General features: G+C 43.9%; 1 protein-coding gene and 1 long non-coding RNA gene across 2 annotated transcripts; both read right to left on the bottom strand.

Moving 5' to 3' along the window:
• Positions 1-35,288: 35,288 nt before the first annotated feature.
• LOC119088138 lies at positions 35,289-36,651 on the bottom strand. The gene is made up of 2 exons (XR_005091712.1): positions 36,554-36,651; positions 35,289-35,805 (listed from the first exon to the last, which is right to left on the bottom strand). It is a non-coding gene; the product is annotated as an uncharacterized LOC119088138 (long non-coding RNA).
• Positions 36,652-47,953: 11,302 nt separating this feature from the next.
• Gipc2 (GIPC PDZ domain containing family member 2) lies at positions 47,954-120,892 on the bottom strand. Its single transcript, XM_028879130.2, has 6 exons — positions 120,296-120,892; positions 91,497-91,682; positions 83,550-83,730; positions 64,038-64,144; positions 57,932-58,013; positions 47,954-48,424 (listed from the first exon to the last, which is right to left on the bottom strand). The coding sequence occupies exons 1-6, from the start codon at positions 120,533-120,535 to the stop codon at positions 48,276-48,278; spliced, it is 945 nt and encodes a 314-aa protein (XP_028734963.1). The 5' UTR covers positions 120,536-120,892; the 3' UTR covers positions 47,954-48,275.
• Between the last annotated feature and the right edge of the window lie 10,510 nt (positions 120,893-131,402).

A 131,402-nucleotide genomic window follows, 5' to 3' on the forward strand; every position in this document is an offset into this window, starting at 1 on the left:
TTTAGGGGTGTGTGTGTGTGTGTGTGTGTGTGTGTGTGTGTGTGTGTGTGTACGAATGTACAGGTCTGCTTGTGAAGAGCAAAGAAAACATCAGCTATCATTCCCCAAGTGCTGCTCTGTCTTCTGTTTTAATGAGATTACTTAGACAACAGTGTAAGAACATGGGATGATGTGTGCTGGTACACTGTGAAACAAAGATATGAAGAGAGAGATCCGTGGGGTCACTGCAGTAATCTCAGTGGAGAGGAAAGCATCTTGAACTGAGGTGATAGCTATGAAGGTAAGGAAGAGGTGTAATTATGGATATCTTTGCAGGGGAAGGTGCCTTAGTTTCTTTTCCTGTTGCTGTGGTGAAGTATTCTGTCAAAAGTGATTGTGGGGAAGGGTTTATTTGGGCTCACAGTTGAAGGTACAGACTGTTACATGGGGAAATCAAGGCAGCAGGAAAGAGGCTGGTCATACGGTATCTGTCATCAGGAACAGAAAGCAATCAACACGTCCTGAGCGCCTTCTCTCTTCTTCATTCGGTCCAGGACCCGGCCTGTGAACTTGTCTTGCCCACAACTGAGGTAGATTCTCATATCAGTTAACCAAACAAGACAATCCCACAATGACATGCCCAGAGGTTAGTTAGTCTCCAACGTGATTCTGAATTCTGTCAAGGTGGTAATTAGCCAGATGATTGAACAAATTAGCAGAAGGGCTTAACAAAGAGGAGAAAGAGGAGTCACAGAGGATTCCAGGGATGTTAGCCCAACTCCATCTATGTAGTAACAGTGGGATTTCCATACAGATAAAGTTGCAAGACCAGATTGAGTAACTTACATCTCTTCTGAGGGATATTATGGTGGAGCCCTGTGCATGGTGCACACAAGGGGTGTATACAGTTCTATGTCATTGAAACCCAAAGTGCAGAGTCAAGAACAAAAGATGAAGCTGAGAGTAGATGCTGAAGACAGGCTGTAAAGATCTAAGAGAAAACAAAACTATGTATGACAGATGTACCAGCATTTGACTGCAGGCTACAAACATAAAAAATGCACAGATCTTCCTCCCATAATCCACCAGAAAACCTTTTGGCCCAGTCCCCAGGAAGAGAGCTCCTGGAGAATATTGACTAAGTTGAATTAGCCAGTGCTGCATCATTGCTAAAATATTCACACTCAAGGAAAAGAAAATTAGGGATATTCTTTATGAGAATATAAACCAATAGCAGAGTCCCAACCCTTGCCCCCAACCCCACTGATGTTTTAAAAATGACAAACTCTAAACATTAAGAAATGACACTAATGAATTGAATAGATTTGTTTCCCAAACTTATGGGTGTTGTCAAGACATTTAAAGGGTCAGAGTTTAGCCTCAGTACTGTGAGGAAATGACTGAGGGATGTGCCCACTTTAGGAGCCTCCCAGTCACACAGGAAACTCCAAATTATGAGAATAAACTATTGCAAACTGTATTCACGACAAAATTGACTAGTGTTGCTCCAACATCTATTCAAAGGCAGCCAGAGTCTCTCCCATGGGAATGTGACTTCCAGTGAGCCCAAAAGGATTCATGCCAACCTGCGAACAACACAATGGATCCCTCAGAACTTAGCAATGGAGCTTCTCTTGCTGGAAATACTCATGAGCCTTCCAGGATTCTTTCTCATAGAGGCAAGCTACACCCAAGAGTTAGATTCCCAAGTTCATCCACAAATGTTTAATGGAAACTTCCTAAAATAGTTCACAAACATGAGTAGGATGTTGAGGAAGCACAGGTGGGAGCAGATGCCAAAGCAGAGGGATGTGCAGGGCTGAGCCCCAATGGGAGAAAAGGTCAGATTGGATGGAATGGTAGTGCAAACACAACTGCCACCACACCAGGCAAACACAACAAGCACACTCAGGGCAAACACAACTGCCACGGCACACTCAGGGCAAACACAACTGCTATGGCACACTCAGGGCAAACACAACTGCCACGGCACACTCAGGCTAGAGTTCAGGGTATGTTTCCCTCTGTCATTTCTTGTTTTTACTCCCACAGCCTGGAGCCCAGCAGGCTCCGTGCTCCAGATGAAGATCCTGCTGGTGTGGGGTAAGACTGGGCAGAAGAGGAAGCCGTGAAGACAGTAAAGTGTCAGAGCAGGTGTCCCGGGGTCACAACAAACGTTCAGACAACAGGGCTGATCTGGGGTGTGCTGGCCGCAAGGCCACTGTGTCTTCCCAGAATCCGTTCCTAAGGCATAGGGGTTATTGTGCGCAATCCAGTTCAATATTTATTAAAGGGTAATAATTTTCGTAACTGTTCTATTGCTGTCGCTAGTGTGGACAGTCTTGGGACTGAAGTTTCAGCGACTATTCCTGTCAGTTAGACCTCGCAGTCAGGATGCATGTTGGTGATGAGTCCCACTTCACAGGTGAGAGGCTCAGCTCTGCTCCACCTCGCACGTGTAAAGCATGTGTGGGAATCACATCGCTTTTTTGTAATTCCTGGTCTTTAGGTATGGATTATCTGAACAGTGTTTCATTCTTACTGATCTTAGGCAGGGAAAGCAAAGGAGGAAGTGTCCTTCTGTCCACTGCTGAGGAAAGAAGCAAATGACATCCAGACTTAGGAAACAGGGTGGAGGCACGAGCATCTGCAGCACATCCTGGTGCTATGGTTTGACCACCTTCCAAAAATTCATGTATTAGAAACCTAATTTCCAAATTTATATGTTAACAGCTTGAGAGGGTATGATCTTTGGGAAGCATCTGTGATTAGATGAGGTCGTGAGAGTGAGACCCCTATGGTGGCATTAGTGTCCTACTTTTATTGAAAATAAGTTTTTTCAGAGACTATGTTCTGATTATAATTTTTCCTCCCTGATCTTTAAACAAACAGGTAAATTAAAAAGAAAAAGAAGGAGGAGGAAGAGAAAGAAGAAGGAGGAGGAGGAGGAGGAGAAGAAAGCACATAAACACACACACAAAAAAAAACAGTAAAACAAAAAATTGGAAACCATAGTATTCAAGCAAAACACCACTAAGATTTAAAAAAAAATAAATTCTCAAACAAAGCAATATGAGGAAAAACGTCTGCAAAAATACCATTGAGTTTGTTTTTATGCTGCCCATCGATTGCTGAGTATGGTGCCTGCCCTTAACTGTGGTTTGTATGCCCAGTGAGACTCCATTAGAGAAAACTAATTTTTCCTTTGCAAGCAGTTTGTGTCTTGGTTAGGGTTGGGAGTTCTTGCCCACTTCCCCCTTTCGGTGCTGAGACCCCATCTGGCTTGAATCTCTGCAGGCCCTGTGCATGCTGTCACAGTGGGTTCATATGTGTGAACGGTGCCTTCATAAGAAGAAAAAGAGAGGTTCAAGCTAACGCTCATGCTTTGTCACCAGAACCTCAGCAATAGTGACAGCACGCAGGTCCTGAGCAGAGGCTGAACAGATGTCAGCATCATGCTCTTAGACATCCCAATTGATGACATCAGTCTCGGATACTTCAGAATTACAGCAACAGGAAGTAGACCAAGACATCCAATGCTCTACGCTCCAACCTAATGTTTTATGCTTTCTAGATCTCCTGTATCTTCACTGAGGACTGATCTTCAACAAAGATTTGGTTACAATAGTCACAGAGCAGCCTCTGTATTCCCTGCTAAGAAGCATCCTTAAGAACTATTGAGTTCTTTCAAGTCTCCAAGAGTCAGTCATACCTCCCTATCTATACTATTCCAGAGTTACAGATTATGAGAGAAATTTTATCAATTCATCTTATGAAGTTAAGACATTCTTGAGACTTAAAAAAAATCCCAATAAATACAATATAAAAGAACTATGACAAGTAGAAAAAATCTAAATAATATTACCCATTGGAATTCTATATTATCTTTAAAAAATAATGGACCATAACCAAGCTGGGTCTATTTCTCAGAATAAAGAATAGTTCAAACAGTGGCTTTGTTAACTTTATGTGTAATTTAGCATCTTAAGTATCCTGTCTTTTGACTACTGGGTTGTGGATCTAATTTCTCATCAAATTGCAATGTGACTTTGTGATTTACGCTATGAATGCATTAGGGAAGTGTTCACAATTGATAACATTTTGGTGGGCTGTGTTTTATGAATGCTTCCTCTACATTATCAGCATGACTTTGCTTCACTTTCTTTTACCTGTCATTAACAGAAGTTACTATGCTTCCATCAAACTCAAATCCAACCCACATCTATTTTCTGAAATATCTGAAGAAAACTAGAAGAACCACATTCATCTGGCTGAAAGTAAAGACACTTTTCCCACTAGTAAGAAGAGTATGCCTGATATTACCATTACGTTTTTATTCCGGAAATACTAAATGAAACGTTAAAAAAAAAAAAAAAAACAAGTCAAGGTGGAAAGGCTGGAATAGAATTAGAATCATAATTGGTGACAAATAATTTCATGATGACAAGCCAAATCCACGTGTATACTTGAAGAAACGTCTTTATCAATCAATAATCCTCTTATTCCCTAGCTAGAAAAATTAAACAAAATTTGATCATTCTCATTTTATTTGTCAGTTCTAACTCCACAGTGCTATAAAAGCATTTGTTAATTAATTACATTAAAGCAATGTATCCAGTAAGGCACATCCAGGTTGTCCTTGAACACCTCAGACAGATGACGTGCAGACAGCTAATCTAGACAGTCTCAGAAAGACTGAGCAACTGAGCACAAGAAAGGATGGGGAAAAACATCTCTGGATGAAGTTTCAGAAATCTGTAAGATGTTCCCAGTTATTTCAAAAACCTTTCCCAAAAATGCCTATCAAATTTAGTTGCAAAAAAAACTCTAAAATCTGAGCCCCAGAAAGCAACCTTTCCTCTACTTACTACACAGACAACAGAGTAATTAGGAATGTGAAAATATCTGTGAACTACACAATGATGTTGAGCTATAAGCATTCAAATGCATAAAGATTGGTCACTAGGGTTTTTCTGTTAACTTGTTTTACTTGGCATTTAAAAAGCTTTAGAAGGGATAGAGAGAAGGTTTGGCAGTTAAAAGTGCATGTGTTCAAGCAAGAAGACCAGAGTTCAGATCCCCAGGACCCACATAAATTCCAGGAAGACACGGTGGCCTGCCTGTAATTCCAGCATCAAAAGGCAGAAACAGTTACCCTCAGAGGAAGCTAAAGAGATGATATATACAGGAGCTCTGAATTTAGCTCAGAGACACTGCTTCAAAAAAAGACTAGGTGGAAGAGCGATCAAGGAAGATTTCAGAGTCAACCTCCAGGCTCTGCATGCATACAGTGCACATACATGCATCAACATACATGCAAACACAGATGCATATACAAGCGTGTATGTATACCATACATACAAACACATGAAAAGAAGAAAAAGACAAAGTGAAAAGCTTTAAAGAGTATAATAGTATCATTTATTATTGATTGAGTTTGTTAATTTATGGCCAATGGACATTGAAAACCAAGTCCATTATTGGAGACTTCCCTCTTCTTAAGAATGATATTTGATTATCTCAATTTCCCAACCCAGTTTACCATGACTGGCAATCTATGTCATTAATATTTCCTATATTCATTCTACAACCACAGTCTCTTTCCCACCTCTCAATTTGTTGGATTAAACTAGATTCTTTCCAAAGACAAAAGAGTCTAACATGAATGTAAAATGATCCCACCCCTGCAGGTTTTAGCCTCCATTAGTAAACAAAAAGCTAACAAACTTCCATGAGTCTAAAAGACACCAACAGCTGCTATATTGCATAACACTACAAGATAATATTTTTCTTGGTAAAAAATTTGGGTGAAATTCTAGGAAGCATCTAGAATGATTGTCTTTCTGGAGCAAATAATTGTGTTGATGGGAAATTAAGACAAAAACACACATCTGCATTAAGAATTCAAACACAATTCCCAAGTGAGACATTAGAATTCCATTGGATTTTATGGGAGGAAATTATTGTAGCTTGGTTAAAATGTGCATGACTCTGGCCAACTTTAACCACATAAGACTGCTTTTCATCTATGTGTTTTGGTAAACAATTAGTAAAACTAAATTGATTTTTAAAAAAAAAATACTTGAGCATCTTCAACAGCCCCAAAATCAAGCACTTGGCTTCTGTGCAGCTGACCCCAGCCATGATATCTGTACACAATGGTAGCTACCCCAGTTTATTCATTGGCTTTTTTCCATTCTCCAAAATACCCATGAATGTAACTATATGCTCTATATATAGCAATGAAGGCTGTCACTATGTGCCCCTACCTAGAAAGAGTATACATTCCTCCCCTCTTGTTGTGTTCTCTATTGGATGGATCAGTCACTTTGGAAAGATTACTTACTGTTCTTATAAAATACTCCAAAGCAATCCCACTTCCTGGGGAACCACACCCTTGTCATCATCAAAAGACAGCTTGACAGATAAACAATCACAAGAAGATGGCATGTGTTGAGTCCAGCCTGTGTTCTTTATAGCTCAATCTATAGTTCTACAGACAAGCAAATCCATGAAGGGAACCAACAATAACCTTTAAAAGATTTTTCTGTTTCCTCATTGGAATATAACCTTGAAAAGATTTCTCTGTTTCTTCTCATTGGAATAACAACCTTTAAACGACTTCTCTGTTTCCTCTCATTATTTTTAATGTCCTTCTTTAAAACAATATCTTAAAAAGAAGCTAAGGATTAATGATCAGTGATAAAGTGGGAAGAAGCTGAGTCACACATTGCATTGCCCATCCCCAAGTTTCAAGGACAGCCTCAAGGCAGACAAGGTGAGCAGCTTATCCATGACCACAGCCAGCGACACAAGACTGACGTATTTCAAACCTGACTGTGAATGTGTCTGCACTGCCAGGTTAGCATGGAGCTCTTGACAATTGAACTAACAGCCTGGAAAACAAAGAAAAAACAAAATACTACCATGATAAAAATTGTTTTGTTCTTAAATTTTGATAATGTTGGTATAGCCAAAACTCATCTTGGCCATAAAGCAGCCTTAGGAAAACATCCATAAAATCTGAAGTTCTAGGCAACATATCTTCCTAACTAGTCATGTGTAATAAAGTCACCACAAAAAGTTTCTGCAATGAGCCACTTGCTTTGTGGAATTACTCTCTATAAACTAGTGAAAAGTTGGGGGGCAGGGGAGCTCTCTGTAGCTGAAAAAGAAATTATCATAAAAGTGATGGTTCAAAATAACACCCCTGAAGAGTACTATAAGTCAGAAGCACATCATGGTGTGAACAGGTCCAACTCAAGATTTTAAAAGGCCAAAACCAAGGTGTTTGCCATAATGAGCTCCTTCTGAAGGCTCCAGGAGAAAATCCACTCCTGTGCTCTGAACGTTCTGGGAAGCTTGCTCTCAGTTTCTCTCGTGGTAGATGACATTCTAAGTCTTGTTTCCTTCTCATTCTTCACCCAGAAAAGGAATTCCCTCCCCTGAATTGGGCCAAGTGCCCATCTTGGTGAATATGTTGGTTTAAGTCAGTCAGGGTCATCCTCTGGAGCCAGATGTGATATCCACTTCATGGTTGACCAAAATGCAACCTAACCCAAAAGACATAAACACCAAAAGAAAAAGAAAAAAGAAAAGCAATCAACTGTGGTGATATTTTGTTTGTACTCTCAGAAAATAAAGCTTGCCTGAAGATCAGAAGACAGAGCCAGTCACTAGCTTAAACAAAGAGGCAAGGCAGTAGTAGCACACACCTTTAATCCTAGCACTCAGGTGGCAGAGGCAGAGATCCATCTGGATTTCTGTGAGTTCAAGGTCACACTGGGCTACATAAGATTAATCCAGTCTAAAAGAGAAACAGAGCCAGGCAATGGTAGCACACACCTTTAATTCCAGCACTTGGGGTCACACACCCTTAATCCTAGCACTAGGAAGGCTGAGACAGGACGTGATATGCCTGGGCAGAGCAAGGAATATAAGGCTGAAAGAGACAGAAATTCGGTCTCTTTCAGGCTGAGGAGTTGATGAGGTAAGAGGGGGTGGCTGCGGCTTGCTCTGTTTCTCTGATCTTTCAGCTTTCACCCTGATATCTGGCTCCTGGTTTTTATTATAAGACCATTTAGGATTCATGCAACTATCAACAAATGCCTATTGCACAGAGGAGATAAATTCTCCAAGGTCACTATCAAGAGCTTCACCTCTCATGAAAAACTAGTCATTGTTATTATGTAACTTATGGACTCCTCGATCCTTAGTGTTAGAACCCTGTCTAATTTCCTCATGTTTCAGCAATTACAGCACAGAAAATTAAAGCAATGTGCCTGGGGTACACATCTCATTAGGCCGTTGAAAAGAACATTGCCCAGGTGTTGTTATTTCGGGTCTAACCCTCCTGGTATGTTATTACTACACAAACAGGATGAAAATCAGGCCATGTGATGTGTCATTTCTGTTGTTCTATAAACACAGAGTTTACTGGCAAAAATAATGTGTTTGCTAGATTTCTAAGGAAGGCAGATAGGGAAAAAAAAAGATTGAAATGGGGTCGGGGGCAGTATAATATCTTTTGTTTTTAACTCATAGAACCCTAGAGCTCTTCTGGAGGTGGAGGAAATGTGGCAGGGGACATCGATAATAAGATCCAAATAGTAACACATTAGGCTCATAAATCCTGGTTCCAGGACTGAGCAATGACTGGAAGACAGACAAGTCCTTGACTCTGCCCTCAGCAACCTGTGTACCTGGGACCTTTCTCAGTGTCCTCATTAGTGGTGCTTGACCTGAGGAGATACTCTTTGGGGTACAAAGAGGAAGTCTCATTCTGGTTAACTTTTAAAAATCATAGATGATGTCATCAAGGTCATCCATATTGTCACATATGGTGGACTTCCTTCCTTCATAAGGCTGAATGACGTTCTGTCATAGTCACTGTCCTGGCAGAAATATAGGTCATCTAAAGAGATATCTGTGCCCTTCCTTTTAGCTACCAGACTACTGAATCAGTGTACACCCAGGTATACTAGACTCTAGTGATGGAAGAAGAAATGGCTAGGAGACTAGTGCCAGGCAGAGGTGGATCTTGTCTCCCAGAAAGAGATCTGTAACTTGTAGCTGAGCCTGGGGCAGAGATGACAGGGATGGTTAGGACCATGCCTTGGCTGGGATTGCTTAGGTACATCCCTCACCTGCTCTTTAAACCTGAACCTAATGTTAGGAGCCCAAAATGGAGTGAAGGTCACTGAACCTCTTTGTTGCTCTCCCAATGTGGCCATATCAAACAAATCTCCTTTTTCTGCTTCTCACTACTAGTCTCTTTAATTGGCCTATTAAGGTGGTAACCAATCCCAGTTCATTAGGGCATCCAGGACCAGGCTCTTACCTAACAACTCCTGTAACAATACCACAATTTCTTCATCCACTCTTCTTTGGATACAAGGTACGTTCTCTTTCTTAGCTGTTGTGGAGAGTGCTACAATGACCATGGGAGTGCATATACGCAAATATTTGTTGGAATCCTGAATTGATTTAAACATATTGGTAATAATCTTGGAGTACCAAAAATGTGCTGGTGTTTCAATAAAGAAAGAAACAAAATACTTCCCCTTGGGGTAGTCTAGCCAAGAGTAAGCCCAGATTTTAATTCTGCTCCTCTCACTATTTCTCCCAGCTGACCCAGAAAACAAACAAACAAATGCTATCAAGCAATATCCATAAGTTGTCTTCAACATTTATGGTGGATATTTATTTTATATGGCTGCTTTCCACCTCTCTGCTGTTTCCAGCATTTGTGACTATAATATACAAACATATATGCATTACTAATTGGTCAGGAGCACAGAAGAGACCTACCTTAAGATTACAGCTATGCATTAGCTTGGGTTGTAAAAGCTGATTACATGGGAAATCCAGGCAAGTAAGTAAGGTTAATTATTACACTGTATTAAAGGCAAGTTAAAGAAATGGGCTGAGTACATAGTAGGACAGCAATCAAGTCTTTAAATGACCTCAAGGTGTATCATTAACTCAGATGTGGAGTCCACCAGAAGTTCCAATCTCTTTGAATATAAGGGATATTTTCAAAATATTCTATCACCACAAAATCCTAACTTTGTTTTTTTTTAGGTAACACCATAAAATTGAGGTTGTTGGGTCATGTGGTAGTTCTATTTGAGGACAAACACTTCATGACTCCAGTTATCTGAATATTTCAAATGATTAAACTCGAAGAAGCAGAGCACACAAGGCTAATGACCAGGGGGCTTGGAGTGAAGAGGAAAATGAGGAGCAGCTGATCAAAAGATGCGCAGTTCCAGCTATGCCAGGCAGGGAGGTCAGGAGGTGGACCCTGAAGTTGTACTAAGATGGAGTACCACAAGAACAACAAACGACATTTTAAAAATATTTAAATCCTCGGAAACGTGCATACTGGGACCTGGGAACCTAGCCAGGTCTCAGAACTGCGGGTCATTTTCAGGCAGGTCACCTAGTGACAGCCAGCTGGTGGGACAGAGAGACCGGACAGGGGGTAATCGGGATGTGGATGTGCACTGTCTCCCGTGTGCGCATGTGTTTGAACACGTGGTCCTTGGCTGGCGGCACTGTTTGAGAAGGTTGTTGGAACCTCGTGTGCAGCCTAACTGGAAGTGGATCAGTAGGGGCCGACTTCGAGCTTGTACAGCCTGGTCCACTTCCTGTCCACTCTGATTCTGGACTGAAGATGTCATGTGACCAGCCAGCCTCCTACTCCTGCCGCATGCTTTCTCTGCCTGCTGCCATGCCTCCCTCACCGTGATGGAGTCTCACCCCCTCAAACTACACACATATAAACCTTCAGGCTGCTGCTTGTCAAGGATTCTGTCACATAATCCAAGGTGCCTGTCCCAGAGGCCTGGAAACCCTGTCTAGAAGTAAGAGCCATTGCAGATGAGGAAGAGCCCATTCCAGGGCCAGCTGCTCCACTGGACTGTCAGTCCTAGCCTGTAAGTTATGTTAGCATCTCATCAGGAGTGCATTTAATCAAGTTTTACTCACTCGGCTTCCTTCCACATCCCTGCCGGCCCTTGTCCTCCAGGCCTTCCTGTACCTTCTGACCTAAATTCTCTTTCTAAACATAAACTGAATTGCATAATTGTGTTATGCACAGAACAAATAGTTGTGGAATAACATCTGCCTTGCTAACAAGACCCATGAGGTCCGGCACCAGCTGTGACTCATCCTGTGATCTCACCCACCAGACCAACAAGGCCACCACCTCCCAACTCACCTTCACATCATGCAGGCCATCTCCCAACCCACTCTACATCATGCAGGCCGCCACCTCCCAACCCACCTTCACATCATGCAGGCCGCCACCTCCCCCACCCCACCCCCCCCCCCCCCCCCCCCCCCCCCCCCCCCCCCCCCCCCCCCCCCCCCACCCCCCCCCCCCCCCCCCCCCCCCCCCCCCCCCCCCCCCCCCCCCCCCCCCCCCCCCCCCCCCCCCCCCCCCCCACCCACCTCCCAACCCACCTTCACATCATGCAGGCCACCTCCCAACCCACCTTCACATCATGCAGGCCACCACCTCCCAACCCACTCCATATCATGCAGCCGCACCTTCACATCATGCAGGCTCCTCCACACTGCTTTCCTCTACTGAAAGCCCTCTCCAGACTCGACTAGAGAGGACCTTGACATTTTCTTAACAGTACATTTTTAAGTTGCCTATTCTCTCCATTCCCTTGGATTCTCTTTCAGCATTACTTAGAACACTGCTTTATTTTATATCTAGCTTAGATATTTAATGAGCTTACAAAGTAGCAGGTTTCCTTGTGGCGTTTTCATGTATACTTAAATTTAGTTGAATTTTCCTCTGCGGTCTCCTCTCCCCATCACTCAGTTACCCTATCCTTGTGCTCTGACCACCCCGGTGTTCCCCCTTCTGCTGTAATATCACATGGAACAGTATTTACCCCTTGGTTTCCTCCAGGACAGGATCTGTGTCTTGTTTACCATTGGGCTGTTTGCCATTTTGGAGTAGATGGAAGACAAGTTAGTATGTGTGGAGTTTAACCAGTTGAATGATTCAATGTATAGCTAGCCTTCAGACTGAAAGTATACTTTCTTCTAGCAGGCAACAAAGCATCCTGACTTTTGGTTCAACCTATGTTTTGAGCAATCCTCATTCCTGCCTCTTTCTAATTTCAAAACTAAAGCACCCCTAGTCCCAACTCTTGGGATTAATGAGGGCAGAGAAAAGAGACTTCCAAAAGGTCCAGTCCACACACTCCAGACTCAAGATCAAATCACCCTGCTACTGGTTGAGACTGGTGTCCACTTATTAATTTACTGAGAGTGTTGGATTGTATCAATGCAAAGAAGTGAGGGTGATGAGTGGACAAAGTCACTCACCCCTCAGTGAGCCGCAGTCTCGTTGAAAAGGATGGAAGCAGTGTGGACAGAGCTGCTTCTCCACTCCACCACACCTCACCTGATCCTGCGGTGTGGACATACTGCCGTCACTCCACTGCTCTGCCACACCTCGCCTAATCCTGCGGTGTAGAAACGGCTGCCGCCGCTCCGCCAAACCTCACCTGATCCTGTGGTGTGGACATGGCTGCTCCGTTGCTCTGCCAAATCTCACCTGATCCTGCGGTGCAGACACGGCTGCCATCGCTCCACTGCTCCGCCACACCTCGCCTGATCCTGCGGTGTGGACACGGCTGCTCCACTGCTCGCTGCTCCACTGCTCGCCACACCTCGCCTGATCCTGCGGTGTGGACACACTGCCGTCACTCCACTGCTCCGCCACACCTCACCTGATCCTAAATCTCTCTGCTCCATTTATTTTCCTTGGAATTCTGTCTTGATTCCTGTTCCGAAAACCTCCACCCTTTTTTAAAGACGAGCTTTCCAAGATACTGTCAGAAAGCACACTTGTGCCCATATTTCATTTTCTTTTAAATGAGACTTCCTGCTGGTCCCTCTTCATGGAATGAAGAAAGGCCCACTTTCCGTTATTTCCATAAACATAATCCATTGTTTCAGGACTCTAAATATGAAGTCTGGCTTCTCAGATGAATCATCCAGAAGTCTGTAAAGTATTCAAGATTCCTTAAGGTTCCTACTTTGTGTATATCCTCAGACTATATTCCAGTTCTCTGTATTTTCTTTCAAGCTCCTAGGTATTTGGAAGGACATGAACCTTGAGAAATACTGTCCTAAGATCAGCATGCATTGAACCTCAGAATCATGTATGTACACTGTCCACATCTCACCCATACAACTCCTGGACCTATTTTCCTAACTTTTGGAACACATGTTTGCTCATGAATATCTAATCTAATCATTTTTTTCATTCCCCTGGCCACCACCCCTACCTAGCCAGATTGGTCGTCAGAATCCAGCCCAGTCCATTCAATTAAAACTGATCACTGTACTTGGGTCCTCAAAAATGACAGCTCATGTTTACATTCTCTTTATCTGAAATCCCATAGTACCAATTATTTAAATCATTATTTACACTCATTAATCATGGTCCTATTACCTGTCAGCATGTTTGTGTGTTTAGTTGGTTGGTTTGGTGTTGGGTTTTTTTTCAAGACAGGGTTTCTCAGGCTGTCCAGGAACTTTCTCTGTAGACCAGGCTGGCCTTGAACTCAGATCTGCCTGCCTCTGCCTCCCAAGTGCTGGGATTAAAGGCATGCACTACCACACCTGACCTCATTTTACCCATTTCTTATTTATCCAGATGACTATAAATTAGAATTACTGAGTATTTATAGATTAAGTAATCCTAAAAGCTTCAATTTAAAGGGGGAAAAAGTAAGAAATGCATAATAATGGTAAAAGTCCAGAGAATCTGATATTATAGGCAAAGAGGCTGGATTTTACATTGAGTTCCAGGAAGAAGTTTTAGCATGAGATTTACTGAGGGATATTTATATGCTGAGTACTGTGTTAACTGTATTGCTCATGTTTAATCCTCACAGCTGTCCTATGAAGAAACAAACTCAAGAAGTCTCTGCATTTCACTGACACACAATGAAAACCCTGAGATGATGTGGTTGACCCTGAAGACCATGAACTTTCCACTACCTACTCTGTGTGCAACAAGGACCTCCACCTCGACGCTACACAGCTTCTTCTCCCTTGAAGACTCTAATGTCACTTGGAAATCTCCAATATTGTAAAACAATTTTATAAGAAAGAATAAAACTTTCCAGAACAATCAAAGAATATTAAACCATTGAATCTACAAAATAAGAAGGGGAATTTTTCTGTCATTCAGCAGTTTTCAGTTTTCTACTCAACTCTGTGATATGACATGAAAGAAACTTAAACTCTGAACATTTTAAGATTGTTTTCTTTTTATATTCTTTAATTTTTAAATTTCATATGTGTATACTGTATTGATATATATACATGTCATTCTCCTTCCTTTCCTCTCTCCAACTTCTCCTGTGTTCCCTCCCCATTCCCTCTCAAATTCACAGCCTCTCTTTATTATTGTTGCATATATATATATTATATATATATACAATACAACCTGCTGAGTTCATTTAGTGATACTGATATGTTTGTGTTTTAAGACTATTTGTCATTGGATAACCAATTAGGGGGCTCCTCCCTGGAGAAGACTGATTCTCCCTCTCTCAACAGTCATTGATTACCTGTAGCTTTTCATCTGGGGGGGTCCTATGAGAATTCCCCCATTCACATTGACAAATCAACTGCTGTTGTCATTGTTCAGGTCTTGTTTAAGCAACCAACCATATTGTTGAGACTTTGGGGTGCAACTTCCCTATCGTGTATAGGAGACACAGCCTTGGAGCAGACATTCAGGTCCCTCTGGCTCTTAACTCTTTCCACCCCTTCTTCCACAATAGTCCCTAAGCCTTGGATGTTGGTTCTGTGGTATACAGGTTGTTTTATCTTTGGAGAATCTGATTTCCACTTCATAAGGCAAGAAAACAGACAACTGAGTGGACTGTCTCACTGTGCTCATCCAAGTTAGACTTCATGCCTGAGTATCTGTGGTTTCTTTGTCAACTTATAAGAACCCCTACTACCTTTCCTAATCACAGAGGTCAGATCACTAGCCCAAGCTGAAGAGCACTTGGTGTCATGCTAACCAGAACATCCTCAGGCCTTTGGCTGGTGCTAAGAATTACTTCATCGATGTCAACGTGATGAAAGCTTAAAATGAGGGCACCACAAAGCCTGGAAGCAGATGCAGAAGAGCCACAGCCTCATACTCCCAGCTGTCCAGCTGCAGTAGGAGCAGCAGGGAGCACACCAGACTTCAAGTCCCAAGCCCAGGGCTCAGTCTACAGGAACTTGGGTCTCTCCAGTCTTTCTAGAACTGATTCCTCATCTATAAATGAGGAGGGTGATCCCTGCATGCTCATTGCACAGATGTGGGAGAGGATCACATGGGATATTTGTGTGTGAGCACTCTGTAAAGACTGAAACTAGATTGAGGCCCCCCTCAACACTGCCACAATGAACACTAGCCTGTCTCACACCTGCTTCTTTGTCCTTCTCTTCTAGATGGTAGGTACCACAGGGGTAGAACCAATAGTGTTTACCACTTTCTCCTAGTGTTCACCATAGTTCTGGGCATTTAAATGGTGCTCAGTAAGTATTTTCAAGGTCAGTGGGTGGGTGGGTGGGTGGGTGGATGGATGCATGGATGCATGAATGGATGCATGGATGCATGGATGCATGGACGGATGGATGGATGGAGTCCAATAGTGTTCATTTTTTTCCATGAAATTCTCACACCATGCCAAAAGATGTCTGATGTTTTCTGATTGACAAATTTGCTTCACTGTGTAACTGAAAAACGCCTGTCCGACACAGCTGTGGCCCTGAAGAACTATAGCACAAAAGAAACAAAACAATCCGTACAGTCGATGCCACTTTCTCAGTTTCTCCTTTGATTTAAAAGTTCTCATAGAATTAACTTCTAAGCTGATTTCTATACCCTAAAACCACGTGTTTCTATATACAAATTTCTTAATATGACTAGATGGAGTATTTTTTTAAAGATTTATTTATTATGTATACAGTATTCTATCTGCACATATGCTTATAGGCCAAAAGAGGGCACCAGATCTCATTATAGATGGTTGTGAGCCACTAAGTGGTTGCTGGGAATTGAACTCAAGTCCTCTGGAAGAGCAGTTGGTGCTCTTAACTGCTGAGCCATCTCTCCAGCCCTAGATGGAGTATTTTAAACATAAACTCAGTCATGTAAAACTCTCAAATATTTCCTTGTGGGAGAATAAAGCAAAGAGTTTAGAGGCCCAGAAGTAAATAACATACACAGAGAGGATGGGGCAGACGGGAGCAGGAAGCATTTTGTAAAAGACAATGATTCAACCAGAAAGCTTACAGACTCTGTCATTCCGAACATCTGAAGGCAATAAGAAGAAACTGGGAAGCAAACACATGGCAGAGGTTTCATGCCCCAATACTGTGAGTACCTTAGAAATACAAATAGTCTTTTCTCTGCTTCTATGTGGAACAAATATGCAGACCTAGCAACTCAATCAAACCACCAGAGGTTTTGTTTGAGGGATATTTTTCCTTTGTGGTGATGAGTCTGCAGAGGAGCTGAGGACAGAGTGATCATGTGACACCATTGTCATTCTGGAAGAACTGAATAAAGTCTGTATCACTATAGAAAGTTGAGGTCTGGAAACATGGCTCAGTGGGTAAAGTGCTTATTGTAAAAGCATGGGGACCTGAATATGGATCCCCAGAACCTACACAGGATGCAGTGATGTATGTCTTTACCCTAGCATTCCTCTGTGAGAAAGGAGGTAGAGACAGGAGAAGCCTGCAAGCTCATGGAACATTAGCCTACAGTAGAGACTCTGATCAATAATACTTCCCCCTCCATGGTGGAGAATCTTGAGTTAGTTACACCTGTACTACCACATCCTTTTGACTACACTCAAAACAGTTCTCAGGCAATAAGGTTGTATCACTGGCATTCTATTTTCAGTGTCACAGAATCTCAGTTCGTCATGCTAATTATTCCTGCACTTTCTGATAACACAAGTCATAAACTAGTCTTTATAGAAGTAAAGTTAGGATCAGTATTAATCTTCATTATTAGTTAAAATGTTTGCCTAAAGAAAAAAAACTAATTATTATTTATTAAGTAGGCCTTTGAACTTGTTAAACATTCAAGCAAGTCTTACAACTCTTTTCAACATTTGTAAGCCAGGAGATGTTAAGTATGTGCATACCCAGGGCTTCACATCTTATTGCAATGAACCAGAGTCCAGTGTGTATGAGTCTAAAGCCTGTGATCTTCCCATTGAATAACACCACTCAGAAATTGTGGTAATGTTCAAACACAGACAGATTCTTTTTTTTTTATGAAAGCCTGGATATAAAATAAAGAAGAATAGAAATATGTACATGCAAACTCAAAGTAATTACCACTTTAATTAATGTAGAAATACTAGAGATTCTTTGACTCTAAAATGTTCTCTATGGCAGAAGAAATTACAGTAATTAAAATGTGTAGGAAACCCTGAGCAAAGGAGGAAGAAAAAGTTTGCTCCTACAGATATTCAAAAACAGTATACAAAGGGGGAAATGATCATCTCATCATATTGTCCATCTGAGCCCCTCACTGAGAAGGGGGCAGCTCTGTTCTTCCCCTGCTCTTGCTGCTGGCTGACGTAGGCTAGGGCACACCCTGGGAATAAATGGAATGTGCTCTTACCAAGTCAGCAGTGACACAAACAGGCTGCTCCAACTGACCCAGGTCAGTTCACAGGCCAGCTCTCCCTGGACGTTTGATTGAAAAGAAACAACTTTTAAAACACTGTCTAAAGTTTGTATTTCATCCATGGAACAGGAAAGGTGCTTTCGTTCTCAGCTCTGAAGCAGGAATGTGATCGGTTTGGCAATGACTGCCTCAGGAGCACACACCTGTAATCTCCTTTATCATTTTTTGCATCCCTCTCAGACCATCGTCCCCAGAATCAGCTGAAGAATAACTTGTCTCACTACATCTATGCAGTATACTCTGAAATTATAACATAGGAGTTTGTTATTCTCTTATAATATCCTGGGATCCATCTGGATGCTCCAGATTAATATTCATTTATTCAGTAAGCTTTCTTGAAAACCTACCATATCACATACAATGTGCTAAGATAAAGGGATTGGGCCACTCGGTGGGTAAAGGTGCTTGCCTCCAAGCCTCGTAGCCTGAGTTAGATGCTCAGGATCCACATGGTGGCAGGAATGAAACAATTCATGTCAGTTGTGTGTCCTCCACACAGGCACCATGATCCTCAGGCCCACAAATATGTAGAGGCACATACACACAAAATTAACTACTTAATAACTAAATTGAAGGATACCAGGAGTTTCAAAATGAATCAGATGGAGTCCTACCATCAATATACCTTTACCTATAAGAAAAGAAACAGGCAGGCTTTCCACTAACGAGTTTATACTAACAACAAGTGTTGGGGCAACTACTGTGACCCTGGAGTTCATTTTGGGTACAGGAGAAGTGAAGACAAAAGTCTATGCATCCACAGAGAAGTAAATAATGTCCAGATGAAGCAGAGAAAAATTCCAGGGGCAATAGTTTTAAAGATCCAGGAGGAGTGAGCATTCTGAAGTGAGCTGTGTACAAAGGAGAATTACTTTGCTGGACAAAAACCTCTGCTTCTGGAAAAGAGATGGAAGAACATGCATACACTAAGGAAGGCGGACTGGGAAAGGCAGAGGGATATCCAAGGCTCCCAAGAATGTCCCCATCTGGTGTTGAAGCTGGAGACTAAACAAGGTAGCAGCATTTTCCTCTGAGATTTTTCCCATGCATTTCATTCATGCTACAAATTAGTAAATTGTTTACAAGACAATCAAGCCTGGTACTGAGTGCCAGAGATAGGAAGGAACAGCGGTTAGTGGTTGAGTGTAAAATTATCCTAACACAATAGTTCCGATGAGAAACAGTGGCTCCTCTTAGGAGACATCCTTTGACTCCCAAAAGATACCAATGTTTCTGAGTATTTACTTGTTCCTCTGTCAGTGCCAACCCAGCACAGTCTCTATATTTTCTAGGCTGTGGGGCTCATGTTGGCTTCGTTGATTTCACTTGAGTAACACAATCAGCCAAGTGTAAGGCCTGAATGGACTACGAAACACTGCCAAGTTTTGATCTCCCCTGTGCAAAAGGAAACTTACTTAACATTTTGCTAATTTCTAGAAGCATTTGAATTTGCCCCTCTCTGGAGTTTCCACCTGTTCTAAGGAAGGGAAAAATAGTTATAGATTTTTGTTGTTGTTGTTGTTGTTGTTGTTGTGGTTATTGTTTGGAGACAGGGTTTCACTGTGTAGCTTTAGAACCTGACTTGGAACTCACTTTGTAGACCAGGCTGGCCTCGAACTCACAGAGATCCACCTGCCTCTGCCTCCTAAGTGCTGGGATTAAAGACATGCGCCACCACCGCCCCGTTTATAGATATTTTTTAAAGACAGTAGATGAAGTACAAAAATCAACACTAACTAATTCAATTCATGGAATGATTTAGAAGACCTATCCTGCTTTGGGAACTCTAATGGCAAGTTATATCAGTATAAGCCACCAAACAGCAGAGGGTGGGGAGAAATGAGTCAGCCGCCCAGTCTCTTTGCTTGCCCCCTTCTCCCTACCACCTCTTTAATCCTGGCCTCTGCTGGCCTCAGAAAAGATAGAGCAAGGTAAAAATGCCTTTAAATGCTGCTCGTTTTTAATATTTGTTTTGTGTATTTCCTGTAGAAATTGTCACCTTCCTGGAATTATGACACATGAAAATTGGAATGCATTAATCCAAAACTGAAATGTAAACAAAGTTAGTCACTGCCTACTCTCAAGTGAGTCCTTACTAGGAAATGAACTTGAGGAACTTTGGCTACAGCGGAAGATGGTAAATGTCATTATCCACTTGGCTGTATCTTTGCCCAGGAATTCACAGTGATGGTTCTTCTGAGAGCGCATTTCAAAGAGAAGTTGATAAAATGACATGAACCAGAACTGAGCTAAGGACAGCCCTGCCCCCAAAGGAGATGTATCCCCTTTTACAACAACAGCCGGAAGACACAGCTTTGCTGTGTTTGTTCATCCAAACACTGCTAAACAGGAACAAAATAAAGAACTGTACTGTATCTCTGAGTTGCACTTCATCTACTACAAAATGATTTTTTTTTTATAATGAAATCATCACACAGGGACAATTATCATGGAACATTAGTTTAAGATGTGTTACATTCATTTATGCTGTGGAATATTTGTGTTTTTTTAAGATTGATTTATTTATTTATTATGTACACAGAAGAGGGTTCAAGATCTCATTACAGATGGTTGTGAGCCACCATGTGGGTGCTGGGAATTGAACTCAGGACCTCTGGAAGAACAGTCGGTGTTCTTAACCTCTGAGCCACAAAATGATATTTGATGGTGATTCCAATTAAAAATCAGAATAGCCAAGATCCAAAACTGGCACATAGATTGCGAGCACGATGCAAGAATTGAATGGACATGCATTTTCGTAATAAGCTGGGAAAATGTTAGAAGCACAAAGTTAGTGTGGTCACAGTGCCGTGTGGTAGCGTGCTGTCGGACTGGTTAGGTCCTTATCTGAGTTAGGATGGTAACTTGTGAGGGAACAGTTTGTGAGTCGTACAGATGCAATATGGTAGATTGTGAAGAGGTGGGTGCATGATCCGACTGGTGGGCTGATAGGTCTTGCCGCGAGGCATCGAATCGAGTGAGTGGTGTTGGTTGCTGGGAGAGGCGATGTCAGGAGGAAGTTGCTGATAAGAGTGGAGATGTAGAGCCGATTAGGACAGGCGGGGGGGAGAGACGTGTAGGCGGTGAAGACAGCCCTGCCTCTCCAAAGGGGTGGTAACTGCCCGTTGTGACTATCAAGGCTAAGCATCTCGTGATGAGACACAGCCTGTGGCTGTGTGGTTGTTATAGTAATGAGCAAACATGCTGAAGCACAATAGACCAGAAATTCTCAAGTAATAAGTATGTAGTTCAATGTCATTTCTCCATCCCATATGGTATTTTCATGACTCCGTGGGTAAAGTATGATCCTGCTCTTAACTACATCCTATAGAAATTACATAGGGAAAAAAAGTCAGGCAGTGGTGGCACACACCTTTAATCCCAGCATTCAGGAGGCAGAGGCAGGAGGATCTCTGTGAGTTCAAGGCCAGCCTGGTCTACAGAGCCAGTTTCAGTACAGGTTCCAAAGCTACATAGAGAAACTTGTCTTGAAAAAAACCAACAACAAAAAAAATGTTACATATTGGATGTTTGGAGTGACTAGTCCCATGTTTAAAAAATAATTCTCCTTGAAGCCAGTGAGGGCAGGCTGAAGTTTTGATTCTGGTGGATTACACAGCAACCCTCTGTTCTCTGAACCAGCAGCATGTGGTCCTCCAAGAGCATCCCACAGGTCCTGTCAGCACCAGCCTTGTTACCTCACTCACTTGGCTCCTTGCCCTTCTCAAGGGCAGAAACAAGAGTGTGTCAGAGCCCATTCTTCAACACTTGGCCCAAAATTTACCCACCTGTTTGTTGCTAGTGGTCAAACTTTTCATTTCCTTCTTGCCTCAAGTGTGGTTATTTTGTCTTTTGTCTCTCTTCCCTCCTTCAAACACTTGGACCCCTGTACCCTTTCCTTCCTTGACCCAACCATGATAGAACTTTCCACACTGCTTTGTGACTACAAACCTCTCTCTCCTCACATTAACTCTATGGGCCTCTATTCCCCTCCATGGTAAGCTGCTAGAACACCATTTGCTTCACAGAAGTGTTTTTGTAAATACCTTATTTGCTTGCTCCCTTGCCTGTTTGTCTGTCTGTCTGTCTGTCTGTCTGTCTGCCTAAGTCCCTGGGTTATGTTTTATAATTTAGCTTCAAACCACATTTTCTTCTTCAAGGTTGAAGGCTTTTGCTTAAGGACTTGCCTGGGTTTCTCAGCCCAGCTGCCAAGCCTACAGTTAAGGCAACGCAGCCCTCTGCTACTCTTCCCTGGCTAAGGCCACCAAGTTCTACCCAGAAACCCCTTCTACCAGCCCAAAGTGAGAAGTGTTCAAATCTATGTCTTCTGTCAGAAAGACAATCCTCAGGTTGCCACATGATCTGCTGCAGTCCACACCCACAGCGAAGAAGCTCTGAGAAGGTTCTGTGCTGTGCTATTTCATCTCATTTAATCCTTAAATTCTATGAGTAAGAGGTTATTCTATCCATTTTACAAATTAGAAGAACTAAAATTTGAAACTGATAACCAAACAGCTAAGTAACTAGTAGGTTAGAACCACAGAAGTTAGAAGTAGGTTAGAACCACAGCCAGATGTGCCCATCTCCAATGCCGACATCACTGCTACTTCCACTGAGCCACTGCAGGTGGCCTCCAAATACTCTCTACCCAAAAAGCCCATCCTAGGAAAAATGAAAAATACATCCTCAAAATAGAAGTCACCAAGTCTAAGAAAAGGATAAAACTTGGGGGAGGGGGTGCATTCCCAATCAAAGGCATTTAATGACAGTTAAGACACAGCTATGCAAAGTGTCGACATTCTGGTTAAATAATGGTGCCATGTTTTCAGGAGTCATAAAAGATCCACAATAATTATGGGGAAAGTCCATCTCTGAACTAGCTGAGTAATACTGCTGGAATAGAGAGAACCCTGCCAGAGAGCTAAAGTTAATTACAAAGTTGTGACTGTTTTTCCCACCTTGCCTTTTCAAGCACACAAACTATCTCATTAATTGTGAATATAAAATAATCTAAGCCAGAAGTGACCAGAGTCCAAATGTCTGTGCAACACACAATGTTCTCCTACCACCAGATGACTGAACAAGATTAATGTCAGAGGGCATTTCTACCAGCGCTTAACTTTCTAACACTTGCCTTAGACAGAGTATCAAACTATTTCCTTGATCGCATGACAGATAAAAAGTAGGGCCAAATTCACACGGGCGGGGGCAGGGGATGGTGTTTAAGAAAGAGCCAGTATTTTCATACACAAATCTGGGCTTTTTCATCAAGCTTTCAAGGTACCTCTGATTTATCTCCTCCCCCCAACTCCCCTCCCTGACTGCTTGGTCCACTGCCAGCCATGAGTAAAACTCCACTGGAACATTCCAGCCGCAGATCTGCACCAGTTTTCTAACTCTTCCCCATGGCAAGCCCTTCACTCTGTGCTCCAACAGCCCCAAAAGACCCCTGGAGCTGCCTGCTCACCCTTCAGGTTCTAGCCTGAGGGCATTCTTTTATTGGAGAGGCCTTCTCTAGCTATTAACATAAATCCAATCTTGAATTTGACTCTCCTGGTGCACTTTTCTCTTTGCCCAGCGAATGCTGGCTGGTTTCACAAGGACGTACTCCTCGGTGGATTTATTACTTAGCCCTTTACATCAGCACCCAGCTATTTCGTTCATCATCAATTTTCCAAGATTTGACCATGTCTAGAAGTTAAGAGTAGCTCCAAATATTTGCTGAGTGGAGGCTGGAGAGATGGCTGTGGTTGAGGGCATTTGTTGCTCTTGCAGAGGACTTCAATGCCCAGCATGCACATGGCGGCTCACAGCCATCCGTAACCAGTTCCTGGCCATCCAACAGACACACGCATGGTGCACATAAATCTATGCAGGCAAAAAATTCATAATCATAAAATAAAATAAATCTGAGATCTTTTTAATTTGCTAAGTAAACCAAAATCCATAATGTCCCTATATCCTTTACCAAGAAAACCCTCTATCAAAAACACTATTCTTCCCCAAACACACCTTCTCTACTATCTTGTGACTGACACTAAACAAACCTACCTTTCAATCAGACCTCACTGCAGTTCACTTTCCTTACCTAAATAGCTTACACTATTGAATTATTCCTAATCAGTTGATAATAATAACTGACTTTAGTGCTCATATGACTGATGGGTGATGTCATTCTGTATGCTGTGAATATGTGTGATTGGTTGATAAATAAAGCTATTTGGCCAATGGTGAAGCAGAATAAGGTTAGGTGGGACATTTTAACTAGAGGGAGAGGAAGGAGAAAGACAGAGCAGAGAGATGCTGCTAGCCGCCACTATGAGAAGCAAGATGTAAAGATACCAGTAAGCCATGAGCCACGTGGCAAAGTATAGATTTATAGAAGTGGGTTAATTTAAGATGTAAGTGTTAGCTAGGGAGAAGTCTGAGCCATTAGGCCATACAGTTCATAATTAATATAAGCCTCTGTGTGTTCATTTGGATCTGAGTAGCTGCAGGACCACAGACATGGGAGCTGAACAGGACCAGGAAAACTTCAGTTACACATGGCTTTTGAAAGTGGTGCTTAACATTGTCTGAAACGTAAAAATAATACTGCATCTACATTGACAAATGTAATGTCTACGTACATGTTCAGTTCACTCGTGTGTAAAATGCTCTTCTCCACTGGGAAAATTGTTAATAGTTCAGATTGTGCAACATGTCTGCTGCCTTTATGTGTCTGCGCATCATGTGTTCTATGTATAAGAATCTTCTGTATCTCACCAGCACAACCACCTGATTCATTAAAAAAAGAATTCATGAAACCATTGTCTCACCCCTTTTGTCCAGATCACACATTCCTGAGATTTTGCTACTCGGTGTCTCTGGAAGCCACTCACATCTGGCTCCATTTCACCACATCACCATCTTCAGGCTGCAGAAAGCTTCAGCAGTGGTTCTTCACCGTCCCCTACGCCCACCACATCTCTCTCTGTCCATTCTGAAAAGCCAGATGCTCTTTCCAGCTGGGTGCAGCTCTTGCCCACCCTCACTGAGGTAGGATGCACCATGACTGTCTGCCCCCTCTGAAAACAGGGCCCTCCCCAGACTGGGGGCTCACATCCTCCCTCACCTCTCGACCTAACTGCCCATTCCTTCACCCTTCATCATGAACTTCTTTAACCTCTGAGGAAGTACCTCAGCTACTCCCCATCCCCACCCCCGGGTCGGCTCCTCCACCACAGTTAAGAGCTCGGTTTTTTCTCTAGTCCTGAAAGGGCCTAAAAGGACATATCAAGTGTTCTCCTTCCTAATCCCAGCCATCCAGAACATGTTTATGTTGTCCTGTTATTTCCACATTACTCCATTCATTAAAAAACAGTAATAAACACAGCAGAAGTTGAACAGTTATGTTTAATTGACTGATAACTACAACTAAAGGTCATATAATGAGGAAGCCACATGAAACACAGCGGCACGCTCATCGGGAATACACAGTGCATGGGCTAGAACCATACCCGCTAATACAAAAATGTTAGACGAAGGTGATGAGATTATGAGCGTTCTTTTCACCTTAAACAAAGGCTAGCATTTTAGAAAGTCTAGTAACCTCTTCAGAACCACTTCCTGCGGCTTGGAAAAGCAAGGGTTCACAGCCCTCTCACAGACAGTACTGCCCCAACCCAGCCTCGTCCCAACCCCTCCATTTTATTCTTCTTGATCCTATTAGGTACATGAAGAAACCTTTCAATCTATTCTGTCTTTCTTTATATATTATGAACAGCTTAGGGGGGAAATGATTGTTTCGAGTTACAACGCCACATTGTAGCTATAATCAGGGGAAGTCAGGACAGGAGCTCAAAATGCATGGCCCTGAATGCAGGCCTGCTCACTCTTCCACACCGCAGGAACTGTGGAGAGCGCAGCCTGGAACTGTAAACCATTAAAACACCTTCTCCCCTAAACTGCTCTTTGTCAAGCTGTTTCACCCCGCAAGAAAACTGAAGGTGGGACGGAGATGTTCACATCGTGTTTCATCGTCACTGTCGCTGGTTAGGAAGCTGCAGCGCAGCAGCAACTGAGCGGCAGAGACGGGTGGGGCACGGAAATTACCGTCAGCGCTTTGAGGTGCAAGTCGGGGGGAGGGGGGGCGGTGGCATGGCTCAGGGGTGCATCCACTGAGATTCTCAGCACAGCATCTGGAATTAAAAAGAGATCCATCCCCGTCAGCAGGGGCAGAGCTGCTCGAGTTCCAGTCTCCCCAGGGAAGGGGGGTCTTCTCCTGAAGCTGTTGTAGCAGGCAGCCCTGAGAGCTGGGACTCCCAGCAGACAGATCCCAAAGCGCAGTGGGAGAGGCAGAGTCCTGCCTTACAACCCAACAAGTTACTTCTTTTGCCCCACGAGGACTGAGTAGGGGCACAGATGCCACAGAGTGTCGGAGAAAAGGGGACTCACCCTCCTGGTATCGTTTTGTCAGCAAGGCTGAGTGAATCTCCTTCCTTTACGCGTTTGTAGTTGGCCTGTTATCCCCTTAAAACTAGTGTCTAGAAGTGAGACAGAATCAGAGCAAGGGGCATCTCCTCAGCCATATGATCAATCTGACATGATACACAGATCGACTTTCCTAACAGCAGTGGATGCCGGCGTCCACTCCTTCACACCTGCTGTGGTGACAGGGGCTGATGACAGCTCGTTATTAACTCAGTTTGGAATTCTTTACTAGTGTGGCCAAAGCGTTTTCCACATTGTATACACACTCATAAACTCCCTAGTTATTTTTATTTCTTCTTTTCTGACTCCTTTGATTAATTGCCCTTGCCCATTTCTCTACTGAGATTTTCATCTGTTCTTACACATTTATAAGATGCAAAAGTATGTAAGTCATTCCTTCATCTTAGAACCATGACACATTGGGCAGGAGTCAGAATGGCAAGCCTAACAAAGCACATGAAGTTGAAAGTGATCATTTCCATGTTTATCTAAACTTTTACTTAAAGCAAAGTGAGAACTTCCTTGAAAAGAGACAGCCTTTTAGGACAGATAGATGTGAACAGCCCATGGAAGTGCTTAGATTTAATATCTATTAATAATTTTAAGAAATTCAATGATCATTAATACAGAAATATGAAATTTTCTTCACAGATATACTCTATTTAAAACATATTGAAGATGTGGAAATCTGAAATTTATGAGAAAAAAATTCAGAGAGTAATTACTTGTCTTCTCTATCAATTAGAACTGCCATCAGAGAGAACTTTATCAAGCAAAATGAGCCAGAACCATAAAGACAAGTATTGTATACTTCTATCACATGAAACCATTTCTATCACATGAATCAATTTTCACAATAAATTACCCCCTGATATATGTGTGTATGTCTGTGTGTAACCTATTGGTTCTGCTTCTGTGGAGAACTTTGGGTAATATTGGATATCTTTATGGGATAGACCAGATAGCAAAAAATAGAGTTTATTATGATATCATCAAAATTGAGAAATCAGGGGCTTATCCAGGAGGAAGGGAGAAATGGAGAATGAGTGTATTCTAGCCAGGGGAGTTGCAAGATGGGTAACAACATAAATAATAAGTAGTTCAGTTTGGCAGAAACATCACTAAATGGGAATACAAATTGGAAGGAAACTACAGTATAAGAGGATAATATTTCAGCATCAGTTAGCACATGCTAGACAGTACACTCAGTGCTTTATAGCTCATTAAGATCCAACCAGAACTGTTGAAGAAAGGGCAATTATCAACCCCTTTCTATTTTACTATTTAAAAAATACAAGCTCAGTTACATTAAGTAGCTTGTCTATGGTCACACTTTTTTAAGTGGCTAAGGCAGAATTCCAACTTAATTTTTTTTTTATTTTTGGACATGTCTTCTAACCATTACTAGATCATGTGTTATGCTAAGGAGTTTGCACACCGTAGCAAAGCCCATGAACAGTCAAGAGCTGTTTGACATCCCAAGTTGCTGAGGAGAGTTCAGGTGACACTAAGATAGAACCATTGTGCTGTGGAGGTTCATTAAGCTGCGGTCTATAAAGGGTAGCCCCTGGGGTTGCAAGTTAATAGCAATGAGAGCAATCTAGATATAAAAAGTATGAATGTTTGAACTAAGGAAGGGCGATGGCAAAGAAGACGCAAGGATATCATTCATGGACATCAAGGGTGTAGGACCAGCAGGATTGGATGATGAAGTGGTTTTGTTCTGTCTACCTGAGTAAATTAGGACCCCATTTTAGAATCCCCTGCCCTATTCAGTTCTAAGTTTGGTAATACTAAAAGAGAAACTAGTACAAACTTTGGAGAGTGAAGTAGCAGTCACTATCTCTGATGGTCTCTGTGGTTTACTCATGTTGAATGAAAGAATCAAGTGCTAGAAGGTGTCACTCTCTCCTTTTTTTTCAGTTCCGCATCCTGAGTCTGCTCACTCTGTGCACACTGTCTTTCCAGCCCTGTTGACCAGCAGCAATGCAGGACCAGATGCCTGCTGTAAACTCACAGAAGTAACGGCCAACAACAGACCTTCTGAAGACTTCTACACAAGCTGCTTTCAGTCCCACCCCAGCTGACGCCCCAGAAGCTCTGACTTGTCCACAAGGCCAGGGTTTCTAGAGGGCTCCTTGGACACTCTTCCATTCACCAACTCTACTCTGTCAACCCTTGCTTTCTCACCTCGAGTTCCTCATCCAAGTAGGTTTTCATGTAGCAGTTTAAACAGATGGTTCCAAAATCTGGATGGGGCTGCAGAGGACCTGTGGCAACCAAAGTGAGTTTGAAAAGAGTGAACGTGGAAGATCTCCATCATTTCATTTCAAGGCTTTTTCTGAGAGTTCTGTAACCAGCACCGTGTCTTCTGCTGAGAAGTCTTTGCTGCTCCCTTGTTGACTAGTGTCTGATGTGTCGCTAACCTTCTGCCCATGAGGTCGTCCCTGGTCCCACTGGAGTCTGTTCTTCCACTTTACAATACCGTTGTATTCTAGGGAAGTCACCATTTTCTGCTTTCTATCATTGCTATTTTCTGACTTACTGCTCTCATCCGGGCTCTAAGCTCTATAAGAACCAGGAGTGTTTCTGTTCCTTTCTTATATTTCCAATACCAAGGAAAGTTTCTTGCATGTAAGAATTCTCTGAAAGTTTGAATCTTATATCCAAAATCCAAGACCTGCAGACAATAACTACACACACCAGTGGTCACTGCAATTCGCTCTTTGGTGCAGAGCTTAAGTATTAAGAAATATGTGGTGTTTTCTTGAGGAAGAAGGGGAATTTTGTAAGAGAATTCAGTGGGTGTAGCAGGAATTCTTAGAAGGTCTTGTTAATAACAATCAAACCTGAGGCCAGTTATTGGGATGAAAGCTGGAAGATCAGAGAAGCAGAACAAACCACAGCTACCTCACCTTGCCCGTTCCTCAGCTGATCCTGTTTCCTCAGACTGGAAGCCTCTGAGTCCTCATCCAGAATGTGTCTTAACTGAAGTGTAGCTCAAAGCCTAAAAGTTTAACCAACCAAATGCTTAACCAGACAAATACTTGTAGTTTGTGGTCCTCACGCCTTATATACCTTTCTGCTTTCTGCCATCACTTCCTGGGATTACAGGCTCGCTTTCTGGGATTAAAGGCATGTGTCACCATGCCTGGCTGACACCTGCCACCAATGTGGCCTTGAACTCACAGAGATCCAGAGGGATTTCTACCTCTGGAATGCTAGGATTAAAGATGTGAGTGCCACCATTTTCTAGCCTTTGTATCTAGTGGCTGTTCTGTCTCTGACCCCAGATAAGTTTATTAGGGTTTATTAGGGTTTATTAAGTTTATTTTGGGGAACACAATACCACCACAAGTGACCATGAAGAAAGTATAAATAATGCTACATACTTGTTTCCAAGTACTGCTCAATTATGTCACCAAAATTATCCATCAGACTTAACTTACTGATTTAGAAGAGGTTGCAATCTCCAAGTCTTCTTTATGGCAAAATACTGTTTTGTGAAGAATCTCTGTTAACCTTTTAAGATGGCATGTCAGCATTTCCTTTTCTGAGATCCAGCAGAGGAAAGGGGCAGTTGCCTTGGCAACATCAAACCCATTAGTAGATGGTATTGATAGGAGGGCAGGAAGTGGGGAGGAAACATTGGCTGTCCATATGCCCCCACACGGATGCTGTAAGAGACCTAGAAGATAAAGCTCAGATCTGAACAGCATTATTCACTGTAGAATGGTGAAAGCAAAGGCAGAAGAGATCAATGTCATGAAATATTAAATATTTCAGGTTTGCTGACTGCAATCTAAAATATAATACAGAAAACATATGCTCAATGTTTCAGATTCAGGATAAATAAATGAAGAAGTTATCTTTCTTGGTGGGCAAAACTTTTAAGCTTTGATTAGCTAAGAGATAAATGCAACAAATTATGAAAAGGTAGATAGATTCATTATTTTAATGACATTTTGTGGGAATAATAATCAATCTCTTGGGGTTTGAGGCCAGGTGGCCACTAGTTATTATTCTACAAGCTGACCTTGAACACCCACACAATGACATGCCCAATACACTTGAACCAGCATTGGACACAAACACAGAGCTTTCACTGCAGAGCAGTGAACGTCGGGTTGATTGAGGGAGCCAGGCAAGGAGTGGGCCTGGGCAAACAGGAGTGCTGGGTGCCAACAAGGCCATGAATCAAGAGCACGGGATCAGAGATCTCACCAGAGTTTCTGCTTTGCTTTCCTCCTCCACATCTTTCCTAACAACCACCCGAACGGTTACTGTTACCGTCCTGGGGAGCAGGATGAAGAGAGTGAGGCCCAGAAATGATAGTCACACAGCCGGTAAGCATGCCGCATGCATGACAGAAGGAGCCTTTCTAGCCCAGATGAGGTGGAGTGCGGCTGTAATCCCAGCACTCTCAGTGTTCCAGGCCACCGGAGGATACACAGTTACACCCTGTTTCCAAAAACATAGAGTAAAATGGGTCTGCAGAGATGGCTCAGTTATGCAAAGCCCTTGCTGCTCTTTCAGAGGACCAGACTTTAGCTTCCAGAACCCAGGTAGGGTGGCTCACAACCACCTGTAGCAGGCTCTAAAGGATCTGATGTCCCCTTTTGGCCTCTGCATGCTCATGCACAAACACACACATATACATACATACATAAATAAGGCTAAAACTTTAAAAATAGTAAAATAAAATCAAATGACCTTTTTAAACACATTCTTACTATAGCTTTATAATTTATATACTTATCTGCAATTTATTTAATATAAGTATTTTTCAGTCTTCAATATTTATGCAGTTTAGGCTATGTTTACACCTGTACCTTTGCTCTTAGTAATTGGAAGTCCCCATGAGACATAAATGTAGCCTTTCTATTACTAAGACCTCAGGAAACACAAACTCACTAAGACTTATGTGATTGGTAATTCTTTTGGAAGATTCTGCTGTGAAAAACCTTAACTGAATTCTATTTATTATTTTTCACACTTACCAAATAGTCAAAAGAGAGAGAGAGAGAAAATGTTTGAAGGCAAGAAATGAGTGCCTAAGAGGCAAAAAGGATAACTGAAGGTATAAATATCCGCTAATAGAATGCTAAGCTGTAAAAGAAGAGAAGAAACCAAGCCTGAGGACTGTGAGAATGATGTCCGGACCATCCGGTCGGAAGCTGAAAGTTAGAGTTTGGACTAAGTGTTGAGACTGGACTTCCCCGAGAACAAGAATCCATCTGTGTGTCCCCAAGACCTCATAGCAGGAGCTGCAAAGATGTTTTGAGGCTAAAGTAATGCATCCTTACAGGAAACTAATTTAGCAGAAGGAATGGAAGGGAGGAGGAGGTGGGAGTGCTTAGATGCAGATATCGGGTTCGGAGGCAGAGACACATTCTCCTTGCCTTAGGCAGCTCCCCAGTCCTCATGCTCTAGCTGAGTCTGAGAAACACTTGCCCTCCTCCCTATGGCAACAGAACTTACTAAACTTAGGCACTTGAAACCCGCACTAAATCACCATGCACTCGGCTACTTCTTTTTCCCTAAAATCTAGTAACTTTTCTGGGTTAACTGAGAAGGAATGGTGTTTGTCCAAGTTCTCTTTTTCTGACATTTCTTTCTACCACCTTTGAGCACTTGGCTTTCTCTCTCTGACAGAAAGTCTGTTTTGACAGATTTATACTGAGATTTATGTCAACTGCAGTTCCAAGTAGAAATGCAGGGCCACTCAGATTTGCTTGTAGCCGTTATGAGAATTCTGAAGCAGTCAGAGGTCAGACACTCCTACCCAACTGGAAAATTCTCACACAGACATATAAATATATAGCCATCAAAAAAAAACTCTTCACTTTGTGTAATACATTTCCTGGGAAGAAATCCAAAAATTTCACAATCGATCCATGACCAGTTCAGGGAAACCTTCTCAAATCTTTCAGAAAGAAACAAGACCATTGGCACAAGATGCAGGGTCCGGACCTCTGCATCTGGAGAAAGTGCCTAGAAATCCAAAACTGGAGGACTCTGTCTGAAGGATTCATCAAGGCCAGCATAGGTTCCAATTCACACTAGGAAGCACATTAGGAGGGAGATCTAATTGGAATTAGAGTGTGTTCAGAGAAGAATGGAAGCCACTCGTCCTGGGATTAGATAGCAATCTAAGAACATTTTTTAGCCACTCTTACTAATGAAATCATAAGATCAGAGGAACTCACCACAAACATCAACAGACCATCTGGTTTCAGTGGCAATACACTTTATCAGATGCAGGGTGCTGTGGGATGGTCTGTATGTCAAATTGCTCTGATTGGTCAATAAAAAAAATACTGGTTGACCAGTGGCCAGGCAGGAAGTAGGTGGGACAAGGGGAGAGGAGAATTCTGGGAAGCGGAAGGCTGAGGCAGAGAGACACTGCAGCCACCGCCAGGACAAGCAGCATGTAAAGACGCCGGTAAGGCACCAGCCATGTGGCAAGATATAGATTTGTAGAAATGGGTTAATTTAAGATATAACAACAGTTAGCAAGAAGCCTGCCACGGCCATACAGTTTATAAGTAATATAAGTGTCTGAGTGATTATTTTATACGTGGATTGTGGGACTGCGGGGCTTGGGGAACCTGGAGAGAAGCCCTCCAGCAACAGCAGGGTGTCTTACTTGCGTTTCTGTGTTATGATAAAATACCATAATCAAAAGCAACCGAGGGCAGAAAGGGTTTATTTTGATTTATACTCCCACATCACAGCTCCTCATCCAAGGAAGTCAGGGCAGGAACTCAAGGCAGGAACCTGGAGGCAGGATCTGATGCAGAATCCATGGAGGGGTGTTGCCAGAGTCTTCCTGCCTTGCCCACAGTCAAGACAAATCTTTGTCACCCGCCAGTCCCACAGCCGCTCAGACCCAACCAAGTAAACACAGAGACTTATATTGCATACAAACTATATGGCCGTGGCAGGCTTCTTGCTAACTTATATCTTAAAGTAACCCATTTCTAGAAATCTATACCTTGCCACGTGGCTGGTGGCTTACCGGCATCTTCACATGCTGCTGGTCATGGCGGCGGCTGCAGTGTCTCTTGCCTTCCTGTTCTTTTATTTCTCCTCTCTGTTAGTCCCACCTATCCTTCCTGCCTAGCCACAGCCGATCAGGTTTTATTTATTGATCAATCAGAACAACTTGACATACAGACCATCCTCCAGCACAGCCAAGTGCAGACCATCTCAGACACCTGCACTCAGGCCCATGGTCCTAATCATCCTCTATGCGGACCTGCTGGGTAACGCCACAAAGAACCCAAGAAGGGCTCCCACAGGACATACAAAACATCCCACAGCAGAGGGGTGTTGCTTACTAGCTTGCTCCTCATGTCTTGCTCAGCTGACCTTCTTATAGCACCCAGGACCATGGGCCCAGAGGTGGCACCACCCACAGTGAGCTAGGTCCTCCCACATCAATCATTAATCAAAAAAAAATGTGCACAGGCCAATCTTATGGCAATATTTTCTCAGTTAAGATCCCAGATATTTCTAGGTTTGTGTCAAGTTAACAAAACAAGTCCCACCGGCACACACACAGCAGTTTATGATTTTGTTAATTCAATTTCTTGTGTTAAATGGAATGCAGTTGGAGGTGAGTGAGGAAAAGCTTGAATGTGGAATCTTTTAAGTTGCTGGCAATTTTGTATACATTTAATGAACTGCGCTTTGTCTTAACAGACACTACAAGGTTAAGCCAAATCTAAGTCCTTTGGGGTCATGCGGAACTTTGGCACTGTTTCCAATATAAATTCACAGTCCTTCTGAATCCTGGACTGATTTTTTGGCTGTTTTGTTGGCTGGTGGAACAACACTTCATACTACTTAGATATCAGAAAAAGAAGAAGAAGAAGAAGAAGAAGAAGAAGAAGAAGAAGAAGAAGAAGAAGAAGAAGAAGAAGAAGAAGAAGAAAGCTTGTCAATCTGGGGGTGGAAAAACACCTATAACTTTAGCACTTAGGCAACAGAGGCAAAAGAATTGAAATATAAGCCAATCTGGGCCACACAATGAGACACTGTCTAAAAGAACTTTTAAATGCTTTTAATTTTTTTTTTTTTTTTGAGACAGGGTTTCTCTGTGTAGCTTTGCGCCTTTCCTGAACTCACTTGGTAGCCAGGCTGGCTTGAACTCACAGAATCGCTGCTCTGCCTCGAGTCTGGATTAAAGGTGTGCGCCACCACCGCCTGCTGCTTTTAATTTTTTAATGGCTTATCAAAAAAAAAAAAAATACAAGATGAAATGTTACTCAGGAAAATATTTCTTTTTTACTTTAATAAAATGTAGCTTGTACTACTTATCTCTAAAATGGTGAAAGATCATTGTCCCAAACAGGTGCCTTGCTTCTCCTGGGACATGTGCCCACCAACATGGTCATCACCAACACAGAAGGAGCCAGGTATCTTATGCTAACATTTCTCTGTGGTTTTAAGACGCACACATTCAAAGATGCTCTATCTTTTTTCCTGCAGTAAAAGTATTTGTAATAAATAATGTCACAGATGCTTAGCATTCTCTAAATTTCTTCCTTCTAGTCAGTCATTTGTTCTTTAAATACTTTGTTGACACAGTTTCAAAGTGGCCCTCAAGAAACTTCCAGGAGACTAATATACAAACCCACTTTAAAAGTTATATCCCTGCCGGTTGTGGTGGTGCACGGCAGTAGGATTTGCTGAAGGAGGTGGAGCAGATGAACATCAGGCAGCCATAAAAAAAAAAAATTAAAAAAAGAAAAAAAAAGGCATATGCCCTAAAAATTGATCACTTATATCTCTGAGATAAGTCAAAGCCTAAAGCAAAACAATTGTCATTTATATAACCTTAATTTTCTAGGATTATCCAAATTTCATGTATTTAAATATAGATTGAGCTATCTAATAGTAAGGATTTTGCTAAATAAATAATAGATACAAAGTCAACCTTTGCAGCCATTTAAAAAAATATAGAAGAACATGAAACATGGATACTTCTGAGCTACATAGTTATGATAGAAAATAAGATACAAATGAAAAACAGTATTGGAATATAACCCTGATTTTATAGAAAGGGAAAGAGAAAATATACACATCAAAATAACAATTGTAGCTTTATTGGAGTGGCAAATCATGATTTAATCTTTGCCTTCAATTTTTTCATACTTGAGCTTTTATTAAAAGACCTCATTTTATTAAATGTATTTTGAAATATTATAAAAACATTCACTATGATACATTCGGTGAAGCATCCTGGAAAGGTAAAAGGTGAAATATCTTCTGGACAGGCTTACACTACCAGAGGAAGTAGGGCCTCAAGTCCAACCTAAAGGGTTTGGTTACCCACAAAACAGCTGCGCCCCTGATGTACCAGCGAGCACACACTGCAGCAGGTCGCCTGGCTTCTGATACGCTCTGACTGGCGCTGCTTGCTGGCCGCCTTCTTCAGAGGAGTCCCTTCTGCAGTGGTGACTGCTGATGCAAAGTTCCTTCTGGTCAAGAGCTGAGAGTAAGTGACTGTTGTATGCTCAGGCCACACCAGGACATCTCCGTCAGCCCTCCATGCCCAGGGACTGTTGCAGAAGAGAGGGCAGAGAGCGTAATAGCTGGAAAAACGAGAGGGGCACTGTAAATACCGGCTTCCGGACATGACGCGGCCATCGCAATCATGAACGCGCAGCAGCTGTGGCACCTACTGCAATCATGAACGCACAGCAGCTGTGGCCACCTACGTGCACGCACACACACAAATAAATGTAATAATTTGATTATTGTATCAGCATCATGCTACATTAAAGTATTTAATTGGTCAAACTTTAGTACATTGCCTCTATGCTCTGCGACCATTCATATAAAACATGAATCATCTTTTCCCAAAACAAATTCTGTGGTGGAGTCTTCCACTGCATAAGACTTGGCTTGCGCTGGGGCACAGGAACAGAAAGGCTGGGTCCCAGGTGGGGGCTACAAAGAGCAGAAGCATCCTCTGGGTGTAGAAATCACCCCTCCTATGGCCTACTAAGGAAACAAGGCTTTGAACTTTGTCCCAAATGCTGCCTCGTTTTATTTTCTCTCAATTCCTTCCAACTATTCTAGGGCCAGTCACCTAATCCCTTTCTTAGAATAGATTCTATTCTCTGTAACTCAGGATCATGTAGAGGAAATTCAGCTTAAAGGGGCCTAGGGACAAGAAGCAGAATTAAGACCATGAAGAGAGGGACCCTCTCTCAACATCAATGAGCCTGATGCTCCATGTAGAGATTATACGCTGTCTTATATAGGTTTCTGCTGCTGCAATGAAACACCATGACCAAAGGCAAGTTAGGGAGGAAAGGGTTTATTTATTTGACTTACACTTTCACACCATAGTTCATCATTGATGAAAGAAGTCAGGACAGGAACTCAAACAGGGCAGGATCCTGGAGGCAGGAGCTGATGCAGAAGCATGGAGGGTGCTGCTCACTGGCTTGCTCCCCACTGGCTTGCTTAGCCTTTCTTATAGAACCCAGGACCAGCAGCTCAGGGATGGCACCACCTACCATGGGCTGGACTCTCCCCCATCAATCACTAATTAATAACAGCTGGATCTTATGGAAACATTTTTTTAAATGAGGTTCCCTCCTTTCAGCCAGAAACCACAGAATCTCAACTCAAAATAGAGCCTTTTTGTATTTTTATTTGTTTTTTTAATCATTGGCAAAGCTATCCAGCATCTTTGACCCCTTGTCAATTTAACACAAATACATCCTGTTAAGCCACAATCTTTTCTTTCTTGTTCATCCCCAAGATTTCACATTAATATCATCACAATATAAAATATTTTACAAACTTAAAAAGTCCCACAGGCTTTATAGATTCAAACACTTTAAAATTCAGTCTCTTTAAAAATCCAAAGTCTCTTTTAAAATCTAAAGTATCTTTTAAAACTTCAGTCTCTCAACTGTGGGCTCTTGTAAAACCAAAAATAAGTTAAATACTTCCTTACTTCAAGAAAGAAATACCAGAGCACAGTCAAAATCAGATCAAAGCAAAACCAAACTCCAGCAGGGTAAATAACTCAGTGATCAATATCTGGGACTCACTCACAATATTCTGGGCTCCTGCAAGGGGCTTGGGTCACTTCCCCAGCTCCAACCTCTGCAGCACACACGGCTTGTCTTCCAAGCTCCAGCAGGGTCCGTTCCTGTACTCCTTGCTCTCTCTCTCTCAGTGGTCATCCCATGGTTCTGGCTTCTCCAAAACACATCCCATGGTTCTGGCATCTCCAAAACACTCGGGTCTTCTGCTGCAGCTGGGCTGCACTTTCACCAATAGCCTCTCATAGGCTCTCTTCATGGTGCCAAGCCTCATCTTCTTTGCATAACCTTCAGTCCTGGCCCTTCAAGTGCACTGAGGGCAGCCTTCACCGATGGGCCTGTCCCAGCCTCTCACAGTGCCAAGCCTCAGCTGCTCTCCATGACCCCTTCATGCAGTCAAAACCAGTACCACCTGGGTGACTCTCATACTACCAAGTTCAGCGGCCCACATGAGGAACAACCCAGGCCACCTCTGGAACACAGCTTCTGTGATACAAACTCTCAGGAATCAACTTCCCAGAAGACTTCACCTCAGTAATGCTGGTCTCTTCTTAACCACAGCTAATTTCTTAGCTCCAGTTGAACAGCATCAATTGTCCCAGGAAAGCACGGGTTCTAATTCAGTGGTTCTGGTTCTGGTCTCCTGTCAATCACAGCGGACCCTTCCACCCTAAGTGCAACCAGAACCACAGACTCTCAACTCAACAAATAGTTCTGATGGAGTCTTTTTGTATTTGGGGTTTTGTTGTTGTTGTTGCTGTTTGTTTGTTGTTTGTTTGTTATTTTTATGTGTTTGGAGGGTAGTTTTTCATTTGGTTTTGTGGGAGTTGTTTTGGTTTGGATTTTGTTTTGGTTTGGTTTATGGTTTTTTGAGACAGGGTTTCTCTATGTAACTGTCCCGGCTATCCTGGAACTCACTTTGTAGACCAGGCTGACCTCAAATTCACAGAGATCTACCTCACGTTAGGCCTCCATTTTCTGCATTGCTCTCAATATTCTTATCTTTGAAGTTCCCACAGAAAAGCTCACCAAGCTCTGAACAGTCAATGGTTTTTCTAGCCCAAAGTTCCAAAGACTTTTCACAATCCTCCCCCAAACAAGGTGAGGTCTGTCACAGCAATACCCCAGCCTCTGGTACCAACTTGTCTTAGTTAGAGTTACTACTAGTACTGTGATGAAACACCATAACCAAAAGCAACTTGGGAAAGAAAGGATGTAATTTTCTCCCAGCTCTATATAGCAGTTCATCATCATCAAAAGCAGTGAGGGTAGGAACTCAAACAGGGTAGGAACCTGGAGGCAGGAGTTGATGTAGAGACCATGGAGGAGTGCTGCTTACTGGCTTGCTCCTCATGGCTCTTTCAGCCTGCTTTCTTATAGAACCCAGGACCACGAGAATGAGGTACCACCAGAGTGGTACCACCCACGGTGGCCTGAGCCCTCCGGCACAAACTACTAATTAAGAAAACACTCTACAGTCTTGCCTACAGCCAGATCTGATGGAGGCATTTTCTTCAGTGAGACTACCTCCTCTCTGATGACTGATTTGTGTCCAGTTGACTAAAACTAGCCAGCATGTGCCCTTAAAGAGTTGTTAGAATACTCCAGATCCATAGAAAATGAGTCATACAGGGTCCCTGTGACTGTCAGTCAAGGAAACACAGTCTCTCATGGGCTACTAAGATCATGTCCAACATGTGACTGGGATATTTGGTTTCAATTAGGAAGAGGGCGACATACCTAATAAAACAGTATGAACAGAGAAAACAGACAGTGGTGTAAAACAATGAACAACAAATCAGCAACGTCAAGGAATCTAGATAACTTAATGCCTGGCATTCACCACCTAATTGTCCATGCCACTCCTGGAGCCAATGACTAAGTTCTGGAAAGTTACGTAATCTGATTATCAAAGCAACATGAAGAAACTAGACAGAGTAAGAGCGATGCCCAGGACAGGGCTTTCCCATGGGTGTTCTATGGCGTTCTCTAGACATGAGTTATCATCCTTTTGGCTCCCTTTGCTTTCACAACTCTGCTATTCCCTGTGAATATGTGATATAAGAACCAGTTATAAAGCCCAGAGCAAACCTTCCGATGGAAGGAGTTGATTTATGATCAGGCTGTGTCTCCTAGGCAACTCCACCTCCTATAGACATCATCCTACAGAAATCACCCCTGTCTGTACTGGACCACGAAGGCACAAGTGTACCCTATAAAGTAGACAGTCTTTATAGTTATAATTATAGGAAACTACAGCAGATACTACTTTTAAAACTTTCAGGTAGAGAAGGTTGCTCAGTGGTTAGGTAAAACTGCTTCCTGCACAGTCTGAGAACCCGTGAACCCATGTAAAACAATGGATTCAGCTGCACACATCTGTAATCCCAGCACTCCGACAGTGAGACTGAATCAGCCAGAAGCTTAAGGACCAGTGAGCCTGGAAGACAGAGTGCATCAGTAAAAGTAGCAAAAGACCCTGACTCAGAACAGAGGAGGAAGATGAGAACCAACCCCCGGAAGTCATTCCCTGACCTCCACACGTACACAGAGGCATGGGAGCCATTGAACACACGTCATTACTCAATGCAAATGCAAAAGTCATTATTAATTAATTAGCAAAGGCACCAAGGCTCCATACAATTTAAAAAATAAAAATAAATGAAAAATCTTCTTTTTACAAATCGCCTTTAACTACAATTAATGAATCTCCCAAGCAGCGACAGTAGAATTAAAACACAATTCATCAAAAGAAAGACTCCTGAGATAAACACAGTGTTATAGCTCAAAGCGTTGGTAAATTACTTAAACGCCACAAAGAGTAAAAAGCTCAACCGACCACAGTTGAAACAGTAAGATCTGAATCAACCTCTTATCAGAATTCTATCTTAATAAAGATAAAAGCTTTTTCATGATCTACATAATATTGACTATTAGCTGCAAAGAAGCTTGGCTTGTTTATTCGAGCAAAAAACAATTTAATTCACAATTTCCTGTGTGCTCGATTCTCATTCAAAAGTTTCACAGCCATGAATTAAGCTTTAAAATTTTTAATGTGCCTGTTTAATTTTATGCTTGGTATGAAGTCTTCTGTAATTTTCACAGGGTATTACCCACAATCATTCCCGCAGCGCTCCACTGTTCAGAGCCTCTCTGGGCTAGTGGAACCTGGGCTGATTTCTGTAGAATTTGTCATTCAGCCTCAAAACTCTCAGAGACCACCAAATGCAATCCCAGGGCTCAGAAAAGAAGCTGAGTATCCGAGACACTTTAGCTGTCATCTGGCTATGCTTGAAAATCAACTAAACAAGTCAGAATGAAGATAAGGTGATACCAAACACCCGACTTGCTGTCCATTTCTCAGGAGAAAGGCGGCTTTGAGTAAGCAGCCTGGACAGGTAGTGCCACCTACTGGTCAGATGAGGTAGAAAACAAAGAAACAGAGTTGACCCACCTGAGCCATGAAATGAGTACGGCTCACCTGGATGAATCTATCTGGAAGGGAGTTAATTCACTTTAATTTTTTATTATTATTTTACGCATCTGACGGGTTTGCCTGCGTGTCCGTCCGTGCACCATGTATGTGCCTGGTGCTCATAGAGGCCAGAAGAGGGCGCCGGATCCCCTACAACTGGAGTTCCATAAGGTCATGATTCACCGTGTGGGTGCTGCAAATGAAACCCAGGCACTCTGGAAGAGCGTCCAGTGTTCTTAGCCGCTGAGCCATCTCTGCAGCCCCGGGTTAATTCACTTTAAAAGACTAACCCAAACTGAGCAGTGGTGTTTATCAAGAAAACTAAAGGAGCAATATGGTCGTATTCCACGGAACTTTAGAATGACCAGTCAAATGCCACTGACTCCAGGCCAGTCCACCTTCACAATCCAGAGCCCCAGTTAAAGTGGAATTCAATAAGTACATCTTCTGACAAGCTGAATATTTGATCATCTGGAGGAGGAATGTCCTTTTCTTTCTTTTTCTTATTTGTTTGTTTGTTTGTTTTGTTTTGTTTCATTCGTTTCATTTGAGGTTTAATATTGAAGACATCCTTTTTCGAATATTCCTTATTTATTCGAAGCAAAAAGCAAAATACCTTGTTCATTGCGTTCAAAATCAAGTACTCACTGTAGCTAGAGTTTTCCTGCCTTGCCCACAGTCAGGACAAATCTTTGTCACCCGCCAGTCCCACAGCTGCTCAGACCCAACCAAGTAAACACAGAGACTTATATTGCTTACAAACTGTATGGCCATGGCAGGCTTCTTGCTAACTGGTCTTATAGCTTAAATTAATCCATTTCCATAAATCTATACTTGCCACGCGGCTCGTGGCTTACAGGCATCTTCACATGCTGCTTGTCCTGGCGGCGGCTGGCAGTGAGTCCTTCTGCCTTCCTGTTCTTTCTTTTCTCCTCTCTGTTAGTCCCACCTATACTTTCTGCCTAGCCACTGGCCAATCAGTATTTTATTTATTGACCAATCAGAGCAACACATTTGCCATACAGAACATCCCACAGCAACTCACAGTTGGAGTCAAATCAGTGAAACCATGAAATCACCTTAGGCAGGAAGGCCTGTCACATGTGTAAGGCCAGTCCTTACTCTCCAAGAAACAGCCCAGCCTTCATCTTCTTAATCTTCTCTTTGAAGTCATTCTAGCAAGAACTTGCTACAGCCATGACTACGCTGGTAAACACAAGTGCCAGGCTTAATTATTACTGACTTCAGTTTTCATAGCCTAAAGAACCACTGCGTCCAAGTATGGTTTCCATCCTAAAATCAATCATTTATCCATCTGAATCTACTCCCGACTGGACCAGCCTCTGGGGGCTGCTCCTTCACAGACAGTGAGAGCAGTTGGTTGAATCTACAACCTTGCTTTCTGGGCTCCCGTTCCCTAACAACTTCCCTTGGCCGAGTGACTTGTACATTTTACATTGTTCCCATAAAATATTAGCAAAACTAGCTTTGCAGATCTGAGGGATTACCTGAAGACTGGGTTCAAATCCTGGATTTGCCACTAGCCACGCATGTACCCTGGGGCAAGTGACTTAATTTCCCACAACCTATTTTCTTTAATATTGAAAATGAAGGTGGTTGCTAAGGACTGTGTGAGGTGGTTAACTGAGCAAGAAGTGCTTGCTGACATTCCTCATCAGTAACTGGGATAGTCTTTAAGTTTGCAGTTTCCTGTCGAGCAGCACTCAGACTGTCTTTAGCCGCAGATAGCCCACGGGCCACAGGTTGCACAAAAGCTGCTGAGAAAACAAAAATGCCAGGAGTACAGAGAAGGAAAGCAAGGCCTGAGCACTCACAACATCCCTGCCGCTTATTCAAACAACACTTAAAACCCTAAAACTGGCAAAACGCCAAAGATACTTTAAACTTTCTAGATGTGTTCATTTTATGCATGTGTGGAAGTACACCATGCACATGTCTGGTGTCCCCAGAAGCCAGAAGAGGGTTCGGATCCCCTGGAACTGGAGTCACAAATGATTGTGAGCCACCAGATAGATGCTGAGAACTGAACCCAGGTCCTCCGCAGCAACAGCAAATGCTCTTAACTCCTCGATCATCTCTCCACCCTCAACTCCAAACCTTTTGATAACAAAAACTGATCCATCCCTTTTTTATGAAAAGGTTTACATTTTAAGAAAGTGTGCTTTAAACATAAGCCTTAGATTATAACTTACTTTTTGATCAACATTAAGTTTTGCATCTACAAGTAGAAATACACTAAATAATATATGCTAGGATAGTATCAAAATAATTTATTGTTTTATATATAGATCAATAAATCCAAAACCAGACATTAAAGTATATGGTTTTTATTCTAAAATGTCTTCCCAATAAAGCAGAATGTTTGTCTGACTCTATTCGATGCTATTGTATGACATACATTAGCAAATAGTTATATTTACCCAAAACTCCTTTGAAGAATCTTTTAGTTTCTCCTCTTTGTTACCACTTGAAAATGATCCATGACCATGCCCTCTTCTCACAGACACCGACTATTCCAGCTGAAATGACTCAGTTCTTAGAGCTCAGTTTGCAGGTGATGGTGCTACTTTGTAACTTCACAAATTTAGAGCCATTTTATCACCATGTATTGAGGGCTAGTAATTACTTTTATATTCCACCACCCAGTGTCAGGAACATAAAAATGCATTTGACAGAATGCAGTCTTTTCCCCCCTCTGTTCACTAGCAGCCTGGGTAACTTAACTCCCCTAGGCAGTATCACCACCAGGGTAGCAGCAAGGCTGTTGTGAGCTGCACATTCTCAGATGTCTCAGAGGGCAGGGCCATTCTGTAGTCTGTGTTGTGCATCTGTGCTCTGATTAGAAGGTCTGTTACAGTGTAGAAAACCCCTTTTGCAGAGAAGGTCATGTTGCCACCACCTACAGTGGACAGGAACAGGAACTGCATCACAGGATACCAGAGAGTCACCCAACATGGTGAAGGATGGGCAACCCTGGACTTGGTGAAGACCCAGAGACACCTGTTTACTGGTGTTAGAAAGAGAAATATTAGAAAACACATCCTCAAGGAAGGTAAGACATCTCTTTTTACCTAACAATCAGCTGCATTATCATATTGATTTAGTAATTCAGACATGGGCCGACAGAACACTACTTTTATAAGTGAACTTTTGAAGACTTTCACATAGTAAAGCCTATATAATTACATTTCTTTTTTTTTCTTTTTTTTTTTTTTTTTTTTTTTTTTGGTGGTTCAAGACAAGGTCTCACTATGGAGCTCTGGTTGTCCTGAAACTCACTATGGAGACCAGGCTTGGCCTCAAACTCACATACATCTGCCTGCCTCTACTTCCCAATGCTGAGATTAAAAGCACACAACATTATGCCCAGCATATAATTACATTTTTTTTTTTTTTTTGGTTTTTTCGAGACAGGGTTTCTCTGTGTAGTTTGCGCTTTCCTGGACTCACTTGTAGCCCAGCTGCTCGAACTCACAGAGATCCCTGCTCTGCTCGAGTGCTGGATTACTGCGCCACACCCGGCTATATAATTACATTTTTTAAAACACCTCAGAAACCAAAAATATACCTATTAATACTTAGAATCATTAGGATGTGCATCTGATCAGGACCCAGATCAGAGCTCCACTGAGCCTGTCTGCAATCCCTGCCACCACAGAAGAAGACGTATCTTGTGTTCTTACTAGGACATCCACACAAACACACTGTTTTGAATGGGAGGGAATCAAGGAAAAATCAAATAACTGTCTTCCACTGAAGGACAAAAGAGTACACAAGAAGGCCTGGGGAGAATGGCGGGGGGGCGGGGGGGGGGACCCTTGCTGTTCGAGCTCGAGGACCTGAGTTCTTACCCCAGCACCCATGTGAAAGTCAGGGGTAATGTGCATCTGCAGTCGCTGCTGGGGAGGCAGCTCTCTGGGGCTCCCCGGCCAGTCGGCCTAACCAATCAACGAGTCCCAGGTTCAGTGGGAGGCCCTGTGTCCAAAAAAATGAGCTGAAGAGTGATTGAGGAAGACACGGATGTCAGTCTCTGGCCTCCGCATGAGCACACACTGACACATGCCCCCACATACATGTATGTACACATACTCTCCACTCAGACTACACAAGAGAAAATGAAAACATCAAGTAGTGGTAATGATGGGGTCCTTTTCAAAAGATGATCTATACCCACAAGTATAGAACTGCTCAAATAATTCTCCTGCACTGTGTGTTGCCAAAAGGTGCAAAGCTCAAAGACAGATGTATCTCCAGGTAGGGGACAAAAATGCCTGAGGAACAACTGACCCTGCTGTCAGTCTCCCGGGGGAGGGGAGAGATGAGAACATTGCAGAGACTCCTCTCAGACAGCTGGGTCCACCTGAGAGCCTTGGTAACAACGGTGGCCATTCGAATTCTAACAGACAAGAACAGTTGAGGTTGTTCATGGATACTGCTGCCTTGCATACCCAAGTTCTAGAAGTATCATGATGACGGTGATATTCCATAAGACACAGCAAACAGCACCAAGTTCTAGTCTTCCTGAAGGCCTTCAAAGGAGAAACTGACAGCTGCCGGTAATAGTCGATTAGCCGGGCACAGTGGCAGGGATCAGCAGTCCCAGGTATTGAAGACTAAGGTAGAAGGGTAGTTTGGGCTAGGACCAGAGTAGACAACACAAAAAACGGCAAAGACAGGAGAAGAAGATGGCTAGACACTTGCCTGCGTGCTTACTGCACACGTGTGAGGACACACACACACACACACACACACACGCACGCACGCACGCACGCACGCACGCACGCACGCAACATGCTGGGTATGGCTCCATGCATGCCTGCAACTGTGGTGGTATTCTAATTGTACTGAAATGTGATTTTGATTGTATGCTAATAAATAAAGTTACCCAGGGTGTCAGAGCTATTAGAGCCATAGAAAGAGCATGGCGGTGGTGGCACACGCCTTTAATCCCATAGATCTCTGTGTGTTCAGGGATACAGCCAGCATTGGAGACATATGCCTTTAAGACCTAGGGGGCTGTACATTCGGACAGTGACGAGGCAGTCACGTGTTTGGGTTTACAACCAATGAGAAGGCAGAATGACTGGAAAATCGACTTACACACAGGAAATAGCTCTCTTTCGGGAAGCTGGGACAGCAGGAGGAAGGGTGAGATTTTAGCTCTGAGCTCTGACCTCTCGGCTTTCTCTTTTACATTGTTTCTGTGTTTCTTATTTAATAAGACGGTTGGTTACATCTACATGCAACCATGGAGTGGAGTGCAGACTAACTATGAGAAAAAGAAACATTAAGAACAAGAAAATAATCAAGCACAAGATTGCTGGGGCTTGCTAGCTCCCAACCTAGCCAAAAAAAAAAAAAAACCATGAATTCCAGGTTCAAAGAGAGACCTTGCCCCAAAGGAATGCTCTCACTCATACACACTCACACTGACACACACACACACACACACACACACACACACATAGGCACACACTTGCACTCAGACACACACTCTCATACATACTCACATATTCACACACTCTCATACTCATACAAACACACCAAAAAAAATCACAATGATAAAAAATATCAAACATTTCAAATCTAACATCTAGTGACCAAAAATTTACACTTTTGCTATTGTTTAAACTACAATGTTTCTATGGGCCTCCTACTTCATCTGGTAACTTCCCCGTCCCTAAGACATCAGCTCTCTTTATGTGTCTAAGACTGTACAGGCATTTTCGAAGCCTCCGAAGAAAACTCACTGAACATTACCAATGGATCACAGCTGGAGCACACAGAAGAATTAACCAGTCTGTGTCCTCTGGGCTACCTGTGCTTCATGTTAATGACTCAAACGGCTCCTGTGCAGGCTTCAGATTAATAAACAAAGAAAATCAGCCAGAGCATCGCTCTGCTGTGACGGAGGCAGTGACAGAAAAAGTAGCGTCGTGTCTGTCACAGGAGGACAGAGTTATCTAGGCATTAACCCAGCATGAAGAAGGCATTACTTCTGGTCCCCAGAACACCCCACCCCCGGTTGTTACTTCTGATTACTGCTGCAGCGCCCAGCATCTTTCATCAGATGCACAGAGTGGTTGGCCACACTGTCTTCCACCTTATTAAATGATCTGTGCTGGAGCCATTTATTTCCGTTTCTCTTACATCCGTGAAATGTCCAAGAAGAGTGAGGCTGTCATTTCCTCTCAATCTTCTCAATAAAGTAGGGGTGAGAGGAAGGGAGTCTAGAACTCTACAATAACAGCTAATGCACTCCTTCCCACTCCGCCCTCCTCCTCTATTTCCACTGGGGAATCAATTTCTGACAGCATTTCCTCCGATGCTTGGGAGGCTAAAAACGATCGCCGCTTAAACCACATACTCACACAGCAAAGACAGCATCTCAAACACAGTTATTTTCTGAGCAAATGTGTTTCAAAATAAAAATGCTACAAATATAAACCCTGGCCTGGAGGCCTTAGAAAAGTCAGCAGGAAAGAAGCTATAGGTGAAAACTGAAATAATACTTTAAGGTCTGAAAAGAACAAAAAAGTACAACAGCTTCTACCTGTCACTTTTTTTACCTTGAATGCCCACCCGCCTCAGCCCCCTCCCTACACACACACACACACACACACACACACACACACACACACACACACATTTGCGCACACAGCACAAATTCAACCAATTGCTCTTAAGCATTACAAATTTTTTAAAAATCAACCTTACTTTTACAAAGCATGCCCTAGGAACCAGTCAGCCAAAGCAACCTCCCCCGCTGCTGCTCATTTCAAAATGAGCGCCTGCTTCTACACTGGCAGGTGTCGCCTGCGATTCACTTCTTCCATGTATCCTGTTAGGTTAACATAACAAAATGAAGATGTTATGAGGTAAATCGGACTCTGAGCCTAATTCCCACATTGGAAGAAAGTCATCTGGAGAGATGGCCCTGTACTAAAGGGCACTGGCTGCTCTTGCAGACCACCCAGGTTCAGTCCCCAGCACATACATGCCCCTCACAACTGTGTATACCTCCAGTCCTCCAGTTGGAGAGTTGTAGACGGTTACAGATGCCTCTTCTGGTCTCCTCAAGCACTGCATGTGCATGGTACGCATACAGGCAAGCACATACATGGAATGATAAATGCACAATTTTTTAAAAAGATATTGAAGGACAAAACACCCCAAAAGCTGTTGTAATCAACTATTTAATGTGGAAAGTAAGGCATGAGTGTCAACGGGGAACAAGACCATGGGTGTAGAAATGCCTTTTAAAAAAATCACTGTTAGAAACTTTTGAACAAATATTGAAATGGATCATACTTTAATTTATCTTAAGCATACTTACTACATAGGAAACTATGTTAAACATTATCCATAAATCAAAATTACATTCCGTAGACTGTATCTCATACACATGAAGCTAAAGCAGAGTTCATAAAGGTATCTAAGAGTCCCCAGGAAGGCTGCCTTCAAAAGAACTCTGGTCACGTCTGCAGGAGGATCATCCACACCATCATCGTCCTTGCTTGACATCACCGATGGCTCCCCACACGTCAAACACAAATTCGTCAGGAAAAGCAAAGTCTCCCAGAGTCTCGTCAAGTGCCACAGCAAATTCATCCGGGTTGCTTTTGTCTTTTCCAGCTTCAAACATGGTCGTAGCTGTCAATGATAATTTGTAAAGGTTAATGAGCCATGAGCCAACATCGGAGGACTGACTGTGTCCACCGTATCAGATATGAAGCTGTCGCCTCTGCCCTGTCCCCAACCTGAGAGCTCATCCGTTGGGAGTCTCTACATTCGTTTGTGATTGTTTTGTCCTGTTTTGTCTGGTGTGGAGTAGATGTACATGCATAGAGAGACCAGAAGGCGGCCTCAGGTGTCAGCCCCTGAAATGTCATCCACCTCTTTTTGAGACTGTGCCCTCACGGGCCTGGAGCTCACTAGTTAGGCTACGCTGGCTGTCTAGCCAGCACCAGGAATCCTCCTGTCTCCACTTCCAACAGTAAGTTTTAAAGCACACACCACCACATCTAGTATTTTGACCTGGGCTCTGTGGAGCAAACTTGTAGTTCCCAGAGAAGCATCTCACTGAGTCCTCTGTGCAGCCCTGCAGCATCTGATGGCTGGAAGACACACGGTTAGAAAACCCCATGACTAACCTCACCAGGAGTGCTAGCACACACAGCCCCTCCCCTTCCCACAGTCACTAACACTCTGTCCCTTCCATCCACCCCTACTCCCAGCTAGCTGGGTATACTCTCCCCTCGCCAAAGGAACATGTACAGCTGGCCACACAGCAGCTGGATTTCGGTGGCATCTTTCTTGAGCACCTTCTGGTTTAGGATAGAATTAAGATGCTATGCGTGGTCTGCCTTCCTAGGAAGTGACTTACACCCTGTGTTCTATGTCTGGGAAACAGCATCCCCACAAGCACACATTCCCAGAGGACTTTCCCCAGGATCTAGAAGGCCATTTTTGCTCTGCCCTTATAAGCGCTCACAACCACAAAGGATTTTTTAATGCCACATATTACAGCTAAGTGCTGACCTCTTGTGGCCGCCCTGAGAATATTTTTATGCTCCTTTGACCACACAGTCTCCATTAAGTTTGTAAACATTTAAAGAACTTTCAGGTGTAAAAACCAACCTACTACTTAAAATCTTTATTGTATGTATGTATTTATATGTACATGTATATATGTGTGTGTATGCGTATGTATGCATTGTATATATGGGTGTGTGTGTGTGTGTGTGTGTGTGTGTGTGTGTGTGTGTGTGTGTATTAATGGAACTCCAACTCAGGGTCTCATGTATTCCAGGTAGATGCTCTATCTATGAGCTGTACCCTTAGCCCTATAATGCATGTTTAAAAAATATTTTATTTAGTCACTGTTTTTTATGTGTATGGGTGTCTTGCCAGCATGTATGTCTCTACACATATATATGCAGTGCCTGTGGAGGCCAGAAGAAGGTGGTACACGCCCTGTGACTGGATGTTACAGATGACTGTGAGATGCTATGTGGGCCAGGTCCTCTGAAAGAGCAGCCAGTCCTCTTAATCGATAAGCTGTTCCTCCAGCCTCTACAGTGCACTTTTTAATAAAAATCCACTCCGGACTTCATTGATCTCAACTTAGAAGCTCTTCACAGTGTGCATTGCTTTACAGACCAAGGCAAGGACCCATGGAAGAAACATCATTAATATACCTTTCTAACCAGCTATAAAAGGTATTGTGGGGAAAATGATTTAGAAACTGCCATTTGAATTTCCTTCCACACATTTCTAGCCTTTTTAATAGAACAATCTTTTAAGTTCTGAAACTGCCAGAATTAGTCCAAAATCCTAAATTGGTATCAGAAAACACTGTAGGTCCACAGGTAGTTACACTGTTGCTTTAAAGCTTCCAGAAGGAATATATAATGTATCCTTGAGTTAGATCACTCCAGGGGACTCAACATCTTCCAGAATTTCTATTTTACAGATAACATCTGGAGGTACCCTGTGTTAGCTTGGCTAGTTGAAAAATCACAGCTTAAATTACAACCATTGATGTACGTTCATCCTCAAAGTTATTTCCTACAAAGACTCATTTGAAGCCAGGTGGTGGTGGCCCATGCTTTTAATCCCAGCACTTGGGAGGCAGAGGAAGGCAGATCTCTGAGACTGTGGCCAGCCTGGTCTACAGATCAAGCTCCAGGAAAGCCAGGGCTACACAAAGAAACCCTGTCTCAAAAAACAAAAAGAAAGAACATTCCTGAAAGCCAAGAAACACTGGCTCTGCAGAGAAGTAAAGTCATGCGTTTGTCTGTTAAGTTAGGCTCACATTTCTGAGTTATATTTCATGCTAATCGTATCTGAACAACAGAAATTCCTAATTTAACAACAGCTGACATTCTTCAAATAATGACTCTTCTTACACTTTGCCTCTCTAAGTGACCAGTCACACTACTAATCATGTATGATGACAATGACTTTGTGTCAATTAAAGGAATTTGCTACAGATATTTAATTAAACTGACGAGGGACCACTGGGTGATTTCGATGAATTTTTTAGAATATTTAATGGTCTACATTTCTGAGCACAAAAGAAAATTCACTCTTCTTTTTTAAGGTTCTTTTTCAAATTACATTTATTTCTTCAGTGTGTGTGTGTGTGTGTATTTGGGGAGCAGACATCTGGTACACCACAGTTGTGAAGGTCAGAGGACAACTTCAACTTGCAGGAGGCAGTGCTCTCCTCCCACCATGTGGATCCCTGGGACCAAACTTGGGTCACCAGACTTAGTGGGTAGTGACTTTACCTGCTGGGCCATCTCATCAACCCAGAAAATATATCCTTAAAGACTTACGTCAAACTCATTTATAACCATTTGTACTGTTATCCATTATTCTGCTGTACTATATTTGTATTTTTTAAGATTTAAGAGCTTGAAAGACAGCTCATCTATTATGAACACTTATTCTTGCAGAGGATACAGGTTCAGAAGCCAGCTTTCACATGGTGGCTCACAATCATCCATAATTCCAGTTCCAAATATGAGAGCAAACCAGGAAGCAATAGTCCTCCATGGCCTCTGCCTCTGTTCCTGCCTCTGTGTTCCTTCCCAATCTGAGTTCCTGACTTGGCTTTCCTCAGTGGATTGCAACTAATACATAAGCGAAATAAACATGAGGGATACATAAGCCAAATAAACCTCTCCAAGTTGCTTTGGTCATGGTGTTCCATCACAGTCATAGAAACCCTAACTAAGACAGTGTTCTAGATTGCCATATAAGAAATTGAATATCCCTCATGCTACCATATTTTAAGCAAACCTGGGCCGTGGAGATACCACACACAAATGCTATGGCACATGGCCCCAGCTGATATCCCAGGAGACTAATAATAAACCTCCAAACAAATAGGATTCCAGGTGGTTCTGGCCTTGGTTGTAAGAGGCCAGTCATCTTGTCACTCCAACTGAGATCCAGACAATACTGAGCAGAGACAAGTGGCTTCCACTGTGTACTTCAATTCTGTACCATGGAAGATCTAGACACGATACACTGGATGTATCATGTAGATCCTTTTAGAGTAGTTTGTTTTACAAATATAGGAACCAGAACAGCACCGTAAGGGAAGAAGTCATATTTTCAGTTTTCAAACTAGAAAGGGGAGAACTTAAGTAATAAACCAAGGTCACAGAAAAGCAAGGCAAGAACTCAGAAACAGATATATCTGATGATAAAACCCCATCTGTAGTCATCCTACCACACTAGTTTTCATGCAGACTTCCCTACCTCTATACCTCTTCCTGATAATACTTCCCCAACCAAGCGCAGTGTGCACATAGAATCTGCTTCCTTGGGACCAAATCATCATTCAAAGTCTTACTAACTCCACCCTCATCCATGAGATTCATGCCTACACTGCAATGGTTAGCAATTCCTCTGTCTTCTAGTGGTCATGGGATTGTTTTCCTCCAACTGGACAATTAATGCATACTAGTGATGCTAATTCATAATTGGTGAACTTGATGTTTTCCTTATGTATGTGCAGTCCCTGGTTGTCCTCCTGAATTGTGTTCCTAGATTAAGGCTGAACTGTAATTGTGTACAGGATTACAGCAGGTAACATATAACTGTGAGGTGCATGAGCACAAAAGAACAAAACTGATATGGAGTATGTTGTTGCGAGAAATAAATGTCAAGTATAAATGTACTGGTCACCACCTAACTTCAGCCCATGACTTTCTTCAGAGCATAAATCACCACCTTACGTGTTACATGTGTGAATGATTCTTGCCTCTCATTAAAACACAAGATCTCTAGAAGCAAAAATAATAATAATAATAATTCCAGTTCCAGGGGATCTAATGCTCTCTTCTGACTGCTGAGGGCATCAGGCATACACATGGTGCACATAAATACATGCAGGCAAAACACTTATACACATAAATGAAATAATTGTTTAGAGATTTGTTTTATTTGGGGGGCTAGAGGGATGGCTCAGTGGTTAAGAGCACTCAAGTTCAATTCCCAGAACCCACATGACAACTCACAACCACCTGTAATTCTAGTTCCAAGAGCTACTATGGCCTCTTCAGGATTCCATGAGCACCAGTTTATTTTATCTCTACTTATTTGAATGTATGTTTGTGTGGTGAGTAAAGGGTATGTGTGTGTGAGTGCAGTACCCCTGGAGGCCAGAAGAGAGCGTCAGATCCTCTGGAGCTAGAGTTACAGTGGTTGTGAGTCACTCACCATGGGTACTTATAAAGCAACCCACATCCTCTGGAAGAACAGCAAGCAGCTTAACTGCTGAACCATCTCTCCAGCCTCCATATCTGCATTTTAATAATTAGTTCTGACTTACATAACTATGAAAAGTTCTAATGTTGAAGACAGCCCTGAGGTCCTACCTTGAAAGCATTGTTCTCCTGAATTCTAGCTCATGATCCAAGAATGGATTTGAATCCCGAATCCTACCCTGTTTGCCATTACCTGTAGCTTCTCAGCTGAAGACTGATGTATGATATCACTTTCCAGCAAACACTGCCTAGTCCGTATTTCTCAGGTCCCTGCCCTCTCTAAACTCTCTTACCCCCATTTCCATGCGTCTGAATTACCCCCGCAAGCCTGTGTCATGTATCCGAATCCCAGAATCCCCCCCAAATGTAGGTTCTAGAGATGAGGTGACCCTGGATGGATGTACACAGGACCATCTTAACACTACCTTTCTCTCCTCCGACCATGTCCACCTGGGGTTCTGCTGTGTTGGAATATTCATTTCTTTCCCTGGATTTGGGGGATTTTCTCCTACACTGACTAGATTTTCTGTTCCTTTGGTCTTTAATCTCAGCTCATTTGTCTACCCCATGGGTTCTCAGGTTTGGTCTCTTGATCATGGTCCAGAGATCTTGGAAGCTTGTGGGCTTGACTGCCCAGTTCTCTTCTTCACTGGTATGTAAGTGGGGGATGTGTTGACCTAGTCTTCCGGTCATGGAGAATTTCTTTTGTTTGATTTAGTTTATTGATGATGCCATCTGCTGTGGTTTTGTGCAGTTTTGTTGTTGTTTTGTTTTGTTTTGTTTTGTTCTTATGATTCACTGAATTTTTCATTTCAGTACTTCTTTTTGTTTATTTGTTTGGCAGGATTTTGAGACAAGGTCTCACTGTGTAGCCCTGGCTGTCCTGGAACTCACAGAGACCCACCTGCCTCTGCCTCCTGAGCGCTATCATTAAAGGAGTGCGCCATAGCACCTGGCACATTCCCTTCCTTTTACTGACTTTCTTTTCTATACTCAAGACTGATTTTCTTACTTCATTTATCTGCTTTTATGTATCTTTATGGATCTTGTGTGAAGTCCCTGGTCGTTTTTTACAAGTAAGCTCTTAAATCCTTTGCCTGACATTTTACCCATTTTAGTTAGTATCTTTGAATTCAATTGCTGCAGATTTATGATCTTTTGACTAGCTGAGGAGTTACATTGCCTTGCTTTCTATGTTTCTTGTTTTTCTGTGTTGAGAGGTGTGCATCTGTGGGTTGTACATCTCATGCAGTTTTATCTGGGATCTTAGTGAGCAGCCTGCTCTTAAGGTTCAGTCCCAGCACCGCTCGGAGAGGAGAACACAAATTACTCAAAGAGCAACAACAGCAACCAAACAAGATACAGCGGTGCACTTAGATTAAGACCTATACTATATCACCAGTTACCATGAAACAGACTGTGAGACGAGGTTAAAATTATTCAAGGTTGATGTAGAGACAAAAACAAGGAAATAGTAGGGGGGGGGAGCCAGAAGAGCCCCAGATAAGGAAACCAAGAATGAATGAGAATGTTATAAGGGGAAAGTTGAGGGAAAACTTTTATTAAAAAACAAAAGTCAAAAGGAAGTCACCTAATAATAATAAAAATACATAAACAAAATCAGAGAAATGATAGAAACATAAAGCTTTTAGAAATAAGATAAAGTAACAGTATGCTGGAAGCATGATAAAAAGAAAAATAGAAAACAAGGAATAGGAAAATAGATGGAGTGTTAGTGTCTTCTCCTGCATGTTTTAAGACTGCAGTAAGTCAGGTGGCCCTAGGGGACCAGGGCAGCTGGACTTGTAGATTCTTGTCTCTCTTCGTTTATGCCACTTCTGTGCTTGTGTGGGTCACATGGCAGCTGTCCCCAACTTGTTGTGGAATATTCCTTTATACTGTATAAAATATGTCACTCTGATTGGTTTAATAAAGAGCCTAATGGCCATTAGCTAGGCAGGAAGAGGTTAGGCGGGACTTCCGGGGACAGAGAGCTCTGAGAAGAAGAAAGGGAGAGTCACCAGCCAGATGCAGAGGAAGCAGGATGGGCAGTGCAGAGTACAGGTAACCGAGCCATGTAAAGAACATAGATTAAAAGATATGGGTTAAGTCATAAGAACTGGTTAGGAACAAGCCTAAGCTAAGACCAAGGTTTCATAACTAACAATAAGTCTCCGTGTAGTTTTCTGTGAGCTGGCAGCCCATCCTAACTGCCTTCCCTTCCGTGGCTTCTTTGTGTATGATTTAGCTTTGCGTTCTGTGGGGTAGGCAGGGGCTGCTGTGCCCCCAACCTCTCAGTTCATACACCATGGCGTTACTAATGTTCCAAATGAGGGAGCGTCTCCCAAATGTGTTAGCAGTGAGAAAAGTAAGCACAACTCTGTGTGGACAGACATGTCTCTGAACTTTTAAAAACCCTCTAAACCACAGGGCATGGTGGGGCACGCCTTTAATCCCAGCACTCAGGAGGCAGAGGCAGGCAGATCTCTGAGTTCGAGGCCAGCCTGGTCTACAGAGAGAGTTCCAGGACAGCCAGAGCTATTACACAGAGAAGCCCTGTCTCGAAAAACTAAAAGAAAAAAAATTTTTTTTTAAAAAATCTCTAAGCCTTAAACACCCTGAAGGGAAGGGAGGCTGCCAGTGCCAAGTATCTCGGTGGAGCCACAGAGTTCCCCATCCCTGTGGCAGCCCCAGGTGGCTCAGGGTTGATCAACCTTCCGGCATCAGGGTCAGGGCTCTTAGACTCCAAAGTCATTGTAGGATAATGAGGCCAGCTCCCAGACACTGGGCACGGGACCACATCTCCTATAACTTCACTGCCATCCTTCCAGTCTCTGAATACCTCTTCTGGCTGTATGTCATCCAGGGCTGTAGTAGATTGCCTTAGGGGTCCCTGACCACTAGAGCGTGGGTCTACTGCTTGAAGTGAATAGATGCAGCAGTGTGGGAGAAATCAGGCCACACTGTGCTGCAGCCAGCCCCTTAGAACAAAGATCAAGCCCCTGCTGAGACTGACAGGGTACTCCCGTCTGGATGAGGGGTGGCAAGCCGGTCCCTCCCACTACAACTGCAAGGTAAGTCTAGGGTCCTGACTAGTACTATCTCCATAACAGGAATTTAGCAGACTAGGCCTAGTTAAGTCACATGGTATGGGAATTCCCACCACACCCCTGAAAAGCTATGACACACCACACACACACACACACACACACACACACACACACACACACACCAAAAGTAAAGAATAAAAATAAAAACCTTTACTCTGAGAATCTTAAGCTTCTTTCCTTCAGTTCCTCATCCTGAAATACACTACAAGGTGGCCACCTCTCCTAACGCAGCCCCTCTCTGGACCTGCAGCCTGCATACCCCTCCCCAGCTCCTAATAGAACATTTTCTCAAGGGCAATTCTATGTCAGCTCCTTTGTGCTGAACCTGCCACTTCGATTTTTAATTTTTTGTAATTTCTAACACTGACTTGGGATTGTCCTTTATTCTCAGAGCCCAGGGTGGCTCAATTTTGAATAACCACCTCTTAGAGTAGCGGCACCCAGCCACAGCCCCCTGAGACATGGGGAGTGGCACAACAGACCTCTTCCTCAAGTGTTGGGGGGTCACCGTCTCATCGGTTGTGTCTGGGGCATGCGGGCTCCGCGGCTTTTCCTGGGCCGCTCGCCTGACCTCCCAGGAACCACCCAGCCTTAGCTCCGCGCTCTTTCCTTCTTTGTGCTGAGGCACCTTTCTGTGTGCCCACCCGTCAGCTGCCCTGTCTCTCCCTGTATGGATTTCCCACTCCTTCTCTCCTATAGGAGTCTGTTCTTTGTTACCCCAACTCCTCACTGCAGAGGCAGCTGCTCATGCACACTTTGTCCACATTATCTCCGGAGGTGTGCGTCTGGCATTCTTTGGTTTGCATGTGAATGTTGCCGCTGCACCGTGTGTGTGCAGTGCCCTTGGAGGCCAGAAGAGGGCGTCGGAACCCCGGAACTGGGGCTGTAAGTGCTTGGAGCTACCGCAGGCGCGCTGGGAACTGGAATCCCGGAGAGAGTGCTCTTCGCTTCTGAGCCATCTCTCCAGTGCCCAGACTTCCCCATTTTTGACATCAAGACCCATCTCTGGATTTTTCGGTTATAAAAACCATAAATTTCTCCTATTTTTTCCTCCTTAGTACAGTTGGAATTAAGGTTTTTTGTTTTCATTTTGTTGTGCACTATTTGCTACTGGTAGAGTTTTAGTTGATAAAGCAAGAACCTGACACATTCGTGGTAGCACAAGAAACAACAGGAAACACCCAGCAGCCCACTGCCGAGTCACCCTTACTCATGAGTTCTGTGTCTTTTTCTTCCTATTTCAGGAATCCTATTAAATGGTGTACAACTTTGATATCATAATACGTAATTTAACCAATAACCAATGTAAATGTGGCCCATCAGATAAGAAAACTTTTCATATGCATCATTTAGCTATATATTTTCATGAATATTTTAATGCAGGAAATAGGATAAAGGTGGTATTTATTCACAGTGTCTAGATTAAAAGTTACATTTTTTGGTTTTTGATATAGGGTCTTTTTATTATGTAGCTCTGGCTGTCCTGGAATACACTGTGTAGACCAGGATGGCCTTGAATTCATAGAGATTCACTTGCTTCTGCCTCCATAGTGCTGAGATTAAAGGTGTGTGCCACCATGCCACGTTTAGCTAAAATTGTAAAAGTTAACTTAGCAGTAATACCCCCCAGCAAGAAACTTGGTAAATCACTATTCGTTACTATTTTTATGCTCTTTCGTACTCCAGAAATCCTTTTCATCTTGAAGAGTACAGTTGGCTATCGTCTATAAACAACACGGAAATTATCACTAACAGTGTGGCCTTACCCAAGTCAATATCTCGAATTCCCATGTACAGTTCGAGGAGATCGTCCACCTTTTCGATCGCCTTTGCTTTGGCTTCAGAGGGCTTTAAAAAGAAAACAAGATGTTGCATTTACAATAAAGTCTCTTGACTCTCAGGGCACACCCAGCAGGAAATCTGGTCCATTAGCTGATTTTAGTGGATGTATCTGAAATATACCTTACAACCTCATAGCTAAATGCAAATCAATACAGTAAATATATAGCAATGGTGTCAGCATTAAATATTATGGATTCAAGGGAGGAAGAGAGGAAGAAAGGGAGGGAGGGAGGAGGAAGGGAGGGAGGGGGAGGGAGAAAAGGAGGGGGAAAGGAGAAAGGGGAGGGGGGAGGGAGGAAGGAGAGGGGGAGGGAGGGATGGAGGAAGGAAGAGGAGAGAAGAGCACAGTTCCCAGGTACTGAACTACCTAAATGGGAGAAAGATGCAACCTCAGTGATTAGACAGGAGTTTTAAGGCACAGGAGGGACAGAAGCCAGAGGTCTTCAGAAGAAAGTGACTTAAGGACGGTGTTTCCAGGGATGCAGACAAGTCAGACAACAGGGGAGAGACACCTTGAGCAGACGGTAACACACATGGAAAGCCATGGAGTTGTAAAGTCTCATAGAAGAGCACATTACCATCACTGTAAGAAGTCCATGGGCCTGGAGAATACAGTTGGAACACATGACTAGGAGTTGGGGAGCATGGCCCCTAAAAGGTTGGGAGTCTCCGAGCTCTTTGCCGGGGTGAGTGTGTGTGTGTGTGTGTGTGTGTGTGTGTGTGTGTGTGTGTGTGTGTGTTTATGTGTATGTATGTCTATGTGTGTACCTGTGTCTGTATGTTTGTGTGTGTCTGTGTGTGTTTCATGTATATGTACATGTGTGGCATGTTTGTGTGGATGTCATAGTCTGATACTAAGTGCTTTCCTCAATTGCTCTCCTTATATTTTTTGAGACAGGGTCTCTCACTGAGCCTGGAGCTTGCTGATTCGGCTAGCAAGCCCCTGGGCACCTCTAGTGTCCACCTCCCCAGTGCTGGGATCACCAGTGTGTATGACTCTGTACATGAGAAAATGCCAGTGCATTAGGTATGACTGTACATGTGTGAGGAGTGAGGGTATGTGTGTTTATGTAAGTGTGTATATGTAAATGAGTGAGCTTTTGTGCTGCATTGTGTAATATGTGAGTGTGAATTTCAGGAGAGGGTGTGTATGTGATGTGTACATGTAGAGAGGAATGTGGGTGTACACATGTATGTGAAATTATGAATTTGTGTGCATGCGCAAGTATGTAGAATGTTTATATATAAAGTATGTGTATGAGTGTGAGAATGTGTGTGTGCATTTGTGTATTGTGTGAGTGTGTGATCAGACTTTCTGTGTATATACATGAGTTTATGAGTATATATGTGGGGGGTATGGAGTGTGCATGTGTATACACATATGCTGGTGAGATAAATGTATGCCATTCTGTGTGTATGTGTGTATGTGTCATTGTGTGAATATGTGAGCATTAGTGTGTGTGTGTGTGTAGTGTACGCATGTGAGTGAATGTGTAAAAGATACATGAGTGTATCTGCAATTGAGTGGATATCAGTATTTCTGTGTGTACACATTTGGAGTGTCTGTGTGTGTCAAGTGTGTGGACATGTGTGTATGTGTGGGTGTCTGTGTATAAGTATTGTGACTGTGCGTTTGAATCTTTAGTGTCATTGCCTGAATTTGTATGTGAGTGTAATTGTATGTGAATACATATGTGTATTTATAACTGTGTGGAATGTGTGAGTAATGTGTATATATGATGTCTGTGATTGTATGAAGGTATGTACAGAGTACGTGAGTTTGTGTGTAAGTATGCATGTGAGTGTGTGTGTGTGCAGTGCATGTGGTATGTGTGAGTTATGTATGTGGGTGAGGGTATATAAAGTGTATGTGTGTGCAAATGTGTGGGAAAATGTTAATGTGAGTGTACTGCCTTGTTGGGGCTCACACCCACGGCTTATGCACTGTAGGCAAGCATCCTACCTGAGTGACACCCCAGCTAGGGCGCATCATCTATAAGAACTAAAACTTGTAAAGTAAATAACAAGACGGCTTGCTCTCGCTTCATTGCAGTGTTTTGAGTGGTCTGTAAAGTTTCAGGCTACTCCAAGTGTGATGGTCTGAATGAGAATGGTCCCATAGGCTCATAAATTGAAATGCTTGGGTTAGGAGGCGTGGCCTTGCTCGAAGAGGTGTGTCTCTGGGGGGTGGGCTTTGAGGTTTCAAAAGCCCACACCATCCCGGTTAGCCTGCATGCCCCCCACTTCCTCGTCTCCTGCTTGTGGATTGGACGTAAGCTCTCAATTACTTCTGCAGTGCCGTGCATGCCCGCCTGGGGCCGTGCTCTCCACCCTCTGAAATTCTAAGCCAAATGAACTCTTCCTTCTGTAAACAGCCTTGGCCATGGTTCTCTTCACAGCAGTAGAACAGTAACTAAGACATGAAGTAACTCAGATATTAACCTGTTTCTACCCAGCCTCAGTGTAAGCTGTGCTAACAAGTGGCAGCGCCCTCACACACAAATGCCACCAGTCTCCGGAACAGCTCTTGATCCATCACCTCCTTCTGTCCACATTCCGTTTGTTTGGGTTCTCATCCTCTCAGGCAGAGGCTTCCTAATTCTCTTCCCTGCATTTCCCTCCCAAATCCACCCTGCTCAACAGCACACCCCTGGAACCAGGGCGGTCTTCTAAAACACACAATTGATAGTGTTGCTGCCCCCACCATTTTAAAGGGATCCCCAGTCAACCGCAGGACCTTTGACATCCTCATCCCATCTCTTCCTCCAGCCTCAGCATCACCCACTCTCCAACCTCACGGGCGGGCAGCGTGCACTCTCTCTCCCCAAGCCCACGACTGTTTCATAACTCATCCCCCACTTGCAGGGAACCGCTGGCTGACCTCTTGCCTTCCCTGGTCCCTGACAGCCTCTTAGTGGTGGCACTGAGTGTCCCGACTGTTCTTCAGCCCTGCACCCCTGGTTCTTAATAGCTCCCGTTAATGCCCGCCCTCTCTGAGGAAAAGGGTCTGTATTTGTTCTTGTATCACCAGGGCCCCGACTGTGCCAGGCTCAGCAAACACAATGAATAAAGAATGAGTTCTGGGAACGGAGCATCATCCTCAGCTCCCCGGGTTTGTGCCAGGTTAGAATAGAGATTGTTTACAATCTTGTAAGTTTAAATCCTTTAGAACCTCAGTTGCAGGCTACTTCTTAGCATCAAACTAGCTTCTTTTCATTATGAGCTAGTTTTAATTGACCTACTTAATTAAGCAGACTATGCAAATGGATGGATTTGTAAAGTTTGCATTTGAATAACTCTTGCCAGCACCCCAGACAGATTGCAGGCTCCCTCCCTCTCACTGTAGCACCTCATACCCCACGGGGGCTTAACAGACACGCGCGGGGTGTGCTAACTGTTGGAAACGATGCTCATCCCACAGGGCATGGCGGTGCCCCACACGCCGTACTTCCTCCACACGATGGGTCCCGTCTGCTCACTTATCCTCACAGCTGCCAACAGTGTGCCCCACTGCAGCTCCTGCCCACTGATTTGACATTCTCTTACAGATTCCTGTCTTCTGGGGAGGCGTGTTCACTGATTTAAGGGACAGTGACCGTCTTCAGCAATATACCAGGAGGTGGAAGGAGCAGAGAAAAAAGTAAAGGCTCGACCATTAGGTGTTCCTACCCTACTGTTGTGCAAAAGACTCATTGCAGCTCATTTTCAAAATGCTTTGGCTCTGCTGCGTTCACAGCTGTATTTGCCGCTGTGCTAGCCAATCTTAACCACCAACTTGATGAGACGTCGAATTACTATGGAAACACATCTCTGGGCATGTCTGTGAGGGAGGTTCTGGATTAGGTTAACTGGCAAAGGAATACGGGCTCTCATCCTGGGCAGCACCGTTCCTTGAGCTGAGGACCCAGACGGAATAAGAAGGAGAAAGTGACCTGAGTACCGGCATGCATGTCTCTTTGCCTCATAAGCAGCAGCTCAAGTTCCTGGCCACCATGCTTTCTCCAGCATGAGGGACTGAATTCCTGACTCACCTTCCTCCTCAAGGTTCCTCAAACACACAGCATCCTGAGTGACTCACACAGCCCCCAAACGGCCTTTACCTAGTGGTTCTTCAACTGTCCACTCTAAGGAACCAGCCCTTCCCTGACGCTGGACACTGTCATCCAAAAGCTCTAGGAACCACTTTGTAAACAGCCACCTACTGGTCACCTGACTCATTCTCTGTTCTGTGAACCTGGAGATCTGAGGGCAACATTCACACACAGATTGTGAGGCCTGGGGATCTGAGGAAACATTCACACACAGACTGGGGATCTGAGGGAACATTCACACACAGACTGGGGATCTGAGGGGAACATTCACACACAGACTGGGGATCTGAGGAAACATTCACACACACACAGACTGGGGATCTGAGATAACATTCACACACAGACTGGGGATCTGAGGGAACATTCACACACAGACTGGGGATCTGAGGAACATTCACACACAGACTGGGATCTGAGAACATTCACACACAGACTGGGGATCTGAGGAAACATTCACACACAGACTGGGGATCTGAGGAAACATTCACACACAGACTGGGGATCTGAGAAACATTCACACACAGACTGGGGATCTGAGGAAACATTCACACACAGACTGGGGATCTGAGATAACATTCACACACAGACTGGGGATCTGAGGAAACATTCACACATAAAGGCTGTGAGGCCCTGTGCCTGGGCTCTGATCTCAGGAGCTGCGGCCTTGAATGCCTTCGCATCTACTGCATCACCCACCATCCTCAGTGCGATGGGTGGACCTGCCCCTGCCCCTGCCCCTGCCCTGCCCCTGCCCCTGCCCCTCCTGGTCACTGCCACCCACCCCCTGCTGCTCTCTTCCTCACCTTTGCCCTCCATGTGTCTTCACCTTCCGACACTTTCCACTCAGATACTGACCTTTACATTGACAGTCCATCAATAAGTGAAACCCTTGCTTCCCTCAACCTAAAATAAATCCATAATTAATTCACTGATGCTGCAAAAACTTGAGTTCCTTTGAGATTCTAGCCTGGGTGGCCAAGACTATGAACCAGCAATAGATGAAACTAAACAAAATAAAGACATGAGCCCCGCAGTATTTGGTGCTTTGGGAAAGGCGGAGAACTGCACCCGAGAAGACGGTGTAGGTGAGGTGACCACAGGCAGAAACATGAAAAAAGAAGTGAGAGAGACCGGAAGTGGGGGGTGGTGACAGCAGCCAGAACACCCTGAGCACAGGGAACACTGGGGGCTGGTGAGGAGGAGGGGAGCCGGCTGAGCACAGGGACTGGGGCAAGGCGGTATAAATGAGGTCAGAGTGGAAAGGTGGGGTCAGGCCACAGGCTTAGTAAGTCTGAGGCCTCAACTTTTATTCTCAGGGACCCAGGAAGCCCCGGCCTCCCCAAACTTGCATCTCTAAAGGATAACCCTGGCTGCTGTACCCAGCACAGAAGGAAAGAGGAAGGCAAACAGGGAATGATCCAGCAGCCTCCGGGTAGGACAGGTGTGTGGAGTCTCAGTGCGTCCAGGGGAAGGTTGTTGGAGGCTGGTTCATTGCAGGCTGGATCCACAAAGTTTCCCTGGCGGGAGGAGCGTACAGCATGAAGAAAAGAGTCAGACATGACTAGAAAATATTTATCTTAGGAGACTGGACATCTCAGATATAATCTTTCATTCTAACAGTCTTCATAAGTGCATGTCTCCTGACTCACTTTAAGTTTTTAGAGACTTCAAATGTCCACAGACAAGTCTAGACAAGTGACCTGCAGGCGAGGGGGCTTCCCACGGACCACAGGCTCTCTTCCATGCTTCCTCTTAACAGCTCAGTGGTTTTCAGGAGGAGGAAACATTGCATGAGGAGGAAATGAATTCAAGGCATATGCTCTGCACCCAACCAGCGCCTTTTACTTACCAGGATTACTTTAGCTTTATTTCCAACTCTAATAAATGTGCATAGCTGTATATTTCCAGTCAGAATGGGAATTAAATGAACATAACATACCAGTTCTTCTACTGTGGCAGGACCTTTTGATCTCAGACGAAGAGTTCCTCTTGAAGTACCAATTTTTTCTGTTGACGTCTTTCCAGCTTTTGACCTTGGTCCTATTTCTATAAAAACATGTGAGTAGGAAAGGCATGAACTCAGAAAGAATTCCAACAGACTGTGTGAAAGTAGAGGCATTTCCTTAAGGAAACAATATGTAGTTGTGGCATAATTGATAAAGAATTTGCCTTCTTACAGAATCACCTAAAACACAACAAGCCCACCTGGCCCCCGTTATTCTCGTGGGTGTGTCTATGGGACAGTTGGATCAACAAAACAAAAGCGTGCCCTGAGATGGGCTGGAAGCTTTAGGGAAGAAACAGTAGGATAAAGAGTTGGCTTTATTCTCAGAGCAAAAAGCTGTGAGAGGCCAGACAGCAGCCTAGAAATCTCATCTGACCTTCATCTTGAAGAAAAGAAAGAGAGGTCTGAAAAGGGCCAGAGCACTGGAACTTGACGCTTTGTAGACAAAATTCCACCAACACATGGACTGCCCTATGAGGCCTGTTATCAACCCCATTTTACAAATAAGGGAGGTAAAAATCAGTGCAGCTGAGATTCAAACCAAGTCTTGCCAGGCATGGTAGCTCCTGACTAATCTCAGCACTGGAAAGGCTGAGGCAGGGGGATTGCTAAAATCACCTCATATGATCCCAGACTCTTCCCTCTTTATTCAACCTCTGCAGCCCCACACCGACCAGAAGCTGGAAGAACAAATTCAAAGGTGACATACGGAACGGTGAGGTCGGGAAGAAAAAACCTGGGGCAGTTCCTCAGAAGGAACCAAGGGCCGTCCAGAGGAGCCAGCCCTGTCCTGGGGCTGCCTCTGCCTGCACTTTATTTGTTCTTCTTTTGCAATGAACGGAGTGGCTTTGCAAGGCACTAATCCTAAGCAGCAACAAACCCAGGGAGGGCATGGAGGGATCTGGGAGGGGTGTACCCCATCTAGACCTCTCCAGTAACACATGCCCTGTGGGAACACGGGCCCTGCTTGGCCAGATTCACTGTTTGCCAGTGAAACTGGATATTCAGAGGCTTGTATCAATTTCCTGATTTTTTTTTTTTCAGTTTAAACTATTATACCCAACCCTTTAAAAATAACACAGTGGCAAAAATAAAAAGAAATCAGAGTCTAAGTAAGTACAGGCTATCAATCCATAACTTCTGCAAATGTGCCCAAGCCCCTTTGGCTGGGGCCTCTCTGCAGCTACAGCTTAAGGCCAGGTCCAGGGGCTCTACCACCGGGGAGACCACTGGGCTTGCAGACAGTGAGACAGAGCAGGCTGCTAGATGCAGCAGGTAGAGGGTTCTGTGCAAGCTGTAGAGGTACAGGCATCATAGGTGCATGTGGACGCGTTCTTGATAACACCCTTAGACTGGCCCCCATCTTCTGCCAGGTTTTGTTTTCTTGCTGGGAATCTAGGGCAATGGGACTAAGAATCTTACACATTCGCACCGGGTGGTGGCGGTGGTGGCGCACGCCTTTAATCCCAGCACTCGGGAGGCAGAGCCAGGTGGATCTCTGTGAGTTCGAGGCCAGCCTGGGCTACCAAGTGAGTGCCAGGAAAGGCGCAAAGCCACACAGAGAAACCCTGTCTCGAAAAACCAAAAAAAAAAGAATCTTACACATTCATTTTAATCTGAATTAGGGACAGAATCTCCAAAACACAAGTTTTCCTCTGAAAGTTACCATAGGATGAATAGACAGGCTCCCCAAAAAGAAGGAAGCCATAAATGGTGGTGAGCCCAAATGCTAGTCGGTGACTGAACAGCTTTCCAGGTCACCGAAGCTGCCCCTCCAGATGACCGCCAGCACTGGCCTCGCCAGTTACTACATGTCCCTAGGGGAGAAAGAATTCTCAGCTGCTCAGAGCACAGTTCCAAAAAGAGTATCCAATGAGAAAGAATAGGTCACTCTGTCTTCAGCACTGGCCAGCAATGGGAGTGTGCCCAGCCAAGGGTCACATCCTAAAGCAGGAAAGTCAGGTGTTGTGGGACATTATTTTAACTGGGCAGAGATGTGTTACATTTGTCTATGCTGTGGAATATTACTTTAACTATGTAAAGGTCTGTTACATTTGTCTATGCTATGGAACATTACTTTAACTATGTGAAGGTGTGTTACATTTGTTTCTGCTGCCTTTGTTAACTATGTAGAGATGTGTTGCATTTGTTTACACTGTAGAATATTACTGTAACTATATAAAGGTATGTTACATTGTTTTCTGCTGCCTTTGTTAACTATGTGGAGATGTGATACATTTGTTTATGCTACATTTGTTTAATTATGAAAAGATGTGTTGCTGGTTCACCTTGCCTGCCTAAGGCACCTGGTCTAATAAAAAGCTGAAGAGCCAAAAGCTAGGCAGGAGAGGGATAGGTGGGGCTGGCAGGCAGAGGAAATAAGTAGGAGAAATCTAAGCTGGGGGAGGAGAGGGCGAGGGAGAAAGAAAAGCACATGCCTAGAGCCAGAAGCCAGGCAGCTGCGGGTCAGAAGTGAAAAGCAGTGAAAGTAGATATACAGAAAGGAAGGAAGGTAAAAAGCCCCACAGCAAACTTAGGTCAAGAGAAACAGATTAAAATATGAGCTAAGCTAAGGCTGAGCATTCAAAACTAATAATAATTCTGTGTCCTGATTTGGGAGCTGGTTGGTAGCCCAAAGAAAGCCTGCTACAGTCAGGCTTAGCTGAACAGTACCAGCAAGTGAACAACACACACAAAGACACACACCACACCAAAGTTTTACCATGTACTAACAGAGCTCAAAACCGTGCAGCGCACACATGCCCACATCACTCCACCTCACTAGAGACTAAACAGCACACAAAGTACGCTGGCTGGGTGGCACATCGACACCACCACCACTACAAAGTCACCATGCCACCAGCCAGCAGCAACAGCGCACGCCTTTAATCCCAGCACTCGGGAGGCAGAGTTGGGCGGGTCTCTGTGAGTTCGAGGCCAGCCTGGTCTACAGAGCGAGATCCAGGACAGGGACCAAAACTACACAGAGAAACCCTATCTCAAAAAACAAACAAACAAGCCAAAAATTTCCTACAGAGTAGACAGTAAACTACTCCCTTAACACATTTATAATTTATTCTAGTATTACATCCATGTGTCTAATTGCGTGCATATTAGCATCTGGTTCAACAAATGTTGCTCAAAGGTTTGTGAACTTGATCTGGAAAATGAAACAGCTCCATACACTGTTGAACCAATAGAAAGTTTCTGGTGTTTACAAAGCTAAGGGCCCGGATGCAGGGCTGTGCGCCTTCCGAAAGGTGTGACCAGCCTTCTGTGAACTCAGCTGGCCTCTGGGATAGACGGTTTTAATTGCCAAGTTGACACAATCTCAGTCTCGGTGAGAGGTTGTCTCAGTCGGGTTGACCCAGTACATGGCCTTGGGGCATCTTAATTGATGTAAGAAGACCCACCCTAAAAGTCAGTGGCACCACGCCCCGAGTTTGGGTCCTGGATTGTAGAGAAACTGAGCTGAGACGAAAGCATGTGCGAGTTCCTTCCTTCTGCTCTCAACTGTAGATGAGAGGGGACTGTTTTCAGTCCCTGTCGCCATGACTGCCCTGCTACGGTGGACGGTAGCCTGGAACTGGAGCTAAAATAAATATTTTCTCCACTTTCTGCCAGGATATTTTATCACAGCAACAAAACAAGGCTCGGGTGAGTCTCCACTTTATCTTACTCTTTGCTGCAACACCAGAATCTAGAACAGGAAGCTATGAAAGTAGCAGTGTGAATATTATTAATAAATTACCTTTAGAGCTACAGAAAATGAGCAAAAACACAGAAGTTTCCCCATATACTCCATGCCCACCCCAGACCACCACCCCATGATCAGCACCCCACCAGAGCAGGAACATACCCCAACTGTCCTCATCACCCAGAGTTCATGGCTGATACTGAGGCTCACTTCTGGTGTTCTATTTGTCTGTGAAACTGCTTAATGCATGCACCCATCACTGAGTATCATGCAGAATATTGTCACTGACCCAAATCTCCTTATCACAGAATTTATTTTTATCATCACTTTTTTTTTTTTTTTTTTTTTTTTTTTTTTTTGGACAGCCATCTTTTCCTTGGATCATGTCATGTCCAAACTAACCACTTGGTGGCACCAAAGCAAAAGTTAAACATTAAGCTCTGGTTTAGACCAGCCTCCAGATTGCCGTCACCTAGGTTTTCCAAGATTAGAGGAGGTTTCAGGTAAGTCAACTTGTCCCCACAAGACAACAGGCAGGGTGATCCTGCTCATTCAGGCTGAGGTGGTGGAGGAGAAGACAGGTTTAGTGTTTGGGGGATGTTTTAAAGATTCTTAATGTTGATAGTCTGGCCTAATTTGGAGTACAGCCTACCTAAGCATGTCTGGGCAGCAGGCCAAGCCCTAAATCCGTCAGTTCACAGAAATGGGTGGACACAAGACTTTTCTCTGGGATGAGTTAGGAGAAGATGTAGTTTAGACTGTAGACTATGGTGACCAGCCCTAACCTGTGAAATCACTGCACGCATCCATAAGGGCTCCCAGGTCCACCCAGGTGCATGCATACCCACCTCAGACATCACTCAGGATACAGAACACTCCAGCTTTCGCAACTTCTGTAGTTGAACTTCCTATCACAAGAGACAGCTGTGTTCCTCCCCAAGCCTTCTCATGGCCGTTATATCTTTCCCTCTAATTATGTGATTTAATTTTAAAGAACACGAGCTGATGACGACATGGGGAGCTATAATTACTGTGAAAATGAGGTTGAGTGCTCGGGAAGAACTCCATAAGTGTTGAAAGAACAGGGGTGTGGGCAAGATGGCCCTAGGAGATTAGGAAAAGTATTTTAACAACCATAATTTCACATATCTGACTTGTTTTTTTTTAATGGAGGCACTCACATGTGTTCATTAAGGTTGTGATTATATAAGAAAAATTTCTGGTTAGGAATGACAGTTATACTCCAGAGACAAAGGTGGGAAGATCAGAAGTCCAAGGCCAATCTTGGCTACATAGTAAATTCAAGGCCAGCCTGGGCTACACGAGACCCTGAAAGGAAGGAGCGAAACTGCTGAGCTGGGCAGGTTTCATACGATTCCGTTTGTGTGCTCAACCCAAAAGAAAGGCTTTTTAGGAGCCGAGGGACAAAGACAATGGCCATGTGCGTCCAAGCCACAGAACCACACAAAGTTGTCCTCTGACCTCCACACATGTTCTGTGACACGTTATGCCACATATACACACTAACAATGATGATGGTGATGAACAAAAATAACTTTAAAGGCCATTTAGATCAGGAATAATAAAATAATATATATTTTTACGTTTTAAATTAAAATGCAACATTTAATACAGCCACGAATTGCTTTAGTAACTATTAGTTGACATTTTTAGCCCCAAACTCCGAATCTCAGCTGTATGCTGGGGAGATGGGGAAATGAGCAGGAAAGTGTTGGACTCAAGTCCCAGCCCAAAGACAGGATATGAGTCCCACGAAAATTAGTGCAGACAACATGGATTCGTGCCCACCTTGCCCTGGCGTTTTAGGTCATCTTGTGAGGACTTTCTGCTGAGATGTGATTGTCTCCACCTTCTCAACTCATTTTCAATGTAGTTCCTAAGGTTTCATAGTTCACGGCTGTGTTCTAAAGGCTATAGCTAATGGTATATTTACCCTATGGGACAACCACCCTTTGGCAAATCTGTACTATGATCCACAGGTAGTGGTTAAGAGCATGGACTTTAGACTCTGAACACACCTCAGCTGGCATCCTCGGAGCCTCCATCTACAACTTGAGAGTGAAGTCCTTATCTGTAAGCAGGAGGCATCTACAGTGCTAAGCAGGCCCCCGGGGGCTGATGCAGGGGCCTGGGCCTGGCAGCCTGCTCCTGTTACAGACTGTTGCTGCCGCCACCCAGAGGCTTTTGAGAGAGAGAGAGAGAGAGAGAGAGAGAGAGAAGTCTGCTCTTCACTCCTTCCAGAACAAAGCTGTTCACATTCTCTCAGAAAATGAGAAACCAAAACAAAAAACAACAACCAAGAAGCCAGGCAGTGGTGGCACATGCCTTTAATTCCAGCACTCAGGAGGCAGAGGCAGGCGGATCTCTGTGAGTTTCAGGACAACCTCGTCTACAGAGCGAGTTCCAGGATAGCCAGGGCTACACAGTGAAACCCTGTCTCAAGCAAAACAAAACAAAAAAGAGAAACATGCAAAGGTCCTTCTTCATAAGCTCAAAAAGTTGTCACCTTGAAAACCAAGCGCACAGCCCCTCCCCTCTGTGTGTGTGTGTGTGTGTGTGTGTCTGTGTGTCTGTGTGTGTATGTCTCTGTTAATGTCTCTGTGCATTAATCAGCATATATTTTACCCCTCTCTTAAATAAAGCTCTTCCCTTCAATTGAGAGTAACAGCAGATAACCCCACCCCACTCCCCCCAGGACTCCACTCAGAACCCCCAAAGGATACAGATTTAAGCAAAGTCCTCACAGACACTCCATACTGGAGAGCCTCCAGTCTGTCTCCTTGATGGGAAGGAAGCCTTAAGAGGAAAGGGTCTAGTGGAGAATCAGGGTGATGAATAGAATCCCAGGACTCTGGTCTCTGTCCCCTCCATCCCAGAAAGGGAAACTCAGCTCTCCCCTACGTACCCTGGGGGTTCTCAGCCAGCTCACAAGCCAGTGTCCTATAGCTTCCGTGTCTGCTGCACAGCAGAGGGAGAACTGTGGGAGGGCAGCTCCCTGACCTTGCAGCAGGACCGTGCCACAGTCTGGGCTGCAGACCCAGGGCTGCTTGCTGTCCCGGGATTCTCAGGACTGACCTAGTCTCTGGGGCTGATCGTTTCACGCCAAATTCACTAGGAGCAGATCCACCATCTGTTATTCCACAGGAAGAGAATGATTTTACACAGCAGAAACCATCCCTCTGCATCAGCCCTTTGAGTACTAAGAACTGCACACTGGTGTCGTTTTATAGAGTTGTAAACACACAACCTGGGGAGTTAACTCAAGTGCTCTCATTTGAAAGTCTATGTTCATTTTTTTCCTTAAAAAATTTACTTTTATTTTTAATTATATGGATATCTGACCAGTGGGAAGGGTAAGTGCACATACATGACAGCAGGTGCCTTCCAAGGCCAGAACAGGACACTGGATCCTCTGGAACTGGAGTTACAGGTGGCTGTGAGTGGCCTGATACGGGTACTAGGAACTGAACTCTGGCCTTCTGGAAGAGCAGTAAGTGCTCTTAGCTGAGTCACCTCTCCAGCCCCCCAATCCATGTCCTCAACTGCAGCTATTAGAGACCCAACAGGGCTCCTGTGCTTCACATTCATGGGCCAGAGTCTTCCTTTAAAAGTGACGTCTAAGCAGGGCCCAGCCTTCAAGAGTAAAGATGGCGAGACCACAGCCAAGGGAGAGGCAGAGCAGAGAGCAGGACAGAAGAGAAAGTGTTCCAGGCAAAGTCAAAGACGCCAGAGGCAAGGAGAGGAGACTTGAGAGTCCCTCCCAGCGGGGTGACTCGGCTCTTTGCTCTCCAACTTCCTGGGAATGATTCATCTGAAATTTTCCTCCCACTGGATACCTGAGCCGCTTAGCATACTGGGCAGCAGATCAAAGGGCTGGGCATGAAGGGCGTTCCCTTAGGTTAAGGCTCTAATAGGGGGTTAGCAGTCACGTCTGACGCATGTATATGTATGTGTTTTAGGCATACCATGCTTTTAGGGTTTTTTTTTTTTTAATTAGTTGACAACTTTTTGGTTATTGATTTTTTTTTTTTAAGACATGGTCTCACATAGCCCAGACTGGCCTTGAACTTACTATGTAGTTAAAGGTGATCTTGAACTCCTGGTCCCCTGCATTCACCCCCCACATAATGGGAGCACAGCTTGAAGGATTTTAACATCCTGGTTTATGTGCTACTGGGGACCAAACCCAAGGCTTTGGGCATTTCTAGGCAAATTACAATTGAGCTACATCCCAGCACCAATTGGTTTTTCTTTCTTCTTTCTTCTTTTTCTCCTCTGGGGGCTGGGGGGGAGGGGTCCTACTCACTATATAGATCAAGCTGGTCTCAAACTCACAGAGATCTGCCTGCCTCTGCCTCCTGAATGCTAGGGTCAAAGGCATGCACCACCATACCTGGCAAATTTTGTTTTTAATAAAGGTTTACAGCTTGCTTAAAAAGAATCTCTAGGGGCTGGAGAGATGGCTCAGTGGTTAAGAGCACTGGCTGCTCTTCCAGAGGACCCAGGTTCAATTCCCAGCAACCACATGGCAGCTCACAACTGTAACTACAGTTCCAGGGGATCTGACACCTTCACACCAATGCACACAAAATAAAGTTGTTGTTTTTTTTAAATATTCTTATAGTTATGTAGCTTGGTCTGTTTGTGGGGCCCCTGGCAGTGGGATCAGAATCCATCCCTGGTGCATGAGTTGGCTTTTTGGAGCCCATTACCTATGGTGGGATGCCTTGCTAGGGGAGGGTCTTGATCCTGCCTCAACTGAATGTACCTGCCTCAACTGAATGTACCAGGCTTTGCTAACTCCCCATGGAAGGCCTTACCCTTTCAGAGAAGGGAATAGGGGGTGGGGGAGGGGAGGACTGGGGGGAGGGGGAGAAGGATGAGAGGAGGATCTGATTGGTATGTAAAATCAATTTTAAAAATTTCTTAAATTGAAAAAAAAAGTCCCTATATTAGTAACTAGCTGGGTTTTACACTGAAAATACTTAAACCAATGTCACTTAGAATTCATGTCAAACATCTGCCATACCCCATAAAAGCCAACCTGGCCCTTCATTTATCTTCCACAGAATAATTGTGACAAATGTCAAAGCCATGTCCAGCCAGATATTAGAAAGCCAGAGTTAGTTCTACCGCATTAAAACATGACTAGTGACCATGCCATTTTGTCCTTGTAAGCACTTTAAACCTTGAACAAAACAGAAAATGTGTGTCTAAAACTGAAGTCTTCCTGACTTTCCCCAGAGCTGCTCTGCACCCCAAACGCCCCTTTCTAACTTTTACATCATTCTTTTTTGCAGCCTCAGAGACCAGACTTCCTGCCCATTGGCCTAGGCCACCCAGCTCCCACCCCTGCAGCATTACTTTCTCCCTGGAGTCCCACTGCAGTCCAGAGCCCTAAGCACTTAGCGTTTCCTCTCTGCTCAACTGCTAGATAAACACCTCCCTCAGCTTCTCCTCTAGTCAGAGACAGCAGCATTGGTCTTTCTGACATAACCCCATAACTTCATTTTGTGTTGTTCTTAATCCCAGGATGATGGCTCACTGCCGGCCTCTAAGGAACCAGTGTGTTCCCCACCTGGCTTTCAGGCTCCTCTGACATGGCTGTAAGCAGCTTTTTCAGGCTGACCCGCCACAGTTCCACAGAGCCTTCACTGTCACCCCCAGAAAACCTCCTGCCTTGGATCATGTCCTTCCCATCCTCCCAGGGCAAGTTCAAGTGCAATCTTCACAGAGGATCCTTCTGACCTAGTCCAACCTACTCCTATATCCCCTCTCATAATACCCAATACATGCCCAGTGTGTTCTAAACGTAACTGTAATTCCATACATAAGGAATGCCAGGGCAGGGGCTGGAGAGAAAGTTCAGTGGTTAAAAGCACTGGCTGCTCTCTCAAGGGCTTGGGTTTGGTTCCTAGCACCCATATCTGAATGCTTATCACCTTTAACTCCATTTCTGGGAGATATGACACCCTCTTCTGATCTCTTCAGGCACCAGGCACAAACAGACATGCAGACAAAACACTATACGTGTAAGTCTTTAGAAGTGTAAAAAACAAACAAAAATAATTGCTGTGGAATAATCCTTTTGTACATGATGAAGATTTGTCGCTTGGATTGTTTTAATAAAAAGCTAAATGGCCACTAGGTAGGCAGGAGGTATAAGCGGGATAGCAAGACACAGGGAAGGCAGGGGAGAAGAAAGGCAGAGTCGCCAGACAGACAGAGAGGAAGCAGCATGGGCAGGACAGAGCAAAGGTAATAAAGCCAAGGGACAGAAAGTAGATTGATAAAAATGGGTTAATTTAAGTTGTAAGAGCTAGTTAGTAACAAGCCTAAGCTATTGGCTGAGCTCTTATAATTAATAATAAGTCTCCATATTGTGAAATGCTATGGAATAATCTTTTTGTACACTGTGAAGATGTGCTGCTCTCATTAGTTTCCAACAGCTGGGCAGGAAGAGGTGAAGTAGGACAGCCAGACTAAGAAAATGCTAGGAAAAAAGAGGGCAGAGTTACCAGCCAGACGCAGAGAAAATAGGATGTGTACAAGATGAGGTAATAATCCATGAGCCACTTGGCAGCACGTAAATTAATAAATATGGTTTAATTTTTTTTTGTTTTTTGTTTTTGTTTTGTTGTTGTTGTTGTTTTTGGCTTTTGGTGTTTTGTTTTGTTTGTTTTGTTTTTCGAGACAGAGTTTCTCTGTGTAGCTTCGCGCCTTTCCTGGATCTCACTCTGTAGACCAGGCTGGCCTCGAACTCACAAAGATCCACCTGCCTCTGCCTCCCGAGTGCTGGGATTAAAGGCGTGCGCCACCACCGCCTGGCTTGTTTTGTTTTTGAGACAGGGTTTCTCTGTGTAGCTTTGGAGCCTGTCGTGGAACTTGCTCTTTAGACCAGGCTGGCCTCAAACTCACAGAGATCCACCTGCCTCTGCCTCCCAAGTACTGGGATTAAAGGTGTGCCCCACCACCACCCAGCCAATATGGGTTAAATTGTAAGAGCTATTTAGTAACAAGCTTAAGCTATTGGCTGAGCATTTATAATTTAATAATAAGTCTCTATGGGGTTATTTGGGAGCTGGCAGGCAGGACAGAATATTCTCCTGACAAGCAATTGTCAAAGTGGATCTGTCTTTGACCACCTACTAATACTACACATGGCTCTGCGTGTGTATGCATGAGCACAAACACACAAACACACACACACACACACACACACACACACACACACACACACACACACAAATCCCCAGCTGTGAGCTTCGTGAGAAAACCTATCTGTCTTAGTTTTGTTTGGGTACACTTATTTGCATCCTAGGATCCAGAGGACTCAGGTTGTTCTGGCGATCATGGTCCACCCTAAAGCCCCATGTCTAGTCAGCATGTCCACTTTCAAGCCAAGCTAGGGTGAAGGAAGTCTTTTGTAAAATGGCCACTCTCAAAGTTCTAACACCCTGCATCCTCTGGTCAGACAGTCCAGAACTTTGATGGGAAGTATCTGGTCCTTGACATTGGCAAGAGCCTGGCATAGCCATCTGCCTCCTGGCTTTCTCTTTGGGGAAGTTCCCATCCAGCCTTCCCACTCCGCCCTGCTCCATCACGCTCCTGGAACCCTGATCATCAGTCAGCTCCTGAGTGAACTGTATGCTCCACATCTGCAATGCAGCAGCCTCTGGGCCTGCGTGGTATTCTGAAGCAGGAACACAGATGGTTAAACCTTGGAGTCAGCCAGATTCATCTCTCCCTGCACTTTCACTCCACCCTATGTGACTCAATGAGTGATTAAACCACCCCAGGCCTCAGTTTACTCATCTGGAAAAGTCTCACCAGAACAGCATGAGGACTAACTTAGGTCACAACAGTACTAGACCTGCCAGCACTGACTTCCAACCCTGTGACTACTCCAGTACTATTCCAAGTACTCCACACACATAACCCATGTATAATTCAGAGATGCTATGGATTAGGATGCAGATAAATCTGTGTTTTATAACACCAGTGGTCATGGCGCTAATAAGAATAAGGGAAAAGAGGCAAACACCAATGTTTTGGTTCAGAGTCCTTAACCTTCTCACTCGCCCTAAGGATCTTCAATCACACATCCAATAAATGCCTGCTGTTACTGTTAGTGAGATTAGTAGATTCTTAGTGTGTTTGCCTCTTTATGCAAATGTAAACTCTTGAGGAGAGCAAATCATGACACCCCCCCTCACTAAGGCCCTGGGCAAACAGCTTTAAGTTTAGGATGACTATAGGGAGCAAATGATTTCTTGCTTAGAAAGTACTTACAGAAGAAGATTGGAGAGATGGCTCAGTGAATAAGAGCACTTGCTATCTGAGTGTGAAGACTTCAGTTCAAATCCCCAGCACCTACATAAGAAAGCCAGGCATGGGGCTGGAGAGATGGCTCAGCCATTAAAGGCTAGGCTCATAAGCAAAAGCATAAGAAAGCCAGGCATGGCTGCACACACCTCAAACCCCAGGGTTGGGGGAGGGTTGGGGAACAGAGTCAGGTAGAACCTAGGAGCTCACTGGCCAGCTAGCCTCACTGAAACTGAGCTTTGAGCTCAGTGAGAGACCCTGCCCCAAGGTAATGAGACAGAGAGAATAGGAGAAGCTACCCCCTGTCGTCTGGTCTCCACATGTAAGCCACACTAACATGCATCTCCTTCCCACACATGTATTATACCCCCCCCACTAACATGCATCTCCTTCCCATACATGTATTACACCCACACACACACTAACATGCATCTCCTTCCCACACATGTATTACACCCACACACACCAATATGCATCTCCTTCCCACACATGTATTACACCCACACACACACTAACATGCATCTCCTTCCCACACGTGTATTACACCCCCCACTCTAACATGCATCTCCTTCCCACACATGTATTATACCCCCCCACCACACACACACACAGAAAACTCTTACAAATGTGAACGGCAGCGACTGCCGTGATATATAGCTGTTTTCCATCATGTGATCTGAGGTGAGACAGCAGCTTTCGACAAATGTCTGCTCATCGCCAACTCGTCTGTCCCTGCGTCTTACATTTCTAAAATCATTCCTTGCAGAAAAGGCTATCCCTCTGCAAAGAGCTGCAGGTCCCTTGTCTGAAATGCTTTGGTTATCAGCTTTTCAGATCTGGGGACATCCCTGTGTATGACAGGACACCCTGGGACGGGGTCAAGACCGCACGTGGGCGTCATTTGCATCTCATACACCCCGAACTCACAGCCTGAAGCCCCACTGTAAACAGCGTTTTTGACGTGCCTGCTGTGGTCCGTCATGTCGGTCAGCTATGGAATTTTCCATTTCTAGTCAAGACCAATGTTCAAAAACTTTCAGTTGGGGAATGTTTCTGATTTTAGGTTTTTTTTCAGTAAGGGATGCTTAACCTGTAACCACAGCTAGCTGTAACTGAAGACTCTATGCATCAAGGACTACTGTTGAGTTTTTAAATGTATTTAGTCTTCACAACAGATTAATGAGGTAAACTCTGTGGACGGCTTCACTTTTTGTATGGGAAACCAAGGCCCCAAAAGACTGAGGAATTTACCTGTTATCACACACATGGCAGAGCAACATACTTCAGTATTGCATTTCATCTCTTGTAATTCACCTCATATTCTCCAGGGTAAGGTAGGTGTGGTGGCCCACGGTATGTGTGGTGGCCCACGCCTGTAACTCCAGCCCTTGAGATGGAGGAGCCTCTGCAAAGTGGAAGCCAGCCTGGCCTCCAGAGGGGAGAAGTCTTCTTCTTCTTCTTTTTTTTAATAATGTTTGAAATGTTTAAGAAGTTGTGTAACACTGAAGAACCACAGCTTTTGTCCAAAGGTGCTACAAGGCAGCGTTTGAAAAGAGCCCTTAGCAAGCTGACTCAGGACAATGACGTGCCCGGCTGTGTGTGACTCCAAGGACTAACCACCCTCTTCGCATACTTAACATCCTATTCTGATGGGTACACATCACAGAAAGGAAGCCTCTAAAAGCAGACATAGCAGACCTGCTACAAAAATCTAAATACCCCCCAAAATCTAACCCGCAAATATCTTAAGAGGAAACCATTTCCTTTCAGCCCCCTTTCTGACTTGGTAAACACGGGTCTCCTTCTGGTAAAAGTCACGTACTGGGCAGATTCTCCAGGAAAAATGAGTTGAGACTCATTTAAACAAAAGGGGGCCAAACCTACACGGACCCACGAGTTATTTCCCTACAGTTCAAAGGTCTCCTGGGGAAGGAACTGTTTGCTCTGGTCTGGTTTCAAGAGTCTTCTCAACAGTAAAGTGGATTTCCACAGCCTGGGACAGTCTGGGTTTGCCATGAACAGGGTTGAGTTCATTGTGAAAGTTATGTCCCTTAGCACTAGCACAAGGAGAAAGGAAAAGAGCCAAGCCCTAAAAAATACCTCCGAGACATTCCAGCCAACACTTGATAAGGGCTGGAAGGCTGCCATGATGGGGGCTGGAGAGAGGAAAAACTCGACCAGACAGCAGCTCGGCAGGAGAAACCGTGTCAGGTCGGGGGAAAGCTGCACCTCACATTTCCAACAAGGAAACCCTCCAACCCAGAAGCTCTAAGTGCTGTGGTTTTGCATGACTCACTGTGAGAAACAAATACGTGATGGTGTTTAATGAATACTATAAATATATACAAACACAGGTAACTGAAACAGACATCTGTTTGTAACAAATGAAACATTCCCTGCGGCTGGGGATGTACCTCAGTTGGAAGAGTGTTTGCCTTGTATTCACGAGGCACTGGGTTCGGTGCGGAAACAGAGTGTGTTAGCACTCAGTTGTGACTCTGGCCTTGGGAGGTAGAGGAGGATTAGAAGTTCAAGGTCATTGTGGTGGCTTGAATGAGAATGGCCTAGTAGGATCATAGATTTGGATGCTTAGTCTTCAGTGAGTGACACTACTTAGAAGGCAAACTTAGATTAGGAAGAGTGTCCTTAGAGGTGTGGCCTTGTTGGAGGAAGTGTGTCACTGGGGGTGGGCTTCGAGATTTCAAGAGCCCAAGACCAGTGGCTCTCTCTCTTCCTGCTGCCCGTGGATCCCTGATGTAGAACTCTCAGCCCCTTCTCCGGTACCATGTCTGCACTTGAGCTGCCAAGCTCCACACCATGAGGATAATGGACTGAACCTTTGAACTGTAAGCCAGCCCCAATTAAATGCTTTCCTTTATATTAGAGCTGATGTGGTCATAGTGTTTCTTCACATCAATAAAACAGTGACTAGGCCAGTCATTATCAACCACAGAGCAAGTCTGAGGGCATCCTGGGCTACATGAGACCCTATAGCAAACAGAATAAAACAGAACAATCCAGTATACTCCATTCTATGTATGAGGTACTACGATACTTGCATCTCTGTTCTATTTTGTGTTCTATGCACTGTGTCTGGCCCCACTAGTTGCAAAAGAGTGACTGGATGGCTGACCAGCACAAAAGATCCCAAGTGGCCTTTACTCCTCTCTCAGCCCCAAGGCCAACTCAGGAAAACCCAATGGTTCTGCTCTTAGAAAGAATGAGAAGGACACCTACGAGGTAGTCTCCCCAATCTAGCCGTTCCTCACTGTGCCAGTTCCTCTTCCCTCCACTGCTTAAGTGCTGGTGTCTTCCACGAAGCTCTGATTTCTGTCCTTTGTCTTCACTCTGAATCAATAGATTTGTTCTTGGAGCATTTCAGCTCAGTCATTCATAAAACCCTTCTAGGCTTCAGTTCTCAATGCCCACCAGCCTCACACATTTCCAACTACACTGTCTCATGGATTTCAAACATATTAGATCCCAAATTGTACTTCTCATTTCTCTTCCCTGTCTCCTTCCTAAATCTTCCCACTTTCCTCATCTCAAAGAGTCCCCCAACCAACCCACAAATCTGTGGGTCATTATTTGCCATGTCTCATTTCTTTACCTCTGCATTCAATGGCTTTGCAATCCAACCTTCTTAACGTTCAGGAAGAACAATAAACAGTCAACTCTCTAAATAAAAGTTCTATCGAGGTAGCTCAGTTGTAGGGTACTTATCTAGCATGCTCTGGGATTAATCCCAAGTACTTCAGAATGGAGGGTAACCTACTCTAACGATCTTAAGCAGTCGAGCTGATGCCCTATGGTAGGGCTAGGAAGAGATTCATGTCCACAAATGGTTACGGCATACCCTTATCTGTTCCAAGCCATTTTTCCTCTCCACATCTGTTGGACCAGCCTTAATTCAGGACTCCGTCTTCAACCACAGATAACACAACATGATCTTTCTGATTTTCTGACTTCAACCTCAAATCCCATCTGTTCATCTGATACAGTATCCAAATGTCATTCTGAAATCGAGAATGCTGCTGCCTCCTAAACCCCATCCTTGGCCTTCCATGGACCACTCTGTCTTCACAAATAGGGCTTTTGATCACTTGGGCCCTCCTGACTCTTGGCTTTCATGCCTTACAACACCTCCACCCAACACTTCTATTTCCAACACACTGATGTGTGCAACATTCCCAAATATACAATGGCATTCCATACTGAGCTTATCTGTTCCGTTCCCTAGGACACCAGTCTCCAGTATGTGCATGGAACAAGCAGCTAGCTGCTCACCTCTCAGATGCAGCTCAAAGCCCTTCTCTCAGTTTTTCCTGGGCTGGAAATACAACTGAGAGAGAGAACAATTGCCTAGTGTGAGCAAGGCCCCATATTCAATCTCAGTACCCACCTCCCCCCCAGAGCTTCTCCTACACACCTTACTCCCAATTTTTATACTTCTAGTGCATTTAGCACTTTAACATCCATTGCTCAATTGATTTATTTTCATATTCATTTCATCTCACTAGATAGGAGCTTACAGATCTGAATCTTAGCATATGAGAGCACATGGCACAGAGATGGTACACAGTAGGATATTAATAAATGGTCAATGTCATTATCTAGTACCCTAAGACCAGCACATACAATGTCTCAGTAAGTACCTGTTGAAAGAAATGTACCAGTATGCTCTTGCCATCTATCAAGACCAGATAAGTGCTAAAATATTAGTACATTCTAGATTGTTAGAGAATCCAAGATCTTCATCTACAGTCCAAGAACAGGAAATGGAATGGTTTTTTTTTTCCTTCAGCCCTATGGTGGTTTAAATAAGAATGACCCCCATAGGTTCATACATTTAAATGCTTAGGGAGTGGCACTATTTGAAAGGGTTAGGTGTGGCCTTATTGGAGGAAGTGTGACACCAGGGTTGTGCTCTGAGGTTTCAAAAGCCCAAGCCAGGCCGGGTGACTCTCTTCCTGCTGCCTGTGGGTTCGATCATAGAACTCTTAGCTACTCTGACTGAGTGTGGCTGTGTTCCTTGCCATGATAATGAACTAAACCTCTAAACTACAAACAAGCCCCAACTAAATGCTTTCTTTTTTAAGGATTGCCATGGTCATGGTGTCTCACATCAATAGAACTTTAACAAACAAACAAATAAATAAATAAATAATAAATAATAGGGGAAGAAAGAAAAGAAATTTGAGGTCCTGGCCCCAAATCAATGATAGTTCCAGAAAACACAGGAAGAAAGAAAGGAAATAGACAATAAGATGAAGACCAAGAGAACTGGGAGAAGCCTGACCCCATAAGTATCTGCCTCCCTGACACAGACTCCCTGGAGAAAAGCCAGAGAATGAACAAATAACTTTACCTTTAGTCCAGAGACAAAAGGGGAGCCCCAAAATGCAGGGTCAGAAGATGGCAGCGTGACAAGGCTTCCTTCTGAGAAAGACCCCCCAGGCTCAGTCCACTGAAGGGAGAAAACCGCTACAGACCATCAGCTCATAAAGTGAAAGCCAGCCATGGTTCCAAAATCAACCTGCGGATAGCCCAACCCCCACACCAACAGAATGTGGCCTCTAACACAATACCTTCCTAGCCAGGGGCTTCTTCAGCATGTCAGTGGGCGCCATGAGGCAACAGAAAGGCGTTCCAGTTGTAGCCAGGCACAGAAGTTATTTATTACACATGTCTCTGAAAGTCCAACCCTAGCACAGTCAGGACTAAGCACATCGGCCCCAGCAACCAGCAATTCGAACCCAAATTAAGGGGTAAGAGCAATGACCATATAGACATAGGGACCCCAGGGGGTCAGTGTATACAACAGCCAGGTGGGATGGCATGTGCTTGTAATTCCAGCACTTGAGAGGGAGGAGCAAGGTCAGGAGTTCAAGGTCATCCTCCAATATACAGTGAACTTCAAACAAACATAACAACAAAAGTGGGAAAACGTGGGGAAAAAACAGAAAGAAATAAACTCAAAGACAGATTATGCTTTTGAGACAAATATAGGAAGAAATCTATTTCTTGAGTTATACAGAGAACAGTCTGCATCTGTAAGACCGTGCATCTGAGGCCCCTACTCCCACCAGCGTCAGGATCAAACATCAGCAGGGCATGTGGAAGGGCTGCTGCAGCAGGCAGGAGTCTGGCAGCGCCACTGGTCCCTGAGAAGCCAGGAGGAGGCCGCGAGCATCCTCTCTCAGCCTTCAGTGGAACTGTCTCCCTCATGCAGCACAACCCCCACTGGATGTCTGTTATCTTACAAAGGGTCCCATGGGAACAGAGAACTTCCTAATTCCACATATAGAGGCGATCTGTCACTCACTGGAAGGCAGAAGGCCATGTGTAATTCTTTCCACTGTTTTCATTAGCTGCCTTGAGAAAACAACATTAGAGACAAGTTAGAAGAAATATTTGTGTTATGTGGGCATCAGCAAGAACACAGGGTGTGTGAGGTGGGGTCAAGGATGAGTCAGGGCAGGCCCAGATGATTCTGCTGAAGATATTTTAGCACTGAGGTGCATGAGGCTTCCATCTGACTTATTAAAATAGTGCCGGGTAGTGAGAGAAGCTGGTACATTCTCACCCCTATGACATGGCTCTGGAAGTTTGAGCAACAGTTGAGACACAGCTGCTGTGGCTAAAACCAGGCATGTACAGATGTGACCGGAAAGGGGGAGTCACATCATGACATCCCAAACTCTAAATGTCAAGGGAGAAAGTGTTTAAGAAGTCTGTGAAACAGAGTGGATGACTGTTAGATACCACTTCCATGCATATGGAACCCTCGGCTGCTTGGGTCCCTGGAAAACAATTGTGGTTTGAAGAGCTCCATCAAACATCTGCCTGCTCAGCAAAGTGAGACAATAGAGCAGAGATTGGCTCGGCCGCATATCCACCTCCAATGCCCAGACATCTGACTCTGCAGAACCAGAAGCTGGTTTAGAAAAGGTCTTTCTGGCTGGGTGTGGTGGCGCACGCCTTTAATCCCAGCACTCAGGAGGCAGAAGCAAGTGGATCTATGTGAGTTCCAGGCCAGCCTGGTCTACAAAGCAAGAGTTTCAGGACAGCCAAGGCTGTTACACAGAGAAACCCAAAACAAAACAAAAAGCAAAAACAAAAGAAAAGATTCTTTTACTGGGAATTTTTCTTCCCCCTTCCATAGCTGCTTTCCTTCTAAGGAATGCTGTCTATAATTTCCTGTATTCTTCATTAGTACGGTAGATAAGAAGGGTGGTGAAATTGTACGTCCCCACATGGCAGTATCCTCACTCTTAAATAATGAGAAAAAACCAGTTTCTCTTTGTCTGTCTGTCTGTCTGTCTCTCTCTGTCTCTGTCTCTGTCTCTCTCTCTCTCTCTCTCTCTCTCTCACACACACACACACACACACACTCAACTTACCAAATGCCTTCTTGGGTTCTATTAACTGCAAAGTAAAGAGTTCCTCTTTTTTCAATTCCTTTAGCTTCTTAGCAACTTCAAAGTGACGCCATCCAACAATATTTTCTCCATTTATGCATTCAATATGATCCCCCACACAGATCGTCTTAACTGAGTCGATGGTGCTGCCATCTTTAATTCTCTGAAAGAAAGAAAATCAATGACACTATCCAGTGGAACTGTGTGGCATCACTTCTCAGGCTCCTGAGATACATCATGCTGACATATTTACAATATAGTTTAAAGCTCACTTAAAGATGGAAAACCAAGCAAGAAAGAACAAGCATCCTTTCCCCACCCTGCTTCATCTTCCTTCCATTCAGAATTCAGCTAGCTCACAGCCACCATCTCACACAGCATTCCAAACTACACAGTGATAAATGATTCTCTCTCTCTCTCTCTCTCTCTCTCTCTCTCTCTCTCTCTCTCTCTCTCTCTCTCTCTCTCTCTCTCTCTCTCTCTCTCTCTCACACACACACACACACACACACACCACACACACACACACACACACACACACACAGAGGCCAGATGAAGCTACAGGAGGCTGTGATGCTGGCAACCAAACACACCCTCTGGAAGAGCAGCAAGTGCTCGTGGCCACTGAGACACTTCTTCTGCTCCATGGATAAGTGGCTTTTTTCTATTTTTAATAATTTCAACAAGAGACGCAGAGAGCTTAAGCTCTGTCTAGTGGCTTTGTGTTTAAATCTGTTGCAAATGCAAAGACGCTGTGATAGTCAAGGAGACCAGTGTCCCCTGAGTGACAAGCATGGTTAACATTTCAGAAGTCAGAGTCTGCGCTTTGACATCCCATCAGTGAGGGCAAGGTCTTACTATTATTTGCATACTGTTGATTTGCATACTGTTGATTTGCATTGATGCATTTTAACTGAGACAAGCTTAGGACCCACGGAGAAACTTCAAGCTCTTTGATGGGGTAGTTTTCATTTTTACATTTTTATGACGTGTGTGTGTGTGTGTGTGTGTGTGTGTGTGTGTGGCGCGCCATGGCAGGCATGTAGAAGTTAGAGGACAGCTTCCAGGAGCCAGTGTCCCAAGGACACCCACCTCAGCTTGTCAGGCTTGGCAGCAAACACCTTTCCTTACCTGCTGAGTCATCTCACCAGTCCTGCTTTTGTTTTTTTGGTTTTGTTTTGTTTTTTGTTTTTTGTTTTTTTGTTTTTTTGTTTTTGTTTTTTTGTTTTTTTGTTTTTTTTTTTAAAGACATCTCTCTAAGTAGCCAGGCTGGCCTCAAACTTGTAATCCTCCTGACCTTAGTTCCTAAATAATGGGATTTCAGGCCTATTCTACCACACCCAGTTTATTAAATTTTACTTCTCTACAATGCACCTGGCATGCAGAGTTTCACCATAAGAGTAAAAATCCATTCGATGGCACCAAGAATTCTGAAGGGATCTTAGGGAAAGGGACCTTATGGAAAGGGACCCCAGAAAACTCTGCCAGCTAAGAGACTCCAAAACACGTGCAAGATCTCCCCAGTGATGAGGAGGGAACAGAACAAAATCCTTCATGGGAAGGACAGACCAGGCCAGGCAGGTCAGGCAGGGGCTTGGCTGCTTTGTTATAAAAGTGTATGGACCCTACCCCTGCCAGGGAGACACCACATCTGCCTGATCAACATGTGTAAGAGCTGAGCAAAACCAGAGGTAGCCAATATCTCCATAATGCTGTTATCAGGAAAATCTTGAAAAAGATGGAGCTTAGCAAGATAAGCATTTTTAATTGTATTATTGTACACCATAACCAACAATAGATTTCATTTTACTTTGATTCTAAAAATAGCGTTATGTTTTTTTGTTCTAGTAATTATTAAAACACTGTATACAAATGGCATGCTAATACCCATTTAAATATCCCTCATTTATTATTACACACAAAAGGTAGTAAAGCCGGAAGTCTCCGAATCTAACTGACGTTGTTTTACTAGAATTCATCTGTAGTGGGTAGCTGTTCCAGATTTGACCTTGAAACACTGCCCTAGTGTGTCAGCAGTCACCTGCCTATGACCTGCCCCTGGGCGTGGCCGAGAGGAGACCCCCTAAGATGCGTACGTGCTTGCTCTCTTGACTCCTCATGATCCTGGATGCTGGACTGCAGACTAAGCCAAGAGTTCTCCAGAGAACCACACTGGACTGCACCTCATCTCTCCCAGATCCTGTAACTTACGCTTGGTGGCTCTAAGTTACCTCTGAAATAAACCTCTCTTAATTACCAGCGAAACTACGTGGAATTGCCTTGTTAATTGCCGCTATATTCATCATCTCTTATGCAACTAACAGAAACAAACATGGTCACTACGACACACTGCTTAAAAAAGCAGTTCTGCCGGGCGGTGGTGGCCACGCACCTTTAATCCCAGCACTCAGGAGGCAGAGGCAGGCAGATCTCTGAATCTGAGGTCAGCCTGGTCTCCAGAGCACATTCTAGGACAGCCAGGGCTACACAGAGAAACCCTGTCTCAAAACCACCACCATCCTCACCCAAAAAAAAATCTACAGTTTCTAAATTGTTGCAGAAAACAAGATTAAACAAAAGATTTTTTCTTCTAAAGGGAAAAAAAACTATTAGACACACTGCTAAATAACCATTCTTAAGCCACCATGGGATTTGAAAATCTGCATTTAACTTTGACTTTTTTTTTAATTCTAATTGATGTCTTGATGCACCTGCAGCCTATTTCCCCCGCTTTGGTCACTTATATCAAACAAATTTCAGTAACCTCATATACGTATCTTTAGTTTTTTCAACACTTGTAATCTTATTTAAAACAATGAAATATATAAGCTTAATCAGATAAAAACTTAGAGGAGATGGATGACTCTTACCTGTGAATTAAGGGTCAGGGTCATGAGGAGACACTGTCACCCAGTCTGTAAGAAGCCAGAAAGGTCACCAGAAAGCATCCAGAGTACAGGAGGAAAGGCAGGTTGCAGAAGTCGGACAGGAGCAGGCAGAGACCCAGGCAGCAGCTGGAGACAAAGCTTCTGTGAGGACAGACGTGGATTGGGGATCAGGAAGAGAAAATGAAGGAGACACACCGAGAAGGCGCCGGAAGACACACCCGATGTGGAAGCACAGTAGTGACCTGGCTGTTTTAAGTGATCTGAGCCGACGCCTAAGCCAACAGAATAAAACTGAGGTGGTGGGTGTCTTAGGGTTGTTACTGTGATAAAACACCAAAGATCAGGCCGGGAATGGTGGTGCATGTCTTTAATTTCAGTATTCTGGAGTCAGAGGCAGTAGGAACTCAGTGAGTTTGAGGCCACCTGGTCTACATAAAGAATTCCAGGGCTATGTAGAGGGACCCTGTCTCTTACAAACAAAACAAACAAACAAAAAAAAAATGAGAAAGAAAAGGTTTAACCAGTTTACATTCCCTGGGTCACAGTCCATTGAGAAGCCAAGGCAGGAACTTAAGGCAAGAACCAGGAGTCAAGAACTGATACAGAGACCATAGAGGGGTGCTGCTTATGGATTGTTCCTCAGGACTTGCTCAGCCTGCTTTTCCATACAGTCCGGGCCACCTGCTCAAGGTGGCAGTGCACACAGTGAGCTAGGCTCTCCTTCATCCATCAGGAATTAAGAACATGCCCCAAAGATCTGCCTAAAGACAATCTGATGGAGACAGATTTTCTCAGTTTCTCAGCTGAGGTTCTTCTTCCCAGATAATTCGAGCTGTGCAAGAGAGCTCAATCTGTAAAATGTTAGTTGTGAAGCATGGGACACGTGTGTGTCTAAACCAGTCCTGGAGAGGGGGAGGCAAGAGGACACTTGGGCTTCCTGGCCAGCTAGTCTAGTCGGTCGATGAGATCCCAGGAAGTGATCCTATCTTAGAAAGGAAGGCAGTTAGCTCCTGGGGACACCTGATATTGACCTCTGGCCTCCACATATATATGTGAACATTTTTTTTTAATTTAAATTGTTCGGCTAGAACCTCCAGCTCACTCCTGCTTGATCCAAAAAGCGCAATCTCTCTCTCCAAATGCTGCTCTCTCAGAGAATCTCCAACAAAGAAACTGCACCAAAAAGCCCAGTTCTGCATTCTGGGCAGCGGCAGCTGCTCCTCCCCTGGAGCCGCCAGCAGCCCAAGTCCCCGCCTAAGCATTCCAGCTTTTGACCACGCTTGGGCACAAACCCAGCTTATGGGAGACACATCATCACCCCTCGCCTACAGGCTATATAAGCTCCCTGTAGTTCAGCATGAGACTTCTCTGCCTCGAACTCTGGGACTGGAGAACTCACCAGGAGTTGCTTTGCCCAAATAAACCTATTCTTTTGCTTTTTCAATTCAGCTAGATCTGGCTTACTGTGTGGGCAGAGAAACCTATTATTGCAATACCGAAAACCTATTATAAATTATAAACTTCTGAAATATAATGTGTTTTAACCATCAAACAATAACTTAACAGAGATTAATAATATTTGTCAGCATATTATCTGGTCCCAAGGATCAAGAGGCATGAAAAAGAAACATTATTTGCTAATGTTTCTTGAGTCATTTATATTATTCAATATTTGCTTAAGAATCCAAAGAACTTTTTCTCTCATCTGGTTTTGGAGATTAATGCTGCAAAAGGCAAAGAAGACATATTTAATCTGGATCTAGGCTGCTGGCAAGCAAGCAACCCTCCTGACTCTCAACATGTCTCCACACTCTCATCTATTATTTATAAAAGAAAATACAGTATCACAAATAATGAGACAACAAACCTCACATCCCTTCCAAAGTGGTCCCCTGAGGAATTGTCAGCACTTGGATAATTTCCTGATCCAAGGAGTATAACCATTTTCTCAACATAAGGACACATCAGAACATAACAGATTAGGGACTGAAGAGATGGCTCAGAGGTTAGGAGCACTGAGAACTCAGGTTCAATTCCCAGTACCAACATGGCACTCACAACCATCCCTAGCCATTGATAACTCCAGTTCCAGGTGGTCTGACACTGCTCTGGCCTCTGCAGGCACCAGGTAATCATGTGGTGCACAGAGGTACATGCAAGCGAAATACCCACACATATAAAAAAAAATTTTTTTAATCAAGGAAAAAAAGAGATTAAAGAGAACCCTACAAAAAGCTGAGGAATTATTCCAGGGACACAGAAGAACTAACAGAAAGCAGGATGTTGCTCTGGGACTACAGGAGGGAGGGGGTGTGGGGAAGGTAACCAAAACCAAAGTGGACTAGAGGCAAGCTTTTCTTGTTTGTTTGTTTTTGTTTTGTGGTGAGACAAGAGCTCAAAACAAGGCTGATTTCCAGCTCTCGACAGAGCCAAAGGTGATCTTGAACTTCTGATCACTCTGCCTTTACCGGCTTTGGGATTATAAGCGTGTACCTGTATGCCCAGTTTTATGCTGTGCTGGGGACAGAACCCAAGGCCTTGAGTATGTAAGACATACTCTACCCATTGAACTACATCCCCAGCCCAGTCAAATCAATGTTCATTCTTCTCAATTTCATGATTGTGCTATGGTTAGATGTAGCATAAAGAATACTTTTGATCTTAGTAATCACACTCTGTAGTTGGAAGTAAAAAAGGATGCATATAGAGATACAGATATAAATGTATACAAAAACAACATAGCAAATTAGCAAATGATAAAAAGTGGACATTTATGTAGGTGACATATAAAAGCTATTTTTATAATTATAAAATTGTAATATTTTCAATTTTGAAATTATTCAATTTATAAAATTTTTATCATCTGTATTTTAAAGTACTCAGTATTTATCTTACCGTGCCCTCTGTCCCCAAAGGACTAGTGACTAGTACTCTGAGGCAGGCACATGTTTGACAAGACATTTAAAAAAAATAGAAACAGCAGCTCTGAATGTCAGATGCTAACAGCTAAAGCTTCCACCCTCTTCTGCAGACAGTAGGCGGGCTCTGCTGCCAGGGCCTGTGTCCTGAACTTCCCCTGGATGATCCCACATGACTTTCCCAACTCAATGGTTTTCCATTTGGTCACCCACTCAACCTCCAGTGTTCCAAATTCCTATCTTCCGCAGAGCTAAAAATAGCCATCTTATCAAGCGGGCAGTTAGAGTAGCATCTGCAGCGAACATAACGACCCCGTAAACGTTTCTTTAACAATGCCGTGCAGCAGCAAAGAAACGTTGCACAAAGCCTATCGCCAAGTCTTAGCTCAGTGCATAGAAATGCTGGCCCTAGGGTCAGACTTCTTGGGTTCAAATCCTGAACCTGCCTGGTTGTATCCTGTCTGTAAAGTGGGGTTGGTAACACTGCCCACCACGGATTGCAAAGACACACTGACAAACGCAGGGACGGCAGAGTAAATAACGATGATTCTAGGAACTTCAAGAAGCAAACGGCCGGCCGCAGATGCCACTTTTCAGGGTAGGTATCAACTGGAAGGGCAAACAGGGGAGCCTTCAGGGTGGCAGGAATGCAATTCCTATGGATCTTACACCATTGTACCAGTGTTAGTCAGTGAACCGTCATTAAGCTGTAGATTTTTTTTTAAATGTTACTAGACTACAACATAAAAGCAAATTAAAAAATGCATAGTGCCAATAAAGTAAGATTATTGTGAAAATGGGAACTAGATCAGTTGGAAAAAGTGCTGGCCGTGAGACCCTGAGGACCAGAGCTTGGATCTCTAGCTCCCACATAAAGAGCCAGGCAGGCATCTGTAATTCCAACAATGGGGAGGCAGAGTCAGTCAGATCCCTAAAGTGCTTGACAGCCAACCTAAACTAACCAGTGAGCTCCCTGAAAGGCTCACTGAGATAAGTGACTGAGGAAAACTGAGGATCATCAACCTTTGGCCACCACACACATGAACACATATACATGCCTCTACATGCATGTGTGCACACCCACACGAACACAAGCACCTCTGTACACATAAAATTAAATGAAAATAAATCGAAACAGGATGGCCGTGAAGGTTAAACAAAAAACGTGAAGTGATAAGCGTTTGATAAGCTTCTCAGTGACTGCTATAAAGGGAGCCACCCCACCTCACCCCACCCTCCTCTAGGAGGTAGGATCACCTGAGCCCAGTTCAGGGACAGCCTGGGCTACATGGCAAGACAGTGTCTCAAGAGAACATTCAAGAATTGTGTCTGTACTGGACATATAGAGATATTCCCTTGGTCTCAGCAATGTGACACATAGGTGTTTATATAGATGCTGTAACTCATCTAGAGATGGTTTGAGCTGTACAGGAGGGTGTACATAGGTTCTCTACAAACCGGTGCTATACAAACAAATGCTATGCTATTTGTATTACACACTTGAGCAGGCACAGATTTTAGCACACACAGGGGTTCCTGAGCCAACACACACACACACACACACACACACACACACACACACACACACACACACACACACAGTGGGAAGGCAGCTGTACTCACTACAGCAGAATTTTTACTTCTTAGCTATTCTCATTTTCATACTATTTTAAATCTCTTATCTTTACAACTCTGTATTACTCTTTTTGTATTCATACAAAAGAATTACACTGTTCAGATAATTCTGAAGAACGTTTTTTAAAGAAATTGGTGCAGTTAGAAGTAACATTAAATCACAGGAAATCATCCAGGACATCCTCAGAGATACACAAGCAGGGCGACTTCCTGGAGTAAAGGGAAGGCACCAGGGCCAGGCCTTCCCACTCAAGAAGTTCTAAATTTTAGACACTGTTTAAAGCAAAGGGAAGAATTTCAAAAAGAATATTTAAAAAATGCTATCTTCAAATGTTTTTTAAATGACAGTGAAATACCTATTTGTGAATCCAGCTGAGCTACTTAGCTCTCCCTGAAGATGATTTCTAATTCTCTTTGACCTGGCAGTTTTCTTAACTGGGCCACCCTGTGATTTCTGTCTTTTTTTTTTTTTTTTTTTTTAATCTTACCTTGATAAAAGCATAGCCAACGCCATTATCTGTGATGGTGAGTCCTAGCGAATCCTCTGATTTATAGACGTTCACTTCCTTTTTTATCCCTTTCACATGAGCAAATATGAAATCTTCAAGACCCAACTGCCCGCCGAGGAGCTTTGCCATGTCAATTCTGGGTGTGTTTAAAGTACAAAATAAGATCTGTAAGAGAAAGGAAACTTTTAGATCAGTCTGGTCATTAATTAACTTATTTAATAAGTCTTCAATTTATGATGTAAAAGTCCCTGTCATAACATGTATTAGTAAGGTGGTGGGTGGGTAGAATTTGAGGCCACATTCTCATGTTAACATTAGACGATATCTATTGGATGTTTCTGAAGACCAGTCCCTAAGCTAAGTCATTTATGTCCACTGTCCCCTCTAACCCTCACGATGACTGTACAAAGGGCATTGTTACCCTCCTGTCACAAACAGGAAATGGAGACTTAGCAAGATAAAGTCATTTGCTTTGAGGTCACAAAGTGTCAAAGCCAAGGATCTGAATTCAATCAGGTGACCCATTGCTCACACCTTCAAAACATAAGGTTCTAATCCCAGAGGGCTTCATGAAGCCGACACATGATAGTGACGCAGGGCGACGAAAATGAATATAAAAAACAGTAAATAGATTTTTTTTTATTTAAAAAAATTTCTTTCCTTTTACATACCAACTCCTGTTCCGCCTCCCTCCACCCACCTACCCCTATCCTACCCAACAGATCTTTTTAAATGAGAGAAATTTTATTCTTTTGCATCATAGTGCTACAAAACAGACATTTAAGTGAAGGTGTTGGACCTCTTGCCTAGCATGAATCAGGCTGTGGGTTTGCGGGGGGGGGGGGGGGGGGGGGGACGGGGGGGGGGGAGGCCGGGGTTCCCTACTGCCTAAAGATGGCTAGCCCACATAGGGCCCACCTTGAAAAAATTGTTGTCCTGGAACTCACTCAGTAGACCAGGCTGGCCTGGAACTCAGAGTTCCGCCTGCCTCTGCCTCCCGAGTGCTGGGATTGAAGGCGTGGGCCACCAGGCCTGGCCCTCTACAGGCCAGTACAGGCTTTTTAACACCAAGAAGTAGCCTTGTTGAGTTACTTTCACTTTGCTTCTGTGCTCCTTTGTAAAACACCAAGGTCACTATTTGTTTCTAACGGGCTCAGTGCCCAGCACAGGAGACAGGGTACAATTTAAATAGTGGATGAAATGTTTTAGGAATGAATTGTATGTCAATAACTAACAAATACAACCATTTACATTTTAAAAAAGAAATGGAGGGACCAAGCATGATGGCACATGTCCTTAATCCCAACATTTGGGAGCAGAGGCAGGGGGACCTCCGTGAGTTCCAGACCAACCTGGGCTACATAGTGAGACCCTGAGGCTTGGACAGCATTGTTAAAGTTTGGGAAACATCCAGAGTTCTTACAAAATTGAGTAAGGTATTATGCATAAGAAGAACTTCACAACCCAGCACGTTCTAAGGGTCCTACACTACTATTCCCATGAGACAGCATGTTCTGAATAACATCTACAGGTATATGTGAGAGCTTCTTAAAAGGCATGATCAGAGCAGAAGAACTGGGCTTTGCTCATTTTGAAGATGAGAACCAGGATAAACTTCATTTCCCCCAGAAAACGTAGGTGGTGGCTATTCCTGGTTGCCAGCTAATAGCCCAAGTTGCCAGGCACACCTGTGAAGGATTTCTAGTTAACTGGATCATTTGAGGTAGAAAAGCCACCTTAAATCCATACCACTTGAGGTCCAAATCTGGGCCACACCTTCTCGTAGTAGCCTACATAAAGGACAAGGAGGAAGGAAGCTTTTGCTCTTTGTCTGCTTGCTCTTGTTCTCATACCACCAGCAGTAGAGCCTACGAAGTACACACACACACATGTTGAAATATACATATACTCTATCAGTTCTATTCCTCTAGACAACCTTGACTAGAACAGTATTCTTACTGTGTATTTTTAAACTTTAATTGCTACTTTCCCAGTATTTTAAACTTCTACCACATACTTGTTACTACTGATCAATGAAACTCACCTGGCTAGGACAGAGAAAGCCTGAGCATAGAACCTGCAATATAAATTAATGCTACATTTCTTTCGGTGATACCATTACACATTCTCTAGATACTTTGTGGGTAGCACAGAATAAATATCTGTCACTAGTGCTTCAGAAGGTATTCTAGTCCATAGTCAGATGAACACATCTTCAAAAACACATCCAAATTATTTTTAAAACTCCAGGAAGTTCATTTCTAGCTCTCTTTTGTTTGATATTTTCCTTAAACAGGAACTACCCTGGCCAAAGATTCTACATGTTCCAACAAGATGGGGGGGGGGGAGCTATGGTTTGTACACCTAAAAGTGCATTATTTGTGGGTGTGTGTTTTTGAAGTAGAGTCTTCTCTCATACAATACATCCTGACCACAGCGTCCTCTTCCTCCTCTCCTCCCCACCACCTTCCCCCTCCCCTTCCTTTTTCCTTCAGAAAAGAGGCTTCCAAGAGACAACCAAACACGATAAAACAAGATACAATAAGGCAAGTCAAAAGTCCTCACATCGAGGCTGGACAAGGCAACCCAACAGGAAGAAGAGTCCCAAGAGCAGGCCAAAGAGCCAGAGACTCTTGTGGGTGTTGTTTTAAGGGTGAGCAAGTGAGACGGTTGTCTCCTGTGGCTACCTACAGTAGCAATGCTAAAGGGTTTCATGGAACGGTCTTCTGTATCTCAGTTTTCCCACTACCTTACCTTCTTTCTACCCTTATCTCAAGCACGAATTGTAGAAATGCCAGTCATTGTCACTGTAGAAAATAAAAAAGGGAAACAAAAGCCTAGTAACCCTCCCTACTCTCATGAAGGGATTTTCACTCCACAACTACATGTAAGAAAACATTGGCATTTGTTCCCTTCGTTAATGACTAGGTTCAACCTGAACTATTGTCTTTTTTTCAGATTTATTTCATTTTTAATTATGCATATGTGGATGTGTCTATGTGGGGGTGTATACATCTGAGTGCAGGCGTCCAAAGAAACTAGAGGTGTTTGGTCCCTCTGAAGTCAGAGCTACAGGTGGTTGTGAGCCAACTGATGTGGGTGCTAGGATCTGAACTCTGGTTCTCTGAAGAGCAGCAAATGCTCTTAACCACTCCACCATCCTCCAGCCCTGGGCATTTGTATTGTCTGAGTTTCAAAGGCTGGTCTACATATTGAATTCTAGGCTAGCCAAGACAGTCTAATAACCCTAAAACAACAACAACAAAAACCTTCCAAAAATTTCAGTGTTTTCTGCTATATAATGCCCCAGGCCTTAGTCATTGTTCTATTGCTATGAAGACACAATATGACCAAGACAACTCTTATGAAAGAAAGCATTTAATTGGGGCTTGCTTACAGTTCCAGAGAGTCCATTATCATCAAGGCTGGGACCATGACGGATTGCAGGTGTGCTGTTGGAAAAGTAGCTTAGAGCTACATCTTGATCCAAAAGCAGAGAGAGAGACTGGGCTTGTCATGGGCTTTTGAAAGCTCAAAGCCCACTCCCAGTAACAGACTTCCTCCAACAAGGCCACACGCCCTAATCCTTCTAATCCTTTCAAACAGTGCTACTCCATTGTGACCAAGCATTCAAATATCTGAGCCTATGGGGGCATTCTTATTCAAACAAACACACCCTCAAAGGATAAACATGTAATATCAAAAAACTTTCATAACTCAAAATTATTTTCTATGCTGATACTGGGGCAAGGTATATTTGTCCTAACATGGGCTTCCATTTCCACTAAAGCACAGTGGGTACAAGCATCTACTTCCACTGAGAACAACATGCTGAGGAGATGAAAGTCTGAAAGGAGAAAAGAAATTCAGCATTAAGTACAGGAGACACTGATGAATTATGGGTACCAGCCACTACATTTGATGTTACAATAGCTCCTGGTGGTGGTGTCTTTCAGATTAAGCAACACTAATCTGAAAGTCCAAATTCAGAACGTTCCACAGTCCAAAACTTTTTGTACCTCAACATAATGTGGAATATTCTATACCATAAAATTGTGTTTTCTGCCCAAAATTACTTTTAAAAGTATTATACACCATTACCTTCAGTCTATGTGTATGAGATTTAAACAAATTGTAAGTGAATTTTATGTTAAATATGCAACTATTCCAAAATCCAAAATGAAACTGGAATCTAAAATACATCTAATTCTAAGCCTTTTAGATAAGGGGCATGCAACAGAGAGGTGTGTTTGTTGGTTGGTTGGTTTTAGTTCAGGGTCCCAAGCATGATGAGAACATGCCTCAGGGGCGGTTAGGTGGCTCAGAGGGTAGAGGTGATTGCCAAGCAAGCCTGACATCGTGAGTTCAATCTCCAGGACCCACATAAAAAGCCATATGCAGTTGCTTGCCTCTGTAACGTCAGTACTCCCTCATAGAGATGTGAGGCCATCGGAACCAGCCAGTTTCAGCACTTGGGCAGAAACAGGAGAGGCCCTGCCTCCAAGCAAGATGGAAGAAGAGAAGCAGTTGCTGAAAGATGTCCAACTTCCACCCAGGTGCCGTGTCCTACACAAGCTGCCTCCCAAAGTAATCTTTAAGAACACACTACCACTGAACGGTATCTCCAGCCTTGTTTTTCCATTTATTTTTCCCAGCTTAGAAAATAATGGCTTAGAGAGAAAAAAGGAAGTCTTGTCTGGGACTCCAGCCATGACGAACTGACTCCAATCTCTATCCGTCAATGCTTCTCTGAGATCTAACATCTGTATAGGGCCATCTTGGTCCTGTCACTTCCCAATGCGTTAGCACAACTAATCCTTCTGAGTCGGGTGTAAAGGGAAGACTCTTGTGCTCTCAGCAGATAAGGGCACCAGCTCAGATCCAAAGGAGTGTTCGTTTGTCTAAGGTCAAAGTCGTCACAAGAACTCAGACTCTAGTGTTTTATAGATATATAATAATATATATATATAAATAAATTCAGTCTTCAAGGGAAAGCGTCTATAAATCAGAGAGTGTGCATTCTATGCTGTGTGGAACTAGTTTGTGTAATAAATTATTCACTTCCTAAAAGGAATAAGACAACTTCTGGAAGGAATTACTTCTCAATGGCTCTAAAAGTCACACACACTGGGCATTTTAACAAATACCAAAATACCAGTAAAGCATGATTGCTCAACTTGAATTATAATAATTGAGGTTTTGTTTTTAATGTTGCTTCTGGTAACTTTAAACTATTTACATTTATTTCTTCATACTACAAACATAGCCGTACCAAAATCTCATGCCTACTATTTTCTCATTAAAACATCCATACTTAATCTCTGGTACCGCTTTAAACAATGTGCCACTCTATATAAAAGGCCTTAATACCTGTAGTCACTAGAAACAGTCTCACAGCTTAGAAAAGATATAAAATTGGCAACAAGACAGACATTTGGAAACATGATACTGTATGCTTTATTTAGACCTTCATGAGGATATTGTAGAAAGCCCTGCCTCGAACAGGGTAGAAGTTTCTATAAATGATCCACGTCTAAATTAGCCTCCCTGGGTCAGCAGTGGCAAGCCTTAAATAAAAAGTGAATCACTCTTTGTGATCCTTCACCAGCACAACACAAGTACTTTTCCCCGATGTTTCTAGTGACTAAAATAGTATGACAAAAGAATTCCATCCAAAAAATGAAAGTCAAATCCATATTTTTAAACCACCAAATGACTTCCCAGAATAACTAAGGAACATATTTTTCTGCTATGAGGTCCAATCAAGGGAACTATGTAACCAAGAAAATCAAAATCACAAGGCAGGTCTTGAGACACGAGAAAAGGTTAAAAGGACATGGGTTTTAATCTTGTCTGTGTGGACACAACCCAGACACTAACCCAACAAGTGAGACATCGCCCTCCTACAATACCCCTGCAATAAGGAGACAATTGAGAAGGTACTTGCCAATTTTAATATATCATAAGTCAAGTGATGCTTCCAAGTACCCAGCTTCCCTAACCAATTACCTTCCATAAAGTTTCCTCTTCCTCAGTACGAAAATAATGAAAATCACAGCCAGGCAAAGAGACTGGCTCAGTTGTTATATCCTGACCCAGTGGGATGGCTTATGAACATAGTAAGTGTGTGACGAGGTCTGTGTACTGGACTTTCCAGACGCATCAGCAAATCTGCACACGCAGTTGCAAAGATGCCCATTCGACATTAAGGGAACCTTTAAGCTGAATATCCCACTGTGTTTTGCAAAATGCTCATGAAGAACTACGTTGAGTTCTTCGGGGAGTCTGACCTATAACACTTAGAATAAACTGTCTAAAGAGCAGGTGATGTTTAAAAACCACCTAAACGGGGGCTGGGGAGAAGGCTTAGCAGTGAGATTTGCTGCGCTTACAGAGGACTGGAGTTCAGCTCCCAGTGCCCATGTCAGAGAGCTTACAACCATCTCTAATTCCAGCTCCAGGGATGCAATGCCTTCTCCTGGCCTGTGTGGGTTCTTGTATGCATGTGTACACACCCTCACATACACACGTATGCATATGTATGCACACGCACACACTAAAATAAGACCAGAATTATGGCATGATGAGACACACAGACACCCAAGTGGAGTGATAAGGGAAGATGGTCTGTTACCACCGTCTAGAGCAGAATTCTGACAAGAAGCTGCACTGGTGGAGGGGTACACTAGAGGAACTGTCAGGAAGGACAGAGGGAACAGGACATGGACATTTATTCCGGACCAAGACGTTCGAAAGATGTTAGGAGAAGGTACTTTTGGGCTCCCTAGATGAGGTAAATGAAGAATTTGGGAAAAGAAGGTGAACAGCACCTCAGGAACTCTAATCTTTATTAGGAGATTGGAAAATGTAAGAAACGAATCAACGGATGGAGTGGGGCAGTGGCTGAACACACGAGTGTGGTTTCCCTTACTGTGTGCTAAGAGCTCTCTGCAGGGAGTGGATCATGCTTGCCCCTACTCCCTGCCCCCACCCGCCTCCCCCACTGACACCCCATTCCCACCACACAGCTTCTCCCACCCTGTTTGCCAGCACCACATCTGCTCTGCCTGTGAGGTCCCTGGTAGTGGGACAGGCAGCGCATTTGGAGGAGAGAGGACCTAGCAGGGTCAGAAGTCTTCCCCAAAGGCTGGCAGGCTCCTGCAGGGCTCCATGCTCAACTCCCAAGAATGTGTCACCACACCAGAGCCAGGACAAAGAGTACCAGGCCCCTGGCTCCAGGCTAGGTACTGGCTCTGTGACTGTGCTACCTGCTTCTATTTTTATGCCCACACATGCCCTTCCTCCAGCCCTCCTCGCTGCTTTGAGAAGGGGGTGGGGGGTGAGGAAGCAATCCTGCTGCCCCTCCACTGCAAATGTACAACCAACTTCTTCACCTCCTGTCTGCCTTTGCCCTCAGGCAATTTTGTTATCACTAGGTTAACTTCCGGTCCGGGGTTATCCTTTGTCTCAAAGTAATTGTGAGTACAGCCTCTTTTGCTCTCTGGATTATTTGGCTGTGGGATATAATTGTATGGTCTCCTGTTCTGTTTTGTTTCCTCTTAAGAAAACCGACAGACATGGCCCTGTGTGTTAGCACATTGAGACTAAGATATATATAAAAAGAAAATTCTGGTAAGATGGCTCTGTGGAAAAAGCCCTTGCAGTATGAAGCTGATGGCCTGAGTCTGGTCCACAGAACCCTTATGAAAAAGACAGATTTGATGATGGTATCTAAAATCCCAGCATCCAAAAGCAAAATGAGAGACAAAGACAGGAGAATCTCCAAGAACCAAAGAGCTTGGGATAGCACATGCAGCAGGAACAATAAGAGAAGCCCCTCCTCAACAAATTGGAAGCACAGAACCATCTCCTGAACATGGTCCTCTGGCATGCACATACCATGACACTCACATGTCTGAAGAGGAACAGACAGACACACACACACATACACACACACCAACAACAACAACAACAATAATAATAACTTCTGATTAAAAATAAAGGAAAATCCTATGACTCAGGTGCTGGGAAGAGGCTGTACTTGAACAGTCTGCCACAGATAGCCAACCCCAGGCCCCCAGTCTGGGCTCCTGGGGCTGTGATATGAACATAATTACCAAGATCCTAGGAGATTTAGTGTAGAGAGAGCCAAAAATTAGCTTCAGCTGCTGAACATGAATGCATGTTTAGCAGAATGATAAGCTAAGAAATATCCCCTCATGGTTTTGTATGCTTAGCAATAATACACAGAGAAATACCCTCCCAAAACCCATCTCCCCACCCGACCTCAAAGCCTATGCTTTCTGTTGGGCCGTGCTGATGCCCCACCTGTCAGGAACCTTGCAAATCTGCCCAAAGCTTCAGTAACCTACGACACTTTGAGACATTGCAACCACATGCTCTTCTCTGCAAATTATATTCCTGTAAGGGCTGGAACTGTAGTTCAGGGCTTGCCTGGCATGTGCCAGCCCCTGGCTTCCTATTTCTAGCATCTAAAGAAAAACCAAAGCATTCCATACAACTGATTTTAAAAGCCAGCAGAGGTCTCCTCCTGTCCTCCCAGTGGAAAGCATCACCTGCAGTAGCTGGGGCGGGTGGCAGGTAACAACCACTAAGGAAATGGAGGAAACCTGTGAGAGCTCTTGGTTGTCACAATGATCATGTGATGCTGGCATTTGCAGGACATTTGGAAGGGCTCAGAGATGCCACATGAACTGCCTGGCTTGGTGAAGAAATGGGTAACATTCCAAATAAGTTTCAAGTGTCCTATTAGATATTCCTGCTGAGAAGGTGAGAAACACATTCATTTAAGCCTAGACTCTAATTCTGTGTTACAAGTGAAGTAAGTATTTTTTGTTCTGAATTCTGCTGGACTGCAGTGACCATGCAAATCAAAGACCCATTGGTTTTATGCAAATGTTTACCAAGAATCGTTCATTTGAGAAAATGAAGTCACTAACAGAACCCTACCCATATTATTTACTTTTTAACAAGTGTTTCAGTCAGCTCCTGGTGTTGCTATGTTTATTTCACGTGTAATAGTGTTTTGCATGCATGTATGCCTGTGCACTGTGTGTGTGTCTGGTACTAAAAGAGGTCAGAAGAAGGCCTTGGGTCCCCTGCAACTGGAGTTACAGGCAGTTGTGAGCTACCACATAGATGCTGAGAATCTGGAAGAGCAGCCAGTGCTCTTAACTTCTAAGCCATTGCTCCAGCCTGCTATGAAAATGGATTTTGTCTTCTGGTTTTTCCAATTATCTGTATACTAAAAACCTTATTTGTTTCTCTCTAACATCATGATTAATTAATATATCATGCCTTAAATTGTATGTATAGATAGATGAAGTTTAAAGTATTATTTCAGAGTGGTAATGATGGTATCACGTGTTTAGTATTAGACAAATTTGAGCATGAAGTTAAGAATCATTTATGAAGCCAGGCTTGGTGGCACACAACCTTTAATCCCAGTACTTTGGAGTCAAAGGCAGGTAGATATTCATGAGTTCAAGGCCAGCCTGGTCTGCCTAACGGTTACAGAACAGCCAGAACTACATAGAGAGATCCTGTTTATTTATTTATTTTTTATTAAAAATCATTTATAAAGGAAAGAGAGGGCATTGTCTTTGAAGGGAGGCATGCAGGAGGAGGAGGGTAATTTTGAGACCAGTTTGGGCTACATGGAGATTTCTAGCTAAGCCTGACTACATAACAAGACCTTGTGTTGTCTGGGGAGAAAAGGGAGAGAGGGTGAACTTTGGATTTGGAGAGACACTCGGGATCAAAGGCGTTGCCCTGCCCTGTCTTCATACTTCACTTGTGCTGTGGGTTCCAGTCGCCTCCACTGTGAATCGTGATCATTTCTAGAGGCTCGGGAAGGAGTCACCACTGTGGATAAGATAGCATGTGTCAACAGTAATCACGTTCTTCCTGTTCCTGGTGTGTACTTCCCTTCTCCCACTCATTTACACAGACGGAAAATCAAGCTAGGAAGTGGGAAATACGAAGAATACAGACAGAGAATGAGGTAACGGGAATGGGAACATCCCAGCTATAACCAGAACGTGAGCTAATGTCAAATGAGGGGTATTTTGGGAGGCTGAATCAGAATTGGCCCTGGATCAGGAAGGAAGTAGCTCTAACACAGACCAAGCGGCCACCCCTGCATGAAAGTGACACATTGATGTGTGAATCACCGTAACAATGATACAGAATCACCATCTCCTTAACTCTGACACTGTGTATCCCTCCAAGGCCACTTTAACACTGTAACTTAGGAACCTGTTACTTTTACAAACTGCTATGTGGATCCTGGGTGTCAGCCACCAAATAAAAACAGTTGGACCTGTCGCTCTACAGGCGCTTTATCTCCAGGGAGATTTTTATACACATAACAATGGTGCTTTCTCAATGCTTGAGTTCCTAGCTGGCTCAGCCACTAATAGAGGGTTAGACACATTTCTGAAAAGTGAACACGGACACGCTCTAAATCCCTTCCAGTTTTTCAGATATCCAGAAAAACTGCAGGACCTCGTAGACCAATAATAGAGAAATGTAGGTTAGTAGTCACCTATTACAATCAAACTTGTAGTCATATTAGGTATGTTTTCAAGGTCAAACAGATATTTTAGATAGAGAGGTGGTCTTCAAACACTTCAGAGATCTACAGAATATGACATTTAAGATGTTTTAATAACATAGTTTTTTTTTTTATGACTATGAGACATGTCTGCTCCTGGCAGCACCAATCCACTTCAGGACCTGGCTGGTGTCAGCCAACTCCAAGCTTTGATTTCCACTATTCATTTAATACCCAAACACTCAGCATACCACGCAAGAGCTACAGTTCCTAACGCCAAGCTTTGCTTTTTGGTTTTTGTTTTGCCTTTTTTTTTTTTTTGGATCCTAACCCAGAGAAGTCACCTCTTCACTGCCTTTCTCCTGCCTAGGTCAGCAAGCGGCTAGCCCAAAGGTTTAGTTAATTAGTTACTCCTCTCTGAATAATTAGTTTCAAGGAACACCCTTGGCTAACTCAGGGCTTTATCCTCAGGAGACAGAGAAAAACAACGAAAGAGTACTAGAGTCTTCCAGGAGACACACAGACTTCTTTGGAATCATTAAGATGTGGCTCTGCCTTGCTGACACATAGCAGTTGTCCTAACACGGGGACACCACAAGCTCCCAGGCCTCCCCTCCCAGGCCTTTGTCTCTTTCTTAGGTCCACTCCTCTCCTGCCACTACCAACCGTGCGGAACAGGGGTTGAGTGCGCTTCTAACCAGCTTCACTTTTAAAGCACGGGGAGAGAGACAATCACACCATTGTCTTTACCAAGCATGCACAGAGCCCTGAGCCCGGACACTAAGGTTCTAGCCTTGGTACCACATAAATCATGCTTGGTGGTGCAGTCACACAAGGCCCCGAATTTAGGAAGGTGGGAAGGAGTGTCAGAAACTGATGATCCAGGCCCCGCTAGATGGGTGAAGGTGTCTGTCACCAAGCCTGATGACTTAAGTTAGATTCTGGGATCTATACGGCGGCGGGGGAAGGAGAGACCCAGCTCCCATAACCTGCCCTCTGACCTCCACAACCATGCCATACCAGGGCACCCCACATACAAATAAACAAAGGTAATAAAAAATAAGAAGTTCAAGGTCTTTCTTGGTTACGGATAGAATCTGAGGCCACACGAGACACTGCCGAAATAAAAAAGTCTACTGAAGTGATAAAAGTGTAAGCACAGGGCTGGAGAGATGGCTCCGAAGTTAGGGGCACTCGCTGCTCTTGCAGGGGACCCAGCTTCATTTCCCACATAGCAGCTCACAACCACCTATAACTCCAGTTCTGGAAGACCCAAGGCTCCCTTCCAGCCATCAATGCCCCTGCATACACGAGATATACACAGTTACTCATAAATAACTTTAAAAACTACAAAGATCTGTGTGAGACTCAATACCATAAAAACCAAGACAGTGGTTACTCTTGGAAGCAAGTGGGAGGAAGCACTTGGAATGCCCTCCTGGGACAAGGTCTGTCTCCTGATGCTCCTGGCTCCAAGAGCGTTCAACTGCTCCATTAAACCTGACATGTGTCTCATGGCTCCCCTCTGTTATGTTTACTTAACAATAAAATCTCTTTTAATGGAGGATGAAAGGAAGAAATGTTGGCAAATGTTTGGTAGCTGTTGGTGCCGGGCACAGGAGTAAATTATATTACATTATATTACTCTCTTGCTGTTGCATGTACAGTTTCCATAATAAAAAGCTTCACATTATAAAACTTAACTGTATCCTAATGCTGGTCCCTGCCCAGAATAGTTCTCAAAATCATAGAGGAGAAAGACAACAAATCCATACCCTGACAAGACTAACCAGTGTTCGGGGAGGGGCATGCACTTCAGACCCCATGTGGAGGGGTTTGGGTGGTCTGTGCCCTCCAGCTAAAGAACAGGTTAGCAGGAAAGAGCAGAGGAAAAACTTCCAGGTAAAGGAGAAGACAATGCATGGAAGTCGTAGAGAACAACATGTTCCAGGCAGGCCATGAGATAATGCGTGACTTATCTTCCCCTAATTTAAGACATCTCAAAATGCGGACCATGGCCAGCTCCTCTCCTGCAGGACTGTTCCATCTTCACCTGCCTCCACCACATGACACTGCAGGCAGGATAGAGTTGAATCCAGGAGCCACAGGCATGAGAGGGTCCTGGCCCTCCCTCACTGGACCCCAACACAGAGACTCTGAGAAGCTGATTTGTGACTCATAATGTAGGGCACAGAAAAAATGTAGTCCCCCAGCAAAAAAAAAAAAAGAAAGAGGAGGTAAGAGGTGTTTTGCTGTTAAAAAAAAAGTGTGTGTGTGTGTGTGTGTGTGTGTGTGTGTGCTGTGTGTGTGTTGTGTGTGTGTGTGTGTGTGTGCAGATGAGACACTCATGGGGAAGTCAGAGAACAGTCTCAGAGGTCAGTCCTCACCTACCTTGTTTGAGGCAGGGTCTCTCTTTTGTTGTTCACTGCCATATTCACCAGGATAACTGGCCCTAAAGCTTCTAGGGACTCTCCTGTTCTATCTTTCCATGGCAGCACTGGGATTATAGATTCGCTCCACATTCAGCTTTATGTGTGTTCTTGGAATCTGAAGTCAGGTCCTCACATTGGCACAGCAAATGTTTTACCTGCTGAGCCATCTCCCAGCCCTAGAAAGGAGCTCATTAGCCACTTGGACTAGAACAGTTCGTTACAGCAGCCCAGACAGACAACAGGCACACACACAAATTGCCCCAGATTATCTGAGTGTCTCTAGCTCTTGTATAACACACCGACTGCATACTCCAAATAGCTGGAGGAATGAGCAGAAGTGAGGGCCCACCATCTAACCAGCTCCTTCAGACTAGTCTGCTCAGCTCAAGAGCATGCCCTCATCTCTGAGCCTCTTTTTGTTCTTTTTTATTCGTGTGCTTGTGTGTGTGTGTGTGTGTGTGTGTGCACATATGAGCATGTGCCACAGCAGGAACATGAGGTCAGAGAACAGCTCGTAGTAGGCCGTTCTGTCCCTCCAGTATTTGGGCGCCAGGTATGGAACTCAGGTTGCCAGGGTTGGCCACAGGCGCCTTTACCCACGGAGCGACCTCACCAGTCTTCCCCTTTTGTTTCTCAAAATGAGTCACTTTCTTGAATTTTTCACGTGAAAATTAAACTAATGTTCATAGGGGAACACTAAACATGCAAAGCGATTGTTAACACATTTCTAAGTTCTTAGGCAAGACAGCACAAATCCAGAAAATACCAGCAAACCAAACATTATTTACAAAGGAAACAGCAAATGTATGGTTGATTAAGCTCTGCCTGTAGAACACGAGTCGGGCATTTCTGCACCATCTAAAAAAGAAGACACCTTCCTGGCCTGGAGAATAAAGCCGCACAATCCAGGAGACTTGAGTTCCGCTGCGGTCTATACTGCCAGCTTAGTCTCACTGTGTCCACCATGCATCTCACTGTGTCCACCATGCATCTCACTGTGTCCACCATGCATCTCACTGTGTCCACCATTGTCTCACTGTATCCACCATGCATCTCACTGTATCCACCATGCATCTCACTGTGTCCACCATTGTCTCACTGTATCCACCATGCATGTCACTGTGTCCACCATGCATCTCACTGTATCCACCATGCATCTCACTGTATCCACCATGCATCTCACTGTGTCCACCATGCATCTCACTGTGTCCACCATGCATCTCACTGTGTCCACCATGCATCTCACTGTGTCCACCATGCATCTCACTGTGTCACCATTGTCTCACTGTGTCCACCATGCATCTCACTGTGTCCACCATGCACATTTATCTAACAAAGGTGTATGGGAAACCATCTGGTGACTCAAGAAACAAGATTTTTTTTAAACAGCCCTGCTTTCAGGAAGAGAGAGAGAAGTCACTGAGTGTAACTCAGGGTGCCAATGCTATGGGGTACAGTGTGGTGATATTGTATTCCCCAATATATGTACACCCTAATAAACTTATCTGGGGTCAGAAAACAGAACAGCCACTAGATATAGAGGCCAGAAAATGGTGGCACACACACCTTGAATCCTAGCATTTCGAAAGCAAAGATCCGTCTGGATCTCTGTGAGTTCAAAGCTGCACTGGAAACAGCCAAACATGGTGACTCGCGCCTTTAATCCCAGGAAGTGATGGCAGAAAGGTATATAAGGTGTGAGGACCAGGAACTAGAGCCTGGTTAAGCTTTTAGGCTTTTGAGAGGCACAGTTCAGCTGAGATCCATTCAGATGAGGACTCAGAGGCTTCCAGTTTGAGGAAACAGGATCAGCTGAGAAGTTGTCGAGGTGAAGTCAGCTGTGGCTTGTCTGTCTCTCTGATCTTCCAGTATTCACCCCAATACCTGGCCCTGGGTTTGTTTTTATTAATAAGACCTTTTAAGATTCGTCTTACAGTACAGTGTGCACTTGCCACATTCAAAATGAGTAGGTCCATAGGGAAAGTTTCTTGGCAGAACTGCAGTTAAGAATGGAATTTAAAAAGACTAGGGTTGGGGCTGGAGAGATGGCTCAAAGGTTAAGAACACTGGCTGACCTTCCAAAGGTCCTGAGTTCAATTCCCAGCAACCACATGGTGGCTCACAATCATCTATAATGAGATCTGGTGTCCTCTTCTGGCATGCAGGCATACATGCAGACAGAACATTGTATACATAAGAAAGGAAGGAAGGAAGGAAGGAAGGAAGGAAGGAAGGAAGGAAGGAAGGAAGGAAGGAAGGAAGGAAGGAAGGAAGAAGACAGATGAACAGACTGGGGTTAAAAAAACATTGAAACAAAACAAAGCATTAGAAAAGACACAATGGGAGAAAATGCTTAAAAACTACTAAATGTGAGGTTGGAGGTGTGACTCAGTTGACTAACATGCACAAAACCTTGGATTCACACCTCAGCATCACATAACCTGAGCATGGTGGAACACACCTGCAACCTGGCACTCAGGAGGTGGAGGCAAGATGATCAGAAGTTCAAGACCATCCTCATCGACACACACTTTAAGACCAACCTGGCATACATGAGACCCTAACTAAAAAGTCTGAAATGTACAGAGAAGCCTGTCAAAACACGTGATGAGAGTAGCAGCCACAGGGGGAGACTCAGGAGGTAGCAGGGGCTACCTTGGTTGGTGGAAGGTATTTAGAAGTAACCAGAAACTCCAAAGACTGAAAATGTCAAAGAATTGGAGAACATAAATAAGGTAGAGGAGGGAGACCTGATTCAGGGGGTCTCTTTAGCACGCACACATCACTAACCATCAGTAAATCCTTTCCAAAGACCACTGGCGTTCTGCCCCAAAGTTCACTCCCACATGTAACTCACTGTGAATGGGAACGATGCCTGGAGACTGTGCTCCAAGGGGGCACTGAGGCCTTGGGCTTGCAGGTCTGGAGAGACGGCTGGGACAGTAAATCACTGGCCACGCAAACCTGAAGACCTGCATTCAGTCTCAAGAACCCCGTTTTAAGTTGGGGGTGGTGCTGGAGAGATGGCTCGGGCTCGGTGTTTAAGGGCTCTTGTCTCTCTCTCTCTCTCTCTCTCTCTCTCTCTCTCTCTCTCTCTCTCTCTCTCTCTCTTCCTTTTTTTCTGGAGCTGAGGACCGAACCTAGAGCCTTGCGCTCTACCACTGAGCTAAATCCCCAACCCTCTTGCCTCTCTTAAAGAGGACTCTGGTTATCGGCACCCACTTTAGGCAGCTCACAACCGCCTGTAACTCCAGTTCCATGGTTTCTGATACCCTCTTTTGACCTCCACAGGCATCTGCATGCACACAGTGCACATACAGGTATACACATGTACACATAAATAAAATAAAAAACTACACATGGCCGTGTGCACTGGTAGAGCCCAGTGCAAGGGCAGTAGAGATAGGTGGGTCCTAGGGCTCCATCACATCCAGCCTATTTGGCTCCAAGTTAGTAAGAGATCCTATCTCAAACAGTGAAGTGGACAGGATCCGAGGACCATCACTCAAGGTTGACCTCTGGTCCCCATATACATGTGGTGCATGTGTGTGCGTGCGTGTGTGCTGTGTGTGTGTGTGTGTGTGTGTGTGTGTGTGTGTGTGTGTGTGTAAGACAGCATTTGGCTAACTGAGGAGATATTGGGAACTAATGGCTACTGGAGGAGGAGGTCCATTTTTCTTCAATAGAGTAGCTGCTGGTAAGTTTCCCATGCTGAAGTAAATAACTCCCTACTCGTGTTCCATGAAAGCAACCCTAACTAAACTCACTGGGTCAAAACAAAAAGGACAGGAAAGTGGGGGACTTGTCAGGAAGAGGGGTTCACAACAGAAATAGGAGGGAGCCAGACAGGCCAATGGTGGGTGAATCTGACCAAAATGCACAATACACATATATGAAATTGTCAAAGAATCCATAAAAAATTAAAACTAGGAACAAACGGAAAGGAAGAAAGAGAAAATGAAAGAAAACGGAAAGGATGGAAGGAAGGCAGATAGAGGGTTTCCGGTTCACTGTTGAGTGGCTGGGGGCAAGACCATCGATGCACAGGCTTGCCCTGGGCACGCTCAGGGAATGCTGCTAATCCTGCAACCGTGGACCTTAACAGAACTGTTTACTGGGGAAACAGTGGACAGTCCTGGAGTGATTTTCCCTGACATCCACTCTCCGAGGGGCTGTTTCCGCACAACAGGAGACGGCCAAAGCTACCTCAAGTACCTCCTAAGGTCAGCTGTGTTTCTCCCTCACGCTCTGCTGGGCTTACTTCATTGCCCATGGAAATCAACAGTAGCATTAATTCCAAATTCCCAATACCCCCCCCCCCCCGCCATTCTGTGGCATTCCTGTCACTGGGAGGGGAGTGTCTGTGAATCCCAGCCCCCACTCCGCTCCTGTCTTCCTAGAGTTCACATGTGTGAGTCAGGTCAAGAGCAGTTCTACCTGCCAGTTATCTGTGTCACTGGGGAACCAGTAAAGACTGAAGAACACTTTATATTCTCCAGAACGCCACAGCTTGGTGCTGGTGCCAGAGAGTTAAGAAAGGAAAGTGCTTCAAAGAAGCCTCGAAAGGCAGCTTCCCATATGCTGTAACTCACGTAGGAAGTGACTCTGCTTGCAAACAGCTGCAAATGTCACCATTTACAAGATGAATATGCTAATTAGCTTGACTGCTGTAATTGCACTATATATATATGTATATATATCAAATACTGTGTTTTACACCTTAAATACATACTTTTTTATATATTAAAGGGAGATTTACAAGCATGAAAATCTGAATTTGAATACCCAGTTGGGCATGGCTATGTATGCTTGTAAGACCATCTCTGGAGAACAGTAACAGGCAGATCCCGGAAGCTTGGTGACCAGTTGGCCTAGCCAAAAGGGCAAGCTTCCAATTCAGAGAGACACCATGTCTCAAGGCTAGACATAGAAAGCAATAAAAGAAAACACCCAACATCCCCCTCTGCCTCTGCTTGTGCACACGAAGGTGTGTGTACACTCATGTGCTTATGTGCATGTGACACACACACACACACACACACACACACACACACACACGCTGAATTAAATTGAAAATAAAGAAAAAAGGTTAAAGATACAATATTCCTCACTTTCCCCACCGAGGGCAGTCACTCCTGCATTCAATATAAAAAGTTAACATCTACATTAAGCATCAGCACTAAAGCTTTAATGCTAATGATGCAGAATTATAAATACTAAATCTGTGAGGATTCTTTTACTCAACAAATAAGTTTTTCATAATAAATATTAAGCCATGGAGCTGGAGATATAGTTCAGTTGGTAGAGTGCTTGCCTAGCATGCACAAAACCCTGGATTCAGTCCCCAGCACCCCATAAATTGGGCATGGTAGCGCACACCTGTAACCCCAGCACTCATAAGGCTGAGGAAGGAGAATTGTTATGAGTTTGAGGATAGCGTGGGCTGCACAGCACATGACTCTAAAAAAGAAAAAAGAACCCACAAGAAACTAAACAAAATTTCCAAGGATGTTCCAGGTCAGGTATAGCTTTTAGGCCCTTGGAGTTACATCAGTAAACAAAGAGGACAAAAGTTCTTGCCCTTGTGGAACTCTTATTAGCACAGGACAGAAAGTAAAGTTGTATAGTTAGGACAGCAGAATGTAGTGGAGGAAAATTAAACAAGGCAGTAATTGGGGGGTTCTATGTATCTAGAGGGGATGATCAAGGTCAGCCTTGCCAAGAGAAACAGCATGCTCTCAGAAGTAGCCCATCAAAGTCAACAGTCATACAAAAGCCCTCAGGGGCCTCCAGCATTCCAGGAAGAACACAGCCAGACTGGCTGGGGCAGAAAGAACAATGATATAGAGATCACGGGACCTGGAGTCCATCATAGCATCCTGGCTTTTCTCCCAAATGAGATGAGACTCCATGGAGGGTTGTGAGCACAGAATGAGATAGTAACTACATCCCGGGAGAGACAGCAGTTCTGAAGGAATTTGGCTGTAAAGGAGAATTGGGAATGGTAAGTTTAAGAGAAGGGAACACAGCCTGGAAATATGGCTCAATGAGTAAGAGCCATGATCTGAGTCCCTGATAATGACCTGAGTCCCTGGTAATGACCCAAGTCCCTGTTAATAACCTGAGTCCCTGGTAATGACCTGAGTCCCTGATAAAGACCTGAGTCCCTGATAAAGACCTGAGTCCCTGATAATAACCCGAGTCCCTGATAATGACCCAAGTCCCTGATAATGACCCAAGTCCCTGATAATGACCTGAGTCCCTGATAATAACCCGAGTCCCTGGTAATGACCTGAGTCCCTGATAATGACCTGAGTCCCTGATAAAGACCTGAGTCCCTGATAAAGACCTGAGTCCCTGATAATAACCCGAGTCCCTGATAATGACCCAAGTCCCTGATAATGACCTGAGTCCCTGATAATAACCCGAGTCCCTGGTAATGACCTGAGTCCCTGATAATGACCTGAGTGAGTCCCCAATGACCTGAGTCTCCTCTCTGGACCCACTTAATCAGCTGGACGCAGCTGGCACATCTGCAATCCCAGCTCTCCTACAGTGAGATGGGAGGTGGGACAGGGCAATCAGCCAGAAGATGGTGGGCCAGAAGTCCATGGAGTGGCAGAAAAAGAGAGACCCTTCCTCAACAAGATGGAAAGTGAGAACAGGCTCCAGGGATGGGAACAAATGCCATGAAAAGAACCCTGGTTGTTTTTCCATTAAGATTAGTAATGACATGTTTGGAAATGGAGAGCTTAAATTTTTAAAATCACATTTTGGTTTTGGCCTGGCATGATCACACATGCACATGGTCCTAGCTACTAAAAAGACAGAATTGACTGGAGCCGAGAGTTAGAGGCAAGTCTGTGCAACAGAGTGAGACATCCATCTCAAAGGGCGACGACACTGCTTTACACATTTGTGTATATGTCAAGAGAGAATGAACCACATGATGGTTCATTCACTCATTTGATAAGCTGTTTGGCATATAACTATACAAACTGATAAAGGTTGCACATCTGTAATCCAAAATGTTCCCAAATCTGAAGCTTCTTTGAGTGTCAACATGGCACATGTATAAAATTCCATACCTGACCTCAAGTGATGGGATGAAGACAAAATCTGAGCATACACTCAAAGTGGTCTATAAAATTACATTCAGGTTGTGTATAATGTGAATATAAAACTTAAAATTAATTTTGCTGTGGGTATAAAGTACATATATAAAACAGAAGTTAATTTTCTGTTTAGACTTAGGCTCTATCCCCAAGACATTTCATTATGCAGATACAAATATTCCAAAATATTTTTTAAAAGTCTGAAACACCCTGTTCACAGTGTTTCAAGTGAAGGAGGTCACTGACCAGTATAATCAAGACCACGGAAATAATTCCTGAACCCTGGAAAGAAACTGAGTCTGAGTTTCTGGTTTCTGGATATACAAACTTCTAACCACATTCGAGTGTATGACCTGCTCCTACAGTCTTTCCTCATAATAAGGATTTTGAAGACATATCATGCCACCAACTACTTGCTGAACAGTTACAGTAGTTAAATATTCAAAACGCCTCTTCGACAAAATGTATAACCATGCTCAAGAGCTCATGAGCTACAGTCACAATGACTCAACTCTTTTATGTAACCAGATTTTTTAAAAATACTTTAGAGATTGGGGAAATGGCTGCATGGTTAAGAGTGCTTGTACAAGCATCAGGACCTGAGTTCAGATCAACACAACGTAGAAAGCTGAGTACAGCTGTGCATGCATGTGAGCCCAGTGTTGTGGGACAAAGACAGGAAGATTCCAAGAGCCCATGAGCCAGTCAACCTAGGTACTGAGGGGATGGTCAGATTCAGTGAATGGCTCTGTCTCAAGGCAATAAGGCAGAGGACAGAGGAAGGCACCCCAAATTCTGCTCTGGCTCCTGTATTCAAACATCATGTGCATGTACACATTCTCATGGGCATGAACCAAAATATACACCATACACTCATATATAGGCTACACACATACACCACCCACTCCCAACACATATATACACACACAACAAATGAAAAAAGAAAGAAAAAAGGCTATTCAGCTTTCTAAAGAGATGTCCTTCGTTTGTGTGATGAGTTAACCAGCCTTTTAGAGTCAGTTACTTACTTTTTTTCTCTTTCTCTCTCTCTTTTTTACTGAATTGCTCATTTAGTTGTGTGGGGGGAAGCATCGGATAGAGGCTTTTGCATAATTGGCCATCTGTTTCAAAGCAATGATTACAATAGTCTGCACCCAGCCAACATCAGTAACAAATCCAAAGCAATTCATAGGCTTCATTCACTTCTTCCTCCAGGGACCAGGAAACAGCTGAAACCCACAAGTCATTTCACAGTATCATCTTCTTGTTTTTGTATTTGTTTGTTGAGCATCGTGATGGGTTCCATAGAGATGATTTCATTCAAAAATATCATGTACTTTGACTGTATTCATTCCTCATACACTCCTTATCCTGTAAGGACCCTTCCTTTTCCCATAGTCTTGTTTCTACTTTCATGACATATTGTAGCAAGAATCTTAAATGGCCTTATAAATAAATAAATAAATAAATAAATAAATAAATAATAAAAAAACAAACCTGGAGCCAGGTATTGGGGTGAATGCTGAAAGATCAGAGGAACAGAACAGGCCACAGCTAACTTCACCTCGCCACCTTCTCAGCTGATCTCATTTTCTCAAACTGGAAGCCTCTAAGTCCTCATCCAAATGGATCTCAGCTAAACTGCTGCTAAAAGCTAAAAGCTTAAAAAGAATCTAGTTCATGGTCCTCATGCCTTATATACCTTTCTGCTTCCTGCCATCACTTCCTGGATTAAAGGTGTGTGTCACTTTGCCTGTCTGTTGCCAGTGTGGCTTTGAACTCACAGAGATCCAGACAGATCTCTGCCTCCAGAATGCTAGGATTAAAGGTGTGTGTGCCACCATTTTCTGGCCTCTTTGTCTAATCTAGTGGCTGTTCTGTCCTCTGACCCTCAGATAAATTTATTAGGATACACAGTATATCAACCACAACATATACATATGTTATTATATATGTACACATACATCTTATTAATCTAGCATATATAAATACATATGAAAATGGGCAATGTTGGTCTGAGTCTGGCTTCTTTCACTTAATATGATTATCTACAATTGCATCCATTTTCCTTCAAACAACATAGTTACATTCTCCTTTACAGTTGAATAAAGCTCCATTAAGTGTGTGTATGTGTACATACACACACACACACACACACACACACACACACACATATATATATATATACACATACACACACACACACACACATACACTGTCTATCCATCAGTTGACAGACACCTAAGCTGATTTCATAGCTCAGCTATTAGGAACAGTGCAACAACAAGCACGGCTGTGTAGGTACCTCTATGGCATGCTGATTAAAAGTCCTTTGAGCAATGACCCAGAAGCATTACAGTTTGACTTGATGGCATTCTGGCTTTAGTTTTTGGAATGTTTATACTAATTTCCCATTAGCTGCACGAACTTCCATTCCCACCAGCAGTAGGTAGGGTTCCTGCTCTCCCTCTACTCCCTGCCCAGCACTTGGTTTTGTTTATTGTTTATTGTTGTAATTGCTGTCTATATATAGAGATATAGATTATATAGACATAGATATATAGATATATAATAAAGAGAGTGGACATATGCAAGACGGCACATGTGTGGGCCAGAGGACAATTCTGTGGAGTTGATTCTCTCCTTTCCCCCTTGATATGGTTGCAGGCCACTAAGTCTGTAAGACAAGGGCTTTACCACTAAGCCAAATTGCCAACCCTGCTATAGTTTTCTTAAGAGAAGAACAATTTTGAATTCAGTAAATTGATCTCAGTGGAGTTTTGATTTGCATTTTCCTAATGACTAATACGACATCTTTTGGATACAAGGGCAATAAGTATTTTTGTGTTTGAGTTGAAAAACTATTTGCTTGAAAGATTTTTCTTGGCTGGAAATACGGCTCAATGGTTAAGAGCACTGGTGCCTTGCAGAGGACCCAGGTTCAATTCCCAGCAGCTACATGGTATTTCACAACCATCCCTAAACACAGCTTCCGAAGATTTGATACTCCTTCTGAGCTCTCAGGACACTGCATGCACACGGTGCACATACATACATACAGGCGCACACCCATACACATAAAAATTTAGGAAATAAACATTTCACTTTAATTTTTAATGTGTGGTGGCATACACATTTAATACCAGCACTCAGGAGGCATAAACAGCAGATCTTTGTGAGTTCAAGGCCAGCCTAGTCTACAAAGTGAGTTGCAGATCAGTCTGGGATACATAATGAAACCCTGTCTCAAAAAAAAAAAAAAAAAAAAAAAAAAAAAAAAAGCAGTTTTCCTGGATTTGTATTTAGGGTTTGAGTGCAGTTCCTAAGAACCTTCCAGCTTCTGTGTCAACAATCGGAACCAGGAAACTGAAATCAAGTCTTGGCTTCTATGAGCATACATATTCTGGGAAAGCTGCTTAACTTCTCAAAGGCACACTTGCTCCAACTATAAAATGAGACAAAACTCAGTGAGGACAGAGTGGCCACACCACTCACTGCATGCCTAGCACAGCTGCGGACACAGGAGCATCTGGATGTCTGTCTGCATCTGCCTCACTGGACCTCAGACTCCTTCCTCCTCCCAGGAAAGAGTGCAGTGTCTCCTCTGTCCAGGAAAGAGTGCAGTGTCTCCTCTGTCCAGGAAAGAGTGCAGTGTCTCCTCTGTCCAGGAAAGAGTGCAGTGTCTCCTCTGTCCAGGAAAGAGTGCAGTGTCTCCTCTGTCCAGGAAAGAGTGCAGTGTCTCCTCTGTCCAGGAAAGAGTGCAGTGTTTCTTCTGTCCAGGAAAGAGTGCAGTGTCTCCTCTGTCCAGGAAAGAGTGCAGTGTCTCCTCTGTCCAGGAAAGAGTGCAGTGCCTCTTCTGTCCAGGAAAGAGTGCAGTGTCTCTTCTGTCCAGGAAAGAGTGCAGTGTCTCCTCTGTCCAGGAAAGAGTGCAGTGTCTCCTCTGTCCAGGAAAGAGTATGTCCTGCCACTTTGGCCCCTGCAGCACTTCTCTGGAGTCGGGAGGCTTCTGAATGCACTGTCCATGCCATTCTCTTACTGGGGGGACTCTGTTTCGGATACACTAACATCTCAATAAGTAAGTGTACATCACCATGCTCCTCACTGGAGAACAGGGTAGTGAACAGAATCCCCATGGTGTGCTTCTTCTTCTTCTTCTTCTTCTTCTTCTTCTTCTTCTTCTTCTTCTTCTTCTTCTTCTTCTTCTTCTGCTTCTGCTTCTGCTTCTGCTTCTGCTTCTGCTTCTGCTTCTGCTTCTGCTTCTGCTTCTGCTTCTCCTTCTCCTTCTCCTTCTTCTCCTTCTTCTCCTTCTTCTCCTTCTTCTCCTTCTTCTCCTTCTTCTCCTTCTTCTCCTTCTTCTTCTTCTTCTTCTACTTCTTCTATTTCTTTTACTTCTACTTCTTCTTCTACTTCTACTTCTTCTTCTTGTCTGTGGGCTTTTGCTTTCTTTTTTTTGTTTTTTGTTTTTATTTTTGTTTTTCAAGACAAGGTTTCTCTGTGTAGTCCTGGATGTCCTGGAACTAGCTCTGTAACTTAATTTATATTCTTCCTGCCATCCTTCTGATCACAAGAATGCATCTTAGGTATGTGATCGGCAACAATTGTTTTAAACTAATTTATTTATTTGGCTTTTCAGGACAAGGTTTCTCTGTGTAACAGGCCTGGCTGTCCTGGAACTCGATTTGTAGACCAGGCTGGCCTTGAACTCATAAAGATCTGCCTGTCTGTGCCTCCCGAGTGCTGGGATTTAAGGCGTGTGCTACCACCACCAACTTTTGCTTGGGTTTTAGATAGTATCTTGCCTTGTACGTAGCACAAACTGACTTCAGACTTGCTCTGTGGCCTAGGCTGGCCTCACGCTTGTGATCCGCACCACTCTCAATACACCACTGGAGGTTCTGGTTTTGTTTCTATTCTACTTAGTGTACTGCAGAGTGTGTGCAGTGGACACGGCGGTCACAGAAGAGCTGTGTGGTGTCATCTTGATTTCATTAAAGCAACTTCAGATTCAGGGTCAGCTACTGGGACATTTACACTATACATGGACAAACACATTTATTATTCGACAATTCCATACATGTGCATAATGTAACCTGGTCAACCCCCCTCCCATTATCCCCCCTGACTCCTGGCAAGCCCCATTCTTGCCAACAATCACTTCCCTATCATTTTGAGTTGAGTTAGGCTGCCTCCATGAGCATGAGTGTGGAGCTATCCACTGGAGTAAGGGCAACCTCCGAGGGTCTGCACCACCGAAGAAGACATGACTCCCTCTCTCTCCCAGCAGCCCTCAGCAGTCAGCTGCTCCCCAGGAAGGAGCAGGTTACCAGCACTCTGTCCTGATATGCTCATTATACTCACTAAGCTTTTTTTTTCACTTTATTTTGGGGAGTGGGGTGCCACTGTGCCACAGTGTGAATACATCGGTCAGAGAACACCTTGCAGGAGTCCAGTATCTTTCCACATGAGGATGGGACTCAGGTGGTCAGCCTTGGCAGCTACCTCACCCACCATTCAGTTATTATAATCCAGCTGGAAAACTAATGTTGGCTATACACACAAACACGCTGATATACATATATTGTTGCTATAAAAATGTGTTTATGGACTTTGCACATCAAAACACCTTATGCTTACTGCTTCTCTTGGAATTTTATCTTGCAGGTCAGTGCACTGGAAACTGAAAACATTGAACATGTTTATCAAGCTACTACTAAAAGACTGGAAAAACTGGTTATCATGCAGTTTTACAGAAATTGGGTTCAGGAAAAAAATGGGCTCACATATGGGTTCTGCCATTTACCATGTATGATTCTGAATCTGAACCTCAAAGCCCTGGTTTCCTCTTTGTGAAGCAAGAACACAATAATACTTTCTTCTTAAGGGTTAAGTAGATGGACTAAAGTCATGTGTCTTTAGCTCAGATTAATGTATCGATAAGTGATAAGAAAAACTGTGGCCAGCGGTGGTGGCACATGTCTTTAATCCCAGCACTCGGGAGGTAGAGGCAGGCAGATTTCTGTGAGTTTGAGGCCAGCCTGGTCAAAAGAGTAAGATCCAGGAAAGACTCAAAGCTACACAGAGAAACCCTGTCTCGAAAAAACAAAAACAAACAAACAAACAAAAAAACTGTAAAATGAATTGCTAAATGGTCTTATGATTGAAAACCTGGAGCCACATATCGGGGTGAAAACTGAGAGATCAGAGGAATAGGACAAGCCACAGCCAGCCTCACCTAACCAGAGAGAGCTACCTCCTGGATACCCACGCCTATAATGCCTTTCTGTCCCTGCCCTCCTACTTCCTCTCTCTGCCCAGCTACATCACTTTCCTCTTTCAGCCCAGCTCTATCACTTCCTGTCTGTATAAACCTCCAGACCTCAATGGTTACCTAGTGCTGGTAATTAAAGGCGTGTGCCACAAAGCCTGGCTCTGTTCCCAGTGTGGCCTTGAACTCACAGAGATTCGAATGAATCTCTGCCTCCCAAATGCTAGGATTAAGGGTGTGTGCTACCATTGCCTGACCTCTATGTTTAATACAGTGCCTGGCTTTTTCCTCTGATCCTCAGATAAGCTTTATTGGGGTGCACAAATAAAGTATCACCACAGAACTGCTTGTATAAAACACTGAGTCTGGAGTCCCTGGCTACAGCAGAGAGCTTCAAGCTGTCCGGTATTGTGCTAACAAACTCACTAGCCTGGGAACCAGAGGACCCAAGCTTAAATAGAAACCTTGCTTTTTTTCCTCCCAAGCTACATGACCTTAATCAAGGCCCAACCTCTTTGCACGTCAGCCACTTGTTAAACTGGCCGGTATCAACGGTATTAATTACAGTTTTTAGAGCACTGACCATATCCAGTGTAATCTGCTAGGTTTACACACAGACTCCTCCAGTCTGCATGTCAGCCTTCTTGGCGGATAGCCTTATCTCCATTTGATAGGTGGCTGATGCTCGTCAACCTTGGCCAGGGCCACCCAGTTACTGCGTGACGGCAGAGCCTGGCTCCACAGCCGGCTGTACCTGTTAACCTGCTGCCCGCCTCCCCTGGGAAGGCGAAAGGAAATGGCTGCTTTGACATCACCTTTTCAGTTAACAGTGCTGTGCAAACACTGTGCTATGATGGTGGTCCTTTGTTCAAAGAACTGAGTGACACAAAGACCTTGGGGTGTGTCCTTAGAGTCTAGAACCCTGAAAGAACAAAGTTATACTTTTAAAACTCTTTTCTTGGGGCCGGAGAGATGGCTCAGCACCTTAGAGCACCCGACAGGCCTTGTGACAGCCCTGGTTAGATTCCCAGCGCCCACATGGCAGCTCACAACAACCTCCAGTCTCAGGGAGTCTGACCGCACAGACACATGCAAACAAAACACCCACACACATAATTGTTTTACTCTAAAAAATTAATAAAAAATGACTATTTTCTTATTGAAACTTCACCTTGACCCCAATTTCATTTAAACAGACCTGATAAACAATGAATTTAAAAAGAAAGAAAAAAACACGCACACAACTAATTACAGAATGGATGTGTGTAAGCTACTCTATGTCAACTGGGCATTGCTCTCTACACTTCTGGAAGCCCACTGCAACAAAAGCCTGCACTCCTAAAGAGACAAAATTGTGTGTGTGTGTGTGAGTAAAATGCTTTCATGTGTGCAGTGTGCAGGTGCATGTGAAGGCAGGGGCCATCCTAAGCATTGTTTCTCGGGCTCAGTTGTCTCACTTCCAGTAGCCTAGCTAGGCTGGCTCAGGCCCCAGGGATCAGTCTCCCTAGGCACTGGGGTTACAGTTGGTGTCTAAGCTCCTGCTTTTTTTCCTGTTGATTTCAGGAATCTGAAATCAAGAGTCTCCTGCTTTTGCCGAAGCTCCAAAACATTTACCTCGCACCTGCATTTGCAGGTAGCTCTTCTGGGTAAACATAAAGGGGCCACAAAATTTCCCATAAACTAATGTATTCAAGAAAGAAACTAGGTGAACTCCAGTTCCGGGTACCATACACTCTCGCTAAATTTCCTGATCCCTTTTCAAAGACACCTTGGCAAAATGGTGAAGCTGAGCTCTTGCGTGAAAACTATTAGTCGGACAGTTTGCTATGGTTTTCTGAGTTACCTCCTTTAGAATAACAACCCAGGTTTTTAATTTCTTATATATTACCAAAGCATTTCTCTCTGGAGCTGTTAAGAATAGCAGTAGTGGGCAAAGAGAGCTTCACTTTGGACCCACCAGGACGTCTTTCTCCTTTACTCTGGGTGTGTCCAGGAAGGCACTTCAATTTTTTCCCCTCCCCTTTATCTCTGCTTAAGACTCCCAGTGCAACTCTGATAGAAAGTCAAAGAGTAAAGTCCAGATCCGGTGGAGGGCATTAATTTGTCCCGGCAGATCTGAGTCCCGGAAGGTGCTGGCGCACATCCTACCCTGCACGGCTGGCCCTGAGCACGTCCACCGCCGACTCAACAAAAGAAAGCCTAGTCGCCCGACCCCAGTGACCCACAATCCGGATCTGAGCAGATAGTTCCATCCCGCCCCAGGATTGCTTTTTCTTTGAGCTCTCTCTTCCCCTGAGGCGCTGGAGACCGCCCCACCCTGCTGGCGACTTGAGGCTTGGGGACTGCGCCACCAGCTTAGGCGGAGGACAGGCTGCGCTCCCTGCGCTTACCTCAGACGGCTCGATCTCAAACACGCCGGCGATCTTGGCGTAGAGCTCCTGGATGCTGGAGAACTCCTCCACTCGGCCCGTGGCGCTGCCGTGCGCCAGTTGTGCGTGGAACACCAGCCTGCGCGCCGGAGCTGGGGGTCCGGGGACACCCTCGCGGACGCCCGACCTCTCGCCCTCCACTAGACGCGCCGTCTCCTTGGACTTGGCCGCCTTCTTCTTCCCGCGCAGTCCAAGCGGCATCTTGCAGGGCCGATGGCGTGGGCCACCTGTGCTACCCGCGCCAGCTCCTCGGCCTCGGACAGTGGACTTTGCGCTCAGGGCTCCGGCCCCAGCTCCCTGCAGGTGACAGCGGCTGTTGGGCCAATGGCAGCAGCGCTTCCGCCTGGCGGCGCGGGCTTCAGGCCCCCTCCCAGTGGAGGACAGGGCACCTGAGCGAGGCAGTCACTGCTCTCCATGGCTCCTGTGCATGGCAGGTCAACTCCCTTCTCCGGCCAGGCCTCCTCTGAGTGAAAAAGAATTGATTTCCATGAAGATGCTAACAAAGAAATCTTACAACTAGCTTGTTGGCCCTGCCTTGCCTTTCAGAATCTGGACACTCAGCTGGGTATGGTGGATGGTTTGGGCCAGTGATTCCCCCTCCCCCCACCCCGACGGGGGGGGGGGGGGGGGGGGGAGAGAGAGAGACCGGACTATTAAGGCTAGGGCAGGATGATTGCCATGAGATTGAGGCCAGCCTGGGCTACAGGATGAAAGCCTCCCAAATTTTAGTATTTACGGGAAAATTAAAAGAAGGAAAAAGGACATCATGTTATGTCCTCTACAGTATGCAGAGCAGGGCAGGCTCTAAAAGAAAACTGTTGCATTTTTTTTGTCCTTTTCTCATACACAGAATCTAAGGGACATGAGAGAAGGTGGAGGGAGGAGAGGAGACGGAGAGCAGTGGAGGAAGAGATGGAGAAACAAAGAGCAATGGTCTGTATGCACGAAAATGCCATAAGGAAACTCATAACTTTGTGTGCTAACTTTAAAAAGGGAATTGTAGTAGACATGGCATTTGGCCACATTCTGGTAACCACAGCCTGTGCCTTTGTCTCCAGGGATTTATATAGAAGTCATCCTTCCTCGACTTCCCGGTAAAGGAACTCACAAAACCTTGCCAATCTGTCAAGTCAGGCCCTCAGCACCTCGCTTTAACATATTCATTTTGGAAGGAGAGCTTTCTCCTGTAAGCTTCAACACTCCCAATTTCTTTGTTCCACGCACTTAGGGAAACTCAGTCCTGCCCTTCAGAGAGCCGAAGCTATTCACTGAGATGTGTGTGCACTCAGTTCCCCATAACTTGTTAGTAACTCTATCCACCTCATGCCTCTAAGCTCTGAAGCAGTCTTTCATCTGACCCCATCTGATTTCTACACTCAAGGCTCTCTTTTTTAAAAAAAAGGTGTGTGCGCACGCATTCCTTCACACATTCGTCTGTATACTGCAAGTGTATCTGTATCTGTGGAGATCAGAGAATAACCTTGTTTGAGACAAGGTCTCTTGTACGGTGCTATGCACACCAGGGCATTTGGGACAAGAGTTTCTGAGGTTTCTCCTTCCCCACCTCCCATCACAGCCCTCACACTTGGACAACAGGTGCTTTACCCGCGGAACTATCTCCCCAGCCCAAGGCTGCCTACTTTTAAGGCACCTATTGATTTATTCCTCAGCTCCTGGGGCCACAGATGATCAGCACCACATTGTCCTCCTAACCTTGCTGTTCCCTCCAGCTACTGGTTTTTTCCAAGGAAGCATTTGCTGTCAGCCGGTGAGCAGACTGTGCCCCACACTCCCTGAGACTGCGCTCCTTGTACAGTCAGCCTGTGTCATCACCTAAGTCTACCCACCAGAAGCCTTAAGCGATCTGGCTTTGCCCCACCTCCACTTGTGCCGAGTTGATGCTTTCTAAGTATCCCCAGACTTATTCAGCCGTCCTCTCCTATCCCGTGCTCTCCCCTAAATGCCTGCACTTACTCTCAATTCCACAGATAGTGTTGGCCAAACCATGTGATCTGCAGTTCAGTCCAATAGGAAGGGCATGGTCTAAGGAAACTCTTAAGACTGTGTCAAACTGACCTCATTCTTTCTAGTGAATGTTTTCTCTTTATCCCCAACTGAAACGAATAGACCCAACATGCACTATGGTCCAAGTCAAGACATTTTTGAGTCATCAAACCAAATTTTTTCATCTCCCATCACCTCTCCTAAAAGCCCAGCCTTGAAAATCCTTGTTTCTCCAGGTAAAGTTAGTAGATGTTCTGGGGGGGCAGGGTGGGGGGGCGGAGAGAAAGGAGTCTGTGATTGTGACGTGGGAGTTGAAGAGATGGCTGTTAATAGTGTTTGCTGTGTAAGCAGGACCCAAGTTCAATTCCCAGCACCCATGTAAAAGCAGGCCACAGAGAGTTTGTAACCCCAGTGCTAGGAAAGCAGAGAATGGACGATCCTTCAGCTTGTTGGCCAGCCAGTTGAGACAAATTGGTAAGCTTCTGGTTCAGTGAGAGACCCTGCTTCAAAAAATGAGGTGGAGAGCAATTGTAAAAGACACCTGACATTGACCTAGCCTTTGCATGCTAGGTCAATACACACACACGGGCACACACACAGGGTATTGTGAACATATTGAACATTCCGGTTCATCTGAATGACTGAATCCAAGATTCTGCCACGTGATTTCAGAGTTTGAATTTGCCTTTGAGGCTGTGATTTATACAGCACCAAATAGTATCATTTGGTCTTGGCCTAATAAGAAAAGAGGAAAGCCAGGTATAGTCGCAACACCTGTAAACCTAGCACTTCGAAAGCTAAGGCAGGATATGTCTCAAGTGTGAGGCTAAACCAGGTGAGAGAAAGTGTTGTTTTTTTTTTTTAAAGTAATAAGCAAAGAAAAGTCTGAATAAATGGTGCACCCCGTTCAAGTGAAAGCTGAAGAACTTGTCATTGCACAGTATGAAGAGTGACAGAGAAGTCTGATTTAATCAAAGCAGGAAGATAAGTCATCCTGGGGCATGTGGTAGATGCATAGTGAGGATCTGGGGACATGGGATGTGAACCTCAGAAAACCTTTAAGGAGAAAAAGGTGGGCGTTTCTTTTCTTTTTTGCCTCTTACTCACAATCTTCCTGCCTCAGCCTCTGAACCATTAGAACAGCAGATTTTTCTACCACACCCAGCAGAACAGGATCGTCCAATAAAACACCAAAAGAAACAGGGTAAGGTGTTGGTGTCAGGAGGTCTGGGAATGTAGTTAAGTTGGTACATTGCCTGCCCAGCATACACAAGTAGGTAAGCATGCAAGAACACACACACACACACACACACACACACACACACACACACACACACATAAATTTTAATTAGATGTCGGTAGCTGTGTGGGTTTATTTCCAGGTACTCTGTTCTGTTCTGTTCTGTTCTGTTCCATTAGTCTAGATACCTGTTTTGTGCCATTATCATGCTGTTTTGGTTACTATGGCTCTATAGTGTAATTTGAGATCAGGTGTTGTGTTATCTTCCACATTGTTCTTTCTTTTAAGGATTGCTTTGGATACTTAAGATCTCTTCTGTTTCTATATAAATGATAGGGGTTTTTAATACTGCAAAGGATTTTATTGATATTTGCATCAAGCCTAGATTAGGATATCTATGAGAACACCATATAGCTGTTCTCACATTATTAATTCTGTCAATCTATGAGTAAGGGAGGTCTTTCCATCTTCCAGTGTCTTCAATTTCTGTCTTCCATGTCTAAAGTTCTCATTGTCTTCTGTCTTTCCCCTCCTTGGTTTGGTTTATTCCCATGTTGTTTGTTTGAGGAGGGATGTTTGTCTTGAAGTTACTGTGAATAGGTTACTGTGAATAGAAGTTTTCCCTTGATTTTTTTTTCTCAGCATCCTTATCACTTATAAATAGAAAGGCCACTGGGCTTTGTATGTTGATGTCATGTCCTGCTACTTTGCTGAAACTGCTCATCAGGTCTGAGAGTTTCCTGATGGAGTCTTTATGTTTATATACCCTGACTTTTCCCATGCTCCCTGCTAGATAGTTCTCAGTGGTAGAAGGCATTTCATATTTCTCTTTAGTGTCCTGTTTAAATTTTTATTGTGTTACATGTATAATAGATAACAGTAAGTATAATTGAATAAACTAGATTTCCCTTTGGTATGGCCTAAGATGAACTAATAAAACATAACTGAAAAGTATCAGGCTAGGTATATGGCTCAATGAGAGAGTGCTAACCTAAAAAAAAAAAAAAAAAAAAAGTATTGGGTTTTCATTTTGCATCTAGGATTAGAGTTCAGCCCAGACTGCCCATCTTTGTTTCTTCCATTCACTAGCATTTGGCATTTCTAACAATATTAAAGTACCAACTGTAGAATCAAATATAAGTGAGTCATTAAAATTCTCAAATTAATATACTCTTATGTCTGTCAAAAGCAATATTATCTCATTGATAAGGCAATATATGGCCATTAAATGAATCATAAGATAAATTTACTTTTTCCTCCAGAAAACATAGCCTCTGATTAAAACATTAGTTTTGAAGAAGCACACATGGTCCCCACCCTGTCCCACATGCCCACTGTGGATGGGTCCAACAAGCAAATACTTAGGAAAAAATAAACACAGGATTTGTTCAATGCCGTGCAGCTTTCCTTGGCACTAAAGATAGCATGTTTTAGAGTTGCATGGCAACAATGAGCAACCAAAGATGACAACTAGAGGAAAAAATAACTCAGCTGAAATTCAAATAAAATTTGCCAGGAATGGTTGTAAATAGCAAACTGAGAAATGGAGAAAAGAGGGAGAAAGTGATGGAATGTGAAGAATGAAGTCAGAGAACGGATAAGCAGGTGCCTCATGGGCCCACTGGGAGCTTGCTCTGGGTCAGCTTTGTTGTGGGATAGAATATTTGTTTAACCAAGGAAAGATGTGTTGCATTTGTGTTGCAGAATAATTGTTTAGCTATGTAAAGGTGTGTCGCTTTTGTTTATGCTGCATTTGTTTAACTATGTAAAGATGTGTTGTTGTTTCACCTTGTCTCCTAAAGTACCTGATTGGTCTAATAAAAAGCTGAACAGCCAATAGCTAGGCAGAGGAGGGATAGGCAGGGCTGTTGGGCAGAGAGAAAAGGGGAGGTAGGCAGCCAGTCAGGGGACAGAAAGACAGACACAGAGGAAGCAGGAAAGCAGGATGGACAGCATGTAGATGAGGTAAATGAGCTCCAGGACGGCACATAGATGAATAGAAATGGGTTAATTTAAATTTAAAAAGATAGCTGGAAACAAGCCTAAAGTTAAGGCCAAGCATTCACAATTAATAATAAGTCTCTGAGTCATGATTTGGGGGCTGGTGGTCCAAGAAGACCTGCTTCATGGCTTAGTGCCAGAACTTAGTATGTGTCATCTCAGCCATGGCTTTGTGTTATGGAATATTAGTTTAGAATGTGCTACATTTGTTTACACTGTGCAACATTTGTTTAATGATGCAAAGATGTGTTGAATTCTTTTATGTCGCATTTGTTTAACTCTATAAAGCTATGTTATTGTGCCTGTCTAAAACACCTGATTGGTCTAATGAAGAGCTAAACAGCCAATAGCTATGCAGGAGAGGGATAGGCAGGACTGCCAGGAAGAGAGAATAAATATAAGGAGAGAGAGAATAAGAATAAGAATATATAGAGAGGAATAAGAAAAGGAGAGAGGACATCAGGGGCAGCCACCCAGCTACACAGCAGACCATGGAGTAAAAAGTAACGAAAGGTACATAGAATAGAGAAAGATTAAAAAAAAAAAAAAGCCCAGAGGCAAAAGGTAGATGGGATAAATTAAGAAAAGCTGGCTAGAAACAAGTCAAGCTAAGGCCAGGCAGTCATAAGAAAGAATAAGTCGCCGCCGCCGCCGCCGCCGCCGGGCAGTGGTGGCACACATCTTTAATCCCAGCACTCAGGAAGCAGAGGCAGGCAGATCTCTGTGAGTTCAAGGCCAGCCTGGTCTACAGAGTGAGTTCCAGGACAAGCTCCAAAGCTATACAGAGAAACCCTGTCTCAAATAAACAAAAAAATAATAATAATAAGTCTCCATGTGATTATTTGGGAGCTGGGTGGCTGTTGGCAGAAGTTTCGGTCCTGCAAGCCACTCCCAAGTAACCACATAGAGGCTTAATATTAATTACAAATGCTCAGCCAATAGCTCAGGCTTGTTACTAGTGAACTCTTACATTTAAATTAACCCATATTTCTTATCTATGCTTTTGCCACATGGCTTGATGCCTTCTCTCAGAACAGTATGCCCATCTTGCTTCTCTCTGCATCTGCTTGCAACTCCTCAGACTCCACCCTTCTCCCCCAACCCCAACCAGCATTCTCTGTTTGGCTCTCCTGCCTCACCTTATCCTGTTCAACTATTGGCCCATCAGTTTATTAAACCAATCACAGTGACATGTATTCACTCTGTGTAAAGAAATATTCCACAGGTGGCAGGCCCCCCAAAGAGTAGAGTAAAACAAACAAACAAAAACTACATCTTTAGAGATAATGCTGTGACATGGAGTCTAATTACTCTGCATCTCCAATGTTATGGCAAATAAAACATTAGAGGCAAGAACAAATGTTAATGGTGAACTACTTTTTTACGTGTGTGTGAGCACACACCCATGTGTGTATGCGCAGGTGTGGGGCATGCATGTGGAGATCAGAAGAAAACTTCCAAGAGCTGATTCTCTCCTTATGGGATCATTGGAGGGAATTTCACTCATCAAGCTTGCTGGCAAGTGTTTTTACCAGCTGAGCTACCTCGCCAGCCCAAAGGGTAAGCTACTTTAATACAATGTGTCCTATCATAACAGACATAGGAAAAGACAGACATCCTCAGGGGAAACATATTTCAGCCATTCAGGATCAGACACAAAATTGAAAATAGAAATACTAACTGGTTGATACACACATCTTGGATGCTCCCGAGTCAGGCAAACGGTTTCCTTTATGAAAGCCGCAAACAGTAGATCGAGTAAAATAAGCATTTTCACTGAAGGGCCGGGGAGATGGGTAAGGAGGGTGAAATGTGGTGAAATGGATGGAGGGCAGGGGGTCCCTTGTCACACAGATGAGCACTGGAGAAGCCAGGGGAGGTTAAACACGAAAGCTTGTCTCTTCAGGGAAGGAGACACGTACCTGTCCTCCTGGAATGCTGGGAAAGGATGCAGTTTACAACCTGTTTTGTTTATTCCAGATCCTTTCCTCCAAATCTGAGCGTTACTTCTAGGCTATAAACCCATCCTTATGAGAGATGTCACTTGCGCTTTACAACAGCCTCGGAGACTTCTGTGTTATCTTAAGGCCAGGCCAATCCTGAGTCCCACAGGCCTTATGTTCACCTCAGTCCTTCTCCCTAGACCCTTTTCTTGGGTACTATCTCTGCATCAACAGTACCCATTTTTGTGGAAGAGGCCAGATGTACTTTGTAAGGAATTTCAGTGTAAGCATATCTTAAGCTTTCTTATACTCATGGGACTGAGTTAATTGTTATAAGAAAACTGTTTCCAAAATTGTACTGTGCTTAAATAAGGCTAGAATAAATAACCTAGTGTCTGACTTCAGAAGTTTGAACAGTGATGATGGCTGACAAAGTCAGCTGAACTGAGTTTCATTTTTACCTCATCCAGGTTGTTTCCCTGTCTGCCGTAAAGACTCCAGAGACTCCAGCGTAAAACACTGGGTAAGCATGAAGACTTGAATTTGAATCCCAGTACTCACATGAAGCTGAATGCGATAGCACACAGCGTGATTCCAGCACACCTCACAACAAGACAGGAGGGAACAACAGGAGAATCCCAGGAATTTCACAGTGCAAACAGGTCCTCTGTCTCAAGCAATGTGAAAGGTAGGACCAGCATCAGAGGTTGTCCTTTGACCTACACATATGTGCATGTGCTCATATGTGCACCAGCATGCATACATGGACGGACGGACGGACGGACGGACGGACACACACACACACACACACACACGGAGATAAAATATTTTCAGTGAAAAGAACTAATGATTCTAAACATAACCTATACAGTGATTTTCAATTTATTTTTGACACAGTCTCCCATATAGCAGGCTGGCCTCAAGGTGACCATAGAGCTGAGGATGACCACAAAATTTTGATCCACATCCCTCCACCTCCCCAAAGCTAGGATTTCAGGCATAAGCCATGCCTGGTGTGCACAGTGGTGGAGATTTAACCCTGGGTTTCATGGATACTAAGCAAGCACTCTGTCCACCAAGCTACATCACCAGCCCCATTGCAGTGAATCGTGAGGACAAGATACAGCCATGACAGAAAAAGAATGATGAACAGCCATGAGAAGAATTTCTTTAGCCACTATATTATGATGCTTAAAATGTGAAATCTGAGGACAGTTACAGTAGTGCACATCTGCAATCCCAGCACTTGAGAAGCAGGAGCAGGAGGATTGCTATACGTTGGAGGTCTCCCTGGTCTACACAGCAAGTCCCAGACCAGCCAGAATTACACTGAGACCCTGTCTATCAAAAATAGCAACACCCCAATGTTTTAAATGAAATGAGGCCAACCCACTCTTCCTTTACTAGAGAAAGGGACAAGACTGTCAGTGACTGAGAGGTGTTGGAAGTGAGGAATGGAGAGATGGTTTTCTTCAACGATTCCACTTTAAACTTGAAATAAATATAAATGGCTAAGTTCTCAAATGCAGCCAAGTATGTCTCACTATATTTTCTGTTGAGGTTTTGTTTTGCTTAATCTTTTTGTTGTTTCAGGGTCTTTATCTGTGGCCCATGCTGGCCTTAAACTCCACCTCCCAAACGCAGGGGTTACAGGCATACACCATCACCCCAACTCTTCCATACTTGCATTGGAAAAATTGTACTAGTAAACATTATCCAAAAATATTTTTGCCACATTTGGTAATTAATTTTAGAACAGTGAATTTACCCAGTAAGCTTCTAAAATTAGAATTTGACCTGAAAATGGTTCCTTGAAACCTCAGTAATTCAAGGTAACATAATTCAGATTTTGTAGTAATTTTGGTGATGTCAGAGCTCAGCTTGTGTCTGTCAATCAGAGTGAGAACAATGCTGATTTTCATGGGGTAGAGACAATCCAAAGGTCCAAATGGATTCCCAAAGGACACCCTACTCTCTGCTCTATAGTCAGGAACAGAAAAAAAAATTAACTAGTGAGTACATGGTTGCCGTGGGATGTCTTTCTGTATGCTGTGAATATGTGTTGCTCTCATTGGTTGATAAATAAAGCTGTTTGGCCAATGGTGAGGCAAAATAAAGTTAGGTGATACATTTAAACTGAAGACGGAGATGAAGGGTAGAGTCAGGCAGAATCCATCCAGCTGTCCAAGAAGCAACAAGATGCCAGCAGACCGGTAATTCCACGGCCATGTGGCAACATATGGATTAATAGAAATGGGTTAATTTAAGATAGAAGAGCTAGCTAACAAGAAGTCTGAGCCATAGGCCATACAATTTGTAATTAATATAAGCTTCTGAGTGTTTACTTGGGACTGAGTGGCTGCAGGACCAGGCAGGACACAGGGAAACTTGGGTCTACACTTGTTTTTTTTGTTTTTGTTTTTTATGTGTGAGTGCTTCCCTACATGTATGTCTTTGTACCACATACGTGCATAGTGGCGGGGTGGGGGCAGAATAGGGTGTTGGATGCTCTAACACCATCAGAACTAGAGTTACAGATACTTGTGAGCCATTATGTGGGTGCTGAGAACCAAAGACATACATGTCCCCCGTAGGAGCAGCAAATGCTCTGTTCTGCTGAGCCATCTCTCCAGCCACCCAGTCACTTTTTTAGAAGAAAATGATCAGGGATAAGAAAATAGTGCCTAACCAACACATAGCTGTTCGTTTTTAGTATTATCCATGGTTATTTTATTGAGGAAATCTCTCAGGATATCAGTTAGGAACATGGCTTTCAGTCAGGCACAGAGGCACATGCCTGCAATTCCAGCACTTGGAGGAGGCTGGCAGTAGAATTTCAATCAGCCTGAGCACATAGTGAGACCCTGCCTCAAAACAGTAAAATAAGGGGGTGAAGAGATGGCCCAACCATTAAGAGCACTTGCTGATCTTCCAGAGGACAGCTTCCCAGACTCCACACTGGGCAGCTAACTGTTATTCCAGCTCCTGGGGATCTGACATCCTCTGGCCCCTGAGGGCACCTATGTACACACACATACACACACACACACACACACACACACACAAACACACACACTTAAAAACAATGAAACATGATAGATTCAGAAACTTGCTCAGTCATCTTGCTGTGACTTAAACCATGCACTATAATCTTGAGAATTCATCTCTCCTAGCTAACAGTTTCTGAGATGTTATATATGAGGATTTATAGATCTGGTAACAGAGCCTCCAGCACATAGTAAATGATTAAGAAACATTAGTGCTAGGTATGGTGGCACACACCTGTGATCTAAGCACCTGAGAAGTGAAGACAGGAGGACCAGGAGTTCAAAGCTAGCCTGGGCTACACGAGAGCCTGTCTCAAGAATAAACACAAAAAATATTATTATTGCATAATAGATGTACATAAGCAAATGAACAGCATACGCCAAGATTACTGATCCTCTCTGAATCAAGCGTAGGTTCTGCGCCCAATCTATCTTTGATGACGTTTCACTGCCCTTGGCTTTTTGTCTGTTTCTATGCTTTGAGTCAGGGTCCTGTACAAACCTGGGCTAGCCTCTAACTCACTCTGTAGTCAAGGCTCATTTTGAACTCCTTAATCCCCCTGCCTCCATCTCTCAAGTCCTGGGATAGCAGGCATATGCCACTGGCCTAGCTTTCCCTACACTCTGAAAATAGGTTATCTGAACCTCAAGAATACACATAGCGCCAATTGTTGAGAGTAAGTTCCCTGGACACTAAGCATATAGGTAGGATCTGGTATGCTCCAATTGGAAAAATACAATGTAAAATACAGGATGGATAGATGGATCTTTACCATACACAGGAGCTTATATTGGTGGAAGAAGTATGGTATAGTGAGATGGGAAAGGAGTGT

This window comes from Peromyscus leucopus, chromosome 6, assembly GCF_004664715.2.
Source record: "Peromyscus leucopus breed LL Stock chromosome 6, UCI_PerLeu_2.1, whole genome shotgun sequence".
Classification (NCBI taxonomy): Eukaryota; Metazoa; Chordata; class Mammalia; order Rodentia; family Cricetidae; genus Peromyscus; species Peromyscus leucopus.

Bases quoted from the DNA above. Each gene is read 5' to 3' on its own strand.
- Gipc2 (XM_028879130.2), bottom strand. From the start codon at position 120,535: ATGCCGCTTGGACTGCGCGGGAAGAAGAAGGCGGCCAAGTCCAAGGAG. The intron at 91,683-120,295 runs GTAAGCGCAGGG...TTTCTCTTACAG, and splicing joins TTGAGATCGAGCCGTCTGAG to ATCTTATTTTGTACTTTAAA. The intron at 48,425-57,931 runs GTAAGGCCACAC...TATCATTGACAG, and splicing joins AATTCGAGATATTGACTTGG to CTACGACCATGTTTGAAGCT.